Raw genomic sequence first — 144,179 nt, 5'->3', positions numbered from 1 at the left:
GGCCATTTTCATTCATCTTTCCGATGCTGAACTGACCTAAACAAGTGGGCCAAGAACTATAATCAGCTCCAACTCTGGCATTAAAATCGCCAAGGATAAACAGTGGTTCTTTCTCAGGGATTTTCTTGATAGTAGCAGCTAGATCGTCGTAGAATTTGTCTTTGGATTCTACTGAAGATGATAATGTCGGAGCATATGTGCTAATAAGAGTAACCAGCCCTGCTGATGAGTGGAGCTGCAAGGACAGAATTCTTTCACTTCCTGCAGCAGGTGGAGTAGGGTGTTTCTGACCGTGAAGCCAACCCCATATTCCCTAGACTCATTTGATGGTTTTCCCTGCCAGAAGAACGAGAAGTTTTTCTCCTTAATAGATCCCGAGTCTAACAGTCTTGTCTCTTGAAGGGCAATGATGTCCATCTGCAGTCTGCTCAACTCCATGTCAATGGCAGCTGTCTTACATACATCATCTCTTACATACTATCTCTTGTAAATCGTCAGAAAGGCGGGGGGTCATTGTCCAAACATTCCAGGTGCCCAACTTTAAGGCTAAAGTTTTCTTTTTTAAATTTTTTTTTATTTTTTTAAAAAGTACATACAAACATACATACAACAATAAAACATACACAACAAATAAACATAAATCAAGTCTTTACGACTTTTTTCTAATTTGTCGCATCGGTAGATCATATTTATACTCATACCTATGTATCTACAGTATATATTTATATATAAAATAATATATACATATATTTATATTTTTTCTAATATGTCTTTTATACTTCTATTCCTAGTACATCATCTCTTCGGATTTTCTTAATCTATGTATTAAATTTACTGTCTTCCTTAATTGGTACTTAATTTTTATCTGTGGGTTTTATCCTCTCTTTTGTGTCCCTATTCTTATTTTCCTTTCTTTTTCTCCAACCAGTTATACCATTTCTGCCATACTGGGCTAAAGTTTTCTTATGTTTGTTGCATGGTGCAAAGTTATCGATCTGCTTGTCGGCTTTGACCCTAAACCCCACGCACCCTGTGAGGTTAACAGAACGTGGCGGGGCAGCACCTTACTGGCTGGGGGCTGCCCATCTTAAGGCAGGTGGTAGCTGCCCAATGAGGTACAATGACCTCTCCCACCGACAAAAGTGGCCCCTGGCGTCACGCTCTACGCCAATCAAGCAAAGACCTATAACCAGTAACTGCCACTTACCGTGTTGTTTCAATGCTGTATGCAAAGCTAGAGTGTCCTCTCCAGAGCACGAGACCTGGGTAGATTAATATGGAGGATAGACTGTTACCCAAGCAGCAGATCCCCCCTCTCCACGTCACTGAAATAGTCCAATGGAACGGCAAAGCCGATATGATTAGTTCTATCTGCGTCACAGGAGTTACCAGAACGTAATTGTACAGTCACAAACTGCTTCTGGGACTCCGACTCCGGATTTTGCCTCGAGGTTGACTCCTGAAGCCTTTTCCAGTAGTAGATATAGCCACAAGACAGTGGAGGTTTGTAATCAGAGTTTCCCTTCTCCTAGAAGATGGTTCTGCCGTTTTATCTGCCGTTGGGGCATAAAGCCCTCTTCCGCCTTCAAAACAGTTGACCATCTTCTCCTGTAACCCTGGAAAGGGGCCCTTATGAGGTGCTACCAGCCGGGCCAGCTGGACCAAGGTTTTTTTAGAGAGGTATTACTCCTCTAGCACTCCTCCTCACTCCAGGACTCCTGCTCCAGGTTTTGCCTCGAGGTTGACTCCTGAAGACTTTCCCATAGTTGGTTATAGCCACAAGGCAGTGGAGGTTTGAGATCGGAGTTTTCCTTCTCCTACATGAGTTGCCTTCCAAGGCTGAGGGACACCATCTAACCAGTTTTTCCCATGCACACAGCTAACAAGGCTTCCCACTTACACTCAAACAGCCACTCTCCCCTCCCCCTAGAAACAAGCAGATTCATTCATGAGTGAACTGGAGTACCTGCTTGTTTTTAGGGGGAAAGGGAGTGTCTGTTTGAGAGAGTGAATCATGTGACTGCAGGGAGGAAAGTGCTCCAGCTCTCCTCATGGGTAAATCTCCTTGTTTTAGGGGGAAGGGGAGTGTCTGTTTGAGTGAGTGAATCATGTGACTGCAGGGAGGAAGGTGCTCCATTTGGATATGACAAGTTGTATTATTATTATTATTATTATTATTATTATTATTATTATTATTATTAATAATAATAATAATAATAATAATAATAATAATAATAATAATAATAATAATAATATTTATATACCGCCCTTCTCCCGAAGGACTCAGGGTGGTGAACAGCCAACAGATAAAACACAAGAAATACAAAATTTAAAAACAGTATTAAAATCTAATTAAATTAATTTGGCCCACAATTAAAAGCACCCCTGTATTAAAACCCATAATTACTGTAAACAATTTAAAAATTAAAACAATTTAAAATAGTTAGGCCACCCCGGCTTGCTGGAATAAAAACATCTTTAGGGAACGGCGAAAGGTGCGAAGATCCGGGATCCGCCATATCTCCGGGGGCAGCTCATTCCAGAGGGTAGGTGCCCCCACAGAGAAGGCTCTCCCCCTGGGGGCCGCCAGTCGGCATTGTTTGACCGACGGCACCCTGAGGAGCCCCTCTCTGTGGGAGTGTACTGATCGGTGGGAGGCTATCGGTGGCAGAAGGCGGTCTTGTAAATACCTGGGTCCTAAGCCATGGAGCGCTCTAAAGGTGGCAACCAATACATTGAAGCGCACCCGGAAGACCACCGGGAGCCAGTGCAGCTTGCGCAGGAGAGGTGTTACATGGGAGCGCCGAGTCGCCCCCATAACCACCCACGCAGCCGCATTCTGGACCAGTTGGAGCCTCCGGGTGCTCCTCAAGGGGAGCCCCATGTAGAGAGCATTACAGTAGTCCAGGCGGGATGTGAGAGCATGAGTGACCGTGCGTAAGGCATCCCGATCCAAAAAGGGACGCAACTGGTGTATCAGGCGAACCTGATAAAAAGCCCCCCTGGCCACAGCCATCATATGCTCTTCTAAAGACAGCCGTGTATCCAGGAGGACGCCCAAGTTGCGAGCCCTCTCTGTGCGGGCCAACGACTCACCCCCAGTAGTCAGCAATGGCACCAACTGACTATATCGGGATGCCGGAAGCCACAGCCACTTGGTCTTGGACGGGTTGAGCCTGAGCCTGTTTCTCCCCATCCAGATCCACATGGCCTCCAGGCACCAGGACATCACATCAAGGGCATCGTTGGGGTGGTCCGGGGTGGAGATGTACAGCTGAGTGTCATCAGCGTACAGATGGCACTTCACCCCGAAACCACAGATGATCTCACCCAGCGGCTTCACATAAATGTTGAACAACAGGGGCGAGAGAACCGACCCTTGCGGCACCCCACACACAAGGCGCCTCGAGGTCGATCTCTGTCCCCCCGTCAACACGAACTGTGACCGGTCAGAGAGGAAGGAGGAGAACCACCGCAACACAGTGCCCCCTACCCCCAACCCCTCCAATCGGCGCAGCATGATACCATGGTCGATGGTATCAAAAGCCGCTAAGAGATCTAATAGGACCAGGACAGAGGAACAACCCGTCCCGAGCCCTCCAGAGATCATCAACCAACGCGACCAATGCTATTTCTGTGCTGTGCCCAGGCCTGAAGCCCGACTGGAACGGATCTAGATAGACCGTTTCCTCCAGGTACCGGGGGAGCTGTCGCGCCACCACTCTCTCTCTTTTTTTTTAATTTTTAATTTTTATTTTTAAACACAAACATACAACGTAAATACATGTAAAAACACGTACATATCCATTAATATAGTACACACACACACACAAAAGAAGTCTATCGACTAACTCCTAAGAAGCTATCGCATCGGTGGCTATTTTCTAATTTGCCTGTTATTTCTTTATTTAGAAGTTTGCATTTCTGCTTATTTGTGCCTTAACGTAATTATACAATTCTAAGCATAGTTTTCTGCAAATTGTACTAACTATTCATAAATATACCATCCTGCTGTTTCCTCATGTGCCAATTTCTGTACTCTTATTTAAGGTTTCCTGACATCTTATTTTACTGGGCCTATCTTTCCCTCCAGCCATGAGTACCATCTTTGCCAGACTATATAGTAATCGGTATCTTCCTTCTCTTGGAGCTCTTTAGTGAGTCTATCCATTTCTGCACATTCGGTTATTTTTGCAATTATTTTTGCTTCTGTTGGTAGTAGTTCGGATTTCCAGTTTTGAGCATACAATATGCGTGCTGCTGTCAAGATGTGAATGGTAAGGTATTTTATCTCTTTGGTATATTGTGGTGTTGTCATTCCAAATAGAAAAAATTCCGGTTTCATTTCGACTTTTTGTTTAGTTATTTCTTCAATCATTCTCTTAATTTGGAGGAACATCTGACGGCTGTAGCCAGGGGGACCTTCTGTCAGGTTCGCCTGATTCACCAGTTGTGGCCCTTTCTTGATCGGGATTCCCTGTGCACAGTCACTCATGCCCTCGTCACCTCTCGCCTGGACTACTGCAACGCTCTCTACATGGGGCTCCCCTTGAAGGGCACCCGGAGGCTCCAACTGGTCCAGAATGCGGCCGCGCGGGTAGTCACGGGAGCCGCATGGCGCTCCCATACAACACCTCTCCTGTGTGAGCTGCACTGGCTCCCAGTGGTCTTCCGGGTGCGCTTCAAGGTGTTGGTTATCACCTTCAAAGCGCTCCATGGCATAGGACCTACTTATCTTCGAGACCGCCTGCTGCTACCGATGGCCTCCCATCGACCTGTGCGCTCCCACAGAGAGGGCCTCCTCGGGGTGCCATCAGCCAAACAATGTAGGCTGGTGACCCCCAGGGGGAGGGCCTTCTCTGTGGGGGCACCTACCCTCTGGAATCAGCTGCCCCCAGAGATAAGGAGAATCCAAGACCTCGGTGCCTTCCACTGTGCCCTTAAAACCTTCTTTTTCCAGCAAGCCGGGCTGGCCTAACACTTTTTAAAATGTTTTTAATTGTCTGTTATTGTTTTTAATCATGGGGCCAAATTTATATATATCTTTTTAATTGTATTTTAATGTTTGTAGTTTGTTTTTACTTGGCTGTTCACCGCTCTGAGTCCTCAGGGAGAAGGGCGGTATACAAATTTAAAAATGAATAAATAAATTTCTTGCCAGTAGTGTTGTGCCTTTCTGCAAGACCACCAGAGATGGTAGTATGACCCCTTTTGCGACTTGCATTTCCAACACATTGGTGATGTATTTGGAAACATTTTAGCCAAACATGCTGGTGGGAGGTGCCATCTGTAGAATATCTTATATAGGTTTTCTTTGTATGGGATCAACATTGTCATCTTATGGTTTTCTGTCCATAGCTTATCCCATTTGTCCAGTTCTATGTTATGACCTATATTTCTTGCCCAGCTTATGTTTTCTTTCACCGTCTCCTCCTCTAATTTGTACTTTAGTAACTATAAATTTTAGATATCATTTTCTCGTCCGTGCCTTTTAGTATCTTGTCCAGTTCATTGGGTTCGGTTTGGAATCCATATTGTATCCGGTCTGCTGTGAATCTTGATTCTATTTGAAGGTATGGCCACCAATCAATAACTATACCTCGCCTTTCCAGTTCTTGCCTCGTGTATAGGTTCCCTTCACTGCTCAACAGTTCTTGATATTTCCTCATTTTTCCTATTTCTATAGTATTTGGGTAGATTAATGCTTCCATAGGGGACAGCCATCTCGGGATTTTACTATAATGTTGCTTTCTGATGTCTTTCCACATTTTGTATAATGAGCCTCTGATTAAGTGTCTCTGGAAGTACCCGTGTTTCTTGTCTGTGCCTTCCCACAGAAATGCGTGCCAACCTCGGCTCAAGTCGAATTCCTCCAAATATAGTGTTCTCCTGTTTGTTAAGTCTATCCATTCTCTGATCCAGTTTAGTGATGCTGCCTTGTAATATAACTCCCAGTCCGGTAAACCAAGGCCTCCCTTCTCCCTGGTATCCTGTAAACATTTTATTTTGATTCTAGCCTTCTTTGCTTGCCAGATATATTTCATTATTATCTTATTGAGATCCTTGAAAAAATCTTTTCCTGGGCCAATTGGTATCACTTGAAAGAGATAGAGGAGTCTTGGTAGGATGTTCATTTTAAAAATGAACGCGCCACCACACTCTCAACAACCTTCGCCACAAAGCGAAGGTTGGAGACCGGACGATAATTCGCTAATACAGCCGGGTCCAGGGAAGGCTTCTTAAGGAGGGGCCTCACCACCGCCTCCTTCAAGGCGGCGGGGAAGTAACCCTCACTTAAAGAAGCATTAATAATCCCCTGGAGCCAGTCTCGTGTAACCTCCCGGGAGGCCAACACCAACTAGGAGGGACACGGGTCCAATAAACATGTGGCCGCGCTAAGCCTGCCCAGAATCCTGTCCACGTCCTCGGGAGCCACTGGATCAAACTCCTCCCAGATAACATTCTCAAGGCCCGCCTCCGTCACCCCGCCTGAAACTGCCCAGTCAGAGTCCAGTCCTTCCCGATTTTGTCATGCAGATATTGCACAAAGTCCTCAGCTCTACCCTGTAAGGCAGTGGTTCTCAACCTTCCTAATGCCGCGACCCTTTAATACAGTTCCTCATGTTGTGGTGACCCCCAACCAGGGGTGGGTTCTAAATTTTTTTACTACCGGTTCTGTGGGTGTGGCTTTTTGTGGGCGTGGCTTGGAGGTCATGTGACTGGGTGGGTGTGGCTAGCTGGTCATGTGACCGGGTGGCCATGGCTATGTGTATAGGGACTACTCAGAGGGCTGAAAAAAGTGATTTCTGACAGGTCCTCACACTTTTGACCGGTCTTCGCACTTATGACTGGTCATCATTTATGCCCATTGTAGCATTCTTAACAACCATGTCACTCATTTCACAACTGCTTCTCTTCACCATGGTGACAAGATAGGGCAAAAACGTAAAATGTGAGGACAGTCGTAAGTTCGAGGAGTGGTCAAAAGTGCGAGGACCAGTCAAAAATAACTTTTTCAGCCCTCTGAGTAGTCCATATGCATAAAAGGATACAGCAATAGAGAGGGATGAAGGAAGGGAAGGGAAATTAGAGTAGGAGTGAGGGTAAGAGAGGGAGGAAGAGAGGAGGAGAAGGAGAAAGGAAGAGGAAGCAGGGAGGAGGAGAAGAGGGGGGGAAGAGAAAGTAAAAAGGAAAGAAAAGAGAGAGGTGGTAGGTTTGAGGAGAAAGATTGCTGTACAATAAAAAAGATGAAAGGGAAGAAAACCAACCCCAAACAAATATAAAGATATTAAGATAAAGAATGAATTGTTAAACTTTAAAGAATAAAAGAGAACAAATATGAATAAATAGCAATAATTAGAAACACACATACAAACATACAATGCATTTTCTTTGAACAGAGTATTTGGCCGTTTAACAAATTTAAACAGTGTTTAGTCATTTCAATTAAATTTACAATTTCTATATTTCCTTTTTGCCATATTTATTCCTCATCTATTTTTTTAAAAAACCAATATTACCCTTCATCCTCATCTCTAATATTAATCAAATTCAATGTTTCCCTTCTATTCTATATTATACCCCTTCGCATTGTCATCTATTTTTATATCCATCCTCACATTGGTTAATTATGTAATTATGTAATACAGTTGTTTAATAAAAATTCAACATTTTAATATAAATCAATTAGTTATATAACTATCTTTTTTGTATATTAATATGAACATGAATATTCCAATTATTTCCATGCAATCCAATTTCTTACAAATCATTATATTTACCAATAATAATAAACCAAATAATTTCCCCCCTATATTCCTCCAAACCACAACTTAACCATTTCTGCTTTCAACACAATATACAATTAATAGTATCTCAATTATTACAATTCCCTAGTTAAATAGAGCTTTTTTTCTTTTGTATTTTAAAATCTTGAACCTCCTCTTTTGCCCTAAATTTCCCATTGTTTGCAGTTTTGCACCTACCTTTTTTGGTGAGGAAAAAGAAAAAGAAATCTCTCTCTGCCTCATTTTGTCACGTTGCAGCAAAGACCCTGCTTTACTTTCAGTTTCGCTTTTTCAGCATAGCTAGGGGAAAAAGTCTGCTCCAGCAATTTACCTCTTTGCAGCTAGCAACAGAACAGAGCCCTGCGCAAAACAGCTGAGAGCAAATCAGCTGAGAGTCGGGAGGCCAATCTAATCAACTTGTGCTAATTAACCTATGGTGAAACTGTAAGGGGCTGTTTTTTCTATTTTTGCAGGCACCAGTCTACCCATTTGTTTTCTTTTAACACTGATCAGCTGTAGGGCGGCCCTTTGAAGCCCCGTGGCAAGAATTTAAAGTTTTTTTCCCTCTAGCCATCAGCTGGGAGTCAGGAGGAGCAAGATTGGGAGTGGGCGGGGTAAGCAACCAGCGATCCAACAGAGGCAGAGGGTGAGGGTGAGTGAAGGGGGGGAGGGCTTTGGCGACCCCTGTGAAATGGCCGTTCGACCCCCAGGTTGAGAACCACTGTCTTACATAATCTATATGTGGGGGTTTATCACCATCTCATGTTATAAATTATTTTTTCCAGCACTGTAAGTGTGAAGAGAGGCTGGATCTGGGAGAGTTGCCTTTTTCATTTAACCAATGAAGCATTATGCCTAGGTATTATGGGAAATTAAAATGGTAGCTTATCATTTTCCACAGTGGCCTGGAGTAATTCTGGAAGAATGGTGGGAAATTAAGATTTCCCCATTCCCAGGCCACCTGATACTAGGTAAGACCAGCAGAAGGCACACATACATCTATTTGTCAGGCACAAGGAACCAACAATGACACAAGGAGCTGATCAGAGTGGTATGTTTATTGCTACTCGCCTATTGGTAGGAATCTTTGCCCGACTAATGCACTCACTACAGAAAATACTAGATAAAACCTTGTGAAGCTTTAGGGAGGATCACCTTTCAGCTGCTTGCTTCCTATCAGTGATTCAAGGCTAGTCAGCCCTTTCACTCGTCAACTTAGCTCCAGATTCTACCACACTACAGGTAGTCCTTGACTTACAACCATAATTGAGCCCAAAATTTCTGTTACTGAGACATTTAAGTGAATTTTGCCCCATTTTATGACCTTTCTTGCCACAGTTGTTAAATGAATCACTGCAGTTCTTAAGTTAGTAACAAAGTTGTTAAAGTTGCTGAATGTGGTTCCTCCATTGACTTTGATTGTCAGAATGTCGCAAAAGGTGATCACATGACCCTGGGACACTGGAAGTGTCATAAATATGGGTCAGTTGCCAAGCATCTGTATTTTGATCACATGACCATGGGGATGCTGTGTCAGGGCATTTATTAATCCCATGTTTGGCTCTGGGACTAATTACCCTGGTTTAATTAGAGGAGATGAATCGTGGCTCCTCCTTGTTTGCAATATTCCAAAAAAGAAACGCGAAGGAAGGTTTCTAATAAAACTCATTTATTTGTTATAAAGAAAATAAAAACACCTCACTAACTAAGAAAAGTTAATTGCTACATTTTTGAAAATAATTCTTGCCGGCTATCTCAGCCAGACCTTGCTGGAAAGAGAACAAAGGGAAAAGTGTGAGAAGCAAGTGAAAGGAATGTGGGTGGATACGGAAACACGTAGCTTACTGATAAGAAGTTGGCAAGCTACGGAGAGTCTGACAGTCCAGAAATGATGAGTTCAGCTGGCAAATAAAATAACGCAGTGACATTCCCCTTTTTTGCCAGTTGAGCGAATATCAGTACATCATCAAACGAGGCACATCTTCTCGCGCAGATACTCGTGTTGAGCTGCTGGGAGTGGTTTGTTGAGCATATCAGCAATTTGATCATGTGTAGATACATATTGCATTTTGACAAAACCTTTTTTCACTAAATGTTTTATGTTTTGATAACGGATGTCAATGTGTCTGGACCTAGAACCTGTGAAATGAGATTCAGAAATATAAACCACCGATTCATTGTCTTCCATCACGGTGATCGGTCGGATCGGGTGTGTCCAGATATCTGTGACTAAAGCATCAAACCAAGTTAGGGAATTACATGCATCTGAAACACAAGCATATTCAGCTTCAGTAGATGAACAAGAAACAAAATTCTGTTTATGTACTTGCCAATAAACAGGACATCCATTTAAGAACATCATATAACCTGAAGTACTTTTATGTGATTTCTTATCACTTGCCCAATCAGAATCTGCATAACAACATAATTCTGCATAATCAGTATGTGTTGGTTCTAACAATAACTTCAAATGTTTGGTGTATTTTAGGTATCTCAATAATTTCTTAATACATGTCCAATGAAACTGTTTTGCCTTACCTACGTGTCGAGATAAGAGATTAACACTAAGTGCAATGTCGGGTCTGGTCCAACTACTAATGTACAATAGTGACCCAATGACTGAACGATAAAGTGTTTGATCCTCGAACTCAGGACTTTCTTCTTGTGTCAAGTTGTGAAAATCTGTTTGCATGGGTGTCTTTGTTGTGTTAGCATCTTTCATGTTACAATGATGCAAAATTTGTTCAATTTTATCTTCTTGTGAAAGACCAAACCCCTTCTGTGTCTTCTCAATCTGAACACCCAAATAAGTGCCAATGTGACCCAATGATTTCAATGTGAAGTATCTCTGCAAAGCTTTGGCAAAAATTTCACTCATTTGCTTATTTGGACCAATATAAACAATATCATCAACATAAACAAGAACTATCTCATATGCATTGTTAGATCTTTTTGTGAACACGCACTCATCAGTTTCGGACTTAATAAAGCCCATTGAATTTAGTTTGTCAGTAAGACATAAATACCACATTAAACCAGATTGTTTCAGACCATAGAGACTTTTGTTTAGGAACCAGGTTTCCCCTTCTTGCTGTCGGAATCCTGGAGGACTTCTCACGTAGATCTCTTCGTCTAGGTCTGCATGTAGATAAGCCGTGTCAACATCAAACTGGAAAACTTCTAAACCAAGGATAGTTGCAGTTGCTAAAGCAATTTTTACACTCTCAGTTCTGACTGTCGGTGAGTAAGTATTTGTGTAGTCCTCAGGATAACGTTGAGCGAAACCCTGAGCTACAAGTCTGGCCTTGTACAGTGACTCACCATTTGGTTTCTTTTTGATTCTGTAGACCCATCGAGTGCCAATGATCTTTTTGTTTGCTGGAGGTTTTGCAGGTGTAAACACTTTAAGTTTCTTTAGACTGTCCATTTCAACCTGCATTGCTTCATACCATTTGTCTTGCTCTTAATCAGGGAGCTGCTTGATTTGTGTGAAATTATCAGGTGGAAGTGTGACATTGCAAATCAAAGGCAAGGGTGCTTTTGTCAGTTGCCAAGAATATCATTGTGGAGGGATCCCTTTTGTGGCCCTCTTGGAACGTCTCGGAACAACTGTCCAATCTTCTTCTGGTTCGTCCTCGTCCTCACTTTCGTCGCTAGCGTCAGCATCCGCGGCTTGCGAAGACGGAACATCGGGTTGAGAAGAATCAGTGGAATCTTGGTCATCAATCTGCGTGGCATCAGCAGTATCATCTCTGGGAAAATAAACTCCAGGATCATTGGAATGAATCCTGGACCAGTCAATATCTTCTTCAAAATTAGCAGATTGGGAAATCACAATTGCATGTTTAGAGTCAATAAATTTGCTCCATTTTGAATTATCATCAATACCCATAAATCTCAGTCTCTTTGCTGTTGGACCTCCTTTTCTTCTTTGAGCTAAGGGAATGTTCACCATAGCATATGAACCAAAAATATGGATGTTTTTAAGATCAGGCTTGTAGCCATACAACATGAAGAAAGGAGTCTGATTTGTTACACTGCTTTAAGTACGGTTGACAATGTAATTTGCATACTTGATAGCTTCACCCCAGTATATCATATCAAGGTTGGCGTCTTCTAGGAGACAACGCATCATGGTTTGCAGTACCTCTCCGTTGTGAGCCGGTGTGTCAGGGGGTGAAGTCTGATGAATAATTCTATTCTTACGCATCCAGTCCTGGAAACGCTGAGACATGAATTCGGCACCACGATCACTCTGGATTCTGGCGATGCGAACTTGGTGTTGGGTAGAAACAAGGGTTGCAAAGTCTTTAAAGATCTGAAAAGTCTCTGATTTTTCTTTCATAGGATATACATATCCATATCTAGAGTAATTATCAACAATTGTTAGAAAATATTTTCTACCACCAAATGATGGCGGGAATGGACCAACTATGTCAATGTGAACCAAATCAAAGATGCGTGTTGACAGGCGTGTAGCGTGTTTGGGAATAGCTGCTGCTTTGGATTTGGCCTTCTTGCATACAGCACAATCCAAAAACACCTTACACCCCTTTAGATCCAAACCTTTTGCGAACTCCGGCATCTTCCTAAGAACATGGAAACTGGTATGCCCCAATCTTCTATGCCATTTGTGGATACACCTGGAATGCAAAGGTTTACCTGTTAGTGAATTCTCAACATTGACATTTTTATGCGGAACCTCAGGCTTGCTCTGAGCAACCTGTTTACCAACTCTATTTTTGTTGGCTTTAGGAGCCTTTGGAATAGCAACAGGATCTCTCTCTGGAGCATCTCTCTCTGGGCCTGTGCTCTCCCTTTTTGGAGTTTGCATACTTGCCTGTGTTTGTGTTTTAGGCTTTGGCTTTAAGTAGTAAACACCACCAATTAATATGGTTTCAGCAACAATATCTCAATCTTTAACTATGTAACTTGCTTTTTCAAGGTGGTGAACTTGGAACTTTAACATTCTAGACAAGTGACACTGACTAAGCAAATTACTGGTTGCTGTTGGTATGTAATAAACATCAGGAATGAATGCATCGAGCTCTTCAACATAAACAGTTCCTTTTCCTTTGACCTGACAAGGATGATTGGAAAAAGAATAAAGTTCACGTAGTTCTGGTTCAGGCTCGTGCATTTCTGTGAAAAGTTCCTTTCTGTAGGTAACATGCAATGCTGCACCACTGTCCAAAGTCCACAGGAGTCGTCTGTCGTACTCTGGTTGAGGTTGTGGATCATTGGTTAAAGCCAACGTGGCGAGTGGAGTTTGTGGATCACGCCGGGGACCACGACGATCTTGTCTTCTGCCTCTGCCTCTGCCTCTGGAATCTGTTCCTCTGGGCTGGTACGTGACGGGAGCTGGAACTCGTTGGGGACAATCCCGGGTGGCATGTCCCATACGGTTGCAGGTGTTGCATCTTGGCATCCTTGGAACGTAGGTCCTTCCTCGGAAGGGGCGCCTAGCTGGAGCTTTTGATGCGGGTGGTCCTCTCAGGTGTGGCGTGGCCACCATGAATGCCTCTTCTTCAATTAAAAGTCTACAGACATTGTCCACTGTGCGTTGAGCAATTGGGATTTGGTTAATTTTTTTTTTTATTGCAAAAGTTTTACAATTACATTTTCACCCCTTTTCCCCCACCCCCACCCACCCCAAACTTCCCATCCTCCCTAACCCTCCCTAGCCCACCCCTTCCCCCGGACTTCCACACACTATACTTATATCAGGTAAAAAAAAAAAAAAACCCTTAATATAAAACTTATATAAAACTTGAACCCCTCCCTCCTCCTTATAATTTTTCCATCTTAATTACACTGAGATATTTCTATCTTAAAATATCATTTTCAAATAAAAGCTATTTGATACTTCCTAGTTTGATATTTGTTCTGAACATAATCTATCCACTTTTTCCATTCCCATTCATAAGTCTCTTGTGAACAGTCTTTTAAAAATGCTGAAATCTTCGCCATCTCTGCAAAACTGGCCATCTTCAAAGTCCATTCCTCAATCGTGGGCAGAGCTTCATTCTTCCAATATTTACCTATCAATAGTCTCGCAGCTGTTATCATGTACAATATCAACTTTGTTTCACCCAAAGTAAAACCCTTAACTATTCCCAGTAAAAACAATTGTGGAGAAAATTGAATTTTTTTCTTCAAAACATTCTGCATGACCCACCAAATTTTTATCCAAAAAGCCTTAACTTTCCTACAAGTCCACCAAACATGATAATATGTAGCATCTAAACAGTCACATCTCCAACATTTTGGCTGAACATTAGGGTACATACACGACAATTTTTTGGGGTCTAAATGCCATCTGTAAAACATTTTATAGAAATTTTCCCTCAGATTCTGCGACTGTGTAAATTTAACATTCTGAACCCAAATTTTTTCCCATGTTTCCAACATCACTGGTTCCTCAAAATTTTGTGCCCACTTAATCATACAATCTTTAACCAATTCAGTTTCTGAATCCCTTTCCAACAAAACATTATAAAGCCTTTTAATATGCATTGGACCTTTCTCTTTTATATGTCTAACCAATTCTTCCTCATGCAACATAATACCAGTTTTTTGGTCCTCTCTCCATCTCAATTGTAATTGATTATATTGTAACCAAGTTAAGTTAATCCCTTCGTCCAACAGTGTCTGTTGTGTCTTCAACTGCCATCTGCCCGCATCTGTAAAAAGAACCTCTTTGTATAAAACCCCCCCGAGTGACATTATATTTGTATTCCACATAATATGACCAAGATCCAGCCATAGCGGTATTTTATAATCCCATTTGAATCGGTGCTTCTTCCAAACTCTCAACAAAGAATCTCTGAGTATATGGCTTTTAAATACTTTATCCACTTTGTTGTCATAAAATAAGTAAGCATGCCATCCAAATTCAAGATCAAAACTTTCAATATTCAGTATTCCAGTCTTTTTCCTTCCAAACCAATCACTTGCTGAAGTCAAAGCTGCTGCTTCATAATATAACTGTAGGTTTGGAAGTTTAAGACCTCCCCTTTCTGGAACATCTTGCATAATTTTCAATTTCACTCTCCGTTTTTTCTCGTTCCAGACAAACTTATTCACTCCAGTTTGCCAGACTTTCAGTTGCTTATCACTTTTGAGCACTGGAATCATTTGAAACAAAAAGAGAAATCTTGGCAAAATGTTCATCTTAACTGCTGCTATTCTTCCAAGTAGAGACAGCTGCAGTTTTTTCCAACTCTCCATATCTTTCTGCACCTCTCGCCACAAAACCTCATAATTATTTTGAAACAATTTCATGTTTGATTCTGCAACCTGAACTCCTAGATATTTTACCTTTGGTACAATCTCAAAACCTGCCCTCCTTTCAAGCTCATGTTTACGATCTTGTGTCATGTTTTTAACTATCATCTTAGTCTTTTTATAGTTCAGTCTAAAACCTGAAACTTTACCATAGTCTTGTATAATGTCCTTCATCTGGATTATTGATTCCATTGGCTGTGTTAGGGTAACAACCAGATCATCTGCAAATGCTTTTATTCTGTAATCCTCTTGCCTTATCATTATACCTTTCAAGATATTAGTGTCCTGTATTGTATTTAACAAGACTTCTAATGTTAAAATAAATAACAATGGGGATAACGGACATCCCTGTCTTGTTCCTTTTCCAATTTTAAACTCTGTTGTCAAACTTCCATTAATAATAATCTGTGCCTTTTGCTCTTGGTAAATTGCTGAAACCGCCTGTATAAATTGGTCCCCAAAGTCCATCTTTTTTAAAGTCTTTAGTAGAAAATTCCAATCCACTCTGTCAAAGGCCTTTTCCGCATCCAAAAAGACCAGCACTGCAGGTACCTGTTTATTCCTCTCAAGATATTCCAATAAGTCTATTACTTGCCTTACATTATCCTTCATGTATCTACCCTCGATAAATCCCGCTTGGTCATCATGAATCACCTTTTGAATTACTGGCATCAGCCTGTTGGCTAGTACTTTTGCATAAATTTTATAATCAGTATTCAGAAGAGATATTGGTCTATAATTCTCCGGTTTTTTAGGACCTGCTTGTTCTTTTGGTATCAAAGAGATATATGCTGTTGTCCATGATGGGGGTATTTTACCCCCTTGTTGAATGTTACAAAACAAATCTCTAAGTTGTTCCACCATTTCTGTTTGCAAAGTTTTATAATACACTGCTGTCAAACCATCAGTTCCAGGAGCTTTAGCTGTTTTTAATTGTTTAATTGCTACCATTATCTCCTCCTCTGTTATAGGATAATCCATTCTTTCCTTTTGTTGATCTGTAATTTTTGTGACTCTTTTATTATCTAAATATTTTTCTATAAGTCCATTCTGCACATCATCTTTAGCATATAGTTTAGTGTAATAGTCCACAAACGCTTCTTTAATTAATTTTTGTTGAAAAATTTCTTTCCCACCAATATCAATGTTATCAATAGTCCGTATACTCTGCTTTTTTCTTAAGGTGTAGGCCAACCATCTGCCCGGTTTATTGGCGTTACAAAATGTATTGTGCCTCGCATATTGTAGATTTGTTGCAACTTGTTCCGCCATAAGCATTTGAAATTGATCTTTCAAAAGTTTTATAACACCACGTATTTTTTCATCTGTTGGGTTCTTAATAAGTAGCTGTTCTTTATTCTTTATTTCTATTTCCAATTCAGATCTTTTCTTTTGTCGATTCAATTTGTGTTTAGAATTCATGTAGATAAGCACCCCTCTCATGTAAGCTTTGCTCGCATCCCACACAATTTCAATTGGGGTACCTTTATTCAAATTTATTTCAAAAAATTATTTCAAATGCTTTTTAAGTTCTTTTATATTTTTTTCATATCTGAACAAGTTCTCATTCACTCTCCAAGAACGTCGCTCATTCTTAGCCATCTCAATTTCTATCCATACTGGGCTATGGTTGGACAAGGTTCTTGGAAGAATCTTTGTTCTTTTTGTCTTAACAAGTAAATCATCTGACAACAAAATAAAGTCAATCCTAGAGAAGGATCTATGTCTGTCGGAAAAAAAAGTATAATCCAGTTCTTTTGGATTATGTATTCTCCAAATATCTTTTAATTCCAGATCTTCTTTCATATCAAAAAAAGTCTGTGGTAGTCTGATTCTGGATTTCGCCAAACTCTTTTTATCTAGTTTAGAATCAATTACTCCATTCCAATCTCCCATTATTAAAATAGATCTATAATCCCATTGCAATATTTTAGTATGTAACATTTTATAAAAATGATCCTGATGTTGGTTGGGAGCATAAATTCCAATCAAAAGAATTTGGCCATTCACTGTAAGCAGTTCGATTGCTATAAACCTACCATCTTCATCTGCTTCTATGATTTTAGCTGTTAGTCTTTTCTTTACATAAATAACCACACCATTCTTTTTTTGCGAAGTTGAAGATATAAAATGTGTGCCTAGTTTGGAATTTATCAAGTATTTTTGGTCTTGAGTTGTGATATGAGTTTCTTGTAAACAAATTATATCATTATTAAATTGTCTCAAATATACAAATAACTTCTTCCTTTTCTGTACCGAATTCAACCCATTCACGTTCCAAGATAAACACTTAATCGTCATCTTTGTCTTTATGGAGCAACGAGCAGAATAACCGAATATCTTCCGGAATCTTCGGTCTCGCTCCCCCCATGGCTCCAATCTCTTGTGTGGTACTCTTAGTTCCCTTTTTGTCTTGTCTTTCCTGTTGTTGTTGCTTTTCTTTAAGTTGCTTAGATTTTGCACGAGTTATACGCTGATCCTTAACCTCAACCATCCGAACCGGGTCCAAAATTGGAGAAGATTCCAACAGGGGCTCATCCAAGAAACCTCCTTCCGCACCCTGCGTTTGCGCTAGCACCACCTGATTTGACTGTTCTTGCAGTTCTTGTTGAAGTTGCTTTTTATCACTCTCCTTAATCTCCAGAACTGTAGATGTACGTGGAGATGGTGTTCTTTCTTTAAAAATAGTAGTGTAGAAATGCTCCGCCTTCTCCACAGTATTCAAACGATGTCTTTCTCCCTTATATTTCAGAATTATACCAGTTGGGGCGTCCCATTGAAATGGTATCTCTTGTTTTTGCAATTCTTTTACAAGAAAGCCAAAATCTTTTCTGGCTTTCAGCATTTTAGGTGGTAGCTCCTTGTAGACTCCAATTTGTGCACCCCCCACTTGCACAGAGGTAAGAAAAGATTTTTGCAGGATGTCATTTCTTATTGCTCTATCCGTGAAGTATATGACCACATCTCTAGGCAATTGTCTTTGTCTGGCCACCCAAGAATTCACTCTGTAAATTTTGTCTATTTTGTAAAAAACCACATCAGGATTAATTTTTAGAATCCTTGCCAGAGCATCAGAACAAATCTGTCTCAGATCCTGTCTGTCATCCTCTCGGATTCCTCGTAACCTTATGGCAAATTCCATTGCCCGGAATTGCATCATAACAATCTCGTTTTCAACTCTCTGCATTTTATCATCAACATCGGAAATTTTATAATCATTGTCTTTCATCTTAACATTGACTTCTGATTTAAATTCTTCCACTTTAGAGTCAACTTTGATAATAAATTCTCCAAGGCCAGACGCCACCTCTGATATTTTTTTAGTCACCTTGCCATAATCCTGTTTCACCATATCTTTAATTTCATTAATTTCCTGCATAATTTCCTGTTGAGATTTTTGAAGTTTATCATCTATTTCTTGTTGGGATTTTTGAAATTTATCATCCAGAGCTTTAGAAATAAATTCTTTTAAATGTTCAATATCAAAGTCTGTTTTTTGAGTCTGTTTCTGTTGAGCAGGAGGAAGCTGCGTTTCCTTTCCTTCCTGTTTCTTTGAAGCCATCCTGCCACGTAGGCTAGTTTTTCTGAAAAGGGGGGTTCTTTTTCCTTTTCCACCTCCACAAAGACTTCTAAAAAAGTCCCCCAGGTTTAGTCAAATAGAGACTGAAGTAAAGCAAAGTCAAATTATAAAAAAAAGGGAATTTTTCTTTAAATAGAGCAACTTTGTAGCAACTTTGTAACTTTGTAGCAAAGCAGGATGACTTCACAAATCCACTCTCACTAGCTCGTTAACTCAAATGCTGAGCGCCATGTTTTTTTCAAATCACTTTCACTCACTCGCTTTTCCTTTTAAGTTAAAAAGTCAACAAAGCACTAATACTTGCGATTCAAGTTTCTGGATTCAAGTTGGTATTTCCGCTGCTTGTTAAGGTTGGTTCCTTTCACTTTAAACGTTTGCTGCAGCCGGCTTGTTCTGCTGAAAGCAGAAACGTCCCACGCCGCCCGGAGTTTCAGCAGGTTGGAAGGGAGCCGCGCCTGTTTCCTCCCCAGAAACAATTCCCTGGGGGGTTACAGGGGCTCAACCTGTGCCCTGCTGTCTCTTCTCCTTCAATCTTCAAGATTTCGGAGTTGACTTCCGGGTTGGCTCCGCAGCGCCATTGACGGTCTTTTTAGACCGCCGCCCCTGTGATTCCGTTGAGCCGTTCTGACAGCGTTAATCAGCTGTCAAACGGCTTGAAAATCTCCCCTTCGGGAAAAGAAGGGGAGGAGAGCAGGTGGGTGAGGGTAGAGCTCCCCGAAAACCCCTGGATTAATTCCAGGGGTTAGGAGGGCGAGAGCTCCCCGTTCAGCCCACTGAAGCTCCGGATCCGGGGGGACTCTGTTTTTTTTTACAGAGCTAGGCGTTGCGTCCAATTTCTGCTGTCAAACAGAAGATTAAATGATTTCAAAAAAGCAGGCGGAACAGAAGCAGGACAAGCTTTTTGCAAGTATAATACTTAACTCCGGGGATACAATGTTTCTAATTGGATTTTCTGAGCTGGAAGTTAAGATGGCGTTTCTTTGTTGCGATTTTAAAAGTGAAAGTTAGAAGGAAAGTCTTTGCTAATAGACTCGTGCTCAGAGACTGGCTTTAAGTTGCTGGAATAGATTTTGAAGAGCTGTTTGGGAAAAGATTATTTCGTTTGGTGATTTATAAAGAAATTGCTGAAAGCTGCTCAAAAGGATGGCTCTGACTTTATGATTTTATGGTTGTGGGAAGAAAGAAAATCTTTTTAAAATAAAATGGCTTCTAAGAAAGGAGATCTTGAAAGTGCTGGAAGCTATTTGGAGGTGTCAGAGACGAAACAGTTGTCTGATTTACAGAGTTATAAGGATTTTGATGCAGAATTTACAGAATTTATAAAAGAAGCCATGAATAATCATACTGCAACTATAAGTAATCAAATAGCAATTCTTAAAGGGATAACAACAGAAATGACTGAGGAGACAAAAACAACTGCGGAGCATGATGACAATTCAGGAGATATTCTGATTGCAGCAGAGAGGGTGGAAGAATCTTCTCAAGAATTTTCGAGCTTATTCTCTGCTCTTTTCGGAAAAATTGATAGAATCTTTCAAAATTATGACTTGGTTTGGAAAAAAGTAGTAAATGACCAGACTTTCGAAGTTTCAGAAGATGAAGGAGATTTGTCAGTGGCATTTATACATTTAATAGAAAAGAAACAACTGAACTTTTTTTCACAAACTTTTGACAAACTTTGGTTTTACAGACGAAGGAATGAACTGATTTATATAAGCATGAAGAGGCGATTTGGGGGCTCTAAATCAGAGGAAATTTTCTCAAAAAGGGGACAATCTTTGCAGTTACATCAACCTCAAATTAAAATGAAAAACCTCCTCAAAATAGAAGTAGGAGGGATGCAGAAAGATTGGAAAAAATATAAAAAGAAAGCAAGAATGGAAGATTGACCTTTTCTTTTGGCTTTGTAGTTGTTCTACTCATGGTTAAAAATGATTATGTTTTAGGTGTTATAACTACTGAGGGGGAAAAAGTATAAAGTTAAATATTGATTTTTAAATATGATGTATTAATGGTTGATTAATCCTTTTTGGTTTTCTAGTTTATGTATTAATGGTTAATTATGTTGATGATTATCTTTCAAAATTTTAAAAGTTGGAGGGAGGAATAATGAAGGGGGGAAATTTAGAAACTTAAAAAATGTAGAAATTTAATTAGTGAATACCTAAGGTTTATTTTTTGTTATGAGATTTCAAAATAAGAAAGCAAGAATGGAAGATTAACCTTTTCTTTTGGCTTTGCAGTTGTTCTACTTATGGTTAAAAATGATTATGTTTTAGGTGTTATAACTACTGAGGGGGAAAAAGTATAAAGTTAAATATTGATTTTTAAATATGATGCATTAATGGTTGATTAATCCTTTTTGGTTTTCTAGTTTATGTACTAATGGTTAATTATGTTGATGATTATCTTTTAAAAATTTTAAAAGTTGGAGGGAGGAATAATGAAGGGGGGAAATTTAGAAATTTAAAAAATGTAGAAATTTAATTAGTGAATATCTAAGGTTTATTTTTTGTTATGAGATTTCAAAATATCTGAACTTTGAGAAAAGTAGGAGGGGGAAAAATGTTTTTAGGTTTGAATGTTTAATATTTGTTAATGGTTTTAAAACTCTTAGAGTTATTGGATTACATGATACTTTGAGTCTATAAAAAGGGAGGTTGATGAAATTGTAAAAGGGGAGTTAAGGGGTCTTGGGAGTTATTAAATCTTGCAGTTAACTAGTTTATTTTAGCGAATGTTTGGTGAAATCTATGCCCTGTTTTTGTTCTGGGAAGTCGGGGGTGGGGGGTGGTGAGGAGGGGTTGAAGATTGAGTTTACCAAGGATTGATTTTTTTTTCTCTTTTTCTTGATGATAGTTTGAATGATTGTTTATATTGTATACTTGTTTGATCAGAAAATAAAAACTTTTTATTAAAAAAAAAAAAAAGATTTCGGAGTTTTCGAGCCGCTCCTCGATCGCGGGGCGGCTCTACAGGCGGCGGGGCTGGCGGTCTTTAAAAAAACACCGCCGTCGCCGAGGCTCGCAAACCGGAAGTCCGGGACTTGGTTAATTTTTGTAACAGCATCTTTCCATTCATAATTCAAAGAGTTAATAATGATGCTGATCATTTGAATATCTTCAATGTTATGGCCTCTTTCTCTCAATTCTGTTCTCAGTCCTTTCAGTTTGGTCAAATGCCCTCCAATTTGTTCACCAGGTTTCATTCTCGAACCGTGGAGTTCAGACATGAGTAAACATGAAGATTCAATTGAGATAGGCCTGTAGCAATTTTCCAATTCAGCCCAAATTTGTCGGGCTGTTGTATTTGGTGGAAAAGTGACCTGCAGTTCAGTATCCATGGACATCAATAATGTTGTGCGAGCTCTTATCTCTAGATCTCGTATTGCAAAGTCCCATGGTTGTGCAGGAGGGTTAAATACCATACAGTGAGTGCCTTCTCTAAGAAGCAATAGTGTAATCTCACTGACCCAGGCTTTGTAATTATGTCCTGACATTTTTAGTTTTGACTCACCAGTTAGTGGAGAGACAGAAAATGCCTGGTAGGGAGCCTGCACTTGATATGCTGGCTGTGCTGGCAGAGGTATTTGCTGTGCCTGTTGTGGACCTAAAAATGGTCTTGGTTGTGCCATTGGAGGTGGGCCAGGAGGTGGCCCTCTTTGCACTTGTGGCTGGGGCACATATGCAGGCATTTGTAGCTGCTGTGGCTGATGCACTGGAATCTGCTGTATTCCAGTTGCCATTTGTGCTTGATCTGCAATATTGGCATGAACTGCTGGAGATGCAGTCATTTGCCTTTGCTGCATAAAGCTTAATTGTGTTCCATCTAAAAGGACACCAACACCGCCAGGGGGTGTTTTGAGTTTGGGCCTGTGGAAACACTTGTGGCATTTCAGCTTCCTGTAGTAAATTACTTTTGCCAGCAGATGGTGCTGCACCTTTAGCTTCGGGCAGCCCAGTTACAAGAAATGATTGCGTGGCAGGTTTATATGTAACTTGATCAGGGAGACTTTCATGTGACGTATGCAGTGTCCTCTGTCTTAATTGGCCTGACACAAAATCCACCAGGGGGAGTGTCTTTGGCTCCGAGGAAGAAGATAATATGGCGCTTTTTGAAAATCTTAAGTTATCTTCCTTATCTTGCTCAAGCATAGATATAGCCATTTTTGCCTGGGATAGCTGCTGTTCATAGAGTTTTATACGGTCACGATAGGCTTTCATAGCCAGCTCATCCAGGGTGAGCTTAGAGCTTCGAGGAGAATAATGAATTGTTTCTCTCTCTGCGTGGGAGGAATTTTGCTCGGCAGTTTGCTTTAGCCTTGCACCGAGCGTTACAAATTCAGAAGGTTCTGGGAAGACAGGTTGAGTGCTGGCATAATTAGAAGGGGGAGTTACTGACCTCAGTCGTAGTGCTTCTCCTTCAAAAACAGCTTCTGTCTTATCTCCCTCCATTTCTGTTCCCACAGCTTCTTCTTGTTCCAGGCGTGTGGCTGTAGTAAGGGGCTGGAAATCTGAAAATCTTCTGTCTGCCACCTCTTCGTTGGAAAGATCAATCAAATCATTTACGAAGAGTGGTCTTGGTTTCACTTTGCCTTTTTTCTTCTGTTTCGGCATCTTAGCAATATAATTAGCGTACCTCAGTAGCTAAAAACTAATTGCCTATGCGCTCTTATCAGAAATAACAAAACAAGGAAAAAGCCATAAATCAAACCGTCCGAGAGCTACCAGATGTCAGGGCATTTATTAATCCCATGTTTGGCTCTGGGACTAATTACCCTGGTTTAATTAGAGGAGATGAATCGTGGCTCCTCCTTGTTTACAATATTCCGAAAAAGAAACGCGAAGGAAGGTTTCTAATAAAACTCATTTATTTGTTATAAAGAAAATAAAAACACCTCACTAACTAAGAAAAGTTAATTGTTACATTTTTGAAAATAATTCTTGCCGGCTATCTCAGCCGGACCTTGCTGGAAAGAGAACAAAGGGAAAAGTGTGAGAAGCAAGTGAAAGGAATGTGGGTGGATACGGAAACACGTAGCTTACTGATAAGAAGTTGGCAAGCTACGGAGAGTCTGACAGTCCAGAAATGATGAGTTCAGCTGGCAAATAAAATAACGCAGTGACATGCTGCAAGGGTCATAAGTGTGAAAAACGGTCATAAGTCACTTTTTTCAGTGCCATTGTAACTTCGAACGGTCACTAAATGAACTGTTGTAAGTTGAGGACTACCTGTATTTGCTGAAAGTCCCATGTCTCCTCTCACTCAATACCCACCACACCATTGACAGACAGCAGTTGATCTCCATGTTTCAGTCCGCCATGGCGAACAGCAACACCCCCTGGAATGATGCGAGAAATACAGATGGGGGAGTTCTGCTCCTTGCCCCCCATGATGTCTCCTGGTCTTACATCTGGGACCTCATCTGTCTTTGGCAGATCCACCACCCAGGGGTGCACATTGCCCTCACTGGCTGCAAAGACCGCCACTGTTGCCTGCATACACAAAGGAAAGACCAGGAGACTTCAAGTCAACATTCACAACATACCAAACAGTACAAGTTTCAAAGAGGTTCAAACTCTAGTTCTGATACTACAAACAAATCTCTGGGTGGAAATTGTGTTCAGAAGTTACTTTTTTGTCCTGTTATCACAATTTGGCACATAGCTTTGGTTTGTAGTATGACTGTTAGTGGAAGTTGAACATCTAATAAAAAAATTGTAGACAATAAATCTAAAATGTGCCCATTCCTGTTTTAGTCTATCCTACCCAACTGTATTCATTTCTCGGCCAGTCCACCCAACTGCACTGGAAACAAGCCACCACCAGAACGGAATAAAGCAGTTGCAATCCTTTAATTAGGTTCAGCACAGCAAACACAGGCAGGAGAAAGGCACAAGCCAGAAACAAGGTTTAAAGTTAGCGCTACACGCAATCGCAGTGTAGCGCCTTTTATATACGCAGCAATAAATCAAGTGGCAATCAAACAGTTAACATCACCCCTCCTTCCCCTAACTGGCCTGTAGGAGGAGCACAATAAATCAATTGGCAATCAAACAGTCAACATCATCCCTCCTTCCCCTAGCTGGCCTGTAGGAGGAGCGCGCCTCTGTTACATCACAAGGCAGCGTCATCTGCAAACTCCATGCCGCCCCTATCTCCGATGAAAGAGTTTGCTTCGTTTTGTGCGCGAGTGGTAAAGACTTCTCAAACAGCTGACACGCCCCCAGAGTCCAGCAGCTTGCCCCCTCCTCGTCGTCCTCCCCAGTGATGGCGAGACCCAACCGAGGCTCAACACTATATTGAAATTATATGATTTCCTTTAATTCTATATTGCCAAAAAGCTCCTTTTCTACTTAATCCAAACCGGATGCATTAAAAAACTTCTTAATATGCTAGTTTTGAGAATGTGCTTAAAAACAGAAAGGGAGCTTAAATCTTGAAAACAAAATCCATACCTTGTAGCAACTATATGAATTTCCTCTACACGTGCAAAGTTCCAACCTTCATTTTTCTTTCTCCCAATCCCCTTTGCTTCAAATATAGGGGCATTGGGGGAGGGGGGGGAGTCAATATGACAACAGCAATCACAGAATCAAAGTTCTGCCCCCTTTTTAATGTGTGTCCCAAGTGCAATGCACTTTAAAAAGCAGACAGGTTTTAATTGCATGGTTGCTGCCATGATATCTGCTATATTTTATTTTATTTTTATTTTATTTATTTTAGAACCAGAAAAGGGGGTGGGGAGGAGAACCAAAAGGCAAGGAGGGAGAAGAATTTTTTTTATAAATTATAAGCATTAGATAAGTGTTTATAAAATGTTAAGAAAAAGGCAGAACATTCTTCTATTCATCTACTGTAACATTAAATTAAATCAATATGCTGTATAATTGTCACGAGTGTTTCCAGGATTGCTGTGGCTATCTGCCTACTCACAAACAGTATGGTTTTAATCAAGCCATCTACTGTTGCCAATTACCTGCAAGCCTTCCCCGCCCTAGTTAATTGCAGGTTAACTCCCTATATAAGCAAGGACCTTTTGCTTGCTACTTGGGCCTAGTCTTCTAGGCCTAAATGCACAGCTCCTGCAGGAAGCTTGGTGCAACGCCGCAGATGGGAGAAGAATGCAGATAAGGACTCCAGATGTTACAGAGAGATTCCCACGGATGCTTGCCTTTTGCTGTTTTGTAGCACGCAAGCTATCATCGGGACTGCTGTTGCTGGACCTTCTTCCTCCCACAAGCTTCAAGCAATGTTTGCTGTTTGAACTGATTTTATTTCAGGTGACTTTTAGCTGTGAAGCTCGTGCTGCTCCCACCATGATGGCCTTGATGATGTATCGACGCCGAAGCTGCTTACCTTCATGCTAGCTTTATTCTTTTGTGAACTGTTTCGGTATTGTGGAGAGGGATCTAGGGAGATAGCCTTGCTTCACATACCCAGATAAGACTTTGTTTTTAATGTGTTTTCTTAAAGACATAGTGCTTTTTAAATGTTTTAAAGTAAATTATATTTTTACACAAGACGCCTCTGTCAGAATCATTTCAGTCTCAGTGCGTTTACTCATGAGCTGGTTCACGGTCCGGGGTACCCCTCAACCCCATTTCGTTACATGTATCAATTTGACACTTTTAAGAACTTTTCTTTCTCATCCTGCAGTCAACTCCCAATCACATCCCTTAATTTGGAAACTTGCAGATACAGACTTATTTTAGAATTAGTTTTATTGATTTTATGTAACCCCCTTAGAGAATGTTTTGGCAGAAGAGCTGGGGAGCCTATAAAGAAATGAATATAATGGGAATATTGTGTATCTCCTTCCATTTCTGAAGGTATGTTTTATGGAATGTGAGACTCCATTTCTCACAACAGGTATATTTCTACTTTTTCTTTACTTAATGTCATGTTTTTGTCCTTGAGTTTGGAGAATATATATACCCAGTAGGATGAGTTACTACCAATGATTCTACCTTCCATGAAACTCAAAGACACATATAGGTAGCCATTATTCTATTTTGTTCACCAGATACTCCCAATTTTTAAAATAAGTTTCAAAAATTCCTAAGCCAACAAATCCCGAAGTATTTGACTGAGATGTGAATATTAATTATGCTAAACACAACAAAGTAATGATTAGAAAACCAAGAGGCAGATCTAACAAGAATATAAAGCAGGCACAAGCACTGTTTACAGTAATTCCAAAAGCTTTAAAAGTTAAGTCATAAGTAGGTATCTTACATACAGTTATTAATGCCAAGTGTACTTTCTTTGGGAAGGAACTGCAAAGTTATGGCATTAGCCCCCGCCCCCCCCCAAACTAGGGGTAGTCATGTAACACATGTCTGAAACCAAATACATCTTTTCTCCAGTTCTGCTGCAGCTGTGGAGGGCAGGTACTTATGTCCCAAAACACTTTGAATCGAATTCATTACACAACCCTGGTAGATCATGACACAGATCCAGACTTCTGTGGCACTCTTAGTGGTAGCACCATAACAGGTTTGTTGAATTACCTTGGTAGTGGCATGTGCCTGGATTTCAGGACTTCCCGAGATATCCAGTGTCATACAGCTGCTCATAAACCTGTCCAGAGATATAAGAGGATAGGGAGGCTGTTTTACAGTGGCAAGACTGCAGAATTAAAGCTCCAGGTAGGTGCCCTTGGTAATAAAAGGAAACAGGGGAGGCTAAAGAAATCAAACTCAGAAATAACAGAGAAATGGAAGAGGTTAACTGAAATTCTGGGAGAGGATCTGATGCAGAACAGCAAAGTAAAAGTCTGAAATGGTGGTTAGTGGGTGGATTGAAAGAAGAATCTTATGATATGCATTATACCATCTGTGCAATTACCAGGCATTACATGTTGGGAGGTGATGATGGATTTTGACTGGGTACTTGGAAATGAGGGGAAGACCTTCAGCACAACTACTGTGTGCTTTGTCATGTAGCAATCTACACCCAAGACAAATCAGATACATGCTGCCCTTAACATGGGTCTGGTTCCTATGTGATAAGATGGCTAGGTTCCCACAAAATTTCCCAACCACCTTTTATCCCAGTCTAACTAAGCAAAGGGTAGAAACCCAGTCAGTACTTGTACTAAATATATTCTGCAGAACTGGCATCCTAACCATAATCTTTAACTCCAGCCCCCCTACTCTCAAACATTTTTCTCTAGTTCATCCCTGAAGTGGGGGGAAAAGGTTAAAAAGAGATTTGGAATACAGAAGCAAGGAGGGGCAACTTAAACAGGACAAACTTCTCAGTCTCACCTCCCATATGGCACAGAAGAATTTGCTCTGTAGCACCCTCTGAAGGGCTTGCAATTTGGGGGGGGGCACCTCCCCACTGAGTTGCAGCTGCTCCAGCAATTCGACCACCCAAGCCACATCTACAAAAACAGGGAACAGAGGAATCGAGAGTCCTGCAGAGTATTTGGGACCGAACTCAAGACGAGTGGAGGAAAACCGTAACCCAGCCACGGCCTCTGGCTTTGCCATTCTGGAGTGCAGCTTTTTGCTACCTAAGGAAGGGGAACTCTTTATGTCACTATCCCTCCCACAAGATACCCCAGGTGTGCAGATTAAGTGCAGAAACTCTGTCCTCTCTCCCATCAGCCCCCTCTCAGTTGGGGCTGCTAGATTCCAGCCAGGACCGCATCCCCTCCTTTGCTCCAAAGGCTGCTCTAGCTCCTCTCTCCAGTCCACCAGGCATATTCGCCACGAACCTCCATTCTGAGGCAAACTCTTCTCCATGCTTACCTCTCTCCAGCCCCAGAGGCTCCGCCAACGCTGCCATGTTCATGTCCGAGAACCCTACCACCACCTCACACATCGAAGCGGAAGGGTGAGAAGTGCGTGTAGGATTTTGCAAGCTGGCATGCAGCCCTGCCCCCGAGCTACTGATGTGCGTGTCTGCCTGGGCACCTGTGCCGAGGCCTGTGGTTCCCGGGTGCTGCTTAGGTCAAGTAGCAGCCTCTTCTGTTGTCCACGAAGTTCCACGTCCAGAGACGCTAAACCTACGCTTCCTCCATAATTTGGCTTAAAGTCAATGGTGCATAAGCAGGTGTCAAATTTTCCCACAAATGTAAAATGGACTCTTATCATTTGAACAAACCAATCACTGGATGTATCTTTACATAAGCAAAATATACCCATTGTGCCTGCCGTCCCCGTGACATCAAAGCAGGCAAGGCTTTTATTTTGTAGGCACAGTAGCCAGTTAAACTCATTTCATTTCTGGCCTCGGGAAAATTCGTACGACATTCTGCCATAAACCGGTTTCTTGTACACTGTTTTATTCTAATTCAGAAGTCTAAAGGCCTTCAGTAATATTTGAAACTCATATCCGGCAGCTCCTGCTGCCAAAGTAAATATCAGAGTAACCTGCCAACTCTATATAACAATTTATATAAAGATTTATTGCAAGCTTAAGCCCTCTACAAGAGTCTGAACTACTAACGATCCAAGCAAATTGGCGGTAGGTAAGTCAATGGAATTCAAAGGTGGGCTGGACTTAGATCTCTTGTGGGCGCAAAGGGACTTGTGACTGATGATGCGTTTGTCCCCCTCCCTCGGGCTCAGCCTGGTCATCTCCTACAGCCAGATTCACTTAATAACCGTGTTACTAACAACTGCAGTGATTCACTTAATTGTGGCAAGAAAGTTCATCAAATGAGGCAGAACTCGCTTAACAATTATCTTGCTTAGCAATGTAAATTTTGGGCTCAATTGTGGTCGTACGTCAAGGACTACCTGTAATTCAATTCTGGCAATTTTTCAGATTGCTCCAAACTAAAACTTGTATTGGTAGTTAAAAACTAAAATCTAATTTCATGGGAATTGGTGAATTTCATGGGAGCCAATTTTCTTGTTCATGAGATCACCAAGAGTCAAGATTGACACAAAGGCATTTTATACTCAATATGGCATTTGGTGCAGTGCTTTATTCCCCCAAGAATCTTTCACTTCACAATTAGAAAACAAGCTTCTAGGTTTTGGGACTTCAACAGTGCAGCTGAAACAGAAGCTTGTCCACAATAAAACACCCAGGTACAAACTGAGGAATGTGGTATATGCTGTGCAATGTAGTGAGATTGTTTTTTATCAGGGCAACCTGGTCTACCCAAATATGGGACAGAGCATACTGCACACATCTACCTAATATGTAAACAGCCCAGGTTCGAATCCCAGAACGGTATGGCTAGCCGACGAGAGCTAAATAGCTTGAAATAGATCTATACTAGTCTCCCTTTATTTCTTTGTTGGTAAATATAAATTTAACACAATGCAGTGAGATGTACAGATCTCTACATTGGTGAAACAAAACAACCACTTCACAAACGCATGGCATAACACAGGAGAACAAACCCATCAGGAAGATTCAGCTGTCCATCTGCATTTGAAAGACAAAGGTCACTCTTTTGAAGACAGTGAAGTCTACAATCTGGACAGAGAGGACCACTGGTTTGAAAGAGGGGTCAAAGAGGCCATCCATATTAAAATTGAACACCCCTCTCTCAAAAGAGGGGGAGGGATACAACACCACCTATCCCCTGTCTACAACAGTCCTTTCAGCAGTTCCAAGAAGGTTCCACACCCATTTGCACTCTGATTCAGGTGACCCTGAGGGCACAGATAAACCCTCAAGTGGCCTCACCTACTCTCAGAGAGAGTGCCAATGACCAGATGACTTGCAAGGAATATAAATAGTTCCATTCCCACCACCACCACCACACACACACACACACACACACACACACAATTTAGCCAGAACTGAAGCTTCTTGGATGAAAAGCGAAATGTTTTCAAGGAGAACACCAAGAAAGTCCAGTTGCCTTTTGAAAAGCACCTTTGGGACAACCATGACCTGGATGATTGAGAATCTTCATAGACAGTGCAGTTGAAAATAGAGACACTACTCAGAATCCTAGATGCCAGAAGGATAGTGAACCATGCCCAGTAACTGAACGTATTTAGTATCATAATTTCTTGTGCCTCTCTTTCCTAAGCATAGATTGAGCAAGGTAGAATGGGTTTTAAAATGCAGAATTAGATAAAATAAGCTTTAAAAATGCAATCCATTCAAATTGTGAGACGCAACCTTTCTTTTATTGCTGACCTTGAAGCTATTATCTCTTCTACCTCTGAATAAATGTAATTCCACCTAAACGTTCCCTTTAGTGTCATTTCCCATATTGGTCAAATGCAGGTAAACCAGGCTGACCTCAGTGCATCTTGATGAAGTTTGCTCATGTTCTTCCTCAATCTACAAAGCCATTCTCCACTGATAGAGAGCAAATGCTTCAATCTATTTGTACCACTTGGATCTTTTTGCTCCCAACTAGCAACAACAAACAATTGAACTTTTTCATTACCTTTTTATCCTTTTCTACTTGCTGCTGCTTCTTCCAGCCTCCCTCTGCCCTCTCCTCCATAGCACCACAAGCAAAAACCTGAATTGTTATCTGTATGTTTTCAGCAGCAGTTTGGCACCTCTAACAGATCTCTCACCTACTAGCAGTCTAGAATCAGCAAAGCACATCTTCAGTCATTCCAATCTCATATACATTTCACATGAAAACATTTTTAACACTTTATTCTTGTTTAAACAAAAATATCCAGATACACAAGAGATCGGTGGAAAATTACATATTAAGAAAAAATGGGATGGGATAAGCAGACCTCAAACACCCTTCTAAATAAAACCAGTTAAGATCAGTTACCTCAACTGGTTGACAACCTCATTGGCTAGCAACCTGGGAAGCAGAGCCTCACCTGGCTGGACAAGGGACAAGGAAGAGTCTCCATTCATCACTCCAGTGGGGGCTCCATTATGTATCCATTTTCAGTAGATAAGTAGCCATCAGCTGACTGTATGGATTCTTGGTCCAGGAACATATCCTGACTGGTTTCCTCTAATGCTTCTCCCATCCCATTGTCCTGCCCCCTCTCCTCCCGTTTTTCTGCACCCCGCTCAGCCCTGTCACGCTTGTGCTCACGGTCACGGTCCCTATCTCGATCCCTATCACGGCGACGCTCTCTGTCACGATCCCTATCTCTGTCACGATGACTACGCCGACGGTCCCTCTCTTTCTCCCTATCCCGATCCCTCTCTCTACCTTTCTCATCCCCTTCAGGCTTCACCTCTATCCCATCTACACCTATCTCGCCAAGGGTAACCTCATCAGGCTGGGCCTCTCCCACTTCTGGCAACTCCTTCTTTTCTCTGTCCCGGTCCCGATCCCGCTTGCGGTCTCTAGAACGACTCCGACGCTTGCGTTCCCGGTCTTTATCCTTGCTGCGTTCCCGGCTGCGTTTCCGCTCCTCTTTCTCTCGGCTCCGTGTTCGCCTCCTGCGCTCTCGGGATCGGCTACGACGGCGTTCCCGCTCCTTGTCCCGGTCTCGGCGATCACGTTCCCGTTCCCTATCCCTGAGAGCGCCAAGGTAAAGTAAGCAACAGACAAGTAGAATGAAAAAAACTAGCAGTCTGAGCACACAGTATCAGCAATACAATAAAGTTTTTTTATCAAGAAAAAGTAGTAGCTTCCATTATGATCAAGAGCAGGGGTGTGCAGTTAATTTTCCCAAGGGGCCATATGAGAAACTGGGACTGTTGTGGCCAAACCAATAGGCTAAACTTAATTCTGCTCAATATTAATTTTATCACTTTATAAAAAGCAGTAAATTATATGGTTTTGATTAGCTGCTACTGGTAAGAACACGTAAGGCTATAAAAATGTGGAGTATGTCAAATATAGCAGTACAATAATAATAAATATGCCAATCATATCACTATTTTTAACATAACATACTTTTAACCTTCACAAAAACAATACTGAAAATTTATGTTTTGCAGTATGTTAAAAACCAGAAATTAATTAACTTTATACAAAAAGCAATTAAGTGCTTTTGATTTTTACAGTTCTTTTTTCATGTTCAGTGAGAAAAATCCAGTCTGTTTTGGGCCTGAACAAGTGCACTGAAGTCTGGTTGAATGTCTGAGGTTGATATGCGAAGGACAGCTGACAGGTGATCATCAGCGAAAGTATCAGTATCTGGATTTGTTGAATATCATCACTGAGAATGTTCACATATGTAGGTAGATCAGAAGAGAACTAACATCTTCTGAGCATGCCTCCTCATGTGTGGAAAGTTCTCTTTGAGAGAAGTTTAAAAATCAAGCAGTGATACTGACTTAAAGTGCTCTGCCAGTAGTGTATCAGACTGCAAGTCAAGGAGTTCAAGCTGAACATCGCTGGGTGTGTTATTCACACTATAGGTAAAAGGAAAAAAATAATTCTCAACTGTTTTGAAGTCTTAAAATTGCCTTGAAAACTCACCATGCAGTGCACCTAACATGGATGAGTACCTGATGAGGCTATCAGCTGATGGTGTGACTTTAGTATTGGCAAGTGGGTGAGAATGTTGTCCTCCATTTGGCTTGAAAGAAACTGCAACTTTCTCATGCGCCTTCATCAAGCTTGTACATTTCATGTACAAAAAGGCCCTTGCATTGCAGTTTGGTATTTAGTTCATTCATTGGTGTAGTCACATCAATAGCAAATCCAAAATCTGCCATTCAGTCTGCATCCAAGAACTCTGGGATGTCATTCCCTTTCTTCTCACAGAACTTGAATCTCTGCTCTCAGGTCCCATACCCTTTTAAGCACTTTGCCCAGGCTGAGCCAGCTGACAGCTGTGTGGTAGCCTATGTTACTATGATCAGTCTCATGCTCCTCCAAAAGTGCAACGAATTGTCTGTGATTCAATGCTCTTGCCCTGATGAAGTTAACTATTTTAGTTACAACTTCAATAAGATGGTTAATTTTTAACACTGACTTACTCAACACCTCCTGATGTATAAATACAATGTAAAAATACCAATTTCTGTTCAGGGTTCATTTCAGTCACTTTATCCTGCATACACTTCAAAAGTCTGACATTTTTCCCCATCAGGTTTGGACAACCATCCGTTGTAACACTTGCCAGTTTGTCCAAGCATGCATTTACCTCTGTGAACAAATCATTCCCTGTTGTCATCCCTTTTATTGACTGCACTGCTGCCAGCTCCTCCATAATCTTAAAGTCCTTCATTATTCCATGTACCAAGATGAGTAACTGGGCTGTGTCATGGATTCCACATACAAAGATGAGTAACTGGCTGTGTCATGGACATTGTAGCTGTCATCCAAAGCCAAGGAGAAAAAGTCAAAATTGTCCGCTTTGTTTTGCAGCTGAAGCTCCAGGTTTCTGGTGATGTCCTATACAGTTTGTCTGGAGAGGAGCACTCTCAAATGCCTTTTTTCTTGGGACATATTAGTGATGCAGAGTCCACCAAACACTCTTTGATAAACTCCCCATCAGAAAATGGCTTAATGTTTTTTGTGATTTTGTGGGATATCACATAACTGGTCTTGATTGCTCCATCTCTGGATGTGTGAAGCTTGGTTAAAAAGTCCTTGTTGGTTTTGCAGCTTAGCTAGCAAAGCACCAGATGCCTGTGCTGGCTCTGCATCAGTTGTTGTCATCAGCCATTCAGTCATGTCTGACCCTTGGCCACTCTATGGATCAGCACTCTCCATGCCTCTCTGTCTCGCACCGCCTCCTTCAGAGCCGCCATGGTCATCCTGGTGTCATCCTTTATATTGTCCAGCCAGTGGGTACTAGGATGACCCCTTCTCCTTTTTCTGCTGATCACTCCCAGCATGATTCAACTTTTTGAGTGAGTCAGCTTTCATGACATGACAAAAGTATGACAGCCTCTGTTTGGAGATCTTGGCTTCAAGTGATATTTTTTGTGAGGTTTGGTCTAGGACTTCTTTGTTATTTTTGCAGTCCATGGGATGCGTAATAGTCATCTCCAGCACCACATTTCAAAGGCGTCCACCCTTCTCCTATATGCCATTTTCAGAGTCCAGGTTTCACAGCCATAAGTAGCAATTGGAAAAAAATATTGCAATAACTAATCTACATTTGGTTGCGAGGCTGATGTCTTTACTCTTCCAGATGTTATTCATGCCAGACACTGCAGTTCTTCCAAGTGCTATACACCTTCTGATCTCAGGGCTCCAGTCACCATGCTGGTAGATTTTAGAGCCCAGGAAGATGAATTCCTTTACTGTTTCGATGGTCTCATTGTCGATCTGCATTCTGAGCTGAACACATTCTGAATGTGTTCTCTGCAGTTGTGATTTTCTTTGTTTTCTTCATGTTAAAGTGCAGTCCAAATTTTTTACTTTCATCTTTTGACTCTCAGGATTAACCACTCCAGATCCTCCTTGCTTTCCATGAGCAATGTTGCATCATCTGCATATCGGAAATTGTTGATATTCCTACCACCGATTTTAACCCCAATGGTAGATTCCTCCAAATGTGCATTTCTCATAACTATTTATGTGTACAAGTTGAATAGTATACAGTAGGTGACAGGATGCAACCTTGCTGAGTGCCTTTTCCAATTCTGAACCATTTTGTGACTCCATATTCCGTTCTTACAGTGACTGCCTGATCAGAGCACAATGACTGAATGAACTGGATGTGGTGTGGTGAGGTGATATTCCCAGTTCTTTGAGGCAGTTCCAGAGCTTGTCATGGTCAACACAGTTGAAGGCCTTTGTGTAGTCAATGAAGCACATATAGAGGTCTTTTGGGTATTCCTTTGCTTTTTCCATCATCCAATGTAGATTGGCAATATGATCATGCATTCCTCTTCCTTTCTGAAATACTGCTTGAACATCAGGCAGTTCTCTGTTGGAAGTTGGATTCAAACATTGGTAGATTATCTCCAAGAGAATTTTACTCATGTGGGGTATCAAGGCTATGGTTCGGTGGTTGGAACAGTCTTTCATATCACCTTTCTTTGGTTTTGGGATAAATATTGACCTTTTTCATACTTTTGGCCACTGATCAGACTTCCATACACTTTGGCAAAGCACTGTCAGTGCTTTTGTTGGCAGTGGTCTCAGCAACTCTGCAGGAATTCCATCAACTCATGGGGCTTTGTGGTTAGGCAACTGGTTGAGTGCCCACACTACTTCCTCCTCCAGGATATCTGGTTCCATTTCTGGTAGGTCAGCTTCTCCTCTTATGGCTTGGCCTTGTTTTTAGTTTGTGTAAAGTTGTTCTGCATATTCCCGTCATTGTTCTTTGATTGCTTGTTGGTCATGCAATTCCTGCCCATCACGTCCTCTGCCCATAGCCTTTCTTGCCATAAAGGGGTTTCAGGCCTTCTTGACATAAGTGAAACACTCTCTTGTCTCGTGGTTGCTTCCTCCAGTTTCTTACAATGCTCAGCCCAGTACTTTTCTTTATCATTTCTTGCCTCTCTTTGGAACTTTGCATTTAGACGTTGCATTTCTTCCCTGTCACCAATGGCTTCTGCTTTCCTTCTCTCTTCTGAGGTCTCTATTGTAGCGTCTGATATCCATCTGGCCAATTTCTTTGGTTTCTTGTATGTAATATGTTCTTGGGGCTACTTCAGTGAGAGTTGTTTTTATTTCCTCCCATAGCTCATCTGGCTGTCTTTCTGTGATGATGAGCAGTTCAAATCTGTTCTTAACTTCAACTGCATATGCCGGGGCAATCTTCTCGACGTTGAATTTCTGAATCATGGGTGGTCATTTGACACTGCAGCACCTGAACTTTACCTTGGCAGCTAACAGTTCATGGTCTGATCCACAATCTGCACCAGGGAACATTTTCACGGCGAGGATGGAACTTTTCCATTTCTTTTGGCATAGTATGTAATCAGTTTGGTTTCAATGTTCTCCATTTGGTGAAATCCAAGTATATAGTCGTTGCTTGGGTTGTTCAAACCATGTGTTCATTATGCTTACCTGTTGTTCATGGCATAACTGAATCAGATGTTCTCCTGCCTCATTTTGTTCACCAAGGCCAAACTTGCCTGTGATCCCTGTTTTTTCCATTTCTCCTACTTTTGCATTGAAATCTCCAATATAGATGTCTTTCTTTGGTGTTTCAGAGTTTCCTGAATTTCACCGTAGAATTCTTTGATGTTTTCTACTATTGAGTCTGCAGTGGGAACATAAACTTGCAGAACGGCGGCCATCGAGAAGCAAGATGGCCGCCGCAGGTTGCTGAGTTCTGCTAGAGATGGGGCAGCTCTGGCAAATTATGGGGGTCTTGGGGGTCTGTTGCCCTGACCCCTGGCGTGGGCTGAGCAAGAGGTACCTGGGGTGATGCGGGTGCTCCTGGCAGACCCTTGGAGGTCCTCGGAAGATCTTCAGAGGTCCCCTATGGCGAGAGGAAGTTCGGCGAGCTGCAAGCTGCGAGGCCGTTTGGCGCGTTCGGGCCGTTTGGGCGGCGGTTTCGCTGAGGAGTGGCTGTGCGGGCCGGCAGCACTGCGGAGGATCCTCATGGCAACTCCTGGTGCGTGGATTAGAGCCCGATGGTCTGGGGTGTTCTGTGAGGCTGGCGGAGGAGCTCGTCTATGCCGTGGACCAGCTGGACAGGAGGCCGCTGGCAACGTGAGGCCGCTGGCGACGTGACAACGCAGCATGGTGACGCTCCTCTTGGAGGGGCTCAATGGGAGAGGAGAGATGGAGACAGCATTAAGAGGGCCAGGAAAAGCCGCATGTTGGGAGTCCCTGCGCTTGGTCATCGAGGTGGCTGTGGAAAGGCGAACTCATCTTCTCCCCCCCCCCCGGGATTTGACTGGGGGGTGTTGAGCCAGCGTTTTGGATCCTGGAGCTTTCTGCAGCTGGCTGACTTTGTCCAACTTTTTGCAGCCGGCTGGACCTGTTTCATCTTCTGTGGAGGTGCTGGAGGCCTGCTCTACTGGTCGAGCGAGCTGGAGAGGGGTATGGGGGACGTGGGCGGTGGGGGCTGTGCCTGGCTTTGTGATCAATGCCACCCCGCTGCCCCTGGAGCCCCACGCTACAGCCGCTTCGACTTGAGTTGTCACCGAAGGCCCTGGACCTCTTGCTTTTACAGTCCTGACATGGTCAGCTCTTGGGGTGTTGATGCCCGCTGCTGTGATAGGGCAGCTGTGGACTTCTTCTATCTGGTCCGGGTCATACTGCGGTGAGAGGGCAGTATTGACTGGCAGCTTCCACCTCAAGAGATCGCCCAGCGGATATAGGAACCTCGCTGTGGTGAGAGGACAGCAACGATTACCATCTTGGGCATCCCCGGCCGCCGTGAGAGAGCGTTCTGGGGTTGAAGGTTTCTGCTGCTGGATGTGGATCTGGTCATGCCCCACTTGCCACGGGCGTACTCATCTCTATGTTCGAACATGGTCTTGAAATATGCGAGCGTGGATTTGGTCGCTCTCAGGAATTCCCCCCATTCCTGGAAGTGGCCTGCAGGCCTGGCAAAGATCTACCTTCATGACGGGTCCTGGGATCCCGAGAGGTGGCACAGGGGCATTAGGGAGCCTAAGAAAGAGGCTTTGTACAGTTTATCATCCAGGTTTTTAAGGGGGTTGGGGAGGGGAGAGGGTTATGGTATCCGGCAGGCGTCGGGGGGGGGGGGGCACCTCCAGATCAATAGCAGTCTAGTCCATGGACAGGTGGCGGGGGAGTTGGACCGGGGCGGGGGTCACCGGCTACCCAGGGGGAGAGGGTGGGTGCATTGATCCCGGTTGCGATGGGGAATGGAGGCAGATGGATGAACCGAGGGCCGTATCGAAATCTGGGAGCTCACCCTCGCTATCTTCGAGCGGTGATGTGCTCTGACCCTCTTGGTTCTATCCGACCGGCTGGGGGTTTGAGAGAGGGGGGCACTGGGCTCAGGTTGTATAATCACATGTATAATCACATAGTGGCAATTCAAACTGTAATCTTTAAACACAGCAATCTGTACTCCACAAACTAAGTACATGGCTTTTACCTTTGAGTTCAGTAAATATAAATAAATACTTAGAAGTCCATGTCTTGTTAAAAACTCTACATTCTATATCAATCTTTTTTTTATTGTAAGCTGACATTTTTGAGGGATAACTCAACATCTCTTGTAGACACGTTCTCCAACACATTACTGTGAAGGTGCGTAAGCACACATGCATGCACATACATAAATTGGAAAAAAAATAGCATTCGCCTTCAAAATAAAAGCAATGCAGTTGTATTGCTTGCATGGCTTATTTATATTTAATTTCCGCTTGATCTCACATGATCACAAAGATACTGTCCTTCTAAGAACCTTAACAAATACTATCTATCCAATATGTACATTTATGTATTTTTTAAACAAATAAAATGCATTCTGCTACAATTAAGAATCTTCAAATTTTAAATATCAGAAAATTCCCTCACTATCAGCTTTCTGGACTATCTAACATGCAGCTGAAATTATGTAAAATTTTGAAACAGTAAAGTTATTTTTTTATCTTGCCTTTATTTTTATAAATAACTCAAATACGCCTTCCTCCTCCCATTTTCCACACAACAACCACCCTGTAAAGTGGATTGGGTTGAGAGAGAGTGATTGGCCAAAAGTCATCCAGCCAGCTTTCATGCCTAAAGCAGGACTAGAAGAGTTTCCTAGCTTCTACCTTGGTGCCTTAATCACTAGACCAAACTGGCTGTTTTTACTGCTCTTGCTTCCAGAAGGAAACATATTTAATAGTCTAAGATCAGAAATGTTGGCAGAAACACCATCCTACTTTATCCCTATACATTTTGGCTTACCGTTCATCATACCGAGAAGTGTCATCCCGACCTGAATGTCTTATATTTACATCAGCACCTCCCCGTCGAGTACCACCGAGACCACCACCTACAAATGAAAAGAAAGTGAAAGCTGTTTCCAGTTGTATTCTCTTTGGAAGATGGCCTCTTTGGAAATTGATAGAATTAGTAGAAAACATATTCTCACGCAGGCAAGTTCTTACTCAGTTTAATTTAATTTAGGCATGTTGTGAAAACAGCTCATCAGAAGTTCAAATTCAACCTACTCAAAGCATCTGAATTACATATACAATAGAAATCATTCATCTTGCAAAACGGGAAGAAGAAAAAGGAAACACAGAAGAATCAAGAGGACTGAAATAGTACAGGTAGTCCTCGAGTTACGAATGGAATGGAGCCTGCCCATTTGTGGGAGTGAATCTCATACCTTGAACAGAATCACTCCCTCCTTTCGCCCACGCATTTGCTAAGTATTTCAGGGTGGGGAAGGCGGGGGGGGGGGCTAGTAATAGAACAGGGCACCTGCTTAAGACCACCCAAGGCCTCCCCAACCCACTGAAATACCTCATGCTCCCCACAATTGCTTTCCCCCCCAACCTGCTGTGCTGTGTCAGTTAACATGCAAAGATCTAGCAAGCTGTCTCCTCTCCAGCCTCTCAGCCACGCGTGCCCCTCTGCAGCTCCATTTAGGCCTGCACAGGCCTTGCCTGGCACTTTGCAGGCCAAAATGGAGGTTCAGAGGGACGGGCTTGCTCCTCCGATGCTCCGTTTAGGCCTGTGCAGGCCTCATCCGGCACTTTGACAGCCAAAATGGAGCTTTGGAGGGTTTGTAAGGGTGAACAACTGCTGTGGTGCTGCAAAATTCGTAGTTTCGGGACTTGTTCGTAAACACTAGGGGGTGCTTATCACGTAACTTCGAACGTTTGCTAAGGGAACACTCATAACCTGGGGATTACTTGTATCTTGTTAACAATGGTTTACATTTAATGCTAAGCCATAATGAAGTTTGGTTTTGTTTAGCATGAAGTTTCCAAGACTGTATCTTGGGCTTGCCATCAACGGAGTACACTTAGAGCAAAAGCTTGTTTGAATTTACTGCTTAAATTAAACATTCATAGTTACCAAGTATAAAAAGCTAAGGTTACCCCTATGCTCTTGTATGCAGCAGAGGTTTGGGGTCTATATTCTACTACAGTATTAGAACAAACACAGTCTCAGCATTTGAGATGTATTTTGGGTGTAGATCTAAGAACATCTGCTGTAGCAGTTAGAGCTGAATTGGGAATTCATACAATTCATGCACTGTCTAAAATCAGAGCATATGACTACTGGTGCAAAATCAACGAAATGGAGACTGACAGACTCCCCAAGTTATGTTTACTAGAGCAGATAAAATCACAACTACAAACCTATTGGATCACTAAACTGACAAATTTTGTAAGAAGCTGTGGCCTTCCTGTCTCTTGCGTAACAGGTGAACGATTTAAAAAAAGAGCTGCCCAAAGAATTAAGGATATAGAAGCACAAAATGATATAGCTATCCTTAGTAAGGTGGGTAACTTGAAATGGCTGAGCAAATATAAACATACTTTTCAAATAGACAGCTATTTAATGTTACAATTGCCAAAACATCTTAGGGAGATATTTACACGAGCAAGATTCAAACAGCTTGACACAATGCTCAGATATGGGAGATTCCATTCTATACCCTATAATGGACATCTCTGTATTTGTGGAGCGGCAGAGGTAGAAGACCTGGCTCACATCCTATTTGACTGTTGCCTGTATAAGAGGGTGAGAGACAGGTACCTTGGTCTATATACCAAAAAAATGACCCATTGGGATCCCCATATCAAAACAACTTACTACCTTCTGTGTGGCCAGAATCTGAAAATAACATTTAACACAGCACAGTACTTAAGCAAAATGGTTCGGTTGAGATCAGCATATGTGGGACTGATTGGGGTAGATTGTAGGGGTGATACCGAAATATAATTTTATCATATTTTATTTATCTATATATTAAATTGTATTTTATGTATTTTATGAAGCCCACTCATGCCTTCGGGTAAGTAAAACACAGAGTATTACAACTTATTCAACAAAGCACAGTTCAAATTATGGCTTAATGTGAATTAAAAGTACAGTTAATTAGCTTAACAAAAGCCTATTTAGAATGCATCATATGATTACATTGAATCTGCTGATGTGCACAACTTAACATGAGAGGCTGAACTGCACACAGTACTCCAGTACATTTTTCAGAACTTTTAAAAAGATTGGATTTGGAACCAATTATTACAGCAGCTATGTTTGATGCTTTTCCACATGCTTACCCAGTCTACGTGGGCGCCATCCCTTCACCGTCCGTCCTCTCTCTACATCCACTAGCACTCGCCTGCCATCAATTTTTTTCCCATCCGCGTGCTTGTATGCCGCTGCAACAGATTAGGAGGAATATCCAGGGGAAAGGGAAGGGCAAATGGAATTGCCATTATCTACAGTGTACATAAACAAGCCCACCCTCCCCCAAAAACTAATCATATGGAAAGGATTCAGAGGCAGCTCCTATGGCTCCAATGATTCCTTGGGCAAGGGATTGCTCCACACCTGCTTCGGGAAATCTTGCCTAAAGTTTTCTATGAGGAAATCGGAGTAGAGTGCTTGCCCAGAACAAAATCTACATTACTGCAGAATAATGGAAGCAGCAAGCACATTTCAGAAATAACCTGGCCACAACAGCTATAAATCCTTCAGGTTGTGGAGCAAGCCCAGTTCCATCGCATAATGCAACCCCCCCCCCCCCCCTGTTATTGAGCAGTCAAAACATTCACATTACATTACTTGCCCAGAGGGAAAAAGTCTGGGTAAAAACCATTCCTTCATCTAGTTCTTCCAGCTCACTTTAGAGTGGGCCAGAAGCTACTGTTCCTTTAATAGTATCCCTAACCAGCCAGTCCCAAATAAGCTGGGCCAAATCCCTTGCTCAAAGTGAGAGCTTCTGGGGTTAAAATACTAAAAAACAGGTTAAGGAAAAATTGAACTGAAAAGGGAAACAGAATTTTCTTCTACGTTACAGAGGTAGTGGAAGGTTTGACTGGAAAGAAAAGATAATATGCACCAAAAAATAGAGTAAGAACCCTCAGCAGAACTGGCTGGTCCCCTCCCTTAAGAAATCCAACCCACTTTATCCTTCCATACCACCCTTGTCACTGTCACCCAGTTGCAAATCTCTAAGCTAATTTTTAGGGAAGGGCATTATTCTGAAGGAACTTGCTAAAGGAAGGGTAGGGCCAGCACAGCTAATATGTAATAAGGAAATAAAAACATTTACCTGGAGAAACTACTTACAAAACCATTGCAACTTCTAACTCCTCAAACTCACTGCATCGGGCTGCTAGCGCTGGGGCCCGAGGCGCAGCTTCCCCCTGCCTGGGCGCCCCCGGCTGGGGCAGTATTTTGGGTTTTGCATTTTAGCTGCTGAGCCGACCTTCCCTGCCTTACCTGTCTCAGCAGCAGAAGTCGGACACTCAGATTCACACTCCTGCCAGCCCCTGCCCAATTCCCCCATTCTCAACCCATTTCCCAAAACTAGGTAAAATCTTTTAAGAGCTTAGGCACTTTATCCTTTCAGGGGACCTCGCAAGCCTTGGGAGTCTCACCCTATAGCCCCAAACCTACTGAAGCTATTTATATGTGGCAATGAATTATAAGTGTGACAATTAAGTACTAGATAAAATTAAATCTCCAATCTGGGCATTTCAGAAATATTTTTAAGGGAAAAAAAAAACAGCTTTAAACTTCAGATAACTAAAAAAAAGTACCAATAATGTTTGGCTACCAAACTGCTTGTACCCTTGAGAAATGGCCACAATGATTCTGTTTGTTTTGATGTGGAATATTTTTAGGAAATTAAAATGTAATGGCTTAATTAAAACATCTGGGACTAGAAAGAGAACAGTGTTTGTACAAAATTGCAAGGGAAATTATTAGTGGTTGGGTTTAAAAACCCACAAATTTTTAAAAGTAATAAGGTTTGCAAGGTTATATACATACTGGAGGAAAATGAACTCATGGGGACATACAAAAGAAATATGACAGAATTTCTCTCCTATGTGTATACATAGAAATAATGCAGAAATGTTCATCATCATTTCCTCTTAGGGGGATGGTAATTCTCATAGAAATGGATTCTAGTGAACAGACTTGCAGTCAGAAAAAGTATTACTTCAAAAATATTGAAAAACTAATATATTTGAGCAAAAGCCTTTAAGAAAATTAATGCTAACTCTATAAGGTCTTACCACTGAGAACATTTTCCCCTTGTCTGGTTTACTCAGGCAAGCTTTGATGAGGGATGCATTTCACAACTGTCTGTCATGCTCCCTTCTCCATTAAAAAAACTGAATTGTCATCACCAAAATGTGTCTCATAGCAAAAATGTCACTCTGGTCTTTGAAGCCACTCATCAGCCTGAGAATCAGTCAGTCAAGTTTGATATTGGACACGATGACACACCATCATCTCTTACAAAGTTAGTCTCATGGCTCCTCTCCAGGTAAGGTAGCCAGTAGACCAGAGTCACTAATCCACCTCCAGTTTATCGTAGAAAGGAGATGAAGCTGCGTCTTTTCCAATGAAGAGGTCAATCAGAGGCAAGAATTGCAGTATGCTTACCTGAAACCACCCTTTGTACTGAATCTTACCTTCTAGGACATTTTAAATAAAGCGGAATGGGCCTATAATAAAAACCTACTGATTTTTTCAGAGCACCGAAGATTTCTGATGGGATATGAACACCACCATGTGGAATGATGGGCGGCAACTAATCAGGAACTATTCTCTGATATACGTACAATTAGGCCTGAATAGTTATTTTCAGCCCGTACATTCTACTAATGCCAATAAATTTACAATTCAAAGCTTCTGAATACGGAATTGGAGCCTCAAATTACTGTCTTATCTGAGAGGTCAGCCACCCGACTTTCAGAGGAGAGGAAACATTCACTTTTAACACAGAAATCCCATCCTCAAAAGAGAAATTCTTATTTCTTCCAATTTCCACATGCTTGCATGTATCAAGAGGGAGAAATAACAAGGGAAAAGGCATTTGATTTCCATTGGTTCTACTTCTTTCATGTATTTTATTGGAAGGCGTATTTTATGAAAACAAATAAATATGCAAGTACATGGTCTTTTTAGGGAGATTGTTACATGATTGTTCACATATTTTTCAGAATTAGCACAGCCAGTTATCTGGTCTGAATAAGGAAAGTTATAGAACTGAAAGGTTCCATGCGGACTTAGTTTTTAGATAGTCCATCAAGGGACCAATGTAAATTCATCACACTATATTACTTAAAGCTCAGTATTAAAATCACAGATAGCCGTTTTGTTTGCCAATGTGAGACTCAATGATGAAATTTATCATTTTTCCCCTGGATTCAGGGGCCAGCAACTAATTTTCATAGGAAAAGATTGGTTTAATTATCTCAACAACTCAATAGTGCCTTGATACAAGACTAATATGGATAATGATTGTCAGTCTTCACCATTTTGTCTTGTCCTTGCTTTGGACAGTCTAGATCAGTCTTCCCAACAATAGGGACTACAATCATTCCCAAAGAGAATATTCTGGGAATAATAAGAACTGTAATATTATATATCCAGAAAACTTAAGGTTGGGAAAGGCTTTTCTCTTGATACAGTACTGACTTGGAAAAGATAAGGTGATAATGGTCTCATTTAATTCCTCCATTTTAAAATCCCAATTCCAATGATTACCAAATCTAACAGAAGATATCCCCCGACTCCTCCTCAAGATGGCTGCTGAAGGGTGAGGCCTTTTTTCTTCTCTTACCCACGATCTGCTGTGTTTGCTACCAGAGCTGGTTCTTTGCCAGCCCTGCCTCCTGGATTTGAATGGGGGCACTTATAAATGAGCCAAGATGACTTTCAGACAGCTGTGGACCCACCTGGGAAGGGGAATCTTGAAGATTGCAGCACTTTGTGGGAGTAGTCGGAAAGTCAATAGTCTCTTTACATCTCTTCCTACCGGGAGAACATTTTCATAAGCATGCCTGGGACTTTTAACTTCACTTTTTGAACATTTATTTTTGTTCTTTATTTTCAAATGTTAATTAGCAGGCTGAATGCTGATTTATTTCAAACCCATTTGCTTTTTCTTCTTTCTCTTTATTTGGTTGTTTACACCAGCTTCTGCTTTCTCATATGGAAACACGGCATGTGTCTGTGGATGGTGAAAGTGTTTATATTTGGACTATATCTTATTGAATATTCACTGCAAGGAATCTGTATTTTTTTACTTGAAAAAAGGTTTTTGATCAAAATAGTTCCTTTTGTTTCCTGTTCTGCTTATCTACTCCACTGAGCAACAACACATTGGATTACAGAGAGGAGGAGGGGGCTGACACGGGGGGGGGGGGGAGTTTAGCAACATGCAATCTCTAGCTGATTTTTTTTCTAAAAGGTTTGATGAACTCAAAGACCATGGAAAATATTCTGAAAAAAACGATCCTAAATACTTTAGATCCACAAAAGGAATTTGTTTTTAAAGCAGCAATTCGTTAGCAAATATAGACTCAGAAACAGCAACACAGAAAATATTCAGAGCCAAGTGTGATTTTCTGGTAGTAAATTGGCCGGGAAGACATATGGATCCACAAATTAGTCAACTTCATACACCTTCCTGAAGTTTAAACCTGTACTTTTATATAATAGTTGAGAACCCTCTGGGTGGATAAAGGGTAAATGGGTCTTTTTTAAGGGGCTTGAAGGAGAGTGGGGAATGAACGTATTACATTTAATTGGGGAATGATCTCATCTGGCTTTTTTTGGGGGGGAAGATAGGTTTTGGAGATTGGTTTTATTGTATTTAATCAATCATCAACTGATAAGAGATGGCATTAAGAAACAAACGTGGATATTTGATCTGGGACCAATTACAGTTAATTTTTGGGGTGATCTGGCATTGAAGCTGTGGTATATTTTCTACGAGTTGATTACAATAAGTTTGTTAACAGAGGGTTTTGGAATTTCAAACTTGTCTTTCTATTATTATTATTAATAATTTTACTACTTTTATATAATATGTTTATTATTGTTTTTCCTGTTAACTATTTTATTAATATAGTATAAAGATGACAGGTTAACAATTTGTAAACAGATTTAGTACCGGTAGTTTAGTAGTTTAAAACTCTTGGCCTGTTTTGCAAGGGGTGGGAAACTAACTTTGTTGTATTATATTAATCAGCATTCAACTGGGGAGGATTCTATGTGTATGTGTTAAGTCTTTTTTTTCCTAAGACGCTTTTTCTTTTTAATGTTTTGTTAGTTGTGTTTTTTTTTTAATATTTTGGTGTTTTGTATTGAACGTTGGACTTACCTTGAAAGTTCTTTCTATGTGCGCTGCAGGAGAGTCCAAGCATGGGTTAATTCTGTCTGTGATGTCAGAGAACTGAGTTGGAAATTTCTTTGGCCAAGCCTACTTCCTCCCGGCCGAGCCTCACTTTTTTTCAACGAGACCAGGAACCGAAGAAGACACAGTCCACCGAAGAACCGACCACTCCTGGACCCCGGACCATGACAAGCCAGGGTGGGATTGGACTGTCCTGCAGCGCACATAGAAAGAACGTTTAAGGTAAGTCCAACGTTCATTCTCCTGTGCGCTGCTTGGAGAGTCCAAGCATGGGATATACCCAAGCTAAATTGTTACAGGGCGGGAGACAGATTGGTCCAGGGTCCCCTCGGCCAGCAGGACTCTCTGCAAAACCCGTCTCCCAAAAGCTGCTTCCGCAGATGCATACTGGTCCAGTTTATAGTTCTGCACAAATGGAGAAGGAGAAGCCCAAGTGGCAGCCCTGCAAATCTCCAGAATCGAGGCTTGCGTAGCCCAGGCAGCGGTAGTGGCAGCACTATGCGTAGAATGAACCGTGATGCGACGGGGCACAGGCCTGGCCTGTTGCTCGTAAGCTAAGGTAATGCAAGTCTTGAGCCAACGTCCAATGGTGGATGGTGATACTTTCTTTCCCATAGACGTGGGCTGGAATGACATGAACAAGGCTTCCGTTCGTCGGAAGGAAGCTGTGCATTTGATGTATCTCTTTAAGGCCAGTCGAACGTCTAAGGTATGCCACTGTTTCTCTCGCGGATGTCTCGGGTTGGGACAGAAGTCCGGTAGAATAACTTCCTGTGCCCTGTGAAATAAGGTATTTATCTTTGGCACAAATGTAGGGTCCAAGCGAAGAATGACCCTGTCCGGGTGAAAAATGCACAAATCTTGGCGCACCGAAAGAGCAGCAAGTTCGGATATTCTGCGTGCAGATGTAATCGCAACCAAGAAGGCAACTTTAAATGTAAATAGTCTGAGAGTGGTAGTCCTTAACGGCTCGAATGGTGGTGATGTGAGAGCCTGCAAAACCACTGACAAGTCCCAAGTTGGGTATCTGTGGACTGTTAGAGGTAATAAGTTGCCAGCTCCTTTCAAATAGCTACGGATCCTCAGATGGTGAGACAGAGGAACAGCTCCCTCACCTGGCAAGATGGTTGCCAAGGCTGCAACCTGACGACATAGGGTATTGGCAGACAACCCCTTCTCCAGGCCCTGTTGCAGGAAATCCAGGACCTGAGGAACCGTTACAGATGTAGGAACCAGGTTCTCTTTGGTGCACCAGCAATAAAATGATGACCAAGTGGCATTATAAATCCGGATTGTCGACGGTTTCCTAGAAGCAAGAATGGTGGAAATCACATTTGGTGAATAACGTTCTTTCCTCAGGGTCTCCCGCTCAAGTGCCAAACGGCCAGCTTGAGCCATTGGGGTTCCGGGTGTTGAAGGGCCCCTTGGCTGAGGGAGACCTTGTGTGGTGGTAATATCCAGGGGCGCGATATGGACAGTGACATCAGATCCGCGAACCATGGGCGTCACGGCCAATGGGGCACCACCAACAACACCTTCGCCTCTTCCTCCAATATTTTCCGGATTACCTTCTGGATTAGTGGGATTGGAGGAAACGCATACAGGAGTTTGGCCGGCCACAGACAACGAAGAGCGTTGGTCCCTTCGGCTGCTAGTGTCCAGCACCGGGAGAAAAACCGAGGCAGATGGGTGTTTTGTGGAGTGGCAAATAAGTCCATAACCGGAGTCCCGAAGCAAACCGTTATGTGGTGAAAGGGGTCTGGGTGGAGTCGCCATTCGGACTGGTCTACTGTTGCTCTGCTTAACCAATCCGCTGTGCAATTGGCTGTCCCAGCAATGTGTTCCGCCTGCAGAGACAGGTGTTGTTCCGCCCAGAGACCCAACTTCCTTGCTTCGCGCATGAGGATCTTGGAGCGAGTGCCTCCTTGTCTGTTGATATGCGCCTTGGCAGTGACGTTGTCCATCAACAAAAGAATGTGATGATTCGATAACTCTGCTTGAAAGTGGCGCAGTGCCAGGTGGGCTGCTCTCAGCTCCAGCCAGTTGATATCGTTGAGGAGATCCTTCTGAGACCACCGCCCTTGAGTCACCTTGGCATTCAAGTGAGCCCCCCAACCGAAGAGGCTGGTGTCCGATGTTAACACCAGCCTGGGAGGGTTTCGAAAAAGGCAACCTCTGTCCATGGCTGTTGACTTCCACCAATTCAGGGACTGAAGAACCTGTGGAGGAACCCTGACCCTGCATAGTGAGTTGCTGCGCCCTGACCGCTGACTGGGCAGAAGGAACCATTGTAAGGCCCTTGTATGTAACCGAGCCCAGGGAATTATCGCCAGGCAGGATATCATTTTCCCTAATAACTGGGAAAGGAGCAATACAGGAACTAGCTGTAAGGACTGGACTCGAGCTACCAACTCCCTCAAGCTGTCCCTGCGATCCTGAGATAGGGATACCTGTGATAACTGGGTGTCTATTACTGCCCTTAAATAAGTTAACCTGGTGGATGGTGTCAACTGGCTTTTGTCCCAGTTCACGGAAAAGCCGTGTTCCTGAAGGGTTTGGATTGTAACTTGAAGATCCAGTTCTGCCTGCCTGAGAGACAACGACTGAATTAGAACATCGTCCAAATAACACTGCAGCCGGATCGGCTGAGCCCGCAGATGTGCCGCTATTACTTCCAGCAATTTGGTGAATGTGCATGGGGCTGACGAAAGGCCGAAGGGTAGAGCTCGGTATTGCCAGTGATGTCCTGCAAAGGCAAACCTGAGGAACCTTCTGTGGGACAATCTGATGGCCACATGGAGGTACGCTTTTTTTTTTTTTTTTTTTTTTAATTTGATTTATATGCCGCCCTTCTCCGGAGACTCAGGGCGGCTTACAGTGCGTTAAGCAATAGCCTTCATTCTTTTGTATATTTATACAAAGTCAGCTTATTGCCCCCACAAACTGGGTCCTCATTTAACCTACCTTAGAAAGGATGGAAGGCTGAGTCAACCTTGAGCCTTGGAGGGATTCGAACCAGCAGTAAATTGCAGGCAGCTGTGTTAATAACAAGGTGCTTTAAACCACTGTAGTACCAAGGCTCTTTGAGATCTATGGACGCTTCCTTGAGATCTATGGATGTTAGGAGATCCCCTTTTCTGATGCCCCCCAAGATTGTCTGAAGGGATTGCATCTTAAAACTTTTGTACTTTATATGAACATTTAATTCCTTTAGGTTCAATATAGCATTTTGGCCGCCCGAACTTTTGGGAACTAGAAAGAGGATTGAGTAAAACCCCAACCCTCTTTGTCCTTCTGGTACTGGTTCTATGGCCCTGATATCCAGCAAGTGCTGGATCTCTGCCTCCATCATAAGTTTCTTGGAGGCATCCCTGGGAACAGGACAATGAATGAATCGTCGTGGGGGGTTGGAACAAAATTCCAGTGTCAGTCCGAGATTTACCATCTGTAGGGCCCAAGCATCTGTGGTGGTGACCCTCCATTGGTCGGCAAACATCCTTAACCTGCCGCCAATGGGGACCTGAACCCGTGAGTGACTTTGAACGACGGTAGGGCCTTCCACCTGCGCCCCTGAAGGGACGTCTAGATTGTGGTTGCCTAGCCCTGTCTCGAAAAGTAGACCTGTCCATGCCGTGAGAGTATTGTCTATGGAACTGGGAGGTGGAATATCCCACCTCAGCAGTCCGGAAGGGCTGCCTGTGGTAAAAGAGAGACCTTCTGTCTGACCTTCTAGAGGTCTGAGGCAGGACCTTACGTTTATCCTTGCCCTCAACTAGGATAGGGTCTAACACTTCCCCAAACAGCTGCTGTCCTTTAAAAGGGGCTGTAGCCAACCACCATTTGGACCTCATGTCCGCCTGCCACTGGCATAGCCACAGTAAACGCCTAGAAGTAACATTGGATGCCAGAGCTCTAGAAGCAAATTTGGTAGCGTTAAGAGTCACATCAGCCAAATACTCAGTTGCAGCAATGATTTTACTAAAGTCTTGTTGAAGGCGGGTATCTTCAGGAGATACCCTAGCCTGCATTTGCTTCAACCATAAAAGAGTTGTTGTCCTAGAAAAAAATGAAGCTGCTGAGGCAGATTTAATTGCCCAAGCTGCTGCTTGTTGAGTTTTACGTGCAGCTAACTCTGCTTTTTTATCATCAGCCCTCAACCCTTCAGCAGTGTCAGAAGGGAGAAGAGTAGCTGAAGCCAAGTTAGCTAAAGGAACATCTACAGATGGAATTTGAAGAAGTTCCTCAAGCTCCTTCTCCGCTGTGTACATCCTTTTATCCATGCCACTGGGTGCAGGGACTGAAGCAGGTTGTTTCCACTGCCGTTGAATGACATCAACAAAAAATTTTGGAGAAGGAATGACTTTTTGTGTTGTGGCCTGTTCTGTAAAAAGACTAGCACAAAGATCCTGAGACTGCAGAGGATCTGTGCTAGAACTATCTAATCTACCCACGTTGGCCGTAGCTTTGGCCATAAGTAATAAGGTCTTAAAAAGATGAGGCCTGAAAAGACCTGAATATGTGGGTCTATCTGGAATCATCCCTTCCTCATCTGAAAATTCAAATTCCCCAAATTCCTCATCTCCTTCCAGCGAAGCCTCGCTGTGAACCGATTGGGAGGTGCAATGGGAATCCTCCGTATGACCCTTGTCTCTATGCTGATGGTGCAAGGGATCAGGTCTAGAAGGGCCTGGCTGTGAAGGAGCCAATAAACCCCTTTTAGCCAAGGCTTCATCAATGCCTTGAGAAATAGTCTGCACTATAGCAAAACGCAATTCTGCAGAAAACCCCTGTGCTACAGTCTCTTGAGGGTGGAGCCCAGCTGCTGTGGGTGTAAAAGTTGCAGATGGAACAGCCTGTCTGTTAACAGGAACAGGTGATGCACCTGAAACAGGCAGCACAGGAGCCTGATCAGCCTCATCCTGAAAAGGAACAGCCTGGCATTCCAAAGACTCCTGAGGTACATTAGGAGACCAATTAGGTTCATCCTGTGTACTGGGATTCAACTCCTTATCAGGCCCACTTTGTCTCCCAGAAGGAACTGGTGAAGTAGGAATGCCAGCTATTTTCTGGGCTTTTGCAAAATGCTTTTCTAAGGTCTTTTCCATTCTTTGAGCATCTTTCTCAGCTGCTGCAGATGAGATTTTGGCCTGTTTGGTCTGAGAACTGGCAGCCACCTTGCTAGAACGTAATCTGGGCTTTTTAGGAGCAGAACATTCTGCCTGATGCAGACTAGATGATGACCCTTCTGAATCACTAGAATTTGCCATTACTAAGGTACTATGAAGGTCAATATAAGTACAAGGTGGTTAATTGGGAAAATAGTGCTAGGAAATCCTAGGCTTATTACTCACTGCGCAGACCAAGGCCCCAATTCAACGCCAAACCGGCAACACGGCTTGTAATGCTATGTGTTGCAAACAGCAACAGCAGCAGCAGCAACAGCAGAAGCACCCACGTGCTAGCAATGGCGCGAAACCAGCAACACGGCTTCAACCGCCAGCCACCTGTGCCTAGAAACCGGCAACACGGTCTACTTGCGCTTCAGAAGGCTTCCAAACGATCTCCAAATGGCGGCTATCGGCCCTCCGATCAGCGCAAATTCGCTGCTCCACGACTCTCTCACGGCACAAAAAGGACGGAAAACCGGAGCCCCGGCTCTCCCAGCAGCAGCGATGGTTGTTTCAAGCCTCTGCCACTCTCACTGCTCCAAACGATCCACGTGACAATGCTGCCTTAGTAGCTATCCGATCGCTACTGTAATGCAGCCCTCAGCTGCTGACTCACTCCTTTAAGCAGTCCCTGCTAGCCAAAATTTAAAGAGGTTCTGTCCCTTTTTATATTATATATATTTGTTTTCGTAGATTTTCACGGGTACAGGTATGCAAGTCTTGGTGTATTCGGGTCTTTTCCCATGTAAGATTGAGAGTATCTTGGTGACATTTCCCACCTCCCCACCAGTATTAATAGAGAGACGGCATCTCCGATCATGCTTTGCTCACACATGCACGAAGCCGAAGACACCAGCCTACAGATGACAAGTGGGATCTCGTCGAAACATTGCCAAGATACTGTCAATCTTACATGGGAAAAGACCCGTGATATATATATACAGGTGAAACTCGAAAAATTAGAATATTGTGCAAAAGTTCATTTATTTCAGTAATGCAACTTAAAAGGTGAAACTAATATATGATAGACTCATTACATGCAAAGCGAGATAGTTCAAGCCTTGATTTGTCATACTTTTGATGATTATGGCTTACAGCTCATGAAAACCCCAAATTCACAATCTCAGAAAATTAAAATATTGTGAAAAGGTTCAATATTCTAGGCTCAATGTGTCCCACTCTAATCAGCTAATTAAGCCATAACACCTGCAAAGGGTTCCTGAGCCTTTAAATGGTCTCTCAGTCTGGTTCAGTAGGAATCATTTGGAAACCAAAGACCCAGAGTCTGGATGAAGAATGGAGAGGCACACACTGCAAGAGGCTTGAAGTCCAGTGTGAAGTTTCCACAGTCTGTGTTGATTTGGGGAGCCTTGTCATCTGCTGGTGTTGGTCCACTGTGCTTCATTAAGTCCAGGGTATAATGGACAATATAGAGATATGGAATTTGCTTTGAGAATAAGAGGCTTCCAAGAAAATAAGCAAGAGAATTTGAGAGAGATCTTTTCAGAAGCATTTGCACAGATAATGGGAGATCAAAAAGGAAATCTTGAATGGCAAATTGACAAAATTTATCGTGTCAATTCATGGGTTGCCAGACAGAAACATTTACCAAGAGACACTGTAGTCTATTTTACAACAAGGAGAATACGCAATGAAATCCTACAAGTCACTTTTAAAAATAAACTTCAAGTGCAGGGGCAGGAGGTTTTAATACTGACAAGAGATCCCCCCCAAAATGTTGAGAGCCAGAAGGGATTATGCCTTTCTGGTGGAAGAACTGAGAAACCGTCAGATACAGTACAGATGGGAAGTTCCAGCTGGACTAGTGGTGAACTATTCAGGAGAAAGATATCACCTTAACTCAGTGTGGAAGGCAAGAGATTTTTATACCAATGTACTAAAGGCTGGATGCCCACAGCCCCCAGAAGCCAGAAGCAGAGGGGCCAGGAAAGGGGGAGAAGGAAGAAATGTTGGCACAGGTCCAAAAGGGAGCTTTGATTACTCAAGAAGAATTAATACAACTTTCGACTACTGTTCCAGTCTTGGAGATAGAAGAACCTAAGGATCAAAGACAGCGGCATCCAAGCATCAAGAAGAATTAAGAGTGCAGCAACTTCAGATGATTCAAGACACTACAAAAACAGAAGCAGTGGGAGAAGCAAAGCCAAAAGGTAAAATGCATGGAGATTTCCAGCACATGCTCCAAAAGCTTCAGGGGGCCAAGAATGGCAACTAGATTTTTGACTTGGAATGTTAATGGCCTAAATTCACCACAAAAGAGGAGAAAAATATTTCATTATTTGAAACAGTTTAAAAATGATGTAATTTGTTTACAAGAGACTCATATTAGAAGTAAAGATCAAAAATATTTAATAAATGCAAGGTTATCTTTATCTTTTATTATTAGATTAGATTTATATACCGCCCTTCTCCTTTCGGACTCAGGACTAAATGTTAGGTATACATTTCGTTGCATCTGTTCCTGAGAAGAACGGTATAGTTATATACCTAAAAAAAAGATTTAATTGCCAAATTAATTGAAGCAGATGATCAAGGAAGATTTATAGCAATTGAACTTTTAATAAAAGGAGAAAAAATACTTTTAATTGGAGTCTATGCACCGAACCAACCACAGGAAAAATTTTATAAGCTTTTACATTCCAAGTTATTACAATGGGATTATAAATCATGTATTTTACTGGGCAATTGGAATGGAGTTTTGGACACTAAAAAAGATAAGAAGGGGCTCTTGCAGAATATCTCAACGCGTTCAAGATTGCCAAAATCGTTTTTTGAAATGATGGATGATATGGAGTTGAGAAATATCTGGCGAGAGAGGAACCCCAAAGAAAAAGACTTTACCTTTTTTTCTGATAGACATCAAACTTTCTCTAGGATTGATTTTATATTAATTACTAATGATCTTTTTTCTAGGGTGAAGAAGATGAAGATCTAAAGAGTTTTAACGGATCATAGTCCAGTTTGGATGGAATTAGAGTATGGAATGGGATCTAAGAGGTCTTGGAGGTTAAATGAAAATCTGTTTAGATATGAGGAAAATGTAAAAGAATGTAAAAAATTTATGAGAGAATTTTTCATTATAAATATGCATAAGGGTACATCTATGGAAATGGTTTGGGATGCAAGTAAAGCATATATGAGAGGTATTTTGATATATTTGAATAATAAACATAGACGTAAACAGGAAAAAAAAGGAAGGACTTAGAAGAGGAAATTAAAAAAAAAGAACAAGCTTTGATATTGAACCCAGCAGACAAGAAAATAAAAGAGGCAATTAATTTACTGCGAGGGCAATTTAATATGTTAATGGCAGATCAGGTCGCAACTAATTTGCAATATGCTAAACATAATACTTTTTGCAATGCTAATAAACCAGGGAGATGGTTAGCATATTTGTTAAGGAAAAAACAAAAGTCACGGACCGTAGAGAAAATAGAATATAAAGGTAAAGAGGTTTATCAGCAAAATATGATTAAAAAAGCATTTTTAGAATTTTATACGAGGTTGTATGCCAGTGATAAAATTCAAAGTATAGATATAGATAGATACTTACAGAAAGAGAATATTCCTACAATTACAAAAGAGCAAAGGGTCTAAATCAACCAATAACTTCCGAGGAGATTATGTTTGCAATTAAGCAGTTGAAAGTGGGTAAAGCTCCTGGGACAGATGGTTTGACAGCTGCTTATTATAAACACTTGCAGTCGGAAATGGTGGGACCACTCAAAGAATTATTTACCAACATACAATCGGGAGGAGTTGTACCCCCATCCTGGAGGACAGTTTATATTTCTCCGATTCCAAAGGAGGAGCAAGACCACACTCAGCCAAAAAATTATAGGCCTATATCACTTTTAAATACAGATTACAAGATTTTTGCTAAAATACTAGCAAATAGGTTAATGACAGTCATGCAACAAATGATTCATAATGATCAAACTGGTTTTATAAATGGTAGACAAATGACAAGTAATGTAAGGCAAGTGGTTAACCTATTGGAGTATTTGGGGAAGAACAACCAAATCCCTGCGGTGCTGATATTTCTTGATGCAGAGAAAGCATTTGATCGATTGAACTGGCAATTCTTATTGAAAATAATAGAAAAGATGCAGTTTGGAGAATATTTTACACTATCTATTAAGGCAATCAGAACATATATTGATAGATATATCAGAAACAAACAGCGCAAATAATTATTAATGGTAGTTTAACAGATACTTTTAACATAGAAAAAGGAACGAGACAAGGATGTCCTTTGTGGCATGGTGCGAGAAAGGGGTTGAGGGGTTTTTTAGCTAAATTTTTAATGAAAATTTTAAGGGGACCCGGGAGGAAGGGAGGGGGTTGTAAAAGTGGACTCGGAGGGGTTCACATAGCGACTGAGCAGGGTGATGGGTCGATTGGCTGCAACAGAGGGGTCGTGAAAGGACATTTAACCGGGGAGCAGGGGGACGATAGGAAGGGCAGGGTAATTGAAACAATGAGTGGGAGGGGCAGGTATGACGGGCGCAGGGGGCCATATCATGTGTTGGGGGTGCGCACACGCTGTTTACGAGCAATTACGCACTCCGGCCCCCAATGCGCAACTCGTGTCCTGGGTTGTGCAGAGTCTCAGGCCCAGGGTCCGCGGCTGATGTTGTGTAATGCCAGGTCGGTTGTTAATAAAGCCCCCCTCATTTGTGATCTTATTTTGGAGGGGGGTGCGGACCTGGCAGGTATTACGGAGACCTGGTTGGGCCAAGGGGGGGTCCCCCTTGTTGAAATGTGCCCACCAGGTTTCCGTGTATTTCATCAGCCAAGGGCCCAGGGGAGGGGTGGGGGAGTGGCGGTGATTATTAGGGAAAGTCTTTGTCCGAGGGAGACCACTGTTCCTCAGATAGCCGGATGTGAGTCCCTCTTTGTGAAGTGGGGCCGTGGGGTGCAGATGGGTTTGCTGACTACGTACCTGGCTCCCTGCCACGTGGCAGCGACCCTGCCCGAGCTACTCGACGTCATTGCCGGGGTGGCGGTTGATACCCCCAGACTTATTGTCATGGGGGATTTCAACCTTCCGTCTGCGGGTGAGGCGTCGGAGGTGGCTCAGGAGTTCATGGCTTCCATGACGGCCATGGACCTGACCCAGTTAGTTCAAGGCCCAACTCACATAGGGGGACACACTCTGGACCTGATTTTTGTCTCTGGTCAGTGGTTTGTTTGTTTATTATTTATTTATTTATTTATTTATTTATTTATTTATTTATTTATTTATTATTTATTTATTATTTATTTATTTATTTATTTATTTTAAATTTGTATACCGCCCTTCTCCAGCAGGACTCAGGGCGGTGAACAGCCAGAATAAAACAGAACATACAAAATTTAAAAACAGTTTAAAAATAATTAAATATTTTTAGCCGCAATTTAAAACATGAATGATTGAATGGTTGAATGATCTTGGTAGAGGGGACCTAGACATCAAACCCTTGTCATGGACAGATCATTTGCTCCTCCACTTGGACTTTCCTACCGCTTTCCCCCGCCGCAGGGAGACGAAACCGACCAAATGGTTCCGTCCCAGGCGCCTGATGGACCCTGAAAGGTTCCTGACAGAGCTTGGGCCGTTTCCTGAGACTCTGGCACACAACTCGACTGAAGAGCTGGTGGCCGCCTGGGAGAGTGCGGCCGCCGGAGCTTTGGATCGTGTCGTGCCTTTGCGGCCTCTGACCCGATGCCGATCTCAATTGGCTCCTTGGTTCTCTGAGGAGCTGAGAGATATGAAGCGTTGGAAAAGACGCCTAGAGAGCATTTGGAGGACTAGTCAATCCGATTCCGACCGGACACAGGTGAGGTCTTATATCAAGACCTACCTAGTGGCGATAAAAGCGGCAAAATCTAACCATTTTTCCGCTCTTATCGCATCTGCACAGAACCGCCCAGCCGCCCTGTTTAGGGTGACCCACTCCCTTCTTCGGGGGGGAGTGCGGGAAGATCCCTTGCAGGGTCTAGCTGAGGATTTTGTGCAATTCCTGCATGATAAAGTCGCTCGGATTCGGGATGGCTTGGACTCCGATTGGATGTGTCCAGGGGAGGAGAGGGTAGGTCTTGAGAATATTATCTGGGAGGAGTTTGATCCTGTGGCTCCCGAGGATGTGGACAGGGTTCTGGGTAAGATTAGTGCTGCCACGTGTTTATTGGACCCGTGTCTCTCCTGGTTGGTACTGGCCTCCCGGGAGGTTACACGAGGCTGGCTCCAGGGAATTATAAGTGCTTCTCTGAGTGAGGGTGCCTTTCCTGCCGCCTTGAAAGAGGCGGTAATGAGGCCCCTCCTCAAGAAGCCTTCCCTGGACCCGGCTGAATTAGCCAACTACCGTCCAGTCTCCAACCTTCGTTTTGTGGCAAAGGTTGTTGAGAGCGTGGTGGCACGACAGCTTCCCCAGCACCTGGATGAAGCTATCTATCTGGACCCGTACCAGTCGGGCTTCAGGCAGGGGTACAGCACTGCAACGGCATTGGTCACGTTGGTGGATGATCTCTGGAGGGCTCGGGACAGGGGTTGCTCCTCTGTCCTAGTCCTATTAGATCTCTCAGCGGCTTTTGATACCATCGACCATGGTATCATGCTGCAGCGGTTGAGGGGGTTAGGAATAGGGGGCACCATTCTGCGGTGGTTCTCCTCCTTCCTCTCTGACCGCTCGTAGTTTGTGTTGGCAGGGGGGCAGAGGTCGACGTCGAGGCGTCTCGCATGGGGAGTGCCGCAAGGGTCGGTCCTCTCGCCCCTCCTGTTCAACATTTATGTGAAGCCGCTGGGTGAGATCATCCGTGGTTTTGGGGTGAAGTGTCATCTGTATGCTGATGATACTCAGCTGTACATCTCCACCCCAGACCACCCCAACGATGCCCTTGATGTGATGTCTCGCTGCCTGGAGGCCGTGCGGGTCTGGATGGAGAGGAACAGGCTCAGACTCAACCCTTCCAAGACTGAGTGGCTGTGGCTTCCGGCGTCCCAATATAGTCAGCAGGTGCCATCGCTGACTATTGGGGGTGAATCCTTGACCCCCCCCCAGAGAGGGCTCGCAATCTGGGTGTCCTCCTGGACGCACGGCTGTCTTTAGAAGAGCATATGACGGCCGTGGCCAGGGGGGCCTTTTATCAGGTTCGCCTGATTCGCCAGTTGCAGCCCTTTCTGGACCGGGACGCCTTGCGCACGGTCACTCATGCCCTTGTCACCTCCCGGCTGGACTATTGTAATGCTCTCTACATGGGGCTCCCCTTGAAGAGCACTCGGAGGCTCCAGCTGGTCCAGAATGCGGCCGCACGGGTGGTTATGGGCGCAACTCCTTGTGCCCACGTGACACCCCTCCTGCGCGAGCTGCACTGGCTCCCAGTGGTCTTCCGGGTGCGATTCAAGGTGCTGGTTACCACCATTTAAGCGCTCCATGGCATGGGACCCGGGTACCTTCGAGACCGACTTCTGCCACCAATTGCCTCCCACCGTCCAGTTCACTCCCACAGAGAGGGTCTCCTCAACGTGCCATTGGCCAAGTTATGTCAGCTGGCGACACCCGGGGGAGGGTCTTCTCTGTGGGAGCCCCAGCCCTGTGGAATGAACTGCCCCTGGAAATGCGTAAGATCTCCGACCTCCGGGTATTTTGTTGTGCACTCAAGATCCTGTTGTTCCGCCAGGCTGGGCTATCAACACAACAATTTTAAATTGGGTTTTAAATTCCTGGGGTTTTAAATTGAGCCGAATTCATTTAATAATTTTAAACTATTTTAACTGATGTTGTCTTGTGTTTTTAATAGACTGTACACCGCCCTGAGTCCTTCGGGAGAAGGGCGGTATAGAAATAAAATTATTCTATTCTATTCTATTCTTTGTCTCCATTATTGTTTATCTTGACCTTGGAATTTCTGTTAAGTAAGATACGTGGGTCGGACAAAATAAATGGAATTAAAATTAGGCAGTATGACTACAGATTACGACCATTCGCACACGACTTGGTTGTTACTTTAACCCAACCATTACAGTCGGTTGTAGGTTTAATGGACATAATTAATCAATATGGACAAGTATCTGGATTTAAAATAAATGCAGGGAAAACAAAGATAATAACTAAAAATATGACTATAAATCAAAAAGATGAATTAAAAAGACTAACAGGATTTGAAATTGTAAAAAAAAGTTAAGTATTTAGGGGTCTATATCATGACATCAAATGCAAAATTATTTAAGCATAATTATGATCCGTTGTGGCAAAAAATACAGAGAGAGATGGAAAACTGGAAAAAATTACAATTATCCTTGTTAGGAAGAATATCAGCAGTAAAAATGAATGTTTTGCCTAGGTTGTTGTTTCTTTTTCAAATGATACCAATACTTAAAAAAGATGAGAATTTGAAGATATGGCAGAAGGGTATTAATAATTTTGTCTGGGCAGGGAAGAGACCGAGAATAAAACAAAAAATAATGCAGGATATACGTGAAAGAGGTCTCAAAATGCCCAACCTAAGACTATATTATGAGGCAGCTGCTCTGTCAGCAATTAGTGACTGGATGAACTTAACAGAAGAAAGAATATTGAATTTTGAGGGATATGATTTGGTTTACGGTTGGCATGCTTATTTATTTTATGATAAGAAAGTGGATAAGGCTTTTAAAAGTCACATATTAAGGAATGCTTTATTGTGTATCTGGAAAAAGTATCAGTATAAATTAAACTATAAGTTACCAATGTGGGCAATACCCAGACATGCGATAGAGAATATAAGTGTAGAGCAAAAACAAGATGTGATTACTTATAAAAAGCTTCTTAATAAGGAAGGAGGTATACTACAATTAAAATGTTTGAATCAACTAAGAGAAGAAAGGATAATTCAAACATGGTTTCAATATGTACAGTTGCAAGCTAGATGGAGAGAAGATCAGAAAATTGGTATTTTGCAGAATGAGGAGAACTTGGTAAAACAGATTAGAGATCAAAGTCAAATGCATATAAAAAGGTTGTATAATACATTGGTAGAAATAGATTCAGAAACCGAGTTAGTTAAGGACTATATGATAAAGTGGGCACAAAATATTGAAGAACCAATAATGATGGAAACGTGGGAAAAAATATGGGTTAGAAATGTAAAGTTTACACAAGCCCAAAACCTAAGAGAAAATTTTTATAAAATGTTTTATAGATGGCATCTAGATCCCAAAAAGCTAGCCTGTATGTATCCAAGTTTGCAACCTAAGTGTTGGAGATGCGAATGTGATGATGCCACGTATTATCATATATGGTGGACATGTAAAAAAATTAAGGCATTTTGGATAAAAATATGGTGGATTATCCAAAATATTCTCAAAAAGAAGATAAAATTTACTCCGCAGTTCTTTTTGTTAGGTATAATTACAGATTGTACTGTTATAGAGACTATAGAGACTAAGTTGATTTTAAATTTAATAACAGCAGCCAGACTCTTGGTGGCGCAATATTGGAAGAAGGAAGACTTGCCTACTATTGAATAATGGACACTAAAAATTTAGCAGAGATGGCTAAAATCTCAGCGTATTTGAAGGACCATTCAAACGAAAGATATATATCGGAATGGAGAAGATGGATTGACTATATTTGAAACAAATATCGGACTAAAAAGTTCCAAATAGCTTATGAATGAAACCAATATTTTCTTTTTGAATTATGTTTTGTTAGTTGAAAGGGGAGTTAAAGAGCAAGAGGGAGTTTGGGGACTACAGAAAGTTAGCTTATTTTAGCTTATGTTTGTTATGCTATACCCTGTTTTTGCTCTGGGAAGTCCAGGGTGGGTGGGTGGGGGGAGGGGGTTTGGAGGGAAGGGAGGGGAGGAGGGATGGGAAAAATTGCTGTAATACTTGTTAAAACTTTTTAATAAAAAAAAAAAGAACAAATCTATCAATAATTTGAAGAGCCCAACTCAACAAGTCTCTCTTCCAGACTGAGTTGAAAAAAACTGAGGCTCGGCCGGGAGGAAGTAGGTGTGGCCAAAAAAATTTCCAACTCAGTTCTCTGACATCACAGACAGAATTAACCCATGCTTGGACTCTCCAAGCAGTGCACAGGAGAATTTAACCTTCTTTGAATAATGGAGGGAGGGAGGGAGGGAGGGAGGGAGAGAGAGAGAGAGAGGGAGAGAGAGAGAGAGAAAGAAAGAAAGAAAGAAAGAAAGAAAGAAAGAAAGAAAGAAAGAAAGAAAGAAAGAAAGAAAGAAAGAAGATATTCTTACAACTACAAATTCAGGGAGGCCAAAGAAGTCCCCCCCCTTTTTTTTAGCATATGGCACACATAGCAATAGCGCTTAAGACTTATATACTGCTTCACAGTGCTTTACAGCCCTCAGCCCTCTCTAAGCGGTTTACAGAGTCAGCCTGTTGCCCCCAACAATCTGGGTCCTCATTTTACCAACCTCGGAAGGATGGAAGGCTGAGTCAACCTTGAGGTGGTCACGATTGAAGTGCCAAATTGTAGGTAGCCAGCAGGCAGCAGAAGTAGCCTGCAGTACTGCATTCTAACCACTGTGCCACCACGGCTTTCTAATATGCTAATAACTCTACAATGCTTCTTATCACAGAGTAGTTCTAGCAGCCTAAGGTTGCTAGTTCATTTTGTTCACACATCTGCGCTATCCACAGTACACCACGGGGGGAGAACTAGCTTTGCACCAGCATTCAGGGGATGTTGGGTCATCCGGGCTTTCTTCCACCAACCTCAACTTGCATCCGGGCAGGTCCAGCAGCTCCTGCTTCCGTACAGAACAATGCTAGCTTTTCTCACTGGAGTGGTACCTATTGGTCTACTTGCATTTTTACATGCTTTCAAACTGCTAGATGGGCAGGAGCTAGGGGCAAATGACAGGAACTCACTCTGCCATATGATGCCGTGGGCTTGAACCATTGGAGTGCCGACCATTTCTGGACAACTCCAGCATCTTTAAGCCTCTGTGCCACTGCACCCCCATAAAGTCCTGAATGTTAGCCATCAGCTTTCTTAACATTCCTAGATATAGCCTCTTTCAGGCAGAATGGAAAGCTCTGAAAGCTACATAATTGAAAGAGCTACTCTAAAGAAGCCAAGATACAAGAAAAAACAAGAAATGTGGAACTTCCAGCGTTGACGTCAGAGCAAAGTGGGTGAGGGTGCAATCTGTCGCTCCTGAAAATCCCAATTTATCCCCGATAAGGAGCCCTTTAAGGGCATTTCTGATCCTGGAGAGATCGGAAAACAAAAGGGGAAGGTCGGAAGACTTCGGACGACCTGCTATCAACCTGGAGGACAAGACCGAACCCCTTAAATCCGGTGGGGAGAGGGTTCTTCTTCAAGGCAGACCGAGAGCGATGGCGGCCGCACAGTGAGGAAGCGGAAAAGTAGAATCAGCATCAGGTGGTGATCGTGAAAGAGTTAGAAAAAGGAAGGCGGAATCTGGCTGAGCGGAGGCACGAAAAGAGAGAGACGCGGAGAAGAAGGAAAGGCGGCAACAAAGGAAAAAGCGCAAGACGGAGAGAGGATCGGGTGGAGAGGTTAATGCAACAGAGAAGAAGATCCCATAAAGTGGATACAAAGTAACGGAGAGGAACTGAGACTGGAGCGAAGGGCTTATCGTAAAAAGGAAAGTGGAGAGGGCACGAAAAGGAAAGGAGACATCGAAGGGGATTCAGCGGAAATAGTGCAAGAGATTCAAAAATACCGGTTTAAATAAGACTATAAGAACTAATATAAAGACTAGTGACTGTGGAAAAGACAGACTAAGGGCGGAATAAGGACAGAAAATACAAACAAACTCACAGATATTTTGGCGGATAGCTATGGATTTATAACTTTGGATAAAAAAGGAAGATTGTATTGAGCAGAGAATAAAAACCGAAGGACTCAAGAGAGAGTACTGTGGAGAAGACGGAGACTGATGCAATACGGACTTAAAAGGAAAGATACAGAAAAGAAACAGGAAACTTTGGAAAGACTCTAAAACAATTGTTGATTGTGTAATAAGGGGGAAATAACTCTGTTAAGCTGTCTTAATTTATTAATCAGTCTATTGACATTGAAAGAGGGGAAATTTGAAAAAATCTTAAAGGACTAATGAATTGTAGAAGGATTGTTTGGATTGGAGGTGAAGGAACTAAAGTAATTTATATATCTGTATTACTGGTATAAGATAAATATAGAATAAATAATAAGATAATTATTGATAGAGATTAAGAGGATAAAATATATAGATTGAATATTATAAGTTTTTCTTGAAAAGATATTATAACTCTTCCATTGAATAGGTATAATTTACTTTAAATATTAAATAAGTATATGAAAAGTGAAAAAAAATAATACAAATCAACTTCCTAAGAAAGAAAGAGATTAATCGAGAGGCTTATAGGAGAAAGAGGAGACACCAATTGAGTAATACAGGAAAAAGAGTATAAATTTAAATAGAATATTGTGTTTGTATGATATTGTGGAAAAATTTCACCCGGAGTTTAAAAATGTCATCCACGGCAACTGTAGCTAAAACAGGGAAAAAACCTACTACCAACCCCCTACCTATGGCCTCCCCATCAAATCAAAGGTCAATAGAAAATATGTTGGGGAAAGAAAAAGATAGAACAGAGTTGACAGTAAACAGCATGCAGAATATGTTACAGATGATACAGGAAACTCTGATGAAATCAGAAGAGAAAATGGCCGACAACCACGAAGAGGCGAAGGAACATCACAAAGAAATCAAGAATGAGATAGGAGAGGTAAAAGAAGACATCAAAAATATGAATGATAAGATAGTAACTATACAACAAGCAATGCTAGAGAATGAGCAAAGAATTAAGAAAATGGAAACAAAAATAGATCAAATAGACCTTAAAGTAGAAACAGTGGAACAGAAATCAGTACAATTGAATAAAGAGCTCTCAGATTCAATTGCATTTCTCGAAATGGAGAGAGCCTCATACTTCTTACGATTTCAGAATGTTGTGGAGGAGAAAGAAGAGGACCTGGGTGAAAAAATGGCTGAAATATTGGCGGAACTAACACAAAGAAATAAGATGGAGATGAAAGAATATAAAGACGAAATTTATTGCGTGCACAACAACTATATAAGAAGGCATCGACTGGCAAGAGAAGTCCATATAAGATTCACACAAAAAAAGCAGTCAGGGATGAAATCTACAAGAAATCGAGAGATGAAACAATAACATATAGAGGTAAAGAAATCATAATTTTGAAACAAATTTCAGACTCAAAGACAACAATATCAGTTCCTCACAACACAATTTACCAAGTATAAAGTGATGTTTAGATGGATAATCCCAGAAGGCATCCTTATTACGTGGCAAGATAGGAAGTACAAGGTAGACTCGATAGAGAAGGCACAAGAATTTTACAAAAATTATCTCTCACAGGAAAAAGAGCAAGAGAGTAAAGAAGAATCGGAAAGCAAAAGTCAAGAGGAAAATTAATCAGAAGAAACAGAGAGAGAGAGAGATAAGAAAAGTACAGGAAAGAGAGCGAGAAGAAAAAGAAGGAGCGAGAGGGAGAGTAAAAAGAGTGACAAGAAATACTAAGAAACAATTGCAGTAGAAATGGAAGAGGCACTAAAGCTCTTCTCGGTGAACATAAACGGTTTAAACTCACCAAAAAAAGAACACAAATTTACACAAAATTAAAGAAACTCAAAGCAGATGTGATATGCCTCCAAGAGGTACACATTAAAAAAGGTTTTCAGAAGCTATTAGAAAATGCAAAACTATATATACTATAGACTATATACATCACTAACACAAAAGAAAAAAAGAGGAATCGCTATATATGTAAAAGAGAGAATAAAATCAAACTTAAAATACTCAGACGAAGAAGGTAGAACTTTGATGGTAGAATTAGAGACAGCAAAAACAAATACTATTAGTAGTGATATACGCCCCGAACAAAAACCAACATGAATACTTTAGGAAATTATATAATAAAATCATAGAACAAGGCCACGAGAATATCTGCTTAGTACGGGATTACAATGCTATAGTAGATAGTAAAAAAGACTATAATAGTAATAGGAAAAATAAAAAAAGGATATCTTACCCAAAGAATTTTTTAATATGGCAACAGAATTAAACTTGCAGGATGCATGGAGAGAAACACACAATGAAGAAAAACAATATACATTTTACTCCCACCTGCACCAATCGTGGTCCAGGATTGATATGGCCTGGATGACAGCAGATACAAATAGGATTGGGAAAAATAGAGATAGGAACTAATGAATGGGCAGATCATAATCCGATAAATATAGAATCAGTGCTGTGGAGTCGGAGTCGGAGTCGGAGTCGGAGTCGAGGAGTCGGAGTCGGAGGAAATTTTGGGTACCTGGAGTCGGAGTCGGAGTCGGCAAACAATGCACCGACTCCGACTCCGACTCCTACTAAATTTAGATTGGAATTTTAAAAAAAGCAAGTTTAAATGTCCCAATTCACAAAAAGTTATAATTAATGACTTCTCTACTGTAAGAATAAAGACCAATGCATGCAGTGCCTCACGTAACCGCAAAATGAACACGTTAAGTGACCGTGAAGAAGCATGCTTTTCATGTGCTTCACTATAAGGCACGCAACGCACAATTAGGAGTGGCAATACTTATACTTTCCATAGTGTTGTGTTCTGCTGTTACAGGGAACGCAGCGCCCATGGGTAACCTAGCCTCTCACTGATAAGGGATTAAGTAAATATGTTTTTTGCAGGACTAGAGACACTTGCATAAGTGAAGGGAATGGAGGGTCAATAGTTCAAGACTGAAGCTGTAAACCATTGGAAAAACTGCTGTCATTCAGCTAAGGCTATAAAAACTTGTAACTCTGATTGTTAGCTTAAACTTTAAACATGACTAAACACTGTTTAAATTTATGAACCGGCCAAATACTCTGTTCAAAGAAAATACATTGTATGTTTGTATGTGTGTTTCTAATTATTGTTATTTATTCATATTTGTTCTCTTTTATTCTTTAAAGTTTAACAATTCATTCTTTATCTTAATATCTTTATATTTGTTTGGGGTTGGCTTTCTTCCCTTTCATCTTTTTTATTGTACAGCAATCTTTCTCCTCAAACCTACCACCTCTCTCTTTTCTTTCCTTCTTACTTTCTCTTCCTCACCCTCTTCTTCTCCTCCCTACTTCCTCTTCCTTTCTCCTTCTCCTCCTCTCTTCCTCCCTCTCTTACCCTCACTCCTACTCTAATTTCCCTTCCCTTCCTTCATCCCTCTCTATTGCTGTATCCTTTTATGTATATGGACTACTCAGAGGGCTGAAAAAGTTATTTCTGACTGGTCCTCTCCCTTTTGACCAGTCCTCGAACTTACGACTGTCCTCACATTTTACGTTTTTGCCCTATCTTGTCACCATGGTGAAGAGAAGCAGTTGTGAAATGAGTGACATGGTTGTTAAAAATGCTGCACGGGCATAAATGTGAGGATGGTCATAAGTGTGAGGACCAGTCAAAAGTGCGAGGACCTGTCAGAAATGACTTTTTTCAGCCCTCTATACACATAGCCATGGCCACCCGGTCACATGACCAGCTAGCCACACCCACCCAGTCACATAACCTCCAAGCCATGCCCACAAAATAAGCCACGCCCACAGAACCGGTAGTAAAAAAATTTAGAACCCACCCCTGGTTGGGGGTCACCACAACATGAGGAACTGTATTAAAGGGTCGCGGCATTAGGAAGGTTGAGAACCACTGGCTTAGAAGAACTTGGTGGAACAGCTTCTTGGATTCAACTGTAAGTGTTTATATTGTATAGGACAAATCATGTCTAGGTTTAGTGCTGGGATATATAGCTTATTTGTTTGTATAAAGCCATGTACGTACAACTTACAAGACTGTGTATGTTGATATTAAAAATCTAATTATATGCCAGTTAGTATAACATATTTTATATTTTAGGGAAAGAGGCATCCTAAACAATGGCAAAAAGACTGCTAACAACAAACACAACAAAGTCTACTGTTTATGAGCACTTTGCATTATCAAGTGATGGAAAACATTACGTGTGCCAATGTATTAGAAAAGATGATGATGGTGAAAAACAATGTGATGCAAAAATTAGCAGTTTCAGTGGGCCTGATAAAAATGCACCTACAAGAGCATCAAATTTGAAAAGACACTTACAGCGTTTTCATCCCAAAGTGTTAGAAGCCGTGAATGAGAAAGATAGCAATGAAAACATTGCATCTACTTCTGTGACAAAAAACGTTCAGAAATCTACTGGAGAACAATCACAAATAAGAAAATTCTTTATATCTGACAAAGTTACCATAAGGATGACACCAGAAAAATTCAAACACCACATTATTGAAATGGTAGTAAAGAATAGTGTACCACTATCCTTCTTTTCACAGACAGCCTTTTTAGGCCTAAATGGAGAAATGGCAAAAAAACTTGGTGTTTCTCTGGAAAGAGAAAGTATAAGGAAACTTATAATTGAGGAGGCCAAATGTAAAAAGGAAGAACTACAGAAAGTTATGAAAGGACGTTTTGTCTTCCTTAAAATGGATGCATGCACACGTCACAGAGTCAATTATTTCGCTATTAATGTTAGATTTGTGGATGAAAATAACAAAACAATAACACGGACCCTCGGAGTAAAGGACACTCAGGCACATCACACCAGTGATTACCTTCAGAAGTTAGTGGAGGGTGTTCTAGAAGATTTTGAAATTAAAAAGGAACAGATTTTATGTGTTGTGACAGATAACGCTTCTAACATGTTGAGCACAATTGAGAAGATGAAGGCAGATGAAGAAGGTATCAAACAGATATTAGACTTAGAGGAAGACAGCTCTGCAAGTATTAGAGAAAGTTTAGAAACTGAAGAGAATGCTGACATTTTTTTAGACAACTTTGTTGAAGAAGCATTGAAGCTTGCTACTATTCATCATATGCGATGTGCTGTTCATACACTGCAACTTGCCATAAGAGATGGATTAAAAGATCGCCATGCAGCTACATTAATTGGCAAATTACGGCAAGTAACTGTTGCAGCCAGGGCCCCAAAAACAGATGCAATTTTGAAAAGACGTGCAGGAAAAGGAGCCATTTTGGATCAAACAACTCGCTGGGGAAGCACTTATTTAATGGTGAAGCGTTTGCTTGAACTTAAAGACTTCATAGAAGAAATGGACAATGAAAATCTTGCATTAACTGCAAGCCAGTGGACACAAACAAAAGAGCTGGAGAACCTTCTTTCTCACCCCTTCACTGTCACCAAGAGGTTGCAATGTGATGATCTAACCCCGGGTAAATTCCTCTTGGAATGGAAGAGCCTGTTATATCGCCTGAACAAAAATGGAGGGTTAATAGCTGAGGGCATTGCATCTTCAATGATGAAAAGAGAGAGTCTTTTGCTGGAAAATGAAATCTTGTTAGCGGCTATTTATGTCGACCCAATGAGCCGACTTTTATTGAACAGTAAACAGATTGCTACTGGGAAAAAGGCCCTCTATGATGTAGCAGTTCGCATGAAGGGATTACGACCTGAAATACCTCCACAGGAGGATGGAGTTCTTTTAAGCAATAGTGGTAACTCAGAATCATCTTCTTCAAACGAAGAATTAGACTTTGATTCCTTCTTAGACAAAATGGAAGTTGCTAAAGGAAAGCGACGTCGCATAAGCGTTACAGAACCAGTAAATGTCCAAATAAAAAAATTCCAACAGGAGTTTTATAAAGCACTAAAAGAAGTTGAAAAGTATGATCGCTCATCAAAACTTACTGTTGAAGAAGCCATCCTTGTTTATCCAGAGATCGTTAGTGATGTGGCCAGAATAGTTACTGCAATGCCACCCACCCAAGTCAGTGTCGAAAGATTATTTTCAGCCCTAAAAATAATAAAGTCTGACTTAAGAGCCTCTATGAAAGAGGATCTGGCAGAGGCAATTCTCTTCCTTAGAACTCTACATTGAATTGATTTGCATTTGCTAAGCCTATAACTACATTTCAAGATTAATATAAACCATTTCTAGGTTTTACAGATTTTGTTTTTGGTTCATATAGATAAGCTTTGTTTTTGTTCTAAAACAACCAAATAATGTGGTTTGTATTTTTGAACTGGTAAAGTTCCTGTTCCTGATGTTTATGCCTGCTGCTACTATCCAGCAACTTGATTAATTAAATTAATAAAAAAAAATTAATAAAACTTTGTTGTTTTCATTGTGTTTGTCTTTTGCTTAAACTGTTCAATACAGTAGACTGTTGGCTTCCCAGCCAGTAGTCCTGTGGTAATGACATGTATGTTGCCTTTCTTTCCTTCAAGGAATGTATAAAATACATTCGCATATTAATACAGAGGAGTCGGAGTCGGGGAGTCGGAGTCGGAGTCGGAAGTACAAAAAACTGAGGAGTCGGAGTCGGAGTCGGAGTCGGAACATTTATCTCCCGACTCCACAGCTCTGTATAGAATGGAATGGACAAAAAAATATGAAAGATGGACAGTCAATCAAAATATATGTAAAGATAAAGAGTATATTCAGATGCTGGAAAAGGAGTTGAAAATATTTCTCAGGGTAAACAAAAAAGAAGATACATCAATTCAAAATCTTTGGGATACGTTAAAAGCATATATCAGAGGATTAACATTAGCCTATAACGCAAGAAAAAAGAAGGAAAAAAAACATGAACAGGACGAACTTCAGAAAGAGCTTAAAAAACTAGAAGGAAATTTGCAGGAAGACCCTCAAAATAAAAAAATAAAAGAGGAATGGAGGATAGTTAAACATAAAATAAATTTAATAACTCAAAAAGAAGTGGCACAGAAAATAAAGATGGCAAAACAGAATTATTTTGAACACGCAAATAAAGTAAGTAGATGGTTAGCCTATAAACTAAAAAAGGAGAAAGATAAACAAATGATTTACCAATTGAAAGATGACAAAGGAACAACCCAATACAAAAGAGAAGAAAAAAAGCAAATTATACATACATTCTTTTCAAAACTATATACACAGGAAGAGATACCAGAAGTAAGGATTGAAGAATATCTGGAGGGAACACATATAGGTAAAATAACGGAAGAACAACAAGAAATGTTAAACCGACCAATAACAGAAACAGAGTTTCAAATTGCAATGAAAAAACAAAAGAATAACAAAACACCGGGCCCAGATGGACTACCAGTGGAGTTATATAGAAATATCCAAGGATTGATAGGAGGGTTAATGCTAGAAATATTTAACGAGGCGGTAGAACAAGCAAATATACCAAATACTTGGACAGAAGCATTAATTACTCTGATACATAAAGATTCAGATCATCAATTAATACAAAACTATAGACCAATCTCTTTGTTAAATACAGACTACAAAATATTTATGTCAATTATAGCTGAAAGAATAAAAACAATTCTAAACAAACATATACATTCTGACCAAAATGGTTTCCTACCAGGCCGACAAATTAAAAATAATACCAGAATAATAATGAATACCCTAGGGTTTTATGAAGCACACTTGGAAAAGCAAGCTTCACTGGTTTTCCTTGATGCCCAAAAAGCGTTCAACAATTTGAATTGGAAGTTTATGACCAAACAACTAAAACTTGTGGAATTTGGCAAAGGTGATTATTAATGAAGATATGACCAACAAATTCGATATAACAAAAGGAGTGAGACAAGGATGCCCACTTTCCCCACTTCTTTTTATATTATAATTAAAACCGCTTTTAAAAAGGATTAGAGAGGACCATGAGATAAAAGGACTAAAGATTTTTGTTCTATTTTTGATCAAAAATGGAACAAAAATATGCTGATTCTAAAGGAAGGACGTTAATGATTGATATAAAAAGAGGGAACTTATCATTACTATTGGTAGCTATATATGCCCCAAACAAAAATCAGGGAAAATACTATACAAAACTCCACGAACGAATAAGTAAAATGGAATATAGCTGTTCTGTCCCCGTCTCACACATGCACCCCCACAGACAGGCAACAGTTAAAGAACTCAGCCGACAACAGTTTATCCGGTATCAGAATTGGCAGCAACCCAGTGGCTGGCTGGCTGCCAGGTATTCTTTACTCACAAGGGGGGAGTTTCTCCCTTCGTCCGGGAACAAAGCCAATACACAATAATCAACAAAGTCCAGTAAATACAAAGAAGGTCGTCCGATATCCATTTTTTGCTTGTCACAGAGCTGAACCGGCCACCACACCCTCTTTTATACCCTGTGAGGTGTGGTCCAGTGACTCAGCCTAATCCCTGGCACGCCTCTTCTTCTGCTGCGCGCGCTTATCTCTGCGACATTGCCGAGGGTCCAGCCAAGACTCATCTTCCTCATTACTGTCCACCTGTGGCTGCGTGGACGTGCTTGGCCCTGGGCCTATCTCTTGACTTTCGGAGGACATCGAAGGCATTGCCAGAGAGGAGGGTCCTGGAGAGGGAGGCCTTGCCAACTCCTCTCCTTCACTCTCGGAGTCCTCTCCTGCCGATAACACAGGCTCAGTTAACGGAGCCACAACAATAGCAACATCTATATAGTGGGCGATTTCAATGGGATAGCGGACTCTGATAAAGATCACAGGAGTGGCAAAGACAAAAAAAAAAAGAGATAAGCTACCCAAAACCTTTTTTGATCTAACGGAGGAAATGAACTTAATAGATACCTGGAGGACCCTACATCCAAACAAGAGACAACATACTTTCTATTCAAACCCTCAACTATCATGGTCTAGAATAGATATGATGTGGGTTAGCAAAAAATTGGGATTGGAAATCGATTCCGCAGAAATTACACCAAATATATGGGCAGACCACAACCCCCTAGAAATTAAGTGGAGGGTCTCACAGAGGAAAAAGACGAGGAGATGGAGATTAAATACACAACTCCTAAAAGATAAAGAATACATAGAAAAAACTAGGGGAGAACTAATACTATTCTTTAAAGAAAATGAGAATCAAGAAACATCCCGAATAAACGTATGGGACACAATGAAGGCATATTTAAGAGGGTTAACAATATCATACAACGCATATAAGAATAAAAAAAAATGGAAGGTGCAAAATGCCCTCCAGGAAGAACTGGGGAAAGTGGAAAAGAAGTTGCAGCAAAACCCAGGAGACAAGGTGACGAAAGAGAATTGGACAATGTTAAGACATAAATTGAATATACTAGAGCAGGAGGAATTGGCTTATAAAATAAAACAATCGAAACAATATTATTTTAAAAACGCCAACAAACCGGGTAGATGGTTGTCCTACAAATTAAAGAAAGAAAATGAAAAATGGAGTATCCATCAATTGGAAGACAGGAAGGGAAACCTACAAAATAAAGAAGAAGATAAGCTTGAAATTGCTCGTGAATACTATATAGAAGAAGGAAGAGGAGGAAGTTCCTAGAGAAAGGATTGTGCAGTATCTTTCAGAAAATGAACCCGTATTGATAGGAGAAGATGAGAGGGAAGAGTTGAATAGAGAAATTACAATAGAAGAATTAAAGATGGCAATTTCCAGATTGAAGAATAATAAATCACCAGGTCCGGACGGTCTTCCAGGAGAACTATACAAAAAATTGGAGGATATATTATTACCAAAATTATTGGAGATCTACAATGAGGCGCTATTGGATGCCAAAATACCTGATTCGTGGAGGGAAGCATATATCACACTGCTACCAAAAGAAGGTACCGACCCCAAAAAATTAAAAATTATAGACCAATTTCCCTTTTAAATTCGGACTATAAAATGTTTATGAGCATAATGGCTGAAAGAATGAAAAGAATATTAAATGTTATGATACACACAGACCAGAATGGCTTCCTCCCTAGCAGACAAATAAGGAATAATATAAGAATAGTCAGATACTCTAGAATATTACGAGGCCCACCCCGAAAAGCAAATGGCATTAGTTTTTCTAGATGCCCAAAAGGCGTTCGATAACCTAAATTGGGAGTTTATGATCGAACAAATTAAAATGATGAAATTTGGAACGAACTTTGAGAGAATGATAAAGACAATGTACAATAAACAAAGGGCGAATATAATATTAAATGGAGATATGACTAAATCATTTCAGATAAAGAAGGGGGTAAGACAAGGATGCCCCCTATCACCATTATTATTTATTATGGCCCTAGAAATATTGTTAAGCAGGATTAGAAATAATAACGAAATAAAAGGTTTGAAGATTAGGAACGAGGAATATAAAATGCAGGCCTTTGCCGATGATGTAGTGTTGATTGTGGAGGAACCATTGGAATCGGGCCAAAGAATTTTGGAGGAATTAGGTAGATATGGAGAGGTGTCCGGATTTAAACTAAACAAAGCCAAAACTAAAATGTTGGTTAAGAATTTGACAGAAAGGCAAAAGGAAGAAGTGGAAAAGACAATGTGGAAAAGTGGAAAAAACTGCTGCTACCGACGGCCTCCCATCGACCTGTGCGCTCCCACAGAGAGGGCCTCCTCGGGGTGCCATCAGCCAAACAATGTAGGCTGGTGACCCCCAGGGGGAGGGCCTTCTCTGTGGGGGCACCTACCCTCTGGAACCAGCTGCCCCCAGAGATAAGGAGAATCCAAGACCTCGGTGCCTTCCGCCGTGCCCTTAAAACTTTCTTTTTTCAGCAAGCCGGGCTGGCCTAACACTTTTTTTAAAATGTTTTTAATTGTTTTGTCATTGCTTTTAATTATGGGGCCAAATATATATATATATATCTTTTTAATTGTATTTTAATGTTTGTAGTTTATGTTTTTACTTTGGCTGTACACCGCCCTGAGTCCTCAGGGAGAAGGGCGGTATATAAATTTGATATAAAATAAAATAAAATAAAAATAAACAATGGACCTACAAATTGTTAAAAAAATTAAATATCTAGGAATTTGGATAACATCAAGATGTTCAGCCCTGAAAGAGGATAATTACATACCCGCTTAAAAAAATTAAACAAGATTTAGAAAGATGGGGAAACCTGCAATTATCTTTTAGGTCGGATAGCTGCAATAAAAATGAACACACTGCCCAAATTATTATATCTATTCCAAACTACGCCGGTTAATCTTGATAAAAAATTTTTTGTAGAATTGAACAAAATCACAAGGAAATTTGTTTGGGGAGGGAAAAAACCTAGAATCTCACTGCAATCATTACAGGACAATAGAAGTAGGGGAGGCTTTGGACTCCCAGCATGTGATCTGTCCCCGTCTCCACACACACACAAACACAGCCAGCCGAGGGTTAAGGAAGCACTTGGCACGCACACAGGTCGTTATCTCAAACTTGGCAACAATATAAGCATAGTCTGCCAAGAGCTTTACTTCAACAGATAACATAACATTACATATGCATTGTAAATAGTCCAGCAAAACAATATCCCTTCGGCAGCTTCAGGTGTTGTTCAACTGACTAGCCAGAGTTAGTTTTTTGTTCGTCACAGAGTTTTACCAGCCACCACCCTCTCTTATATAGTCTCTGGGGTGTGGTCCAGTGACTCAGTTCTAATCCCTAGCATGCCTCCTTAACTGCTGCAACCGTTTATCACGCCTTCGTTGGCGTGCATCCAGGAACGACGGCTCTCCTTCCTCGCTCTCATCAGAGACACCTGGCTCCTGGCTAATCTCCTCTCCCTCGGCCGGCACCTGAGACAGTGCCAGAGGGGAGGGGCCTGGAGAGGGAGGCCTGGCTGACTCCTCTCCCTCATGTTCGGAGCCTTCTTCCTCCAATGAGATAGGCTCAGAGGGCGGGGCCACAACAGCATGGGAAATTTATCATAAAGCGGCCAACTTAGTGTGGATAAGGGAATGGGTTACCCTAGAAAATAAAACAATTTTAACTCTGGAAGGGCACGACCTACACACGTATCTATGGGATAAGGAAAAGAAAAAACATACTTCCACAGACATAGGATACGGGACACTTTATTACAAACCTGGAAGGAAATTGGGCAAAAACAATATATGAAGGTCCCGAACTGGCTTTCAACAATGGAAGCCATGATATACCCTAACGCGCTAGGAACTGATAAAATGTTTAGGTACAAGGACATCTTAGACAGTTGCGGGAACTTTAAAACTAATGAATTACTGAGAGAACAGGGCATTCACATTGACTGGTGGCCATATCTGCAGATTAAATCTAGGCACCAAAAAGACAAGGAGGAATTCGGAATAGAGATGGGACCAAACAGATTTGATAAATTATTGATAGGCACGGGGAAAAAATACTAGCTAAATTATATTTATTTATTTATTTATTTATAATTAGACTACTATACCGCCCTTCTCCCGAAGGACTCAGGGCGGTGTACAGCCATATTAAAACACATAAATTTACAAAATTTAAAACCAATTAAAATCAAATATATAAAATTTGGCTCAAAAATTAAAACATACACACCCCCCTTATAAAATTCGTATTAGGCCAATCCGGCTTGCTGGAACAGAAGGGACTTCAGGGCACGGCGAAAGGTATGCAGGTCGGGGCTAAGACAAAGCTCTAGGGGGAGCTCATTCCAGAGGGCTGGTGCCCCCGCAGAGAAGGCTTTCCCCCTGGGTGTCGCCAGTCGACATTCTTTAGCCGACGGCACCCTGAGGAGCCCCTCTGTGGGAGCGTATTGGGCGGTGGGAGGCTGTTGGTGGCAGAAGGCGGTCTCGTAAATACCCCGGTCCTAAGCCATGGAGCACTTTAAAGGTGGTCACCAACACCTTGAATCGCACACAGAAGACCACCGGGAGCCAGTGCAGCTCGCGCAGGAGGGGTGTTACATGGGAGCGCCGGGTCGCCCCCATATAACCACCCGCGCGGCCGCATTCTGGACCAGCTGGAGCCTCCGAGTGCTCTTCAAGGGGAGCCCCATGTAGAAACCGTTGCAGTAGTCCAGACGGGACGTGACGAGGGCGTGAGTGACTGTGCACAGGGCATCCCGGTCCAGAAAGGGACGCAACTGGTGTATCAGGCGAACCTGATAAAAAGCCCCCCTGGCCACAGCCATCATATGCTCTTCTAAAGACAGCCGTGCGTCCAGGAGAACACCCAAGTTGCGAGCCCTCTCTGAGGGGGCCAAGATCTCACCCCCAATAGTCAATGATGGACCCAGTTGACTATACCGGGACGCCGGAAACCACAGCCACTCGGTCTTGGAGGGGTTGAGTTTGAGCTAATATAATTACCTATTAGAATATGACAGAGCAGAAGAGGTGGTAAAAGAACAAATGACTGTGTGGGCAAAAACTATAGGGCATAGTATAAATTTGGCTGATTGGGAAATAATTTGGAATAGAAACTACAAATTGACAAGAGCGGTAGTGTTTAAAGAAAATCAATACAAAATACTATATAGATGGCACTTAGCTCCCACAAGATTAGCCAAAATCTACCCAAACACAAGCCCAAATTGTTGGAAATACGACTACCACCAGGGTACCTTCTTTCATATGTGGTGGACGTGCCCCGAAGCAATGAAGTATTGAAAAAGGATACAAAATTGGATCCAAGAAATAATTGAGGAAAATATAGATTTGGCACCCGAAACTTTTCTCCTGGGAGTACTAAAGAGGACGTACGAGAAAAAAAAGAGATACTTAATTATACATATTATTACGGCAGCTAGAATAACATATGCACAGCACTGGAAAGAAAAGGGAATACCACCGGAAGAACATTTAATTCGGAAAATCCTAGAATGTGCCGAGATGAGCAAACTAACATATGAGATTAACGAAAAAAAGGAATCAGAATACTATACGGTGTGGGGACTTTGGTATAAATGGATTGAAGATCGAATAAAGAAGGGATAAGAGATAGTGTAAATAGTAAAATAAGTGGGTAAATTAGGAGACACTATAATAAAAGAATGTATCCAATTTGTATATATATTATCACTGTCAAACCGATATTTTGTGTATTGTATTACAACGCAATCTAATAAAAATTTTTAAAAAAAAGGACTAAAAAAATGAAGACTACAAACTACAGGCCTTTGCCGACGATCTGGTCTTTATTGTGGAAGAACCCTTAGAATCAGGCCCAAAATTGATACCTGACTCCCTTGTCCACAGTCCGGCTGAGTCCCTGGTGGCTGCCTGGAATAGGGCGGCATCTGAGGCACTGGACCGGATTGCACCTTTGCGACCTCTCCATGGCGGTGGATCCAGGAAAGCTCCGTGGTTTACCGAGGAGCTCCGGGAGATGAAGCGCCAGAAGAGACGTCTAGAGCGACGCTGGAGGACCAGTAACTCCGAATCTGACCAAACACTCTTAAGAGCCTTTATTAGGACTTATTTAGTGGCGATACGGGCGGCAAAATGCTCGCATTTTTCCGCACTTATTGCATCCGCGGATTCGCGCCCAGCCGCCCTATTCAGGGTGACTCGCTCCCTCCTTAATGCAGGGGGAGTGGAGCCCTTGCAGGGTAGAGCTGAGGAGTTTGTACAGTTTCTGTCGGATAAAGTCGCTCAGATTCAGATGGACCTGGACTCTGATTGGGCAATTACGACCGAGATGATGGTGGCAAGTCTTAGTCCTATTGTGTGGGATGAGTTTGAGCCTGTGACTCCTGAGGAAGTGGACAAGGCTGTAGGAGCGATGAGTTCCTCCACTTGTTTGTTGGACCCATGCCCCTCCTGGCTGGTTTTGGCCAGCAGGGAGGTGACACGAGGCTGGCTCCAGGCTTTAGTTAACGCGTCCTTGAGGGAAGGGGCCTTCCCGCAACCATTAAAGGAGGCGGTTGTAAGGCCCCTCCTCAAGAGGCCTTCCCTGGATCCAGCAGAATTAAAGAACTTTTGTCCAGTCTCCAACCTACCCTTTGTGGGAAAGGTTGTAGAGAAAGTGGTGGCACTTCAGCTCCTGCGGTCATTGGAGGAAACCGATTATCTAGACGCTTTTCAGTCTGGCTCAGGCCTGGCTACAGCACGAAAACTGCTTTGGTCACGCTGATGGATGATCTCTGGCGAGCCCGAGATGGGGGTCATTCCTCCATCTTGGTGCTACTTGACCTCTCAGCGGCTTTCGATACCATTGACCATGGTATCCTTCTGGGACGACTAAGGGAGCTGGGAGTGGGAGGCACCATGTTACGGTGGTTCTCCTCCTATCTCTCTGGTCGATCACAGTCGGCGTTGGTAGGAGGACAGAGGTCGACCCCTAGGCCCCTCGTTTGCAGGGTGCCTCAGGGCTCGGTATCTCTCCCCTCCTATTTAACATCTACATGAAGCCGCTGGGTGAGATCATCTGATGATATGGGGTGAGGTATCAGCAATACGCTGATGATACCCAGCTGTATATCTCTACCCCGCGTCAATTCAATGATGTGGTGGATGTGATGGGCCGGTGCCTGGAGGCTGTGAGGGTCTGGATGGGAGTCAACAGGCTCAGACTTAACCCAGACAAGACCGAGTGGCTGTGGGTATTGCCTCCTAAAGACTATGTTGACTGTCCATCCTTGGTTCTGAGGGGGGGAGAAATTGTCCCCCTCAGAACGGGTTCACAATTTGGGTGCCCTCCTAGACTCACAGCTAAGATTAGAGCAACATCTGTCAGCTGTGGCTAGGGGGAACTTTGCACAGGTTCGCCTGGTGCACCAATTGCAACCCTACTTGGATCGGGAGGCTCTCCTCACGGTCACTCATGCCCTTGTCACCTCACGGTTAGATTATTGCAATGCGCTCCACATGGGGCTACCCTTGAAAAGTGTTCGGAGACTACAGTTGGTCCAGAATGCAGCCGCGCGAGCTGTCGTGGGTGCACCTAGGTACACACACATTACACCAATTCTCCGCAAGCTGCACTGGCTCCCTATTGGTCTCCGGTCACAATTCAAGGTGTTGGTTATTACCTTTAAAGCCCTACATGGCTCAGGGCCAGGGTATCTTCGAGACCGCCTTCTACCGCATAGCTCCCAGCGACCGGTAAGATCCCACAGAGTTGGTCTCCTCCGGGTCCCGTTAGCTAAACAATGCCGGCTGGCAGGCCCGCGGGGGAGGGCCTTCTCTGTGGCTGCCCCAGCTCTCTGGAGCCAGTTACCTCCTGAGGTCCGGACCATCCCCACCCTATTGGCCTTCCGAAAAGCGGTGAAGACCTGGCTTTTCTGGCAGGCCTGGGGCCGTTGATCTCGCTGTTGCGATCTGGTGAGATCTGGCCATGAATGGTGTGAATGAGTTTTAATGTTTTTAATGTTTTTAATTCTTAAATGTTTTTTATAATGATTTTAAATGCATTGTGAGCCACCCTGAGTCTTCGGAGAGGGGCGGCAAAGAAATTGAATTAATAAATAATAAATAAATAAAAAGAATAGAAGAATTTGGTGAAGTGGCTGGACTAAAAATAAATAAAAATAAATCTAAATTATTAACTAAAAACCTTACAAAAAAACAAGAGGAAGAATTGGAATGTATAACAAAGATTCAAACAACTAAAAGAATAAAATATTTAGGCATCTGGCTCACCGCAAGAGGTTCTTCAATTAAACATGACAATTATGATAAATTATTACTGCAAATTCAAAAAGATTTAGATAATTGGAAAAACTTACAAATTTCACTCATGGGAAGAATTGCCACAATTAAAATGAATATCCTGCCCAGAGTCTTATTCCTCTTCCAGGTTATACCGGTGAAATTAGATAAAATCTTTTTCGATACATTAAACAAAACAATTACAAAATTTATATGGCAGGGAAAAAGACCTACAATCAGATTAAAAACCTTGCAAGATTTTAAAGATAGAGGAGGACTAGCACTGCCAGAGTGGGAGATATACTACCAAGCGGCAAGTCTAGTATGGTTGAAAGAATGGATGGAATTGAAAAATCAAAGAATATTAGTAATTGAAGGGCATGACTTGCAAGTGGGATGGCATGCATTCCTGTGGGATGATACAAAACACATGGGTATTTTAAAAGACATATATTAAGGAATGCATTGCTACTGATTTGGACTAAAATTAAAAAACACCATTATACAAAATTACCAATTTGGATTTCCCCTACAGAAATATTAATACACCCAAATTTAATAGAATGGGACAAGATAATTAGGTACAGGGATATTCTAAAAGATCAAAGAAAATTAAAAACAAAACAAGAATTAGAACAAGATTTAAAAAGAGAAATAGATTGGTGGATATACATACAAATTCGGTCAAAATACAAAGAAGTCATAAAATTGAATGAGGTACAATTGGAACAAAATGAATTGGATAAAATTATACAAGGGACGGAGCAGAAACTAATTAGTAAAATATATAAATTTTGACTACGGTATAAAATGGAAGAGGAAATAGTAAAAGACACAATGATTAAATGGGCGAAAAAATTTAATCATACAATAGAATTAGAGAAGTGGGAAAAGATGTGGCAAACAAATATTAAATTGACACTGTCGACAGCATACAAGGAAAACCAGATGAAGATGTTTCACAGATGGCACTTACCGCCGGCAAGAATAGCTAAGATGTTCCCTAATAAATCCCCATTATGTTGGAAGTGTAAAAACAATTACGGAACATATTATCACCTTTGGTGGACGTGTCCAGCGGCAAAAAAATTTTGGGCCAAAATCAAAAAGTGGCTAGAGAAAATAATATAAAAACCGATAAATGGAAAACCTGAGATGTTCCTACTAGGGATATTCACAGAAAAATTTACGAAGGAAGTAAAATACTTAATATTACATATTTTAACTGCCGCTCATATAGTCTATGCCCAGAATTGGAAGAAAGAAAATGTACCATCTGAAGACGAGTTAATAAAAAAAATCTTGGAATGTGCCGAGATGGACAAAATGACAAAAGAACTTAAAGAATAAGAGGATACAGAATACTATAGGACTTGGCACAAGTGGTGTAAGTGGTTGGAGGGAAGGAAAAATGAAGAAGAAAATTAGGGGGGAAAGATAGAAACGTTAAAAAAGACAGAAAGGATATGTTAAAGTATAAAAAATAGGAAATAAATATGAGAGAAATATATTGTATATATAGTAATTAAAATGTTGGGGACAAGTAGTAAATCAGAATAATACAAAGAGAAAGAAGGGGAAATTGTGAATAACAAAGATCACCATGCAATAGCTGTAAAGAGAGTGTGTTTATAAATGTTGTATGTCTTGTATTGTTATATTGTGTTATAAATTCTTTTTTTAAAAAAAGAAAAAACAAGAAATGTGTGATGTGTCTGAAATACCCTCTCTACCAGTATTCAGGAAACCAGCAACAGTGGTATAGTTGCCTGCTTTCATGCATAAACCCTTATTTCAGGGGAACGAGTTAGAAATCTTTGTCGAGACAGACATCCCAACAATGTCCCACTTCAAGTTTCATTATGACCTTGGCAAGCCATACCAGGGTTAGAAGAAAATCTACCTACTTAGCTTTGTGCCCCACGTTAGGCTACAAGCACAAATGCCCATTAATTTACTAGCTAAAAGCAGAGATAAAATATCCTCAATATTGCTTCCTATCAAGTGAAAATTCAGGACACATGCAAAAATATGCACTCCCTCCTAAGGAACACATATTAGCTGCTCAGTGTATTTAAGGATTATTTACTAGAGATTATCTATGCCAGGTTTAACCAAAAATAGGTTGCATCTGCTCTAACTAAAATATTTGCATTATTCTACAGATAGGTAATGAATTTCCAAAATACAGAAAAAAGAATAAAACATGCAACTAGACATTCTACTAGAATAGAGATGGAAGGGACCTTGGAGGTCTTTTAGTCCAGCCCACTGCTCAAGCAGGAGACCCTATACCATTTCAGACAAGTGGCTGTCCAGTCTCCTCTTAAAAACCTCCAGTGATGAAACACCCACAATTTCTGAAGGCAAGCTGTTCCACTGGTTAATTGTTCTGTTAGGAAGCTTCTCCTTAATTTCAGGTTGCATCTCTCCTTGATTAGTTTCCATCCATTGTTTCTTGTCCTGCCCTCTGGTGCTTTGGAAAATAAGTTGACTCCCTCCTCTTTGTGGCAGCCTCTCAAATACTGGAATACTGGTATCATGCCACCCCTAGTCCTTTTCTCTAGACTAGCCAGACCCAAATCCTGCAACCGTTCTTCATATGTGTTAGTCTCCAGGACTTTAATCATCTTATTTGTTCTTCTCTGCACTTTTTCCAAAGTCTCAACATCTTTTTTGTAGTGTGGGGACCAAAACTGGATGCAGTATTCTGAGTGCAGTCTTACTAAGGCTTTATAAAGTGGTACTAATACTTCACATGATTTTGATTCTATGCCTCCGTTTATACAACCACGGATTGTATTAGCTTTTTTGACTGCTGCCGCACACTGCTGGCTCGTGTTTAAGTGAGTTTAAGTTGTGGTCTACGTTGTCGAATGCCTTGCTGAAGTCTAATTATACTATGTCCACAGCATTTCGCTGGTCTACTAATTTAGTCACTTTGTCAAAGAATGTCTATGGAGATTCTCAATCATCCAGGTCATGGTTGTCCCAAAGGTGCTTTTTCAAGAGGCAACTGGACTTTCTGGTTTTTCTTTGAAGACGTTTCACTTGTCATCCAAGAAGCTGCTTTGTCGAGGCGGGGCTGACGTCGAGGTGATACGACGCATCTCCACGGGGCTCCATGGAATCACCCCAAATTCGACTTGCCAGGAGGTTCTGAGGGACCCAAATTACCCTGGAGGGGTGATGAAGACAGAGAGGACACTCCGCTGATCACAAGGAGACCGCATACTCCTTGTTTGATGCGGAGCTCTCAATCCAGTGGGAAGAAAAAGATGGCCATTGCGTGCCTGACCGGAGCTGTGACAGCCGACCAATGCAGCAAGCATAGAAGTTGAGGAACAGTGTGACCGATCTGGGTGAGATTTTTCCAACTCCTGTTGTGGAATTTACCCCCTAAAAAAAGCCTGGGGGAAAGTGGGACTCAAAGAAGAGGAGGTGGAATTATTTGTTTTCCACCCCCAATAGCAGTGAGCAAACTTGTGAGCTATTTATAGAACTAGAAGTAGAGGGGAAAATTTTTTTTTAAAAGGGAGAAGAAACTGAACAGCTAGAAAGTCGGATTGGGGATTTAAAATACAAAATGGACTAAGCTGAAGAAACTTTTTGGAATATGAAATTTGGACCCCTGGGACTTTAAAAAGCTTTGAAGCAGATGATACAATTTAAGCTAACAAAAGAGAAAGGAGAGAAATAGAGCAACAATGACACCTACTGGAGAAAACTGCAGAGAAGCGAAAGTAATGAAAGTACTTTGAAAGTATGACCTTGGCTATTGAAGATAAGCTTGTTAGCCACAATAACACCTGCTCTAGCAAATTGTTTGCACCAGACAGCATAGACAGAGAGTGAAACACTGTAACGTTTTAAACAGTGTAGCTCTTTGAACTTAAAACTAAACAGATAAAGTAAATAGAAGCTGGGAAATAGCAAAGAACTTTCTTTTTTCCTGGGGTGATATAAGAATTTGAGTGGTTGAATTTTGGGGCTTGGTGGGCCTAAGTGGATTACAAATTTATTAAATTTACAAAATCAATCAACAAAAGAAAGGATTAGGGTTTGAAGAACCTGAAGATTAATAAGGAATTTTATTTATTTTTTCCTTGACTTTCCTCTTTTTTGGACTACAATAACAGCAAATTTGAAACTGTTTGGATACTTTGGTGGTGGTTTGATTTGTGCAAATACTTGTTAGGTGGAAGTTGGTGGGGGATTGAGGAAATACTAGAAGATTGTTGTGTTATTGCTGATTATTCTCTTTAAATGTTTTGAAGATCTTAAGCTTACTTGAAATGACTAGCACTTCAAATTTAAGCAAAGTAGGGAGAAAAAAATACATCTGCGCCCTCATCAGCAGCATCCGCAGCTGCATCTAGTCCAGCAAGTCAAAGATCTTTGGATAGCATGTTGCAGTAGGAAAAAATGAACATGATGAATATGATGCAAGCAGAATTGAAATTAATGCTCCAAACATTTCAAGAAGCTACAACAAAACATTTTGAAGACATGAAGAATGGAAAAGATGGATGACAAAATGGAGAACATTCAACAGACAATAATGAAAAATGAACAAAGGATGCAGAAAATAGAAATCAGAACAGAGAAGAAAATGGAAGAGATGGATGATAGACTTACACAGACAAAAATCTTGAGAGAACAGTAATTATGTTGGAGATGGATAAAGCTGAATACTTCTTGAGATTCCAGAACATCAAGGAAGAAAAAGGGGAAAACCTTGCAGAGATAATGGCAGAATTGTTGGCGGATGCCGTGGAGGGGGACAAGCAAGAGGTGTTCGCTGGTATGGACAAAATATTTGGAGTATACACAAGATATACCCCAAGAAATAAATTACCTAGAGAGGTATATGTGAGATTTACCAAGAAGGCACTAAGAACAGAGATACTCCAAAGAGCAAGAGATAACCCATTGAACTATAAAGGAAGAGAAATAATAGTTCTGAAACAAGTTCCCAGAAGAGTTAAGCGACACGAGAAAACAATATCAATTTCTGACAAGACAATTAATTAAGCATGAAGTAAATTACAGATGGCTGATACCTGAGGGAATTCTGGTGACCTGGATGGATCAAAGGCATAGATTGGATACTATAGAGCAGGAGTGTCAAACTCAAGGCCCACGGGCCGCATCTGGCCTGCGATGAGGCTGAATCTGGCCCGCATGGTCATCTTGGAAATTGTAAGGGTCCGGCCCATGTCACTTCAGCCCAGACCACGCCATCCTGGTGTGCGTGTGCAGGCCCAGTTCTCCATTGCCGTGTGCATAGCAACTAAAGTAGTCTGTGGGACTACGGTAAAAAAATAGTTCAGACCTTCCAACCTCGCAAGATTTTTTTTTTCGTGAGAAGTTGGAAGGTCTGAACTATTTTTTTTACTGTAGTCCCACAGACTACTTTAGTTGCTCTACATGTGGCGGCGACGAAAGGAGCTGGAAAGGTTAGTGAAAGGATCTGGCTGGTGGGGGTGGGGGTTTGGCCTGGCTGAAGGGCCCTCAGGTAAGCCGGGCCGGGGTGGGAGCTCTGCACCCCCTGCCTTGCTTCGTCTTCCACCCCCTGCCTTGCTTCGTTCTTCACCACTTCTTCTTGCTCGCCATAACCTAGCAGGAGGCTGAGCAATGCACTGGTGCGATGGCCACAAACCAAACGTGTGTGTGTGTGTGTAGGACAAAGCAAGGTGGGGGGACCTGCCCCCCCACGCCCCGCACCAGCTTACCTGAGCGCCCCGCCAGGCATTGAAGCGCTGCAACTGCCGCCGCAAGACAGAGAGGAGGGGGGCTATCCACTCTGTTTGTGTGTATGAGAGCGCGCACGATTCCTGCTTCAGTCCGGGCATTCAAGCTGCTGGCAGCGGGGGGGGGGGGGCAGGAGCTACCTGAGCAGCCGTTTTTCTCACTGTCCTCCCCACTCAAGCATCGACGGGCTCTGCGGGACAGCAGGGCCTCTCATTTCTCCCCCAGCGCGGCAAACTCCAGCTTCAGTCGGGGCATTCAAGTTGATGGCAGCGGCAGCCACCTAAGCAGCCATGATTGCTTCAAACAGGCCAACCGTGGAATCAGAATCAACCGGGTGGTGCACAGGGGCAGGAATGAGACACTGTCCCGCTGACGCTTGGGCGGGGAGGACGAGGAGAAGAATGGCGAGGCTTTGCACCAGCTGGCCAGGCTGGGAGCAGGTCAGGCGGTGCTGGCTGGCTGGTTGGGGAGGGGGCAATCAGGGCTGCTTACATAGCTGCTGCTGCCAGCAGCTTGAAGGCCCCAACTGAAGCTGGAGTTCGTCGTGCTGGGGTAGAAATGAGGCCCTGCTGTCCTGCAGAGCCTACCGCTGCTTGAGTGGGGAGGACGAGGAGAAAAACAGCTGCTCAGGTGGCCCCTTCCCCCCCCGCCGCTGCCAGAAGCTTGAATGCCCTGACTGAAGCAGGGCTCGCATGCTCTCTCTCTCATACACACAAAGTTTGGAGAGCCCCCCGTCCTCTCCCTCTCTGTTTCGCTGCGGCAGCAGTTGTGGCGCTTCAGTGCCTGGCTGGCAGGGCGCTCAGGTAAGCCGGTGCAGGGCATGGAGGGGCAGCTCCACACACCCTGCCTTGCTTCATACTCCACCCTCCCCACCGCCTCGCTGCTCAGGTGGCTCCTGCCGCCCGTGCCGCTGCCTGCAGCTTGGGTGCCTTGGCTGAAGATCGTTCACACACAAAGAGAGGTTGCATTGGATTGCGCTCTCTCATCTCTCTCTCCCCATTTGCATGCAAGTGTGCTTCGTGGGATGTGGTCTCATTAAGTAGTTAAATGGAAAGTAGTTTGGGGACTTCCGGGTGGCTCCGCAGGACTTCGCTGACGTCCCTCCTTGGGCGTCCGATCCCCGGTCTCGTAAAAGCCCCAGAACAGCCGAAAAACAGCTGTCTGGAGCTTGAAAACCCTCTCCCCGGGCAAAGGGGAGGGAGAAGAGCCGGCAGGCGGAGGTACAGCCCCCCCAAGTGCCTTAGGAGAAATCCTGGGGCGCGAAGGGCGAGGGCTCCCTAGAAGCCTGCCAATCTGCTCCGGACCTGGGAAGACTCCGCTAATTAGCGGGCTAGAAGCCGCGACCATCTCTGCTGACAACAAATGAGGGATTTTTAACATCTTTAATTGCTGCAGGCAGAACAAGCCAGGAGAAGTCAGACTGCAAGTATTTACACTTAACTCCAAAGCTTATTGCCTCCTTCGGAAGTAACAAGTTAGCAATTTGCATCAAAATCGCGATTGAAACCTGAAAGGGAGGGGCGGAGAAAGGGAAAGTTACAGAAAGTTTCGTTTCCCTGGCAGCCTCTTGCCTGGAAAGAATTGCTGTGCTGAGAGGAGGAGGATTTTAAACGTTAATTTACGATTGGGAAAATTCTTGGACTTTGATGAACTTTTCTTTTTGGCTTCTGAATAAAATATAACCATTAATTTAAACTGAAAATGGCCTCAAAATCTGTAAAGACCGTTCCTATTAAAGGAACTGGGAGTGCTAGAAGCTCCCCAGCTCATACCCTTAGATTGCAAGCCTCTGCCCCTCTAACAGACCCACAGACTTTAACGTTTGAGATGATACAAGAAGCCCTACAAGCTACACAAAATAAAATTGCTACTGTGATTAATGAAAAAATTAATGAAACTAATCAAAAAATACAGGCTGTTTCAGATGAGATTTTAATTCGGAACCAGCAGATTAGAGATGATATTCTATTGTCATTTAAATGTTTGGCAGGTGACATTGAAATGGTGGATGATAAAGTTGAAGAAATTAAGCAATCTACAGAAATTTTGGACAAAAAATTAGGAGAGACTCACAGCAAACTTGAGAGAGCTGAAGATGATGTAATGATGTTACAATACCGAGATATGGAATTTGCTTTAAGATTTAGAGGGGTGAAGGAGAATAAACAAGAGAACTTGAAAGAAATGATGTCAGAGGCATTGGCACAGTTGCTGGGGGAGACGAAAACTGAGCTGGGCTGGCAGATTGACAAGGCATATCGTGTCAATTCTTGGGTGGCTAGACAGAAACGCTTACCAAGAGACATTGTAATATATTTTACTACAAGGAGAGTACGCAATGAAATTTTACAGGCTACTTTTAAAAACAAGCTTCAGGTTGAAGGCCAGGAGGTGATGACAATGAAAGAAATCCCCCCAAGATGCTGAGAGCGAGAAGGGAGTATGCTTTTCTGGTGGATGAGCTGAAAAAACGTCAATTACAGCACAGATGGGAGGTCCCAGCCAGTTTAGTGGTGACGTATTTTGGAGAGAGATATCGGCTTAATACAATATGGAAACCAAGAGATTTTTATATCAACGTATTAAAGGCTGGGACACCCAAATCACCAGAAGGAAAAAGAAAGAAGGAAGTACTGGAAGGAGAGAGAGAAGAGCTACTGACAGTGGTTCAGGGGGGAGTTTTGACTGGCCAAGAAGAACCACTACAAATTCAGATGGCTAATTAAGACAGCAACAACAACAACAACAACAACAACAACAACAACAACAACAACTGCAGATAGCAACTCAAGAAACTACCAGAACAGAAGCTGTGGGGGGAGCAAGACCTAAAGGTCAAATGAGGCAAGACCATCAAAAATTGCTCCAGACACTTCAGAGGCCCAGAGATGGGAACTAGATTTTTGACTTGGAATGTCAACGGTTTGAATTCTCCACAGAAGAGAAGGAAAATATTTCACTATCTTAAACAATTTAAGAATGATGTAATTTGTTTACAAGAGACTCATATTAGGATACAAGATCAAAAATATTTGACAAATGCAAGATTAGGTATACATTATGTTGCAGCAGCATCAGAGAAGAAAAATGGTATAGTTATATATGTGAAAAGAGACTTAATTGCAAAATTAGTTGAAGCGGATGATCAAGGAAGATTTTTAGTGATTGAACTTTTAATAAAAGGAGAAAAAACGCTTGTAATTGGAGTATATGCCCCGAACCAACAACAAGAAAAATTTTATAATTTACTACACTCAAAGTTGACACAATGGAGATATAAAACTTGTATCCTATTGGGAGATTGGAATGGTGTTTTGGACGTAAAAAGAGATAAGAAAGGATCTAAACAAAATGTTTTAACAAGAGCAAACTTGCCCAAATCGTTCTGGGAGATGGACGACTGGGAGTTGAGGGACATTTGGCGCGAAAGAAACCTAGAAGAAAAAGATTTTACTTTTTTTTCGGATAGACATCAATCTTTTTCAAGGATTGATTTTATATTAATTACTAATGATTTATTATCTAGGGTGAAGAACACAAAGATCTGTTCAAGAACATTGACAGACCATAGTCCAGTCTGGATGGAATTGGAGTATGGGAAAGGGCCTAGGAGGTCCTGGAGGTTAAATGATAATCTGTTTAGATATGAAGAAAATGTAAAAGAGTGTAAAAAATTTATGAAAGAGTTTTTTGTTATGAATATGCAAAAGGGTACATCTATGGAAATGGTATGGGACGCAAGTAAAGCCTACATGCGAGGAATTTTGATATATTTGAATAATAAACATAGAAAGAAACAGGGGGCAAAAAGAAAAGAATTAGAAGAGGAGATTAATAAACAGGAACGGGCTTTAATAGCCAACCCAACAGATAAGAAAATTAAAGAGGCAATTAATTTACTGAAGGGTCAGTTTAATATGTTAATAGCAGATCAAGTGGCAACCAATTTACAATATGCAAAACATAATACTTTTTGTAATGCCAATAAACCAGGTAGGTGGTTGGCATATTTGTTAAGGAAAAAGCAGAAAGCAAGGACAATAGAGAAAATAAAATACAAGGGTAAGGAGGTTTATGAGCAAGAATTGATTAAAAAAGCCTTTTTAGAGTTTTATTCAAGGCTGTATACTGGTGATAAAATTCAAGATATAGATATAGATAGATATCTGCAGAAAGAGAATATTTCTATAACTTCAAAAGAGCAGAGGGATAGCTTAAATCAATTGATAACTTCCGAAGAAATTATGTTTGCAATTAAACAGTTGAAAGTGGGTAAAGCTCCTGGAACGGATGGTTTGACAGCTATTTATTATAAAAGTTTACAGGAGGAAATGGTGGAACCACTGAAGGAATTATTCAATAATATGGATGGAAGACGTGGCTGTTGGTGGTGCCCGCGATGATGCCAGCGCCTCCGCCGACGCTGTTGCAGCAGCTGTTGGGATGGCTGGAGTCGTGTAGCCGAGGAAGAACACGAGGGGGGAGCCTCCATCACTGAATTTTTTAAATCTTGGCAACTTCGAGCCGCCATGGGGCTCTGGGGTAATTCCCAAATTTTAGATCCCATGGTGAGGCCTCCTTTATAACCATCTTGGGGGGCTAGGACTGGGCATATAGGATGGTTGGAAGACCTGGAAGACCCAGGGGGGGGGTTAATGAGGGTGGAGGGGCTGTTGGAGTTACTGCGCAGCCCTTGTCAACCCTCTCCCCCCCCCCCGGCCTAGTTGGGCCATTATTAGGCCCTATGACTAACATGCTTGCCCTGCCGGTTTCTGTTCGATGGAGGCGGTTCCCACCTATTTTCCATCTATCCGCTTGCCTGTACTATCCATCTGTACGCTGCCTGTATGAATATTGTGGACAGCTTACTTTCTTCTGGAGACTTTGGACCTGGCTCTGTTTGTTATCATACACGCTGGCTGTATGGAAAATGGCAGCTTACGGGAGGACGAACGAAGCCGGTTTCTATCATTGTTTCACCACCGATGGGATGTACCATCTCCCCCATGGCTAGTTGGCCAACCATCGTGAGAGGCTGGTTGGACGATTACCCTCGAATTGGTTGGAACATTGGACTCCCCCACTGCCATGAGAGGACAGTGGAGACTCTCCCATTTATGGTCAACCTGCCTTTTTTTCAGGACAATTTGGACTATCATGGAGCCCTTGGCCATACCTTATCACTACCTCAGAGCTTAGATGTACTTAAGGGCACAGCTTCTTGCATTGCGAGACTCCCCCCTCTCGCAAGCCTGGCCCTCCACGTTATCGAGGGCCTACCTCAATGACGGGTCTTGGAACCCAGAGAGGTGGCATGCGGCGAAGAGGGGGTTGAGGGTTTTATGTAAATTTTTGGATAAATTTTTAAGGGGTCCCGGGGGGGGGGGGGGTGGTAGGGTAAAATTGGAACTAGAGTTGTGGGTTTGGGGGATAACCCAACCAAGGGGAAAGTCGGGCCTGGCCACTATGCGCGGCGGGGGGGGGGGGAGATCCGGAGGAAATGGGGGGGTCAAGCTTGTCCAGATTGTGTTTTTACCATCGGTACTGTGAGGGGGAGGGGTAGATATGGCGGGAGCAGGGGGCCATATCATGTTAAGAGAGCGCGCATCCGCTGTCTTCAAGCGGTAGCGTGCTCCGGCCCCCAAGGCTCCACTCGTTCTCCAGGTTGCACAGACCCTCAGGGCCCGGGCCTTCGACTGATGTTGTGCAACGCCAGGTCCGTAGTAAATAAAGCCCCCCTCATTTGTGATCTTGTTCAGGAGGGGGGAGCGGACCTGGCGGGTATTACGGAGACCTGGTTGGGCCTGGAGGGAGGGGTCCCTCTGGTAGAAATGTGCCCACCAGGCTTCCACGCATTCCATCAGCCGAGGTCACAGGGGAGGGGTGGGGGAGTAGCAGTTATTGTTAGAGAAGGCCTTAGGCCGAGGGAGGCCACTGTTCCTCAGATGTCCGGTTGTGAGACCCTCCTTGTAAAGTGGGGTCATAGGGTTCAGATGGGTTTGCTGATCACGTACCTGGCTCCCTGCCACGTGGCAGCAGCCCTGCCCGAGCTACTCAACGTTATCGCCGCGGTGGTGGTTGATACCCCCAGACTTATGGTCATGGGGGATTTTAACCTGCCGTCCGTGGGTGAGGCGTCTGAGGCGGCTCGGGAGTTCATGGCTTCCATGACAGCTATGGACCTGACCCAGGTAATTCATGGCCCTACGCACATGGGGGGAAACACACTGGACTTGGTTTTTGTCTCTGGACAGTGGCTGAGTGATCTTGAGATAGGGCATATAGTCATCGAGCCCTTGTCATGGTCGGATCACTCTCTCCTTCGCCTTGACCTTCGAACCGCTGCACCCCGCCGCAGGGAGGCGGAACCGATAAGATGGTACCGCCCCAGGCGCCTGATGGAACCTGATAGGTTCCAGGTGGAGCTTGGGCCAATCCCTGAGGTTCTGGCTCATGCCTCGACTGGAGACCTAGTGGCCGCCTGGGATAGGGCGGCCGCTGGAGCTCTGGATCGAGTTGTGCCTTTGCGGCCTCTGACCCGGCGCCGATCTCACCTGGCTCCTTGGTTCACCGAGGAGGTGAGGGAGATGAAACGCCGGAAAAGACGCCTAGAGAGTAGTTGGAGGGCCAGTCGTGCTGAATCTGACCAGACACAGGTAAGATCTCATATTAAGAATTACCTAGTGGCGATAAAAGCAGCAAAATGTACTCATTTCGCTGCTCTTATTGCGTCATCAGATAATCGCCCGGCCGCCCCGTTTAGGGTGACCCGCTCCCTGCTCCACCAGGAAGCGAGGGAGGACCCCTTGGAGGGAAGAGCCGAGGATTTTGTTCAGTATCTGTATGACAAAATCACTCAGATTCGGGAAGATCTGGACTCCGACTGGGTAGATCCAGCGGGGATGACGGAAGCAGGTCTTGTGAATGTTATCTGGGATGAGTTTGATCCTGTGACCCCTGAGGACGTGGACAGGACTCTGGGTAGACTGAACGCAACCACATGTTTGTTGGACCCGTGCCCCTCCTGGTTAGTGCTGGCTTCCCGGGAGGTGACGCGAGGCTGGCTCCAGGGGATTATAAATGCTTCATTGGGCGAGGGTGTCTTTCCCGCCGCCTTGAAAGAGGCGGTGGTGAGACCTCTCCTCAAGAAGCCTTCCCTGGACCCGACAGTATTGGCTAATTATCGTCCAGTCTCCAACCTTCGCTTTGTGGCGAAGGTTGTTGAGAGCGTGGTTGCGCGACAGCTTCCCCAGTACCTGGATGAAACGACGTATCTAGATCCGTTCCAGTCGGGCTTCAGGCCTGGGTACAGCACGGAAACGGCATTGGTCACGTTGGTGGATGATCTCTGGAGGGCTCGGGACAGGGGGTGCTCCTTTGTCCTGGTCCTGTTAGATCTCTCAGCGGCTTTTGATACCATCGACCATGGTATCATGCTGCACTGGTTGGAAGAGTTGGGGGTGGGAGGCACCGTACTACGGTGGTTCTCCTTTCTCTCCAACCGGTCGCAGTCTGTGTTGACAGGGGATCAGAGGTCGACCCCGAGGCCCCTTATATGTGGGGTGCCACAAGGATCGGTCCTCTCGCCCCTTTTGTTCAACATTTATGTAAAGCCGCTGGGCGAGATCATCCGTGGTTTCGGGGTGGAGTACCATCAGTACGCTGACGACACCCAGCTGTACATCTCCACCCCAGACCACCCCAACGATGCCCTTGAAGTGATGTCCCGGTGCCTGGAGGCCGTACGGATCTGGATGGGGAGAAACAGGCTCAGGCTCAACCCATCCAAGACCGAGTGGCTGTGGTTTCCGACGTCCCGATATAGTCAGCTGGTGCCATCGCTGACTATTGGGGGTGAATCATTGGCCCCCACGGAAAGGGCTCGCAACTTGGGTGTCCTCCTGGATTCACGGCTGTCTTTAGAAGAGCACTTGACGGCCGTGACAGGGAGGATTTTTCATCAGGTTCGCCTGATCCGCCAGTTGCGTCCCTTTCTAGATCAGGACTCCCTACGCACAGTCACTCATGCCCTCGTCACCTCCTGTCTGGACTATTGTAATGCTCTCTACATGGGGCTCCCCTTGAGGAGCACTCGGAGGCTCCAACTGGCGCAGAGTGCGGCCGCGCGGGTGGTAATGGGAGCGACGTGGCGCTCCCATGTAACACCTCTCATGCGCGAGCTGCACTGGCTCCCGGTGGTCTTCCGAGTGCGCTTCAAGGTCTTGGTTATCACCTTTAGAGCGCTCCATGGCTTAGGACCTGGTTATTTGCGGGACCGCCTGCTACCACCAATAGCCTCCCACTGACCAGTACGCTCCCATAGAGAGGGGCTCCTCCGGGTGCCGTCGGCCAAACAATGTCGACTGGCGGCCCCCAGGGGGAGAGCCTTCTCTGTGGGGGCACCTACTGTCTGGAACGAGCTCCCCCCGAAGATACGGAGGATCCCGGATCTGCGTACCTTCTGTCGCGCGCTCAAGACGTTCTTATTTCATCAAGCTGGCCTGACCTAAGTTTTTCCACTTTTTAAATGGAAATTTTAAATTTGGTTAAATTATTGGGGTTTTAAATTTTCAGCCAAATTATTTAATTCGTTTTACTTTATTTTAAATTTTGTATTCATATGTTTTATTCTATGGCTGTTCACCGCCCTGAGTCCTTCGGGAGTAGGGCGGTATACAAATTGAAATAATAAATAAATAATAAAATAAATATACAACAGGGAGGAGAGGTACCTCCAACTTGGAAGACAGCATTTATATCGCTGATCCCAAAAGATGGGCAAGACTATACAGACCCTAAAAACTATAGGCCGATTTCACTTTTAAATATAGACTATAAGATTTTTGCTAAAATTTTAGCAAACAGATTAATAACAGTTATGCAGCAAATGATTCATCATGATCAAACTGGTTTTATAAATGGAAGACAAATGAAAAGTAATGTAAGGCAAATTGTTAACTTATTAGAGTATTTGGGAAGGAACAACCAGGTCCCCGCAGTGCTAGTTTTTCTGGATGCTGAAAAAGCTTTTGACAGATTGAACTGGCAATTCTTATTAAAACTAATAGAAAGGATGCAATTTGGAGAACATTTTATACAATCTATTAAGGCAATATATCAAAAACAAACAGCACAAATAATAATCAATGGTGGTTTAACAGATAATTTTAATATAGAAAAAGGAACAAGGCAAGGCTGTCCCTTGTCTCCGTTATTGTTTATTTTGACGCTGGAAAATTTATTAAATAAAATACGTGGGACTGATATAATAAAGGGAATCAGAATTAGACGGCATGAATATAAGTGACGAGCATTTGCGGATTACCTGGTGGTTACCTTAGCCCAACCGGTACAATCGATTACAGCCTTGATGGATATAATCTGCTCATATGGACAAGTATCTGGTTTTAAAATAAATACAGCTAAAACAAAGATAATAGCTAAAAACAGGGACAGAAGCCAGAAAGAAGAGATAGAAGGGCTAACAGGATTTGAAATAGTTAAGAAGGTTAAATATTTAGGGGTTTATATAATGACTGCAAATATGAAATTATATCAACATAATTATGAACCGTTATGGCAAAAAATACAGAAAGAGATGGAAAATTGGAAGAAATTGCAACTGTCTTTGCTGGGTAGGATAGCCGCTGTAAAAATGAATACCTTACCAAGATTTCTATTTCTTTTTCAAATGATACCTATACTTAAAAAAGATGAAAATTTGAAGGAATGGCAGAAGGGCATAAACAAGTTTGTGTGGGCAGGGAAGAAACCACGAGTTAATCAAAAGATAATGCAAGACACCCGAGAAAGAGGTGGTCTTAAAATGCCCAATTTAAGACTGTATTATGAAGCTGCTACCCTCTCAGCAATTACAGATTGGATAAATTTAACGGAGGAAGAGATACTGAATATTGAAGGATATGGTCTGGTCTACGGCTGGCATGCTTATCTATTGTATGACAAGAAAGTAGATAAGACTTTTAAAAGTCACATATTAAGAAATGCTCTACTGCGGGTCTGGAACAAGTATAAATATAAACTAAAGGATAAGTTACCAATATGGACAGTACCCAGACACGCGATAGAGAATATAAATTTGGAGCAAAAGCAAGATAAGTTTACATATAATGAACTCCTTTATAAGGAAGGAGTTAGATTACAATTAAAATCTATGGCGCAATTAAGAGAAGAAGGAATTATTAAGACTTGGTTTCAGTATGGTCAGCTGCAGGCCAGATGGAGAGAGGATCAAAAAACTGGTATTTTGCAGCAGGATGAGAATTTGATAAAGCAAATAAGAGATAAAGGTCAAATGCATATACAAAGGTTGTATAATGTATTAGTGGAAATAGATTTGGAAACAGAGCTAGTCAAGGATTGTATGATAAAATGGGCACAAAACATAGGTGAACCAATAATGATGGAAACATGGGAAAAGATATGGGTTAGAAATGTAAGATTCACACAAGCTCAAAACTTAAGAGAGAACTTTTACAAAATGTTTTATAGATGGCATTTAGACCCAAAAAAACTAGCCTGCATGTATCCAAATTTACAACCCAAGTGTTGGCGATGTGAGTGTGAAGATGCTACATATTTTCATATATGGTGGACATGTAAAAAAAATTAAGGCTTTTTGGATAAAAATATGGTGGATTATTCCAAATATTTTAAGGAAAAAAATTAAATTTACACCACAGTTTTTTTTGTTGGGAATAGTCACGGATTGTACTGTAATAGAGACTAAGTTGGTTTTGAATTTAATAACAGCTGCCAGGTTACTGGTGGCACAGTACTGGAAGGAAGATCCACCTACCATTGAGGAATGGACATTAAAAGTTGTGCATCTGGCTGAGATGGCAAAAATTTCATCATATCTTAAAGATCATTCAAATGAAAGATACATATCAGAATGGAGAAGATGGATTGACTATATGCAAAAAAAGTACCCGAACAAGAAGATTCATATAGCTTATGAATGAAATATTTTTAAGTAGTTTATGTTTATAGTTTTTGAGCTATAAGGAGTTAAAGACCTAGGGAGAATATGAATGCAATAATTTGTTAGCATATTTTAGCTTTATGTTTGTGAATGCTATACCCTGTGCCTGTTCTGGGAAGTCTAGGGAGGGGGGTGGGGGGGAAGGGGGGAGGGGGAAAGGTTGGGGGGGGAAAATGTTTGTATTTCTTATAAAACTTTTCAATTAAAAAAAAAAGTGGAAAGTAGTTTGGGGGGGGAGGAGCAGGAGACCGGTAAACACTTTTCACGCCGAGAATGAAAGTTTCTGGGTCTCTGACTCTCTGCAAAAGAGGATGGGTGCCTGAATCTATGTGATATTATAGCACCCAGGTGCGTCCATTCTCGGCACGAAAAACATTTCCAAGCCAAATCTCCTCTCCCTTCCTCAGAGGCAAAGAAACAGAGAAACAAAGAGAGGAGACAGATGTTTGCAAGGTGAATCCTTGTGGCTGGAAGGGAGGGAGAAACATGAGGTATCTTAGTGGGTTGGGGAGGCCTTGAGGGCCTGTTCTATCACTACCCCCCCACATGGCCTTCCCCACCCTGAGATACCTCATGTGCACATTGGTATTCTTGAATTGTGAACTCTTAGGAAAGTATCCCCTCCTTGTGTGTTGCAAACAGCTATTTCTAGTGGGGAAAACAGGACAAAGCAAGTGGAGAAAATATTTTCCTTTGCTATATTTCCAGTTTGAATTAGACCATGGCAGGGTCCCTACAGGAGAGCCCTTTTAAGGATTATGTATTAACAGAAAAGCAACTAACTTACCTCTGTTCTTAAACGCTAAAGCTGTTACATATAAAAAAACAGAGCTCTGATCAACTATCAGAGCCATCATTTTGACAGTTTTGCTGTACTGTTGTCTGCAGACACCCCCACGAAATGCAAGCATGGGATAAACTGAGCCTGGTTTGTTCTCAGTCTTATAAGTGGCCACAAACTACTAGCCAAAGTGTCATTTGATCACAAGGCGAGGAATGTTTCCCCTTTTGCATTTGAGCATCCAAGAAGGGACAGGAAAGACAAAGAAAAAGAAGGAAAGGGGAAGAGAGCAAGGAAGGAAAAAGAAGGAAAGAGGGGAAGAAAAAAAGAGAATGAAGAGGGAAGGAAAAAGAAGGGAAGGGAGATTATAATGAGAGAAAGGGTCTGAGGTAAATCCTGCCTTAACACTTGACCACCAGCAGCCCTGCTGCCTTTTGCCATCCCCTTGTCCCCTCCTCCTGACCTCTCCTGGTGGTCTCCCATCCTATCACTGAGGATGCTTTGGTTACAAAGCTGGGTCTCCTCGTAAGGAGATGAAGTGGGCCTCCCTCTGACCCACACACTTTGCCCTCCCGCGCACACCATGAGCAACCTGGCCAAGGAGAGAGAGCACAGCAGCAGTGGGAGCTGCGCGATAGGTTCTCCTCCTATCTCTCCGACCGGTTGCAGTCCGTGTTGGCTGGGGGGCAGAGGTCGACCTCGAGGCACCTTGTTTGTGGGGTGCCACAACGGTCGGTCCTCTCACCTCTCCTGTTCAACATTTATGTGAAGCCGCTGGGTGAGATCATCCGTGGATTTGGGGTGCGGTGCCATCTGTATGCTGATGACACTCAGCTGTACATCTCCACCCCAACGATGCCCTTGAAGTGATGTCCTGGTGCCTGGAGGCTGTGCGGGTCTGGATGGGGAGGAACAGGCTCCGACTCAACCCCTCCAAGACCGAGTGGCTGTGGTTGCCGGCGTCCCGATATAGCCAGCTGGTGCCATCACTGGCTATTGGGGATGAGTCATTGGCCCCCACGGAGAGGGCTCGTAACTTGGGCGTCCTCCTGGATGCACGGCTGTCTTTAGAAGAGCATATGACAGCCGTGGCCAGGGGGGCTTTTTATCAGGTTCGCCTGATACGCCAGTTGCGGCCCTTTCTGGATCGGGACTCCTTATGCACGGTCACTCACACCCTCGTCACTTCTCGCCTGGACTACTGCAACACTCTCTATATGGGGCTCCCCTAGAGGAGCACCCGGAGGCTCCAGCTGGTCCAGAATGCGGCCGCACGGGTAATTATGGGGGCCACATGGCGCTCCCATGTAACACCTCTCCTGCGCGAGCTGCACTGGCTCCCGGTGGTCTTCCGGGTGTGCTTCAAGGTATTGGTTCTCATCTTTAAAGCGATCCATGGCTTAGGGCCTGGGTACTTACGAGACCACCTGCCACCGATAACCTCCCACTGGCCAATTCGCTCCCACAGAGAGGGTCTCCTCAGGGTGCCGTCGGCCGAGCAATGTCGACTGACGACCCGCAGGGGGAGAGCCTTCTCTGTGGGGGTACCCGCCCTCTGGAACGAGCTACCCCCAGGAATACGACTGATCCCGGACCTCCGTACTTTCCGCTGAGCGTTAAAGACCTTCTTATTCCAGGAAGCCGGGCTGACTTAAAATTTTAATGGGTTATTTTATGGGGAAAGGGTTTTAAAATTTAGGGAAGCCAAACTGATTTAATACTGTTTTAATTCTTTTTAATTTTTATACTGTATGTGTTTTAAATTTTGGCTGTTCACCGCCCTGAGTCCTTCGGGAGAAGGGCGGTATACAAATTTTAATAATAATAATAATAATAATAATAATAATAATAATAATAATAATAATAATAATAATAATAATAATAATAATAATAATAATAAATATAGAAAGAGGGAGGAGATAGATGACAAACAAGAAGAAGCATCAGGAGGAGGAAATGTACAACAAAAAGATGAAACAGAATTAAAGGAGAGAGCAGAACAAGAAGGTGCAAAGATAAAAGAACAGAGAGAAATAAAAGTGACCAGAACAAGAAGACCTATCTACAAGTAAAACTATGGAAGATGAAATAAAACTACTGTCGATTAATATAAATGGACTGAATTCTCCTATGAAAAGAAAAAGGACTTTTAAAAAATTAGGGAAAGTTAAAATTAGATTTTATTTGTCTTCAAGAGGTTCACATCAAAAAACAACACAATAAATTATTGGAAAATCCTAAAATTGGGAAACTATATTCCTCATTAGCACAACAAAACAGGCGTATTATATATTAAAGAAACAATAAAAGCAAGACAAATTTTTGCAGATGAAGAGGGGAAAATATTGATGGTGGAGGTAACAATGAACTATAAATAAATATTTTTGGTAGCAATATATGCACCAAATTATAAACAAGATTTTTTTAATGAAAAATTGCATAAGAAAATTACTGAATTGGAATATGAAAATATCTGCGTGGTGGTAGATTTTAACGCGATTGTAGACGCATGAGAGAAAAATGAATTATTCCTGTAAAAATCATAACCTAAGTAACTCCATATTTAACCTTTATATAACCTGATTTATATAACCTGTGTTCAGTTCTCCAACATTAATCTGAATAGGACATGAGTAAGCATTTTATTCTGGGAAAGATAAGGGAACTGTGATGCCTGTTTTGAGGAAATACATATTTTGGTACATTCTACGTTGGGTCAAGCTGACCTAAGCTCTATTGAAAAAGAGGAAGAGACTAAATGACCAATTAAGGAGAACAATAACAACAATTCTGAATACATATTTAAAGGGTATTTTTGGAGGGTGATTTTGGTGGGGAACTCCAGGGCGAAATATAAAATGAAAGCCAAAAATGTTATATTAACAACCAAAAACAATATCTGGTGGGGGCGTTCTAATTGTTTTGCTGATCGTCTGAAACTGTATTTAAACCATATAACCAGAGTGATAAGACATTCTCTCTCTTTCATGGGAGAACCCTTTTGCAAAAGCTTTAAATATATATATATAGTTTTATATATATATATATTTAATAAATCTGCTTTTTACTTGTTCATGGTCTCTGTTTCACTTTTTATGAGGTTTGCTGTTTTTTTTAAATCTCACAATGCAGAATTGGACTACAAAAGCAGTAAAGGAAGTAAAAAAGCTAGAAAAACACTTCCAAAAATGGTTTTTAAAATGGCGGAAGAAATAGGTATTCAAGATGTATGGAGAGAAATACATCCTAAAAGAAATCAATACTCATTTTATTCAAATAGACATATGTCCTGGTCAAGAACAGATATGATATGGATGTCACCGGAGTTAAAGTCAAATGTGCAAGAAATAGAAATAAAAGGAAGCACTTGGGCAGATCATAATCCAATTGGAGTTAAATAGAAAGGACAAAAGAGAAAATGGAGATGGACATTGAATCAATCAATACTAAAAGACAAGGAATTTATACAAAGTATGGAAAAAGAAATGGACTTCTTTTTCAAAGATAACAGAAAAGAAACTTCATTACAAAATGTATGGGACACTGCTAAGGCATACATTTGGGGACTAGCTATAACATACACTGGGGGAAAAAAACAAGAAAAAGAAACAAAACCAAAACACGTTAGCAGAAGAACACAAGAGACTGGAATTAGAACTACAGAAAGAACCAAACAATAAGATTCTAAAAAATCAAATGGAACTAATAAAACATAAATCTACTAGATAAAGAAGAATTGGCACAAAAAACAAAAAATGCTAAACAGAACTTTTTTGAAAATGGAAATAAACCAGGAAGATGGTTGGCATATAAATTGAAAACAGAGAAAGAGAAAAAATTGATACATAGGCTGGTAGATGAGAAAGGAACTTTATATTACCAAAATGAGGATAAAAAAAATAATTCAAAATTATTATGAAAAGTTGTATGAGCAAGAAAAAGTTTCAGAAGAGAAAATTAAAGAATATTTGGAAAAAACGGAACTACCTAAAGTACCAGAAAAAGTAAAAGCTATGTTAAATGAACGAATATCAATGATGGAATTGTCAGAAGCAATTATGAGACAAAAGAGCAATAAAACACCAGGACCAGATGGACTGCCAGCAGAATTTTACAAATGTTTACAAGATACTCTAGGCTCATCAATGTTGGAAGTCTATAATGAAGTATTGATTGGTGTGAAGGTACCAAATTCGTGGATGGAAGCAAATATTACTGATTCCGAAAGAAGGCTCAGATTTAATGCAGATAAAAAACTACAGGCTCATATCTTTACTGAATGCCGACTATAAAACATATGCTTCAATAATGGCAGAGAGAATGGGTGTTGGTCCTACCTGATACAGCCTTTTTCGGCAGGACCGAGAGACTCCAGGCATGGGGTATCACTCTGTCTTCTGGCTCTATGGACTGAGTTCAATCCTAAAGAGACACCCTTCTTTGCACACACTCCCAGATTCAACGATGTCCCACAAGGTTTCCAGGCTACTGCACCTGCAATGACACCCCAAGGACGCCTCCAAGACCAGACCCCCAAATCAGGGTGGGGCTGGAGTCTCTCGGTCCTGCCGAAAAAGGCTGTATCAGGCAGGACCAACACCCATTTTCCAGCTAGGAACTCGAGACTCCAGGCATGGGACTTACCAAAGCCAACAGTCCTCAAGGGTGGGAAGAAGTCTGGTCCTCCAATCCGGGCGTCTCCAACACACGTTGCAGAACCCTCCGTCCAAATGCAGCCTCTGCTGAGGCATAAGCATCAATCCGGTAGTGCTGGATGAACGGAGAGGGAGATGACCACGTCGCCGCTCTGCAGATCTCTTCCACTGATGCTCTAGGCGCCCAGGCCGCGCTGGTAGCCGCACTGCGAGCCGAATGAGCGGTTATCCCCCTGGGCCGAGGCAGTGACTGAGCTTCATAAGCTCTGGCGATGGTAGCCCTGATCAATCTGCCCACCGCTGAGCTGGTAAGCTTCAGCCCCATCGTAGCCGGCAAGAAGGATACAAATAAGGCCTCCGATCTCCTAAACGACCTTGTCCTCTTAATGTAAATCTTTAATGCTCGTCTCATATCCAGTTTATGCCAGAGCTTTTCCCTGGGGTGAGATGGATTTGGGCAAAAATCCAGAAGTACCAATTCTTGTGCCCGATGGAACCACGAATTAATTTTGGTCATGAAGGCCGGATCTAAATGTAGAACAACTGTAGTACAGTGGACTAAACACTGTTATTCACATCTGCTACTTGCAATTACTGCAAGTTCAAATCTCACCAGGCTCAAGGTTGACTCAGCCTTCCATCCTTTCAAAGGTAGGTGAAATGAGGACCCAGATTGTGGGGGCAATAAGATGACTTTGTATAAATATACAAAAGTATGAAGACTACTGCTTAACGCATTGTAAGCCGCCCTGAGTCTTCGGAGAAGGGCGGCATATAAATTAAAGCAAAACAAAAAACAAAAAACCTCTATCCGCATGAAAGATACACAAGTCTTCCCTCACAGAGAGCCGCAAGCTCCGAAGTGCGTCTGGCCGATGGAATGGCCACAAGGAAGAGTCTTATATGTTAAGAAACTGAGGTGGACCTGCCTAAGCGGTTCAAAAGGTGTAGTAGACAAGGCCTGTAACACCTTCTGGAGATCCCAGGTGGGATAACGGTGTACCACCACTGGTCTCAAGTCAAGTCGCCCCCCTGAGGAAAATCCTTACATCTGGATGTTGAGCAACAGAAATTCTCCTCCCACACGATAACGCTGAAGCTAAGCAGCCACTTGCCTACGAAGGGTTGCTGGTGATAACCCTTTCTCCAACCCAGCTTGCAGAAACTCCAGAAGTTGCTGCACTGTTGCCTTGGTCGCCTGAATCCTCCGCCCCGAGCACCACAAACAGAACGTTCGCCAGGTGGAGATATAAATGCGTGTCGTCGACGGGCGCCTGGCAGCCTGCATTGTTTCTATCACGCTTGTGGTGAAATTTCTCCCTTCAAGCAATCGCCACTCAACCTCCACACGGTTAAGTGAAGCCATTGCTGATCTGGGTGACAAACGGGTCCCTGAGAGAGGCAGACCCTGTCGGGCGGGTTCTTCCAGGGCGGTGCGACCGATACTCACCAGATCCGCAAACCACGGTCGCCGTGGCCAATAAGGAGCTACCAGGATGAGCTCTGCCCTGAAGTGAAGAATCCAAATGATGACCTTCGGAAGCAGTGCCAGCAGGGGGGAAGGCATATAACAGGCCCTCGGGCCAAGGGCAATGAAGAGCGTCTACTCCTTCCACTCCCTGACACGGGAACCGAGCGAAAAACTGGGGTAGCTGGGCATTCGTCCCTGAGGTGAAGAGGTCGATGGTCGGCTGACCGAAACGTGTCACAATCTCCTGGAATAATGTCGGGTCCAGCCACCACTCCGACTGATCTAAGGCCTCCCTGCTTAGCCAATCCGCCCACGTGTTGTCCTGTCCAGCCAAATGTTCTGCTTTGATGGACCTCAAATTTTGCTCTGCCCAACGACAGAGCCTCTCTGCCTCCTTCATGAGAGTCTGGGATCATGTACCCCCCTGCCTGTTTACATGGGCTTTTACTGTAATGTTGTCTGTCATAAGGAGTACATGATGGTTCAAGAGGTAGGGCCTGAAGTGCCTGAGTGGCAAGCGTGCCGCTCTCAGCTCTAGCCAATTGATGCACTTCCGTGCCTCCACCCATGACCAAACACCCTGCGCCATCTGATGCTGGCAATGAGCCCCCCATCCTACTAAACTGGCGTCTGTGGTCACTGTGACACTCTCTTGTACTAGGAAGTAACATCCCTGTGACAGCCATCCGGACATCCACCAGCTCAGGGATGCTCTGACCAACCCCAGAATCCTGACTTGGTCCGTGACGTTGCCCTTCCTGACTTCTGAAACGGTAACATGAACCATTGAAGAGGCCTGGCGTGAAACCTCGCCCAAGGCACAATCTCATCTTGCCTAACAGGGTGGAGAGCTGTGCTAAAGTCACCCTGGGTGCAGCCATCACCTGTCTGGTCAAACTCTTGATATCCTCCAACCTGTCCGGAGACAGGAACACCTGGCACTGAATGGTGTCTAAAACCGCCCCTAGATGAATGAGGCGATTTGTTGGGAGAAAATGGCTCTTCTCTATATTTATAGAGAAACTGTGAGCCTGCAGACATTGAACCGTGGTATTCAGATCCGACTCCGCCCGAGCTAGAGATGTTGACTGCACCAAAATGTCATCCAGGTAAGCCTGGAGACGAATCGGCTTGGACCTGAGTACCTCCCCCAATGCCGCCATGATCTTTGTGAAGACCCTTGGAGCAGTGGCTAGGCCGAATGGAAGCGCTCGGTATTGGACATGTCTGCTGTCGTAATAAAACCTCAGGTACTGTCTGTACTCCTGATGAATCGGAATGTGCAGATATGCATCTGTGAGGTCGATGGAGGTCAAGAAATCCCCCCTCCGAACATTTGCCAAAATTGACCGGAGGAAGTGCATCTTGAACCTCCGATACCTCAAGAACTTGTTTAGGCCCTTCAGGTTTAGAATTGGTCGAAGTCCCCCCGAGGGTTTTTGTATGACAAACAGCAGAGAGTAATAACCCTTCCCCTGTTCTGATAAGGGGACGGGCTCCACTGCTGCTATGTCTATCAGATGCTGAATGGCTGTTTCCATACACCTTCTCTTTGTTACATCTCTTGACTTTGGGCAACAGACAAAAACCCTTGGGGGAACCGCAAGAAATTCTAGAGCTAGACCTGAAGTGATGGACTCCCTTACCCATGCATCTGTGGTGGATTTCTCCCACTGGTCTGCAAAAAGGCCTAGCCGGCCACCAATGGGAGCTTTGAGCCTCCAGTCAACGGGACCTGCGAAAGGAACGTGAATTCCCTCCACAAAAGGAACGCTTGGGCTGGCCTGCTCTGTTCCTATCTGATTGCCCCATCCCCGACTGATGGAACTGCCCCGCTTGACTACCCTGGCCTTGGTAAAACCGTCTCTGACCTTTATAGAAACCTGCTCCCCCATAGGGACAAAAATAAGACCTCCGATCCTGCGAAGTAGATCGGGTGTCCGCCTTTCGTGATAAAGCTGGAAGAACCTTCTTCCTGTCCTTTGGTTCAGATAAAAGGGGATCTAAAGCTGACCCAAATAACTTGGACCCTTTAAAGGGAACAGAGGCCAAGAGCCATCTACGCTTGGAATCTGCCTGCCAATTCTTTAACCATAAGAGCCTCCTAGCCGTCACCGTAAAAGCGATGGCTCGCGCTCCAAATTTTGCTGAATGTAGTGTGGCATCAGCTGTATACTCTGCTGCCGCCACTATCTTATTGAAATCCTGATGAGCTCTGAGATCTGAAACTGGTACCCTGTCCTGCATCTGGGGAACTGGTATAATATCAGTTTCTGCAACTGGTTCTGAAAACAGTAAATCTGCTGGATCCTGTTCTGATCTAACCCCCGTCGCTTCCGAAGTACCCTGCTTCATGGTGACCTTAGCCTTCATGAGCAAAGCCTTAAAAAGATGTGGTCTAAACAACCCCTTGAATACAGGCTGTTCCGGTAACAGACCTTCTTCCTCAGAAAATTCCTGATCCCACTGCTCAGAAGCACCTGCTAATGAGCCCTCTGACTCTGAAGAGGAAACTGAGACCTCAGATTCCAATTCTGGCTGTGACCTAGCTGGTCTCTGTTCAGCAGAACTCTGTGGCTTAACCACCTCCATATTTCCGCTGTGATCTTTTGGACTTAGCCTGACCAGCTGCAAAGCCCCGCTGCACTGCCTCAGCAATCCATTGCTGCACAATCGCAGGCATCTCAACTTCCTGTCAAGTGGCCTGACCCTCTGGTTGAGGTGCCACCACAGGTGAAGGAGATAGACTCTGCTCCTGTTCCTCTACCTGCTCTCTTTCCAAAGGTGGAGGAGATAATTCTCTAGACACTAACAAACTGGTAGAAGGCCCTGGTTCTGCTAAATCAGAATCTTGAGCAGGCTGTGGACTATCTAAATGTCTACGCTTTGCTGTTGCCTTTTGACTCTTTGCCACTTGCTGTTCTAAGGCATCATGTAATCTCTTCTCTGCCCTTTCCTGCGCTCTCGATGGGTGTGTGAGAGCCATAGCCTTGGCCTTGATCTTTGCTGCTGCAGTCTGACTGCCAGACTTAGACCCATGGCCACTATTAGTGCTGCGGGTAGATCTTCTGTGAGACTCCCCACTGCTCTCCATACCGTGTCCAGAAAAACACCTTAAATCTCCATTCCACCAGTATTACAAGGAATAATCCTCAACTGCAGAATAGATGAAACAGCCTCACTTGATCTGAAGAAAAACGATCCTTTGAGGCCAAATACATAGATCAGAAGTGGAGCTGAAGTAAGGAATCAGTCTACTTCTACAGTTCAAAAGAGGGGGAAAAAGACCTGTGCAGGCTACACACCACTACACTATGGCCCTCCCCTCCCTGGTCAGCAAACTGTGACCAGGCCTCTTCTTCACCTCAGGGGAATAGGACCCGGGTCCGGCCTCCTTTGTGCGTCCCTGAGGGCTTAAGCTGCACTGGAGGGCCGAGAACCCGAACCCTATGGCAGCTGCTGCTCCGTGCCTTTAAAATTAGGGGAAAACAAAATGGCTGCCCATCCGGTAGCCTCCTCAGCACTATTTTGGCGCCAAAATGCCCAAAGTCCTCCAAACGGTGCTTCCACCCCCCTCCTTACTACTTACAGCCTCAGAGGGTAGGCGGTCAGGGCACAAGGCAGGAATGGCTGAATCCCGATGTCCACTGCCTGATCAGAGCCCACACGCGGCTCGGCGCTTCACAAAATGGCGACCGTTTCTTCTAGCCGCCAAACAGCTGAGATCCCCTCGCCTAGCGCTCTGCCAGCAAAGGCGACAAAAACAAATTTAAAGCTGGGCACAGATGCAGCCAGGGGTCCTCAGCCGAGGAACCCCCCTCCCACAACGATCTTTCTTCGACTCTTCAAAACCTTTTAAAAACGCAAGGAACCCCCACAAGGGGAAAGAAAACAAAACAAAACAAAACAAAAAAATTTAAACCAGAACTATCTGACTAAATTTAACAAGAGAGAACTCTAAATCCATCCAACCGAGCTCAGGACTAAGATGAATCTGGGTGTGTGTGCAAAGGAGGGTGTCTCTTTAAGATTGAACTCAGTCCATAGAGCCAGAAGACAGAGATACCCCATGCCTGGAGTCTCGGGTTCCTAGCTGGAAAATAAAAAGGTTTCTAAATGAATTTATACATTCAGACCAAAATGGCTTCTTGCCTAAGAGACAGATTATAAACAATATGTGAATGATTTTAAATACATTGGAATATTATGAAGCACATCCTGGAAAACAAATGGCGTTGATCTTCTTAGATGCGCAGTAAGCATTTGATAACATAAATTGGCAATTTATGTTGTTACAACTAAAATCTATGGACTTTGGTGAGATTCATTAACATGATAAAAGCAATATACCATAAACAAACGGCAAAGGAAATGGTAAATGGAGATACGAGAGAGAATTTTAATATAAAAAAAGGCACAAGACAAGGATATCCACTATCTCCTTTACTATTTATATTGTCATTGGAAGTGCTAATATTAGACAAGATATAGAAATTAAAGGTATGGAAATAAAAAAGGAACAGTATAAATTACAAGCATTTGCAGACGATTTGGTCTTTATCTTGGAAGACCCACAAGAAAATGGACTTAAACTAATTAGGAAAATAGAAGAATATGAAGTTGCAGGACTGAAAATAAAGAAAAAACCACTGGATGCCGAAAAGGTTTGCCATCACTGGTCTATAGTTTACAGGGTATCGGGGGTTTTTTCCTCCCTTTTTTGAAGATGGGAAGCACATCAGCTCTTTTCCAATCCTATTTCTAACTCAAGTAATCTAGAAACTGGAAATGTTTCCATCATCTAAGTACAACTTTAACTTTTAAATTCAAGAACAGATTCCAGAAACATGTTCACTCAAGCAAGATATCCCTTAAACACTCATAGATGGTTGCCAAACTTCCATTTAATATCTGCTCTGTTTTGCCTTGTTTTTAAAATAACAGAGTTAAAGATTTTTGCTTTGTGTGAATAGCAGACAAAATATTCAAGCATGTTAACCCAAGTAAGCACTATAGAAATTGTGAAAATGGTGCTATTTCTTTCTATGGAATTGCATCTTTAGTGACCTCAAATGATCAGGCAAATGCCAAATTAAATGCTATTGTCACATATTTTATGTGCTTTGGAATAATTAGCAACATTTTAATTGTAGTCCTTGTTTTTCCAAAGAACACTAACCCAGTCAGATAGGAACTGTTTACAAGACTATTTTGCGGACCTTACATTAGAACCTTGCCATACAGCATTTGGATTTACATAGTTTAACATAGACACAATCCAATTAGAATTTGTGTTTAAGAGGAAACATTTATTTTGGATTAGGCAATATGAAATATATCTGTTTTCTACCAGTTTCATATGCTACAGAAATATTTTAATTCCTTTGAAACATATTCTGCCTATTTCTGTTCCCAGTTTGCCTATTTAAATCCACAGATTATACAGACTATAAAATAGCACATGTGTGATTTAAGGATTCACTCAGTATTTGAGCCATTCCAGAAATGGTTAGCCTGTTGTTCCCTCCCTCTCCATTTAAATTTTGGCTGAAAAATGTAGAACTAACATTAGAACATGAGGAACTTATTTTTTACTGCTTCTACACAGCAAGAGAGTTGTACAGGTAGTCCTTGACTTAAAAACTTTTAGTGACTGTTCAAAGTTACAACAGCACAGAAAAAAGTGGCTTATGACTGTTTTTCACACTTATGATGGTTGCAGTGTCCCAGGGTCACGTGATCACCTTTTGTGACCTTCTGACTGTCAATGGGGAAGCCAGATTCACCTAACCGTTACTAACAACTGCAGTGATTCACTTAACTGTGGCAAGGAAGGTTGTAAAATGGGGCAAAACTCACTTAACTGTCTCGCTTATCAACAGAAATTTTGGGCTCAATTGTGGTCATTCGTCGAGGACTACCTTCCTTCCCTCCACCCCCAACTAAGCCATATTATCTAGCATCTGCCTTTGACCTGGCTTGTGTATAGAAGTGTGTTGGGTACTGAGGTTCTTACCAATTATACAAACCCTTATACCAACCATACAATGAGATGTTGTAAAGGGGAAGCATAAGGATCAGCTGCAAGCCAGCAGTGGCAATAGCCATCAGAAAGGTGGCTGCACTGACAATAAGAACACAGAATTAATACACCCCACTCACAACAGCCTCTCAACAACAGCATCTTTTCAAAACACAACTTCAGGTCAAAGTAACACTCGCTTCAGAAGAACTTCTTCATAGCATTCATTCTCCCTCTTTAAAAATTTAACATAAAAGAATGGGCAACAGTTCAGAGGGCAGGGGCAACTTTTCCTGGGACCCATAATGCAAGCAGTAACTCTAGCCTGCACCAAAAGTTGCTGGCATGACTAGCTGCCCACCCTTAGTTTACAGGATCCATTCCAAACATAGGAATTTAGGGGAAAAGGACAGGAACTGTTGCCTGTTACTTTAGCACACAGATTAAATTTGGGGCACCCCAGCTACGTTAATTTGATTTTCCAAAACTAGATAAGGAATGAAAGGGATGCTCTCAAGAGAAACATCTTACCTAGAATAAACTGAGAGACCCAATATAGTATATTCCAAGAATTGCAAAGTCTGCTAAGAGAAGGGGATAAAAAATGTCTGTCCTTTTAGACTACACTGTAATCTGATGATAAAGATCCTTTGAAAAACTATCTGAGCTATATTAACGGAACTTGGGTGCTCACCAAACCAAATTAGGCTCCCCCACTCTGTACTTACCTGTTGGGGGAAAACCCAAGCCCTCAAATAACTTAAGGGGCTAAAATAGTTAAGGGAGGTTTATAAAACACATGCTTTTATAATAAAAAGTTAATTCAAGATTAAATTTATTTATTAAAATACATAAAAGGTTAAAGTCATCCCATAAAAGGACTTACAGTGCATGTCACGTTCATGTTCGTATTCAATGAAGGCGTAGCCACGTGGCTTGCTGGAGTGCTTATTGTACACCATGTAGATCTAAAAAGAAATAATTAAACAGGCATACAGCCTCAGGGAAGCCCATACAACAGCAGTCTTCCTTCCTCCAACTTGAGGGTCATATTGGGCTTCACACAGCTCACTGAAAATTATACTCCAACGTAAGGGCTGTTTCATTTGTTTATACATTTACATCTTAATAATTTTGCAGGGTTTTGTAATAGCAAAGTGCTACAAAATGTTTTGTTTTTAAGGGACTGAAGATGGCAGAGGAAAATTGAGTACTTTAAATGTCTTTTTAGAAAGTTGTGTTACATTTTAAAGAATGTTTAATATATGCCGTACACTCATTTTCTTTCAGCCATGCACAAATATTAAAAACCCCACCCACCCAACCTGCAGTTTTTACATCCCTGTCTGACAATCTCCATTTGAGTTCTAAAAAATACCACTTTGAAGAACCCCATCATTTAAGAGATTACCCGTCAAATGGAAAAAAGATCAGCATCCTCTTTTTACGCTGTTCTTGTTTATTATTTGTCTGGGTAAGCATTTCCACAGGAAGATTCTGTCGAGCCGACCCCCGCTCGCCACACCGGGGGAAAGTGCAAAGCAACGAGCAAACCCAGACGCATCCTGGAACCTACGATTGCGGGCTGCATGGGGGAGGGGCATAATCAGTATACACATGGTGGAGGGGGGTATTTAATACCTGGTAGGCGGACGGTCACCCTGCGGCCGCGCTAGGGGTGGTTACATTCAAATGGCCGGGTGAAGGAAAGGTCTGCGCAGATGCGAGGCTGTAAACCCGGAAATAGAGGGGATTGGATAGTTGCTGACACGCCGCTATTTAAACGGCGTTGGGTGAGATAGATCCCAACGCCGACTTTGTGTTATCGTCATTTGAACTCAGCATTTGTCAGCAGCAAACCTGGTGAACGAATAAACCGGAATCCTGTTTGAAGCCAAACTTTTGCAGCGTGGTTTGTGAAGTGCCCAGGTTTTGCGAGCGGTCTGAGAGATTCCTTATATCAGGGATGGCTAACCTTTTCAGTAGAGTGCTGAAAGCGTGCGTGCGTGCAAAAGCGTGCGTGCGCACACACCCATAACGCAATAAACATGTGACCCCCACGCACCCTGCCCCGCGCATGCGACCCCGTGTGCACCCCACCCCCGCACATGCACATGACCTCCCACATGCACGCCGCCCCCTGTGCATGCGCAGCAGACCCAAAAACCAGCTGTTCGATGGAAGGTGCGTGCACATGCGCGGCGGAGCCGAGCTGGGGCGACGGCTCGTGTGCCCACAGAGAGGGCTCTGCATGCCACCTGTGGCACGCGTGCCATAGGTTCGCCATCACGGCCTTATACGATTGTCTCCCTTCCCTGAAATTTATTTATATTGTTTAATCAGTCACTATGATTGCAACTCTAAAACTTCAGCTGTTATTGCCTTTACAAATTTTAGATTTTTGAGAGAAGGACCCCAAAACTACACTGTATCATCTTATTTTACATCTCTTCTGAAATTTCTTAAGTATATTTTTACATGAAAAGAAAACTACCATGGGAAAACACAAATTCCTTCCCTTAGAGAGCAAAAGCAGGAATGTTAAATAGTAAACAGGAATATGATCTCAACCTAGACTATGAAGAATACAAAAAGGTGCTCAGAAAATTGGACAACTCCCCTTCCATTGCGAAAATATGTGTTTTCTGGAGGAATGATCTAAAGTAGTGGTTCTCAACCTTTTCTTCACCATGGACCCCTTTTAAATACCTTTTGTGGCTAAAGACCATGGCTATGGACCAACAAGATTTAACTTAAAATTTAAATAACATTTAAATCATAACATTCCTTCAAGCCTTTGCTTGAAGAGCCTTTGCACCCTATGACCCTGGTGGCGAACCTGTGGCATGCAGAGCCCTCTCTGTGGGCACGCGCGCCGTCGCCCCAGCCCAGGTCCATCATGTTTGCAGAACAACAACAACAAAAAAAATGCGCAAAACAGCATTCCGCCTTTGTGGCAGTGCATTTGCTGTTGCTGCCTCCATGGCCTGCCCCTTGCGCAGCAGTGAAATTTAGCACGCTTCACAATGGGGGAGACCGGGTCCCCTCCTCCTCCTGGAGCCCAGTATTACGCGGAGCCACAATGCGACCCTGCGTCGTCTTGGCTCGTTCCGGCCTCCCAGATGTCAGTTGCTTTTCCTGCAGAGCTGCCTGTGTTGGGATGCCCCGCCTCCCCAACCGAAGGTCAGCTCGCCTTCGGCACGCTGCTCCTGGGCTCATTGGCCTGTGGAAGTCGATTCCCACCACCCAGCACCAGTTCAGGGGTTCCTTCCCACCACCCCCAGGGAGAGAGAAACAGAGAGGCACAGAGAGAGAGAGGGAGGGAAAGAGAGAGAGGCAGGGAAAGAGAGAAAGAGAGGGGGGAGGGAGGGAGGGAGGGAAAGAGGGAGAGGCAGAGAGAGATAGACGGAGGGGAAGAGCGGGAGAGAGAGAGAGAGAAGGAGGGAGGGAAAGAGAGAAAGAAAGAGGCAGAGAGGGGGGAGGAAAAGGGGAGAGAAAGAGAGAGACGGAGGGAAAGAGGTGAGAGAAAGAGAGAGGGAGGGAAAGAGAAATGATATTACAAAAGTTTTTCTTTTTTATTGTTGCTAAACGTAGTATTTCAAAAGCAGAAAAAAAATGAAGAGGCATAAAAGTGCATTTATCACATTTTCCTTAGAACAATTAGCTGAACTCTGTGTTGTTTATCATTATTTTAGGTAATAAAACCTCATTATTCAGGTTAAATTGCCGTGTTGGCACTTTGCAATAAATAAGTGGGTTTTGGGTTGCAGTTTGGGCACTTGGTCTCTAAAAGGTTCGCCATCACTGCCCTATGACATTGCAGCCCCCCAGGGGTCCATGGACCACAGGTTGAGAGCCACTGATCTAAGCTAATCACTCACTCTTTTGATGGGTCCATAGACTTCAAACTCCCTCCTCAGCTTGGACTCTGTTGTATCATAGTTCTGGAAAGTAAGTAGGAAGAACAGAGATAAAACTAATGGAAAACCAAAGACACATCTCTCTATGATTATTAAAGAAGCTAGCTGATTCATCTGGCACCTCAAAAGCTCTTGTAAACAATAAACTGGATGTAGGGCAAACCTCAGCATGTACATTCTCTACTAAGTAGAATGAAGGAAGCTCCTCTTCTCAGAAATTATGCTTCCCCAATCACTGCCACCAAAGCTGACAAATCTGGGGTTGGAATTGGGGAAGTATGACAATGAAAATTCTCAGACATCTAGGTAGAGTTGTTTGGAAGTTGAGTCATGGCAACTGGACTTTTCCTTAGTAAGATTACACCTATCCTGTCCTTGAGCAATCCCAGTTGCACTGGTTTCCATATAGTGAAAAAACAACCATCCTTTCCCCATTTCCCAGCAGGTGATCAACAAGACTGCAAGGTACCGGGAGTAGTGATGTCTAGAGCACAACAGGTCACCAAGAGCACAATCAAGGGCTGCATGGGGCCAGCAAATTGTTTACATGCATTTTAATCTAACCACTGATAGAAGGGAAAGGAAAAAACTTACAACTCTGGCCACAAAAAGTGTCTTGAAGGCATCTCCTTGAGCATTGGGATCATTATGTGGATCCCCTAAATGAAAAAATAATGAATCAGATTAGAGGAGAAATGAGAAAAAATATACTTCTACTTCCCTACTTTTTTTTACAAGTGCCAGGCCTCATCTTTAATTAATTGGGCTTCTATTAATTTTAAGTTAATGATAAAGAAGTATCCATTCCTTTACACAGCTTTCTACTGTGTCTCACTTACACATCTTCAATTCACTTTCAACCTCTTGCTGTCGGCGTTCAATCTTCTCTCGCCTCTGCAATGAAAGGGACCAAGAAAACATAAGAAATGCTTATCTTGTTTTTCAGTACATCCCCACGAAGAACAACTGTTTGAATGTTACAAGGGCCACCACTTCAACATCCTTCTACTTAATTATTTCTATTTTAGGACCTTGGAAGAGAGCAAATACTGATATAATTCACATATAAGTGTGCTATACATACCTTCCGTTCCATCCGTTCCTCCCGTGTCTCTGCACGAGTAGGTGGGGGAGCATCACGTGGGTCCTGAAAGAGAAACTGTTTTGTAATAACTCTGAATATTAAATTAAGACAAAAATGTTGAGAAAGTAATTGCTACAACACCCATTCTGATTCTACAAGCATTAGCGAATAGCCCAGTAACAAGTGAAAGATAGTTAAGACCAATACTACTAGACCTACCTCAAACTCACAGATGTAGGGAGCAATACCACTGTAAGGCTGATTATGATGTTTCTCATGGGGCAATTTTTCCAAAGGAGGCAGATAGGGTATAGGATCACGGGGTGCAAATAGTGCCAACAAATTTGGGGGCAGGAACTGTGTCATCTTGAAACACCTGTCATGTAAGGGGGGGGGATTCAGTATGTTTGAAAAAAGAACAGCAGTGACTAATCCACGTGATTAGCATGGAAACCAAAAAACAGATTTTTAAGCCAAACATATGAACACATGACATCTCTCTGCAACAGGGTAAAAACAGTAGACTAGGTTGACAGATTTTGTGGGATATCTCCAGTTTGAACCTTGTTGCTACTCACACAAAAGACAGTAACCTGAAAGTTCTATTTTTCCAAATGCAAGTGGAAAATTGTTTTTCTTAAGTGCTTTATCATATATAAACTATTCGAGATGAAAGAGGCCCCAGCAAATCAGACCGTCTATAGTGCTATTTGGACAGCTTTTAAAAAGTGGCATTCCCTGCTACAATCTGAATTTGTACAAGCCACTGTACCACCTCAGCATTCAAGCCCTGGTTTCACATGGGCTAACTCTTCACTAAACACTCCTTTCTCGCACGCGACCTGGACCTCCATGATATGTTTCAAAAAGTTAACGCGCACGAGGTGTTTGGAACTGTGCCCGTTGCAGCTGTTATCCCAGCAGCCCCTTGGACCTCTCTCACTTGCTCTAGTTTGCGCGAGCGAAGGCCTCTTCCCCCTCTCTCAATCTCAAACTCGCCCACGCCCTCTTCTGTAGCAGAGATCTTGCGCAAAATCACTGCCCTCGGATCACTCGCTACCGGAAACAACCCACCCCCGGCCTTTTTATTCCCAAGTAGCGCCTCTTCTCTATTCCGCACGAATGAGCCAGAAAACGGCCTTCTCCCGCTTCTCACGAAACAACGCCCCACACGCCCCTCGCGGACGCATTCTGGGTCTCACTAGCCGTCGTGACCGTCCGTGATCTACGTTCGGTGTTCCGCGCCTCCCGCCGCCTCAGACTGGGCCTATTGGGCGCGCACTCTGCGCATGCTTGGATAGGTGTCTCATCACCACGCTTGGATCCTTACGCGTCGGTTCTTGATTCGTTGTCGTCTGCTGATCAATCCGCGCAAGGTTGGGTTTTTTTTTTTTTTAGTTGGAAGGGCGTTTGGAAAGAAAATATTCTGTCTCAATACACTATCTTCGTCTATAGATATAAATTTGTATGCTAGTCAGTGGTGATAAAGGATTGATCCGAGCATTGAGCACAGATTCAGTGCTGGCAACGGGAAATCCTGTGCAACTTTCCAAGGGTTTGAAAGTCTGTAGAGATTCTCAGTCATCCAGGTCATGGTTGTCCCAAACTTTTTTTCTTTCTTTTCTTTCTTTCTTAGAAAAAATAAAAAATAAACAAAGTCCAGTTGCCTCCTGAAAAAGCACCTTTGGGAAAACCATGACCTGGATGACTGAGAATCTCTACAGACTTTTAGCTATACAATTTGGGATGAACACCCTGTGAACGGTGTGAGAGTAGGAATGGATTTCCAGAGGAAAAAAATTGCAGACTACAGGAACCAGGAGCACTACTCAGGTGACCCTGAGGACACAGATAAACCGCCAAGTACTTCAACAACCCTCTAAAACAAGGCGTTTTGTTCTCAAATGATCTAAGTGCCAGAACTCACTGTAACAGCATTGCTAAAAAAGCAGTAAGAGTTGTTAATCTAATCTTGCTGTTAGCGTTCCAGAAAGCCCCACTCCAATTAAAAACTCCGAGGCAAGCATTTCTCAAAGTTCCCTTTATTTGAGTAGGTATACTGGCACATCTGGGAAAACCCAAATCTGAGAGTTCCGGGTTTTCCCCCAGTAAATCAAAACCCCAAATCCAGCCCCTGCACCCATCAGTCTGTCACATGGCCCAATCATCATCCATCCCAACTTGAGCCATCCCTGCAACCACTCCTAGATGCATAAACACCATCACCTTGACCAAAGGGAAGAATGCTATTATGTCTAACTACAAATCACTCTCCTAAATCCCCCCTCCTACTTTCCCAAGCGCAAGGAGTTGGCAGTGTGGAAGCTTCTGGTGCTAATATGGCTTCCAAAGCTGACGCGTTCCCCCCCCCCATGGAAAAACCATGCTCTGGAAAATAAAATGGACAAAACACAAAAGAAGAGGGTTAACACGTTATTCATAAAACCACTTAACCCCCTCTCCCCCCTCCCGGAGGACCCTCTGCCTTATCAGGGAATTTATCGTGAAATTGTTTCACTAGTCTTATCAGCTTTCAGATCCCAACTTTTGACCCACATAGCTTCTGACAAAGGGTACCCTTTCCAGTGTACTAAATATTGTAACCGACCCCATTGCAATCTAGAGTCAAGAATCTTCTTGACTTCGTAATGGGTTTCACCTTGTACTATCAAAGGAGGAGGGGAGCAGCTGGTAAGGGTCTCAAGGTAGAGCCCACTGCTGGTTTTAAAAGGCTGCTGTGAAACACGGGATGGATTTTTCCCAGGATTCGAGGGAGGTTAAGCTGGACTGTTACAGGGTTAATCACCTTCACTATAGGGAAGGGACCGATGAATTTCGATCCAAATTTCTTGCTAGGTAGCCTCAATCTTAGGTACTTAGTTGACAAATACACCTTATCTCCTATTCAAAAAGGCGACTGGAGAGACCTGTGTTTGTCTGCCTGGGTTTTATATTTCTCAGCTGCTTCTGCTAGAGCTTTCTTAGTATTCTCCCAACCCTTTTGCAAGGAGGTCATCCATTCTGTTAGGGACATGGAAGTGGGTGGTTCAGGCATAGGCACAAAATCCATGCCAGTAGTTATTTGAAAAGGAGTCAACCCTGTACTACTGTGTACTGCATTATTATAAACCACTTCTGTGAACGGTAATAACTCCGCCCAGTTTTCTTGTTGATAATTTACATAACATCTAATGTATTGTTCCACCATGGTGTTCACTTTTTCTGCGGACCCGTTAGTAGATGGATGGAATGCTGAACTAAGCCCCTGTGATGACCCAATGGACCTCAGGAACTCCTTCCAGAACTTAGCAGTAAATTGGACTCCTCAATCTGATATTATTCTCCGAGGGACCCCATGTAGCCTGTAGATGTGCTTCATGAAAAGTTTTGCCAGCTTTTTGGCAGAGGGTAGTCCGTTACAGGCAGTGAAGTGTGCTTGTTTGGAGAACAAATCAATGAGTCCAAATCATGTTGTTTCATCCGCTCTCTGGCAGTTCGACGATGAAGTCCATGACAATCTCCTCCCATGGTTGCGTAGGTTCTGCCACTTGCTGGAGAAGACCAGGGGGCTTCCCCGGTCGGGATTTCATGGTGGCACAGGTAGCACAGCTTCTAATATAGTCCTCTATGTCGGTTTTCATCCTTGGCCACCAGAACTGCCTTCTAACCAAATGGAGGGTTTTTAAGAACCCAAAGTGGCCCCCTAGTCGAGAGTCGTGGCTATGTTTTAGCACTAGCAGTCTCATGCAGCGGGGCACATAAATCTTATTCTCTTTCCAAGCCAGTCCCTCCTGCAACATTAAGTCCGGTTGGTTTTCTTTGAACCAGGCATCGTCTGATAGCGCAGCTTTTAACTCTGCCATCAACTTGTCTTCAGGGAGGTCGGAATGGAGTCTGGTTTGTGCCCTAGTGCATGCTTGGGCAGCTGGCTGAGCTTCAGAGATCATGGCATGTACTATCTCTTCTCGTCAGCTGTCAAATTGGGGTTTCCTGGACAAAGCATTGGCCAGTAGGTTCCCCCCCCCCCCCCGGGATGTATTTTAGCTTGAAGTTAAAGCATATAAAATACTGAGCCCGGCGAACTTGCTTGGGGGAAAGCTTCCAAGGGGTCTTTAGCGCCTCGAGGTTTTTATGATCAGTCCATACCTCAAAAGGCTCCTTAGCCCCCTCTAGGAAATGTCTCCAGGATAAGAAAGCCCATCAAACCGCAAAAGCTTCCTTCTCCCAAACTGCCCACCTGTGTTCAATGTCCATTAGCTTTTTGGACACATATGCACAAGGCATTAATTCGTTGTGAGCGTTCCTCTGCAGTAGGACAGCTGCGAGCGCTGCGTCACTGGCATCAGCTTGGACTATGAAGGGCTTGTCTGGGTCAGGGTGTTGGAGGATCGTCTCCGCCACAAACCACCGTTTTAATTGTTTAAAGGATTTTTGACAGTCCATTGTCCAAGCTAGCGGCTGGCTAGGTTTTGGCTTGGTCGGAGATGGACCGGTTTTTAGTAATTCTGTCAAAGGGAACGCAACCTTGACAAAGGAAGGGATGAATTGTCTGTAAAAATTTGCAAACCCCAGGAAGCTTTGAAGTTGCTTACATTTTCGTGGGGGTTGCCAGTCTAGCACAGCCTTCACCTTTCTCGGGTCCATTTCGATTCTTTGATTGGACACCTGGTAACCCAGTTAGTCCAAGGGCTCCTTATGGAACTCACATTTTGACAGCTTCGCATAAAGTTTGGCTGCTAGGAGTTTTTTCAGTACCCGTCTGACTAGTTTGATGTGTTCTTCCATGTTCTTGCTGAATATAAGGATGTCATCAAGGTAAACACATCAAACTATCATTTAGCCCAGATTTAAGGATTGCGGTATAAGACCCAGCGGTCAGCTGAGCCTGAAAACCCCCCTAAATGGACCTAGACCTGGGAAGAGCATGGAAGAATTTGCCCGGAGAAGACGGGTAGGACTATAGAGGGTGAATTGGCCCGGAAAAACGATAGGGGTGGGGAGCGATAGAGGGGGATTGACGAATTGCCATCTAGTCTCCCCCTTGGATTCGCTCCCATCCTTATGAAATAGGCCTCCCCCCATCCCTGCCCGGACTCTCTATCAGGTCGGCCCACCTTTCCATCTTTATTGATTATGGGATTTTTCTATCACCCTCCTGGATTTATTTATTATGTTTGATCTCTAGCTCCTTTTGCTGCTGGCTGTTTTACTCCTACCTCCCAAATCCCGCCTTTTGGCCTTGGCCGGGGGAAGGGAGATTGCTGGTTGGAAGGAGAAGCTGAGAGTCCAGGACAATGACTGTGGTTCCATCTACAGGGAAAGAATGTTGGCCTATGTTATCTTGCCGCTGTGAGAGAACGGCTGTGGCCACCCACCTGTACTGCTACTTGCCCTGGACGCCCCATAACTGTGAGAGAGTGACGGGGCCCCAGCTTTTCCATGTCCAACTGTATTGTTTATCTCTCACCTCTATGACTATCATTAACACCCAGAGTTCCATTTTTATTTCCTTTCCCACCATACCTGAATGACTTATACCTCGGCAGATCTGCTTGCGCTGCGAGATGCCCCCCTCTCACGGCGATGGCCTTCCACCCTATCGAAGGCCTACCTTAAGGACGGGCTTTGGAGTCCCGAGAGGTGGCATGTTTTAAAGCGGGGATTGAGGGGTTTTTTAATTAGGGTTTTTAATGATTTTTTAAGGGGAACCGGGAGGAAGACCAATGGGGTTGAGGGGGGTAACCCACTAAGGTCGGAGCCGAGCCCGGCACAGGGGAATGGTTTGGAGGGTGCAGGTCGAGGGATTGGGGAAGGGTTGGCAGGCTATCCGAAGGAGGAATTTACCATCAGCATGGGAATGCGAGGGGCAGACATGGCGGGAGTAGGGGGCCACATCATGTGCTGGGGGCGCGCACTCGCTGTTTGAGAGCAATTGCGTGCCCTGGTCCCCAAGACTCCACTCAGATACTAGGTGGCTTAGATAGTCAGGACCTGGGCCTTCGGCTGATGTTATGCAATGCCAGGTCCGTGGTTAATAAGGCCCCCCTCATCCATGATCTTATACAGGAGGGGGGAGCGGACCTGGCAGCTATTACTGAGACTTGGTTGGGCCCGGAGGGAGGGGTCCCCCTGGTTGAGATGTGCCCACCGGGCTTCAGAGCGCTCCATCAGCCGAAGGCCCAGGGGAGGGGCGGGGGGTGGCGGTTATTATTAAAGAAGGTCTTGGTCCGAGGGAGACCACTGTACCACAGATTGCCGGATGTGAAACCCTCTTTGTGAGATGGGGTCATGGGGCTCAGATGGGCCTGTTGCTCACGTACCTGGCTCCCTGCCGCGTGGCAACGGCCCTGCCCGAGCTACTCGACGTGATAGCCACGGTGGCAGTTGATACACCCAGGCTTATGGTCATGGTTGATTTCAACCTGCCATCCGCTGGTGAGACGTCTGAGATGGCCCAGGAGTTCATGGCTTCCATGACGGCCATGGACCTGACCCAGTTAGTTCATGGCCCCACCCACAGGAGGAGTCACACTCTGGACTTGATTTTTGTCTCTGGCCAGTGGTTGAGTGGCCTTGTTATAGGGGATATAGACATGGAACCCTTGTCATGGTCTGACCACTCACTCCTTCGCCTAGATCTTCGAACCGCTACACCCCGCCGCAGGGAGGTGGAGCCTACAAGATGGGTCCACCCCAGGCGCCTGATGGATTCTGATAGATTCCAGATGGAGCTTGGGCCATTTCCTGAGGTTCTAGCACATGACTCGGTCAGGGACCTGGTGGCGGCCTGGGATCGGGCCGCTAGCGGAGCCTTAGAGCGAGTCGTGCCTTTGCGGCCTCTGACCCGGTGTTGATCCCTCGCGGCTCCTTGGTTCACTGAGGAGCTGAGGGAGATGAAGCGCCGGAAAAGACGCCTGGAGAGCGGTTGGAGGGCCAGTCTCACCGAATCTGATCGAACACTGGTAAGGTCGCATATTAAGACCTACCTACTGACGATAAAAGCGGCAAAGTCTAATTACTTTTCCGCTCTTATTGCGTCATCAGAGAATCATCCGGCAGCCCTGTTCAGAGTGACCCGCTCCCTGCTTCAACCAGGAGTGCGGGAGGACCCCTTGGAGGGCAGGGCTGAGGATTTCGGACGATATCTGTATGACAAAATCGCTCAGATCCGGCGGGATTTGGACTCTGACTGGGTAGATCCGGGCAGGATGACGAGGAATAGTCTTGAGAATGTTATCTGGGAAGAGTTTGACTCTGTGACTCCGGATGACGTGGACAGGATTTTGGGGAGACTTAATGCGACCACATGTTTACTGGACCCGTGTCCCTCCTGGTTAGTACTGGCTTCCCGGGAGGTCACACGAGGCTGGCTCCAGGGAATTATCAACGCTTCGTTGAGTGAGGGTCACTTCCCCGCTGCCTTGAAAGAGGCGGTGGTGAGGCCTCTCCTCAAGAAGCCCTCCCTGGACCCGGCAGTATTGGCTAACTACCGTCCTGTCTCCAACCTTCGCTTCGTGGCGAAGGTTGTTGAGAGTGTGGTCGCACGACAGTTTCCTGGAGGAAACGTCCTATCTAGATCCGTTCCAGTCGGGTTTCAGGCCTGGGCACAGCACGGAAACGGCATTGGTCGCATTGGTTGATGATCTCTGGAGGGCTCGGGACAGGGGTTGCTCCTCTGTTCTGGTCCTATTAGATCTCTCAGTGGCTTTTGATACCATCGACCATGGTATCATGCTGCACTGGCTGGAAGTGTTGGGGATGGGGGGCACTGTGTTACGGTGGTTCTCCTCCTTTCTCTCAGACCGGTCGCAGTTTGTGTTGACGGGGGCAGAGGTCGACCTCGAGGTCTCTCATCTGTGGAGTGCCGCAAGGGTCGGTCCTCTCACCCCTTCTGTTCAACATTTATGTGAAGCCGCTGGGCGAGATCATCCGTGGCTTTGGGGTGAGATACCACCAGTACGCTGATGACACCCAGCTGTACATCTCCACCCCAGGCCACCCCAGCGATGCCCTTGAAGTGATGGCCCAGTGCTGGGAGGCTGTATGGATCTGGATGGGGAGGAACAGGCTCAGGCTCAACCCTTCCAAGACCGAGTGGCTGTGGTTCCCGGCATCCCGATATAGTCAGCTGACTCCATCGCTGACTATCGGGGGCGAGTCTTTGGCCCCCATGGAGAGGGCGCGTAATCTGGGTGTCCTCCTGGATACGCAGCTGTCCTTGGAGGAACATCTGACGGCTGTTGCCAGGGGGACCTTTTGTCAGGTTCGCCTGATTCGCCAGTTGTGCCCCTTTCTTGATCGGGATTCCGTGTGCACAGTCACTCATGCCCTCGTCACCTCTCGCCTGGACTATTGCAACGCTCTCTACATGGGGCTCCCCTTGAGGAGCACCCGGAGGCTTCAACTGGTCCAGAATGCGGCCCGCGCGGGTAATTACGGGAGCTGCATGGCGCTCCCACATAACACCGCTCCTGCGCGAGCTGCACTGGCTCCCAGTGGTCTTCCGAGTGCGCTTCAAGGTGTTGGTTACCACCTTTAAAGCGCTCCATGGCATAGGACCTAGTTATCTTCGAGACCGCCTTCTGCCACCGACGACCTCCCATCGACCCGTGCACTCCCACAGAGAGGGCCTCCTCGGGGTGCCATCAGCCAAGCAATGCAGGCTGGTGACCCCCAGGGGGAGGGCCTTCTCTGTGGGGGCTCCCACCCTCTGGAATCAACTGCCCCCAGAGATAAGGAGAATCCAAGACCTCCGTGCCTTCCGCCATGCCCTTAAAAATTTCCTTTTTCAACAAGCCGGGCTGGCCTAACAAATCCTTTTAAATGATTTTAAATTTGTTTGTCTTTTTAAATTTTGGGCCAAATTGAGATATTTCCTTTTAATCTGTTCTTAATTTATGTATTATGTATTTATGTGTTTTTACTTGGCTGTACACCGCCCTGAGTCCCTAGGGAGAAGGGCGGTATATAAATTTGAAGTAAAATAAAATAAAAAATAAATAAACTAGGACTCCTTTATACAGGTTCTCATGCAGCACCTCATTGATCAGCTGCATGAACACTGCAGGGGCCCCTTGAAGCCCAAAAGGCATGACTCGGAATTGGAAGCTGCCCAGTGGGCACTTAAACGCTGTTTTCCATTCGTCCCCCTCCTTTATGCAGACTCAGTAGTAGGCATCTAGCTTGGTGAAGATTTTGCCTTTTGCTAAGTGGTTCAGCAAGTCTTTCATTAGGGGTAGGGGGTAGGTGTTTTGTATGCAAACAGCGTTGATGTTTTGAAAGTCAACACATAATCTCAGGCCCCCCCATCTTTCTTCTCTTTAAACAAGACTGGGGCTGCCACTTTAGAATTTGCAGTCTCAATGAATCCTCTGGCTAAGTTGGTATCAATGTACTTCCTCAACTCAGTCATTTCTGCAGGAGTCATGGAGTACATTCTGGATTTTGGTGACTTGGGCCCAGGTTCTAATTCAATGGCACAGTTAGTGGCTTGATGAGGGGGAAGGATATTACATTCCTCCTCACTAAATGCCTCAGCCAGGTCTTTATATTCCTTGGGAATCTGGGGCTCACCTGGAGGGCAGTCTGAAGCGGCTGTTGCGGCTTCTAGCATTTGGCTTCTCTAGTTTGGCAGTCTCTTGGGAGGAGGGACGGGGGGCAGTGGGCCAACTCCAATTATGATTTTCCGGTATCCATCCTCCCATTTAATGGTGGGGGCCCATTTGTCAAACCAAGCAAGGCCCAATATGACAGATTCTGACATCTTTGGTGCTACTATAAATCGTATAAGTTCACGATGTCACTTCCGGTTGGCGAGCTGCAGCGACATGGTGCTGAGTGAGTGATCGCCACTCCTCAACACCGTTTGTCACCGCGTTTTGGGGATCCCTTCGGGGGCGCGGGTCCTGGAGAGCCCCGCGGACAATAGAGAGAGCCAGGTGAGCGAGAAAGTGGAGCGCAAACACTTCTCGCAAAACCGGGCAGCTCTGTCAAACTGACACGTGTGAAGTCAGCCTTTCAATGGCTGACCTGAAGCTGTGGTAGCCGACAACTAGACGGAAAGCAAGTAAGATCGGAGGCTGCAGTGCTGTGATTGAAACGTGTCCTCCCTGCATATGTGAGATCGAACATCAGGAAGGGATCGGCGGAGTCGGGCGAGAAGGGCTTAAATGGAAAAGAGCGGCGACGGAGATTGGAGAATAGATTGAACGACCACGGAGCTCGACAAGCCGGCGCAGAGAACAAGAAACTGAGGACGCTAAATTGCCTGTGCAAGAAGAGGATCGGTGGGCATAGGGAGCAAGGAAACTAAAAGAATCCAGAAGAACTCTTTTTCCCATTTGCTGGTGATAGCAGAAAGGTGAACTAAGTCGGAGATTGGACCTTATCCGATTGTGCCAGAGAACAGGAAGTGTAGCCATTGAAGAAGCCTGACAGAGCAAACTGAAAAGGACAGGCATAGAGACAATCTAGCTTCGAGGCTTACCATAGAGTTTTGACAGTGGCAAAGTAAACGTGGGAAGAAGAAAGGATCGGAGGAGACCGGTGGCTGAGTGAGAAAGAATATCACCCTTTTGGAAAAACATTGCTTGTCCCCAACTGAAATTTGGATATCTTCCCCCCCTTTTTTTCCCTTTTCTTCTGAAAATTCTTCTTATAACATTTTGATCCTCTGCATAATAATACTGTTATTAATAAGAATTGTAAATCTCTATATTAATTAAGTTCTGACCCTTGCTTATATATAAGATATATTTTTATAGAGTTTATTAGATTTATACCTATTTAATTAACTATTTAATCGTATTTAACTATATTTATCTACATCTATCCGTACTGATACTATTCTCATATACTGACTTATTGACATATTGTTATATTAGAATTACAATATCTACATATATTAATTTATTGGTAAACAGCTATATAGGAATTTGAACTAAAAACCATCTTTAAGTAGCAATTTAGACATAGGAATTTTAGTTATAGATTATAGATTTACCCAGGAGTTATTGTGTTATTGTGATTTAAATTATTAGGACTTGAATTAATTATTAACAAGTAGAAATAAATTCTTATTAATTAATTACTATCTATTACATCAATTAACTATAAACTAATTACAAACCATAAATCAATTTTTGTTATTTATTTAAGATATTGATTGGAAGTGATATAGATTGTTAAATTGATATTGATTGATAAATTTATTTAAGATATTGATTGGAAGTGATATAGATTGATAAATTGACTTTGATTGATAAAAAATTTTTCTCCATATTCTGAAGAAGTATAAAAAGAGGTGATAGCCAGTGTATGAAAATTTGGAGAAATATCGAGAAAATAATTAGAGAACAAAAAATAATCCTGAAAGAAATGACGAGCATGTCATCAACGATCCTGAAAACAGGAAAAAAGACCCCCTCAAATCCCACTATATCCATGACCTCCCCGGCTACCCAAAAGTCAACGGAAGGACTATCAAAAATGGACAAGGCCATAGCAACACCAACATTACTAACAGTGCAGTCAACATTGACATTAATCCAAGAAACGATGATGGCCATGCAGGAAAAAATGTCTAATAATCACACCGAGCTAAAAACAGATATCCACCTACTGGACCAGAAGATGAACGAGATTCAAGTCTCAATCTCCAACAACGAACAAAGGATCCAGAAGGCGGAGCAAAAAATAGAACAAAATGAGAAGAAATTGGACATGGTAGACCAGACGTTGACGATGCAAAACAAGGAATTAGAAGATTCGTTAATACAATTAGAGATGGATAGGGTGTCGTTCTACCTGCGCTTCCAAAATGTGGAAGAAGATAAAGAGGAGGATCTGGGAGAGAAGATGGCGGAACTAATCGCAGAAGTACTCCAACAAGATAAACGTGAGATCATTAGAGAACTGGACGACGTCTATAGAGTCCAAACAAATTATGCGAGGAGGAATAGGCTCCCCAGAGAAGTCCACATTAGGTTCGCGAGAAAAAAAGTAAAAGACATCCTATACAGTATGGCGAGGGACGGACAAATAACATACAGAGGAAAAGAAGTGATAATATTAAAACAGATTCCAAGAAGAGTGAGGGAGGTGAGAAAGGACTACAGATTTTTGGCTGTGCAACTGAACAAAAGAAATATATTATTTAGATGGCTCCTGCCAGAGGGGATGTTAATCACCTGGCAGGGGAGAAAAATAAAAATAGACAACTTGAGCACAGCGCAAGACTTTCTTGATCAGTTAAGGGGTGCAGAAGAAGAACAAAGTAGTAAGGAGGAAATAGAGGCGACAAATTTAGAAGAGGAAGTAACCGCGGAGGAGAAGAAGACCGAAGAAGAAGCTAAGGAAAAAAAAACAAGACCAGTAAGAGCCGTAAGACTAAACAAGAACTAAGACCGGGCAAGGAAAACAGGAATGAATGATTTGAAATTAATCTCAGTAAATGTCAATGGATTAAACGATAGTAAAAAGAGGAAATTAACACTTACAAAATTAGCAAAACAAAATATGGATATAATCTGTTTACAGGAGGTCCACATAAAAAAGGATGAGGGTAAATGTTTGGAGTATAAAAAATATGGTAAACTATTTACCTCATTAGCAGAAAAAAGAAAGAGAGGGGTAGCAATCTATGTTAAAAAAGGAATTGAAGCAGAATTGAAATATAATGATACAAAGGGAAGAACCCTCATGGTTGAAGTCACGAGAGAAAACACTAAAATGTTACTAGTGGGCATTTATGCCCCAAATAAAAAACAAGGAGAATATTTCCAAAAGCTTCGTGAACAATTAGGGAAAATGGAATATAATGAAATTTGCATGATAGGCGATTTCAATGGAATCATAGACCCAGACAACGATCGCAAAAGTAATAAAATGAACAAAAATAAAAGGGCGACTTTACCAAAAGCTTTTTTCGATTTAGTGGAGGAAATGAACTTAATTGACATATGGCGAACCTTACACCCAAGTGAAAAACAGTATACATTCTATTCCAACCTGCAACAGTCATGGTCGAGAATAGATATGGTTTGGGTTACCAGGAAGTTGGGGTTAGAAATAGAGACGGCAGAAATTAGCCCAAACATTTGGGCAGATCACAACCCCTTGGAAATAAAATGGAGAAACATAAAGAGAAAGAAACAACAGAGATGGAGGCTCAATGCAAAACTACTATGTGACAAAGAGTGTGTAGAAAAATTGAAAGGAGAAATAAAGACTTTTTTTATAGAAAATGAGAACCAAGGGACATCCCGTGAAATAGTATGGGACACAATGAAGGCCTATCTAAGAGGGGTAATAATATCCTACACTGCATATAAAAATAAATTAAAAAGGAAATCCCGGGAAGATCTCATTAAACATCTAGATGAAGCAGAAATGAAACTCCAGAAAACGCCTGGAGATACTGTAGCAAAAGAAAATTGGCTGGTGTGGAGACATAAATTAAACATCCTAGATCAAGAGGAGCTAGCCCAAAAAATAAAAAGAACAAAACAGTACTACTTTGAGAACGCCAATAAATCGGGCAGGTGGCTGGCCTATAAATTAAAAAAGGAAAATGAAAAAGGGACAATTCAGATACTAGAAGACGCTGAGGGAAATCTATTAAATAAAGAAGAAGACAAATTAGAAAGAGCGAGAGAGTATTATGAATCCCTATACAAAGAAGAGGAGGCCTCGGAAGGAAAAATAGACCAATATCTGGCAAATGCAGAGCTCCCACAAATAACGGAGGAAGAGAATGAGATGCTAAACGCTAAGATAACAATTGAAGAATTTAAAAAAGCCCTCTCCAAACTCAAAAACAACAAATCGCCAGGCCCGGATGGATTCCCAGGAGAAATATACAAAAAATTGGAAGAAATTCTACAACCCAAATTAATGGAAATTTTTTATGAGGTTTTGACGGGCTCAAAAATCCCTGACTCGTGGAGGGAAGCACATGTTACACTGCTGCCGAAAGAAGGTGCTGACCCAAAAAAAATCCAAAATTACAGACCGATTTCGCTCCTAAACACTGATTACAAATTATTCATGTGTATAATGGCAGAAAGAACCAAAAAAATATTAAACAACTAGATCCATAAAGATCAAAATGGATTTCTCCCGGGGCGACAAATTAGGGATAATTTGAGAATTGTGCTAGACACTCTAGAATATTATGAAGAACACCCAGAAAAGCAGTTGGCCTTAGTTTTCTTGGATGCCCAAAAGGCATTTGACAATCTAAATTGGAACTTTATGACCAAGCAAATTAAAATAATGGGATTCGGGCAAAACTCCGAAAAGATGATAAAGACTATCTACGACAATCAGAGGGCGAGCATTTTAGTAAATGGAGATAGGACAAGAACATTCCAAATTAAGAAGGGAGTAAGACAGGGCTGCCCCCTGTCATCGCTATTATTCATTCTGGCTCTAGAAGTTTTGCTACGAAAGATTAGAAATAACAAAGAAATTAAAGGCCTAAAAATTAGAAAAGAGATTTATAAAACGCAAGCCTTTGCAGATGACGTGGCGCTAATACTTGAAGACCCATTAATATCTGGACAAAAAGTATTAGAGGAATTGGGTAAATATGGAGAGGTGGCTGGCTTCAAATTGAACAAATCTAAAACCAAAATACTAACTAAGAATGTAACTGAGACGCAGAAGAAAGAGATAGAAGGAACTTTGGGCCTACAGGTTGTCCCAAAAATAAAATACTTAGGAATCTGGCTAACCAAAAGGTGTTCATCTCTAAAAGAAGATAATTATACTCCATTAATTAATAAATTAAAACAAGATTTGGATAGATGGAAAAAGATTAAATTGTCACTTATAGGCAAAATTGCGGCAATTAAGATGAACATTCTCCCCAAGATCCTATTTCTATATCAAAATTTACCAGTGATTTTAGAGAAAATTTTTTTTCTAGAATTAAATAAGAACATTAGGGAATTTGTTTGGGAGGGGAAAAAATCGAGGATCTCACTCAAAATCTTACAGGAAAAAAGGAATGTGGGAGGATTTGGACTCCCGAATTGGGAAATGTATTACAGAGCAGCAAAGTTGATATGGATAAGGGAATGGATCACTTTGGAGAACAAGAGAATCCTAATGTTAGAAGGCCATGACTTACAGAGAGGGTGGCATGCGTATCTATGGGACAAAGACAAGAAAAAGAAAACCTACTTCCACAGGCATAAAATCAGGGACTCCCTAATACAAACGTGGGCGGGGATTAGGCAGAGATATTACACAAAAGTCCCAAATTGGCTCTCCACGGTAGAGGCATTGATTTACCCCAACAGGTGGGGAATGGAGAAACTGTGCAGATACAAAGACATCGTCGACGGAGGGGGAAACCTTAAATCAAATGATGCCCTGAGAGACCAAGGTATAATCTTAGATTGGTGGACCTACCTGCAAATAAAATCAAGATACCAGAAAGATAAGGATGAGTATGGCTTAGAATTAGGATACAACGGACTAGACAAAATTTTGATGGGACCAGGAAAAAAAGTGTTGGCTAAGCTATATAATTACTTATTAGATGAAGACAGAGATGAAGATACAATCAGAAACCAATTGAGAGCATGGGAGAGAAACATTGGGCACAGCTTAAACTTTAATGATTGGGAAGAGGCGTGGAATAAAAACTATAAATTAACTAGAGCAGCCACGTACAAGGAAAACCATTATAAAATGCTCCATAGGTGGCATTTAGCACCTGCAAGATTAGCAAAGATGTTCCCCAATGTGCACCCAAATTGTTGGAAATGTGGCCATGGTCAGGGCACCTTCTTTCATATGTGGTTGACATGCCCCGAAGCAAAAAGATACTGGAGTAAAATTCGGAGATGATTGAAAGACATAATTAAAGAAGAAATCGATTTGAATCCAGAAATATTTCTCCTGGGAATGGCAAAGTAAGGACATGGAAAGGAAAAGGTCCACCTCCTAATACACATAACTACAGCTGCCAGACTGGCGTATGCCCAATACTGGAAAAAGAAAGACCTACCACCAGACGACCTTATAATTAGTAAAATTTTAGAGTGTGCAGAGATAAGTAAATTAACGCACGAGATAAATAATGATGAAAATTCAGATTATGATACTGTGTGGGGAAGATGGTACGAATGGATAAATGATAGAATCAAGGAAGGAGTAAAAGGTGTAGAAATCAATTAGAAATGCATAGTATAAATAACACCAGATATTTTTTTTCATGTATATATGTACAAACACTGCGAATCTGATGTCAAATAGAAATTGTTATTATATTTTATTTGTATAAAAAAAATCAATAAAGTGTAAATAAAAAAAAAAAGTTCACGATGTCTCCCAAATTCCAATCTAACCAGTTCAGTGATTTGGGTGGCTGGGACTCCACCAATTAATGTCCCATCCACCTGTTCAAATTTAATTGGGCACTTTAAGGCTTTTGTTTTTATTCCTAATTGTTCAACAATTGGAAGTCCAATTAAACATCTGGTACAGCCTGTATCTGTATCTGTATCTTGCGATTTAGGGTCCCAGGTCCAGATCTCATCCTCTTTGATTAAACAATCTGTTAGATTTCATTAAAAAGCTTGTTCTCGTCGCCTGGCTCTGCAAAAAGGCAGAGGTCTCCCGAAGCCCGGAGCAGCGGCGAGGGAAATAGGGAGCCTCATCTGCTTCGTCCCCAAAAGTAAAAAAAAACTCTGGGGGCTTCGCAGAGAGCTCTACCTGCCCTCACCTGCTCTGTCTCACATTTCCTTATGGAAATGGAGTTTTTTGAGCCGCCTTTCAGATGTAAAAGAAGTTTTAATGATGCAACACAGGTTCACAGAATTTGCTATCAGAATGAGAGGAGTACAGGAAAATAATAGGGATGATTTAAGGAAAATATCTGTTGAAATTCTGGCTGGGATTTTAAAGGTTCATCCTGAGGAAGTATTTTGCAGGATTGATAGAGTCTACAGAGTAAATTCTTGGATTGCAAAGCAAAGGCAACTGCCTAGAGATGTGGTGATTTATTTTACAGACAAAGAAATAAGAAATGATATTGTGCAAAAATCTTTTAATTCTACTTTACAACTGTATGGAAGAAAGATTTGGATATATAAAGAACTACCGCCTAAGATGCTAGTAGATAGAAAGAAATTTGGATTCCTGGTGACTGAGCTTAAAAAACAAAATATTTTATTTAGGTGGGATGTTCCAGTTGGAATAATATTGAGATATCAAGGAGAAAGATACCAATTAAATACTGTTGAAAAAGCGGAAGAATTTTATTATAAGACTTTGAAAATGAGTTCAACATTTTCATGCACAACACAAGATAAGCAGAAGGAGCTGGAAATAATGGAAAAATATCGAGCTACAGAGGTCTTGGTAGATGAATCGCCTTTGGATCCTTTAGATGTTTCAGTTGGACTACCTATAAATAAGAGAGAAGTGGTGTTGGATTCTAATGTGATGACTCATCAAGTCACAGACAAGCATGGAAATCAATCAGTTGATACACAACTTATAGAAAAGAAACATGAATGGCGATCTAAGCCACAAAAGCAAAACCAACAAGATCAAGTTATAGATCAGAATGAAAACCGAACAGTTGATATACAACTCATAGAAAGGAAACCAGGATGGAGATCAAACCCATAAAAAGTCAAGAAAAAAAGAAATAGGTCTCACAAAAACAAAAATTTTTAAACTAGGCAACAGCGAAGCCAGTTATCTAAAAGATGATTGAATACATGAAAAGACAGTTGAGGCGAAGTATTGGTTAATATTATCCTGAGGAGAGTGACAGACCTCTGCAATGCCGTATTTTTGGGATGTGAAAAGGGCCTTAAACTGTTGGATTGGAATTATCTATTTTGGATTCTTTGATAAATGTATTACGTTTATGCTGAGTTATATGGCAAGAGAGCTACGTTGGGGCACGCAGAAGATCTGGTTGCTACCCCATTATGATGGTTGGAATTAATAATCTTGAAGAAAGCCACTACTACAGATACTATATGGAATACAATTATAATGTCACTCGGGTGGTTGTTTTCTTTTTTTTATATATATGAAGATATTTATTATTGATGTGGGCAGATGATAACTGAAGATTTCGAACATTCTGTTGGAATTAGGATGTCATGTTACCCTAATATGGGTGATGGAGTTAACAATCTAGTTGAAAGATATTACAGAAGACATTATATGATTACAAGTTTAAAGTTATTGATTTTATTTATATAAGGGAATTTTTTTTTTTTAGTAGGGCGGGCAGAAGAATAAAGATATTAAGAATTGTTATGTATGGAAATTTTGTAGGAAAGTGGGTGGAGACAGGCTAGTTTATTGATTGTTTAGTTTAAGAAAAGGGATGTTTAAGAGATATATTTATGGGAGTGGAGGAAATGGACAGACTATGAGTTGAATAAATGTTAAATTAGGATTTATTATATAGTTTTATAGTGGAAGGATGCTTTGAAATATTATATTAATATACACAAAAGATTAAACGTTAAATTAGGATTTATTATATAGTCTTAAAGTGGAAGGTTGTTTTGAAATGTTATATTAATATACATAAGAGGTTTGATTTAAGAGATATATGTATGGGGAGGAGAAAAAGGGCAGATTATTGTTAAATTGGGAGTTATAATAATATTATTATGTTAAACTAGAAGTTATTACATAATGTTATAGTAGAATGTTATTTTGAAATGTATAGTAAAAGGGGGATATAATAATATTATTAGAAAGAAAGGGTCAGTATTTGGGGGATGGAGTAAGGGGATGGTAAAGTATTATATAATCTGTTATGAATTTGGATTTACTTTGAAGAAGTCACAGGGGGAGGGGTGGTGAGGGGGGGTTAGGGAGGAGGGGGGAGAAAAAAAGGGGGAAAAATCTGTATTTGAAAAACTTTTTCAATAAAAAAAAAAACTCCAAGGCAAGCATTTCTCAAAGTTCCCTTTATTTGAATAGGTATACTGGCACATCTGAGAAAACCCAAATCTGAGAGATCCGGGTTTCCCTCAGTAAATCAAAACCCCAAATCCAGCCCCTGCACCCATCAGTCTGTCATATGGCCCAATCATCATCCATCCCAACTTGAGCCATCCCTGCAACCACTCCTCTTCTAGATGCATAAACACCATGGCCTTGACCGAAGGGAAGAATGTTATTATGTCTAACTACAAATCACTCTCCTAAATCCCCCCACTTACTTTCCCAAGCGCAAGGAGTTGGCAGCATGGAAGCTTCTGGTGCTAATATGTCTTCCAAAGCTGACACTTGTGTAGCTTCTTCTCCGGTAATATTGAACTGCAAACTAGGGCATACAAAACTTTTGCCAGACCAATTCTTGAATAAAACTCATCTGTCTGGAACCCGCACTGCATATCGGACATTAATACAATCAAATGAGTCCAGAGATATTTCACGAGAAGAGTCCTCCACTCCTCTGCTCGCAACAAAATACCTTATGCCACCAGACTTGAAATTTTGGGCTTAGAAAACTTAGAACTTCACTGTCTTCTGTCTGACCTAAGCATAGTACATAAAATCATCTGCTACAATGTCCTACCAGTCAATCAATACTTCAGCTTCAACCAAAACAATACAAGAGCACACAATAGATACAAACTCATGGTAAACTGATCCAAACTAGACTGCAGAAAATACGACTTCAGTAACAGAGTTGTCAATGCCTGTTAAGTATAAATGCCCACCATTCACCATCCCAGGTATGATAAGGGTTAACTCTACATCCACCTAGATCCTCCCCTGACCCCTCCTTACCTTAGCTCCGCCTCCCAGGTACTTAAGACATGGTCCAGGAGTCCAGGGGCCACTTCCAGCCAAATACCTGTAAAAGAAACATTGTTCAATAAAGAGCATTGGTTCACTGCATCCTGTGTTTGGAGTTATTGGGTAAGATCCTAGAAATCAGTCACAATGCCTGGAACGCACTACCTGACTCTGTGGTTTCTTCCCCAAATCCCCCAAACTTTAACCTTAAGACTGTCTACTGTAGACCTCACCCCATTCCTAAGAGGTCTTTAAGGGGCGTGCTTAAGCGCACCACCGTGCCTACCGTCCCTGTCCTAATGTTTCCTTTTATTCGTATCCATTTCATGTATTCATAATTATATTTGTATCTGTTATCAAATACATGCTTGACGAAATACATAAATAAATAAGAGAAGAAGGAGGAAGAAGGAGGAGGAAGTGATAAATGTTTTTTTTTCAATCAATGACTAATGCAACAATTAATAAAGAATGAACACAATAAGGACAAATAAAACAACAAACAACAAATTAGATACCTCCCCTCACTTGTAGGCAAATATACTCGCCTGTGTATAAAAATTGTGAAATATCTTGAAAACTTTAGCCAACCAGCACCTTTATCACCTGTTTTCTAATTCATCTAATCAAAATATGTAAAATTAACACATTTTATCTCGGAGGTCAATAATTTCCCAAAATTTGTAGACCAGTGTTTTCATTCTGCAGCACAAATTAAAAATCCTTCTGTGAGAAGAAACAAAAGAACATAAAATGTAGAGAAAGTTTTAGATCTTTTGGAGGGTGGGAAACTTTTTTTGAATGAGGAACAAAACACCTGAATTGTACATCACCATTGCCACTTCTTTTATTTCTTTTTTTTTTTATTAAAGAGTTTTACAAAAAAATTTACAAATATTTCCCCCTCCCCCCCCTCCCTTCCTTACCCTCCCCCCCACCCACCCACCCCGAACTTCCCGGAACAAAATACAGGGTATAACAATTAACAATCATATACTAAGCTAAGCTAGCTATCTATGGACTCCTATCCCCCCCTTCACACTTTAACTCCCCTTTTACTTAACTAAATATGAATACTCTTAATTTTTCTATTCATTCATAAGCTATTTGATACTTTTTAGTCCGATATTTGTTTTGAATATAATCAATCCATCTTCTCCATTCCGATATATATCTTTCTTGTGAATAGTCTTTCAAATATGCTGAAATTTTTGCCATTTCTGCTAAATTCGCTACTTTTAATGTCCATTCTTCAATAGTAGGCAAATCTTCCTTCTTCCAATATTGCGCCACCAAAAGTCTAGCTGCAGTTATTAAATTCAAAATCAATTTAGTCTCTATAACCGTACAATCTGTAATTATACCCAACAAAAACAACTGTGGAGTAAACCTTATCTTCTTTTTAAGAATATTTTGGATAATCCACCATATTTTTATCCAAAATGCTTTAACTTTTTTACAAGTCCACCATATATGATAATAGGTGGCATCATCACAATCACATCTCCAACACTTAGGTTGCAAATTCGGATACATACAGGCTAGCTTTTTAGGGTCTAAATACCATCTGTAAAACATTTTATAAAAATTTTCTCTTAAATTTTGCGCTTGCGTAAATTTCACATTTCTAACCCATATTTTTTCCCAAGTTTCCAACATTATTGGTTCCTGAATATTTTGTGCCCATTTTATCATACAATCCTTAACCAATTCCGTTTCTGAATCTATTTCTATCAATATATTATATAATCTTTTTATATGCATTTGGCTTTGATCTCTAATTTGTTTTACCAAATTTTCCTCGTTCCACATGATACTGATTCTCTGATCTTCTTTCCATCTAGCTCGCAGCTGTCCATACTGAAACCAAGTTTGAATTATCCTTTCTTCTTTTAATACATTTAAGGACTTTAACTGCAATATACCCCCTTCCATTTTAAGAAGCTCTTTATAGGTAATCACCTCTTGCTTTTGTTCTACACTTATATTCTCTATCACATGTCTGGGTATTGCCCATATAGGTATCTTATAATTTAACTTATATTGATACTTTTTCCAAACTCGTAACAAGGCATTCCTTAGTATATGGTTTTTAAAGGTCTTATCCACCTTCTTATCATATAATAAATAAGCATGCCAACCATATAACAAATCATATCCTTAAATATTCAATATTCTTTCTTCTGTTGAATTAATCCAGTCACTGATTATTGATAGGACAGCTGCTTCATAGTATAATCTTAAATTAGCCATTTTAAGACCTCCTCTTTCACATATATCTTGCATTATTTTTAACTTTATTCTCGGTCTTCTCCCTGCCCAAACAAAATTATTAATACCCTTCTGCCATTCGCTCAAATTTACATCTTTCTTGAGTATTGGTATCATTTGGAACAAAAATAAAAACCTGGGTAAAACATTCATTTTTATTGCTGCTATTCTTCCCAACAAAAATAATTGTAATTTTCCCCAATTCTCCATCTCTTTCTGTATTTTTTGCCATAACAATTCATAATTATTTTTATATAATTTCACATTTGAAGCTGTAATATATACCCCTAAATATTTAACCTTTAACCTTTTTTTACTATTTCAAATCCCGTTAATCTTTCTAGTATTAAAGGCTGGATGCCCATCACCTCCGGAAATGAGGAGAAGAAAAGAAGAGCTGGCAATACAGGGACAGAAGGAAGGTAAACAGCCACAAGCTGAAGGAGATATTTCACTTATTGAAGAAGATTTATTGCAACATTTTGGTACTGTTCAACCTTTGGAATTAGTAGAAAAAAGAGAAGAACCAAAAGATCAAAGACAGACTCGAGCTGCAGCCAAACGAAGAGAACAAGACCTAAAGATACAGCAAACCCAAATGAAAGTTCAAGAAACTACAAAAACAGAAGCAGTGGGAGGAGCAAGGCCGAAGAGAAAGGTGCAGAAGGATTTCCAGCTGGTGCTCCAGAAGCTTCAAGGTGCCAAGAATGGCAATTAAATTTTTGACCTGGAATGTTAATGGCTTAAGTTCACCGCAAAAGAGGAAGAAAATATTTCACTATTTGAAACAGTTTAAAAATGATGTAATTTGTCTACAAGAAACACATATTAGAGTGACAGATCAAAAATATTTGATAAATTCAAGATTGGGAACACATTTTGTTGCATCTGCTCCAGAGAAGAAAAACGGTATAGTTATATACCTAAAGACAGATTTAACAGCCAAACTAATTGAGGCTGATATTCAAGGAAGATACATCGCAATTGAACTTTTAATAGAAGGGAAGAAAACACTCTTAATTGGAGTATATGCACCCAATCAACAGCAAGAAAAAATTTATAAGCTTTTGCACACCAAAATAATACAATGGGATTACAAATCGTGTATATTAATGGGTGATTGGAATGGAGTATTGGATACTCAAAAGGACAAAAAAGGATTATTTCAAAATACCCAAAATCGTGCTAGACTGCCTAAATCTTTTTTTGATATGATGGATGATATGGAGCTGAGAGATATCTGGCAAGAACGAAATGTTGAAGAAAAGGACTTTACTTTTTTTTCTGATAGACATCAATCTTTTTCCAGGATTGATTTTATATTAATCACTAATGATTTTTTTTCTAGGGTGAATAAGACGAAGATATGTTCAAGAACTTTAACTGATCATAGCCCAGTGTGGATGGAATTGGAGCAGGAAAAGGAAGCTAGAAGGTTTTGGAGGATAAATGAAAATTTGTTTAGATATGAGGAAAATGTGAAAGAATGTAAAAAACAAATGAAAGAATTTTTTGTTATGAATATGCACAAGGGTACACCTATGGAAATGGTTTGGGATGCAAGTAAAGCATATATGAGAGGAATTTTAATACATTTGAATAATACAGTCAGGTCCAGAAATATTGGGACATTGACACAATTCTAATATCTTTGGCTCTATACACCACCACAATGGAGTTGGAATGAAACAAATACAATGTGCGTTAACTGCAGACTGTCAGCTTTAATTTGAGGGTATGTACATCCAACTCAGGTGAACAGTGTAGGACTTACAGCAGTTTGTATATGTGCCTCCCACTTGTTAAGGGACCAAAAGTAATGGGACAATTGGCTTCTCAGTTGTTCCATGGCCAAGTGTGTGATATTCCCTCAATACCCCAATTACAATGTGCAGATAAAAGGCCCAGAGTTCATTTCAAGTGTGCTATTTGCATTTGGAATCTGTTGCTGTCAACTCTCAAGATGAGATCCAAAGAGCTGTCACTATCAGTGAAGCAAGCCATCATTAGGCTGAAGAAACAAAACAAACCCATCAGAGAGATAGCAAGAACATTAGGCGTGGCCAAAACAACTGTTTGAAACATTCTCAAAAAGAAGGAATGCACCGGTGAGCTCAGCAACACCAAAAGACCTGGGAGACCATGGAAAACAAGTGTGGTGGATGACCGAAGAATTCTTTCCCTGGTGAAGAAAACACCCTTCACAACAGTTGTCCAGATCAAGAACACTCTCCAGGAGGTAGGTGTAAGTGTGTCAAAGTCAACAATCAAGAGAAGATTTCACCAGAGTGAATACAGAGGGTTCACCACAAGATGTAAACCATTGGTGAGCCTCAAAAACAGGAAGGCCAGATTAGAGTGTGCCAAACAACATCTAACAAAGCCTTCACAGTTCTGGAACAAGATCCTATGGACAGATGAGACCAAGATCAACTTGTACCAGAGTGATGGGAAGAGAAGAGTATGGAGAAGGAAAGGAATTGCTCATGATCCTAAGCATACCACCTCATCAGTGAAGCATGGTGGTGGTAGTGTCATGGCGTGGGCATGTATGGCTGCCAATGGAACTGGTTCTCTTGTATTTATTGATGATGTGACTGCTGACAAAAGCAGCAGGATGAATTCTGAAGTGTTTTGGGCAATATTATCTGCTCACATTCAGCCAAATGCTGCAGAACTCATTGTACGGCGCTTCACAGTGAAGATGGACAATGACCCAAAGCATACTGCAAAAGCAACCAAAGAGTTTTTGAAGGGACAGAAGTGGAATGTTATGCAATGGCCAAGTCAATCACCTGACCTGAATCCCATTGAGCATGCATTTCACTTGCTGAAGACAAAACTGAAGGGAAAATGCCCCAAGAACAAGCAGGAACTGAAGACAGTTGCAGTAGAGGCCTGGCAGAGCATCACCAGGGATGAAACCCAGCATCTGGTGATGTCTATGCATTCCAGACGTCAGGCTGTGATTGACTGCAAAGGATTTGCAACCAAGTATTAAGAAGGGAAAGTTTGATTTATGATTATTATTCTGTCCCATTACTTTTGGTCCCTTAACAAGTGGGAGGCACATATGCAAACTGCTGTAAGTCCTACACCGTTCACCTGAGTTGGATGTACATACCCTCAAATTAAAGCTGACAGTCTGTAGTTAACGCACATTGTGTTTGTTTCATTCCAACTCCATTGTGGTGGTGTATAGAGCCAAAGATGTTAGAATTGTGTCGATGTCCCAATATTTCTGGACCTGACTGTAAATATAGATGTAGACAAGAAAAGAAACGGAGGGATTTAGAAGAGGAAATAAAGAAAGAGCAGGAAATTATATTGAATCCAACAGATAAGAAAATAAAGGAAACAATAAATTTGTTGTGAGGGCAGTTTAATATGCTGATGGCAGACCAAGTGGCAACTAATTTACAATATGCTAAACATAATACTTTCTGTAATGCGAATAAACCAGGTAGATGGTTAGCTTATTTGTTAAGGAAAAAACAAAAGCTACTTTCTGTCAGGTTTCGATGTCATCTCAAATAAATTGCACTCTCAAACAATTAATCTTTGCTGAAAAATTCCATTTATTGAGTACGACAGATCTAGCCCTGACTTTGTCGTAGCCGATACTAACCCTCTGACCCCCAAACCCTTCCCTTTCTGTTCCCCAATTCTCATCTTCTCATTGGCCATCTTCCAAGTCAGTCTCCCCAGCTTCTGACCTCACCCCACAGGGATGTTATCTACAGAGAAATAAGTAGGTGAAAAGTCAAGCCTCGTCTTTTTATGGCAGCATCAGAATGCTGACACGTACTATAGAAAAAATAGAATACAAAGGTAAAGGGGTATATCAACAAAATATGATTAAAAAAGCTTTTTTAGAATTTTATACAAAATTATATGCTAGTGATACAATTCAAGGTAAAGACATAGATAGATATTTACAGGAGGAGAATATTCCTGTAGTTACACCAGAGCAAAGGGAAGGATTGAACCAACCAATAACTTTGGAGGAAATTATTTTAGCAATTAAACAGTTAAAAGGGGGTAAAGCTCCAGGCACAGATGGACTGACAGCTGTTTATTATAAAAATTTGCAGTTAGAAATGGTGGAACCGCTTAAGGAACTATTTAGCAAAATTCAAGCTGGAGGAGATGTACCCGCATCCTGGAGAACAGCTTTTATTTCATTGATCCTAAAGGAGGATCAAGATCATAGTCAACCCAAAAATTATAGGCCAATATCGCTTTTAAATATTGATTATAAGATTTTTGCTAAAATATTAGTAAATAGGCTAATGATAATTATGCAACAAATGATTCATAATGATCAATCTGGATTTACAAGTGGGAGACAAATGAAATGTAATGTAAGACAAATTGTAAACTTATTGGAATATTTGGAAAGAAACAACCAAGTCCCTGCAGCGCTTATTTTTTTGGATGCGGAGAAGGCATTTGATCGATTGAATTGGCAATTTTTATTGAAAATAATAGAAAAGATGCAGTTTGGAGAGTATTTTACACAATCTATTAGGGCAATATACCAGAGACAAACAGCACAAATAATAATTAATGGTGGTTTAACAGAAACTTTTAAAATTGAAAAAGGAACAAGACAGGGATGTCCTTTGTCACCATTATTGTTTATTTTAACTCTGGAACTTTTATTGAATAAAATACGAGGGTCAAATAAAATAAAGGGAATTAAAATTAGACCATTGCCACTTCTTAATGATAAAATAATGTAAAATTATATTGGGTAATGTGAATGGTTAAGGTTAACAGGCTCCATATCTATGTTTTTATAATCAAAGAAATTTGAGAGAAAAAGAGGGAGCTGTTAGAAGCTCAGGGCCAACTTTGCAATAAGTCATGGGTGTCAAACTCGTGGCGTCATGTTGCCATCACGTGACGTTTCACAATGTTTTTCCCCTTCTCAGAGTTGGGGTGGGCGTGGCCTGCGCATGATGCATCTGGCCCATGGGCCACCAGTTTGACACTCCTGCAATAAGCTAAATGGGAAGGCAAAGAGACAGTTAAACCTGTACTGTACTGTATGCAATTATAAAGCTAGCAATTGGAAGAGAGATGATCAAAGGAACCAAATAGAACATGGAGAAAGAAAAGCAAAAGAAATGTGTTTTTTATAAGATCTTAAAGCAGGTCAAAGAAGAGACCAGTTAAATATCTAAAGGTGGCAAGAAACAATTCTGTGCAGGGTTGTCACGTGTCCTGCAGGGGCAATCCTTTATTTGAAAACTTGTTCAAGAACAACTTTCTATTTTAGAAATTGTTTCTTGAAGAGATGTTCAGTCCAAGTCCAATTTAAAGCTAGAAAACCATAAAAAAGGAAAGTAAAACACCTTGACATTACTCACATTCAAGTCAGTACTTGTCAGGGTGCTGATTAATCCCATTCTGCTTTTGGGTAATCGCACCTTGATTTAGAGACGTGGATCGTGGCATTTTCCTTGTGTATACGTTAAGAAAATAAACCCCGAAGATATTTTTTTCTAAGAAAAAACTCATTTATTTGTTATAAAGAAAATAAAACATCTTACTAATCTAAATAATTACATTTTGGCAACGTTCCTGCCGGCCACCTCTCTGCAGCCGGACTTCTTGGCAAGAGAACAAAGAAAAGTGTGAAGTAGAAAGAAAGGAATGCGGACATGCGTAGTTAGCTTACTGATAACAAACTTGGCAAGCTACGGAAAGTCTGAAAGTCCAAAAATATGAGCTCATCTGGTAAATACAAAAACGCAGTGACAACCCCTTCTTTTGCCAGTTGAGCAAATATCAGGTACATCATCAAATAAGGCACATCTTCTTACGCAGATACTCGTGTTGAGCTGCTGGAAGTGGTTTGTTGAGCGTGTCTGCAATCTGATCATGTGTAGATACATACTGCAATTTTACAAAACCTTTTTTTACTAATTGTTTTATGTTTTGATAACGGATGTCAATGTGTCTGGACCTAGAACCTGTGAAATGTGATTCAGAAATATAAACCACCGATTCATTGTCTTCCATCACGGTGACCGGTCGGATCGGACGTGTCCAGATATCTGTGACCAAAGCATCAAACCACGTTAGAGAATTACATGCATCTGAAACACAAGCATATTCAGCTTCGGTAGATGAACAGGAAACAAAATTCTGCTTACGCACTTGCCAATAAACAGGACATCCATTTAAGAACATCATATAACCTGAAGTACTTTTATGTGATTTCTTATCACTCGCCCAATCAGAATCTGCATAACATAATTCTGCATAATCAGTATGTGTTGGTTCTAACAATAATTTCATATGTTTAGTGTGTTTTAGGCATCTCAATAATTTCTTAACACATGTCTAATGAAACTGTTTTGCCTTACCTACGTGTCGAAACAAGAGGTTAACACTAAGTGCAATGTCGGGTCTGGTCCAACTACTAATGTACAACAGTGACCCAATAACTGAACGATAAAGTGTTTGATCCTCGAACTCAGGACTTGATTCATGTGTCAAGTTGTGAAAATCTGTTTGCATGGGTGTCTTTGTTGTGTTAGCATCCTTCATGTTGCAATGATGCAAAACTTGTTCAATTTTATCCTCTTGTGAAAGACTAAACCCCTTCTGTGTTTTTTCAATCTGAACACCTAAATAAGTGCTAATATGTCCCAAAGTTTTCAATGTGAAATATCTCTGCAAAGCTTTGGCAAAAATTTCACTCATTTGCTTATTTGGACCAATATAAACAATATCATCAACATAAACGAGAACTATCTCATATGCATTGTTAGATCTTTTTGTGAACACACACTCATCAGTTTCGGACTTAATAAAGCCCATTGAATTTAGTTTGTCAGTAAGACATAAGTACCACATTAAACCAGACTGTTTCAGACCATAAAGACTTTTGTTTAGAAACCAGGTATCCCCTTCTTGCTGTCGGAATCCTGGAGGACCTCTCACGTAGATCTCTTCATCTAGGTCTGCATGTAGATAAGCGGTGTCAACATCGAACTGGAAAACTTCTAAACCAAGAATAGTTGCAGTTGCTAAAGCAATTTTTACACTCTCAGTTCGGACTGTCGGTGAGTA

The 144,179-nt window shown here is 42.4% G+C and overlaps 1 protein-coding gene across 2 annotated transcripts; it reads right to left on the bottom strand.

Annotated features, from left to right (window-relative positions):
- Window positions 1–31,223: 31,223 nt before the first annotated feature.
- Window positions 31,224–116,308, bottom strand: SNRNP70 (small nuclear ribonucleoprotein U1 subunit 70). Of its 2 annotated transcripts, none has more exons than XM_070944390.1 (10): window positions 116,231–116,308; window positions 115,248–115,404; window positions 115,029–115,091; window positions 114,784–114,838; window positions 114,539–114,603; window positions 113,906–113,968; window positions 110,911–110,992; window positions 41,641–41,742; window positions 39,305–39,392; window positions 31,224–32,085 (listed from the first exon to the last, which is right to left on the bottom strand). In XM_070944390.1, exons 2-10 carry the CDS (start codon window positions 115,392–115,394, stop codon window positions 31,467–31,469), a joined length of 1,284 nt encoding a protein of 427 aa, XP_070800491.1. In that variant the 5' UTR covers window positions 115,395–115,404; window positions 116,231–116,308; the 3' UTR covers window positions 31,224–31,466. The 2 variants fall into 2 exon arrangements, with proteins under 2 accessions (XP_070800491.1, XP_070800492.1); XM_070944391.1 differs by having other exon boundaries at window positions 116,103–116,286.
- Window positions 116,309–144,179: the final 27,871 nt, after the last annotated feature.

This window comes from Pituophis catenifer, unplaced genomic scaffold, assembly GCF_029215685.1.
Source record: "Pituophis catenifer annectens isolate HBS135680 unplaced genomic scaffold, rPitCat1.0.hap2 SCAF_5, whole genome shotgun sequence".
NCBI classification, from domain to species: domain Eukaryota; kingdom Metazoa; phylum Chordata; class Lepidosauria; order Squamata; family Colubridae; genus Pituophis; species Pituophis catenifer.
Note: the sequence above shows the minus strand (reverse complement) of the source record. Positions and strands in the feature narration are given on the sequence as shown.

Coding starts and splice junctions, on each gene's coding strand:
- SNRNP70 (XM_070944390.1), bottom strand. CDS start 115,394: ATGACACAGTTCCTGCCCCCAAATTTGTTGGCACTATTTGCACCCCGT. Junction 39,393..41,640: donor ATGGCGCCCACGTAGACTGG/GTAAGCATGTGG, acceptor TTTCATTTGTAG/GTGGTGGTCTCGGTGGTACT. Junction 32,086..39,304: donor ACTTCTCGGTATGATGAACG/GTAAGCCAAAAT, acceptor TGGCGCTCTCAG/GGATAGGGAACGGGAACGTG.